This window comes from Ictidomys tridecemlineatus, chromosome 2, assembly GCF_052094955.1.
Source record: "Ictidomys tridecemlineatus isolate mIctTri1 chromosome 2, mIctTri1.hap1, whole genome shotgun sequence".
NCBI classification, from domain to species: Eukaryota; Metazoa; Chordata; class Mammalia; order Rodentia; family Sciuridae; genus Ictidomys; species Ictidomys tridecemlineatus.
In genome coordinates, this window is record NC_135478.1 from 5,418,986 (window position 1) to 5,552,961 (window position 133,976).

Below are 133,976 nucleotides of genomic sequence, written 5' to 3' on the forward strand. Positions count from 1 at the left end.
GTAGCTCAGTGGCCGAGCATCCCTGGGTTCAATTCATAGTACCTGAAAACAAACAAATGAAACAAACAAACAAACAAACAAACAAAAAACGGGGAAGGAGCATGTGCTTAGTATATTCCAGGCCTGGTTCAATCCTCAGCACCAGCAAACAAACAAAAGCAACAAACAGGGCTGGGGTGTTGCTCAGTGGAAGAGTGCTTGCTTAGCATGCTCAAGGCCTTGGGTTTGATCCTCAGCACTGAAAACAACAACAAAAACCCAAAAAAAATTCTGAGATGGGGAGTAGGAATTTTTAAGGGATTGACTTTTCACACTTTGATGCTATTTTAATAAAATTTTTCTTTTAATTACCATTCAGATAAAAATTCATTAAGTTTTAGGAAAACAAAAAGTCATTTTGGTGCCAGGTGGAGAGGGATGTTGCACTTGCACTCTGGGGAGGGTGATATAATCTGAGGAAGGATGAGGGGAGGCCTCAGAAGGGACTGGGCCCCAAGGAACTGAGAGGAGGGACCCAATTTAAGAAATTTTGTGAGAGTCCACAGGATGTGGCATTGAGCAGCCGGTGTGGCCAAGGTGATTGAGGTTTGCAGCCTGAAGATTCTTGTAACCTAGATATGAGATGCTGTCTGTTAAAATATACCACACTCACCCGCTTCTCCATCACTAATGTCCTGCCCAACCCTTATCCATCCATTCTGCCCAGAAGGCCTTATTTCCTGAAAATGGGGTACCCTCAATGGCAGTGGGACCATAGAGCTGAACTTCAAAGTGCCAGAAGGGAGGGCAGCCTACATGATAAGTTTGAGGGCAGAGAAGAGAGATAAAGCCCTGATTCTTCTTTTGCGCTCAGGAAATGCCCAACCCAAGATGTTGATGAGTGACACAGTTCTCTTCCAGCCTGTCCTCACACCAAGGTCTTATAGACAGGCGAGCACATAGTGGTGGTTGTGCTGGAATAAAGAATCTCAGAGATGGAGTGGGCCAGAGACATTCAAGGGATTATTAAATGCTTTTGCAGAATGATTGACCAATAATAGGGCTGTTGAGACCTGTTTGCAGCCTTGTGATCTTTTTTTTCCCAGCCCAGCTTGGCTTCCCAAGGTGAATGCAGAAGAGAGAAGGTAGGGATCTTCTCTGTTGGACATTCTTTCTTGGATGTCTCATCTTTTATTCTCCAGTGGTTCAGGTGTCCACTGCCTGGAATGTCCTTGTCATGGCATTGAACAGTGTCATGCTTGTAGCCAGGATCTGTTGAGACCAACCCTCTTCAGCCTTCAGGGCTCTTCCAGCAATGCCATCTGTGTCTCCTCTGTACTGAATCCATCAGTCTGTCCATGTTCCTCCCAGACTGGCTGCTCCTTGAGGGGCTGAGGACAGAGGGGGTGTCCAGAATGGAAAGCCTGGATCTTTAGGCTCACACAGTAGCAGGTCTCCCTGCCAGTTACAGCTGCCCCAACAGGGAGCCCTGGAATACTAAGAATCCATGAGAATGTCAGCACCCTCAAATGTCAGAACTGGTCCTGACCCCAGGTGAATAAAGACTAAGAGAGCACATATATAGGATGGTGGGGCAGGGGCCAGGGGTGACCCAGGGTAGCTTGCAGGGAACCATGTGGAACCTGCCTCCTGCCTGAGGGTTTACGGAGGTTCCAGATGAGTTTGAGGGCTGCAGATTTAGAGGTTGACAGAATCTGCTGGATCATTTAGGATGCAATTTCTGGAAAGGAAAGTGGGACAAATTCAAGCTTTGGTGAGAGGGGCTCTGTTGAGTCTTGGATAAGAGGCTGAACCTCTCTGAGCCTCTATTTGTCTACCTGCAAAGTGGGGGCATTCACTGCTCCCACCTCACAGGGTTGTGAGAACACAGTCCTTGTGGATACTCAATGATTTTAATTCACTCTTTCACCAGGCACATATTTATTGCCTATGATGAGAGAAGGGGGAAGTCCCACTTGTCAAGGCCCCTTCACCCTGGACTATGCCCGGCACTTGGTCAACAGCCTAGGACATTCATTTCATAAACATAAGGCAGCTGGGAGGTAGGTTCTGCTGTTAGCCCTGTTTGATACAAGAAGAAATACAGACTTCGGCAGCAGGTGTGACAGGAAGGAGGCCAGAGCCTAGGAAGGTTGCTGCAGCAGTGACTCCTCAGACCCACAGTCTGGGCTGGGATGGAGGCCACGGAACTGGACTTTCTGGCCAATGCAGCCAAAGTAATCCAGACTCTGCTGGCACAGCCTGGATCCTGACAGACAGGCGAGCAGGTGGAAGACACAATCCCAGGCTCCCGGCTCAGATCTTCTCCACATAGTTTCCAGGGAAAAGACCCTCCTGGCCATGTAGGCGGCCCTTCCACCAACCTGAAGAATCTGTGTGAGAGAAGAAAGCTTGGGGTGATGCCCAGCTACCCTGGAGAGAACCCCCATGCCAGTTCTGTGTCTTACTTATCTCTGCATCCTTGATTTGACACAAGGGAGAGTTGTTAATAATGGAAAGAAAGGAGGGAGGGGGGAATGTCTTTCCTAACCACTGGCTCACATAGTCATTTTCTTTCTTTCTTCCCTTTTTCTTTCTTGTGGTGATGGGGATGGAACCCAGGGCCTTGCTCATGGTAGGCAAGCGCTCTACCACTGAGCCATACCCCCATCCCTGTCATTTTTTATAACATTTCTTGTGCTCATCCCTTATCCATCGCCTTCAACAGGCTCCTTCCTCCAACCCCCAGAGTGAACCCAGGAATGAACAGGTCTCTGAGACCCCAGGAGGCTCCCACATCTGTCTGTGGAGTGTGTCCTAAGTCCTAGGCTCTGCTGGAGGCAGCCCAGGGAATTAAGGTAGGAGGGGCTTTGGCCCTCCAGACACAGCTTCTTTCCCCTTTAAAGTAGGTTCTGCTACTAGAAATAGGTGACAAGTAAAAAAAATGAGGGTCAGGGACCAGGTGTGATGCAGTGAGGCCAGAGCCTCGAGGTGGCTTAGGAACTGACCTTCACAGCCAGTGCTCTCCAGCCCGTGCAGCCATGCCACTGGCATGGAAGGTGTTGCTCAGAGCTGTAAGCTAGTGGCTTCTGTTTTCACATGGATGGGAAGGATGTGCAACAATGGGGGGGCAGCCTGGCGGTGTCAGGGTTCTGACCATGCCATACCCCAACCTCTGCCCTGGTGCACACACCTTCCACGAGGATCTCGATGACCTCATTCACATTGAAGCTCAACTCATCGACATCTTGGCCTATGTACTGGTATAGTGCCCGGCACCTTGGGCCATGTACACGTGGTTGGGGCTTGGGTCGGCCCACACCAGGCACAGGTCTCTGCCCCACGCTGCGCTTCCTCTGCATGCTGGGGAGACAAGGGGGTGCTCATCACAGCACCAGACACTCCCTTACCTCTGCCCACCTCCTGGGGCTGCCCTCCCACCCCACCTACCCTGCCACACCCTGGTCAGGCACATTGAGGAATTCTGTGTTGTGCTCTGAGGGTGGCCGTGCCCGGGGAGGTCTGCTGGACCCCAGGGTTGAGGATGGAGGACCCCGGGGAGGCCGCTGGGAACCCCCTCCAGATGTGATTTCCAGGGGCAGGGGCCCCCCTCTGGCAGAGGGAGGCACACCATTTCGGTCCAGGCCTGTGATGGAAGCAAAGATCAGGGTGTTTGTCAGGGAGGAATTATCTGTATTTCAGGAGGGAGGAGGCAGCCACACTCAGCCCAGTATGGGAGGAACCCTGGAGACATGAAAGTCTAAAGGGAGGCTTTGCAGAAGAACATCCGGCCCCCACAGGAGGGCTTTTGTGGGTGGGTCTTGGAGAATAAATCAGAGCTCATCAAGTGTGGGGATTTGGGAGACAAGGCAGAGTAAATAGCCCAAGTGAAGGCCTGGAGGTAAGAATAAATTTGGTGAGTTGGCAAAATAAAATGTAGTTTGCATAAGAAAATGTATTTTGCATGGCAGGGGCATAGGATGGGCGAAGAGGTCACTCACTGGCTAGCTGGGATGGGATCTTTTTTAATACATACATTTTTAGTTACAGGTGGACACAATACCTTTAATTTTATTTATGTGGTGCTGAGGCTCAAGCACAGGGCCTCACACTTGCCAGAAGAGGACTCTAGCACTGAGCCCCAGCCCCAGCCCTAGCCCTGGAATGGGATCTTGAAGGGCTTTGAATATCAAACTAAATTTAGCCTGTATTCTGTGGGAGATGGGGAGCTTGGAAAGTTCTGGACAGAACATAGTGAGCTACAGTGCTTGTTGAACTCCATTGACTGTAGGTCAGGCTTAGGCCCTGGAGCCTGCGAGAGGCAAATGAAGACACTAAGTGAGGGGTATCTTCTCACCTCTGGGGGGGCCAGGGGCCGCCCGGGTAGGGGCTGGGGCTGACTTTCGGGGTCTTCCCTGGGCCATTCCCTTCCGCGTAGGCTCTAAAAGAAGAAAGGATGCAGGTATTTGGGTGGTGGCTCAGCTGCACCTGATTGTAGGCCCCGCCCACAAGTCCCCTCCATTCTGGCTCGACTCCAGGCACCGCCCCTCAGGCCCTTTGCTCTCTCCTCAGCACTGACATCAGGACAGAAGAGAGTGAGCTACAGTGCTTGTTAGACACCATTGACTGTAGATCAGGCTTGGGCCCTGAAGCCCGCCCCAGTAATTGGCCACGCCCCCAGGGCTCCACCCCTCATTGGCCCTTTTCCTTGGGCCCTCCCACTCCCGGACACGCCCCCGCCATCTGCTAGTTGTAGGGTTGCCCCTTTGGCCACGCCCTCCCCACTTCTCTCCCACTCATTGGTCGCTTCTCTAACGCAGCGTCCTCTTCTGTCTCCTTAGGCCCACCGTGGGGCTCTTGCGCATTCCCGACCATCCCCTAGCCGTGATTGGTCTCCCTCGTTGGCTCCGCCCCCGGTTCCGCGCAGACTCACTGGAGCTCTTGGGCAGTCCGTCACCCACGCTGACCGTGAGGGTTTTGCCGCCAGCCTTGAGTACCGCTATGTCTCCAGAGCCGCGGGAAAAGGTGACGCTGCGAGTGCTGCCTCCGCCCCAGCCCTCCTTCTTCACCCGGAATTGTAGTCTGCGGGAAGAAGAGGAAGCTTGGGCCGCTAGCTGGGGTCCCTCTCCCCCCCTCTCCCGTCCGCGGGGGGAGGGGCAAGGCGCCAGGCGCTCGCTCGGGTCCTGGGTCCCTGGGACTGGAGTGTGGGTCGCTGCGCCAAGAGCAGCCCGAGGATGATGCTGGGCTAGGGGCGTACGTGTCGCTGAAGGTGAGGGGCAGGGGCCTCCGTGCCGCCTCCTCGAAGCGCTTGCACAGAAGGCTGACGAACTCGGTCTTGAAGACGCTCTCCAGGAAGCTGTCAGCCGCGTCCTCTTGGAGGATGAAGAAGTCGTCCTGTCGCGTGCTGGGGGAAGTGGGAGGAAAGGCAGGCGAGAGCGACAGGTGAGGGCGGCGGAAGAACTAACTTGTGAGATGCAACAAGGGACGGACTGTCAGGTAAGGGTCAAGTGAGGGGTTGACACAGGTGAGGGAACGGGGGAGCTGGGAAAGTTGGTAATAGAGAAGGGCTGGGTGAAGTGCAAGGACCGAAGCTGTTGAGGCATAAGGATCTTGAATGTAGGAGCAAGTGAATGTGGCAGGTAGGGCCAAAGAGAGGGCTACAGGTACAGCCGTAGGTAAGACTCTCAGGGAAACAGTGGGGCAACAAGTGTAAAAGCAGCTGAAGATCACAGGTGACCTGGCCTCACCTGAGGGAGACTCCCCGCAGGGCCTGAATCTCCAGCTTCTTCTTCAGGACCTCACGCACTTGGCCCTTCTCTGGTCCTTTCTTCACCTTCTCTCGCCCAATCACATACACACACTTAGGGGTCAGGATCAAGTCCCGCTTGATGGGCTGTGGGAATGCAGAACCAGAGGCCGGTGGTGGCTGGAGCCTGGGGCATGAGCAGCCTGGGCCCAGGCGCAGGCATGGTGAAGTGAAGGTGAAGGGGGTCCCTCCAGGTAAAGGTATATGAGTTATATCAGAAACAGAAGAAAGCTGAGTGAGGGAATATTAGCTCAAAAGGGGTGACTGGGCCAGCAAATGGGTACAAGGTAGGTGAAGCACTTGCTGGATCTTGGTACCCTGGCTCAAGGACAGCTCTTGGACCAGGTGACAGTGCTTGGGTCTTGTGACTGAGGCATTTTTTTAAATGCTGAGGATAGAACCCGGGACCTTGCATGTGCTAAGCATGTGCTCTACCACTGAGCTACATTCCCAGCCCTGAAGTGGGCTTCTGGGTGAGATGAATGTGTAATTGTGGACAGATGTGCCTGGCCAGGTAAGGGCATATCTAATGGTCAGGTGTGTCTGGGCTACATGAAAGGATATTTGATGGATGCCGTACATCTATGATGTTGGAGCGAATACCTGTTGACCGCTGTGTCTGGGCCAGGTTAGTGTATCTGTGTTGAACACATGTACACAGCACAGCCTAGGTGAATATATACCTGTGGCTGAGTGTGTCCAGGACAGGTGGCAGTGCTTCTGGTTCAAGCAGGGACAGGGTCTTGGATGTGCCCACCTGCTAGGGCCTCACCTTGAAGCGCCGGTCATACTTGGTGACTGAGTCTGCAAAGTCCACACGCTCCCTCTTGCCCAGGAACTGACGTAGCTCTGGCCGTTCCTCCAGCCCCAGGTAGTCCCCGACGAAGTTCCGATTAATGCTGTTCCTCCTCCGTTCCTTCTTGTTGAGCAGGATGTTGGAAGCTGTTAACATGGAGTCAGGGCAGAGGTCAAAGTGTGGCTCTTCTACATCCATCTGTGCCCACCCTGAGTCTCCCACCCCAAGCAGCTCACCTTCTTCCCGCATCTCCTGGTACTTCCGTACCGCCACGTGGCGCCTCCAGGCCTTCTGAATGGTGCGGGCAAAGCCGTCGAACTTCCGCTCTCGCATCTCCTCCAGGAGGAAAAGCTGGGCAAGAGGGAAGCTGGGTGGGTCCTACCCTCTCCGCAGGCTGCAGTCCCTGTTTTCCCTGGGTCCACCCCACCCACATGCTTTTGTGTCCACATGCACACACACCTGCCCATGCCCATGCCCTATGGTCAAGGTTTTTCCTTCCTCCAGATGACTTGACCTAGGGGACCCTCCCAGTATTTTTTTTTTTTTTCTGTATTAAACTATAGGTGTGGGTTTGTCTCACTGGCTTCGGATCCCGGCCACTTGCTGTGAGGTCTCACCAGATATGGTGTAACATCACAGTTCCTAACATTGCTAATTAAGAGCATGCACAACAAGTGCACCACAATTTCAGAGATGGTAGAAATAGAAGCCAGTGTGCATCTTAGAAAACCACTGTAGCCAGGTATGGTGGCACATGCCTGTAATCCCAGCTAGTTGGGAGGCTGAGGCAAGAGGATCACAAGTTTAGGCCAATCTCAGCAACTTAGTGAGACTCTATCTCACAATAACAAAATACAAAAAAGGGCTAGGTATGTAACTCAGTGATAAACCACCCCTCATTTCAATCCTCAGTTAAAAATAAAAAAGATACATTAAAGAAAATATGAAAATCTGAGTTGCAGGATTCTGATGTGATGGCAACCATGTGATTGTGCAGTGTACAACCCAAACAACTATATTCGGCAGCCCTGGAAAGAAAATTTTTGCAGAAAGCATAGAAAAGGCTTGAGTTGCAAGAGTTTAGGCCCAGAGAGGACTTAAAAAATAAACTGTAATAGGGTAAGTCAGAATACAAATACTGTGAGAAATGACTGTTCATTTGGAATAATGATAGAGGCTCACATCAAGGAGAGGAATTGACTGGATATTAAAATACTACAACTAGGTGTGGTGGCACGGGCCTGTAGTTCTAGCTGCTTGGGAGGCTGAGGCAGGAGGATTGTTGAGTTTGAGGCTATCCAGGGCAACATAGTTAGATCCCATCTTAAAATAAAAAAATAAAAAAATAAAAATGCTGATTGTAGAAAAATATAAAATTCAAATCAAACTTTAGTTATAAAAGGGATAGCCTTGTCAATAGGTGAAGATGGAAAACATTTTTTTTTTAAAGAGAGAGAGAGAGGAGAGTGAGAGAGGAGAGAGAGAGAGAGAGAGAAATTTTAATATTTATTTTTTAGTTCTCGGCGGACACAACATCTTTGTTGGTATGTGGTGCTGGGGATCGAACCCGGGCCGCACGCATGCCAGACGAGCACGCTACCGCCTGAGCCACATCCCCAGCCCGGAAAACATTTAAAAAAAAAAATATTTTGTTTTAGTTGTAGCTGGACACAATACCTTTATTTTATTTTTATGTGGCGCTGAGGATCGAACCCAGCGTCCTGCACGTGCTAGGCGAGCACTCTACCCCTGTGTCACAACCACAGCCCATGGTGGGAAACATTATTAAGAATAAAATTGGGTTTTTATATTAAAAAACAATTAGCACTTCACCCAGAGAGAATTCTCAAATACACAAATTAGAAGGGTTCACTGGGGCTGGGGCTTGTGCTCAGTGGCAGAGCAGTTGCCAAGCATGTGTGAGGCACTGGGTTCGATCCCTGGCACCACATAAAAATAAAAACAAATAAACAAAGGTATTAGGAAAAAAGAAGAAGAAGGGTTCAATGTTAAGAATCCTGCTGCAAAGAGCTTGTGTCTGATTTTGTTTCTCTGCTGGCATTCCACGGGTCTGCGGGTCTGTGGGCAAGGCCTGGTGAGTACTCTGAGGTTTGTTGAGGGACAGGGCGAATGGATGAGGGAGACCAGCCATGCAGGACTGGGAAGGGCCTGCCAACCTGGAGCCACCTCCCTGGCCTTTAACTGTCCTGAGGGGATACAATATGCACCTCCAGGGGCTGGGATTGTGGCTCAGAGGGAGAGCGCTAGCCTCATATGCGTGAGGCACTGGGTTCAATCCTCAGCTCCACATAAAAATATAATAAAAGTATTGTGTCCACCTATAACTGAAAAAAATATTAAAAAAAAACAAAACACCTCCAGCCTTTTTGATCTCTGCCCAGTGAAAAGGATCCATTTTTTTTTTAATAAATATTTTTTAGTTGTAGTTGGACATAATACCTTTATTTTATTTATTTATTTTTATGTGGTGCTGAGGATTGAACCCAGCGTGTCGCACATGCTAGAGGAGCACTCTACCGCTGAGCCACATCCCCAGCCCCATGAAAAGGATCCATTTTTAATTCGGGAAATGAAGATTCCTGTCTAAAGAGCTAGAATGTTAAGAGGAGAGAGACCTGATTAAATTGGAGTTTCTCCAGGTACAGTGGGTCGAATAGTGTCCCCCAGTTCATGCCCAGTCGGAACCCATAAATGTGGCCTTATTTGGAAACAGGGTCTTTGCAGATGTGATGAAGTTACAACAAGGTCGTCCTGGACTCGCGTGGGCCCTGACTCCAGTTGGACTGGTGTCCTTATAAGAAGACAGGGATTTGGACACAGAGATGCCAAGGAGGAGGCCGTGCGAAGGTGAAGGCACAGGCGGGAGGATGGATTGCTGGCAGCCGCCGAGGTTAAGGAGAGATAGAAAAGAGTCTTCCTAAGAGTCAGCTTGTTCTCAGACTTCTGGCTTCCAGACCAGAATTTGGTGATCAAATTTTATAGGTACAGAGAACATAAAGACTTTTTATCTGGGAGGAATGAAATTGATCCAAGTTGAGTGCGGTAAGGTACATGCCTGTAATTCCAGTGACTCGGGAGGTTGAGGCAGGAGGGTCACAAGTTGGAGGCCAGCCTCAACAACATAGTGAGTTCGTGTCTCAAAACTAGAAATAAAAAGGGCTGGGAAAGGGGCTGGGGTTGTGGCTTAGTGGTAGAGCGAGGCCCTGGGTTCGATCCTCGGCATCACATAAAAATAAATAAATAAATAAAATAAAGGTATTATGTCCAACTACAATAAAAAAGGGGAGGGGGCTGGAAAGTGGCTCGGTGGTCGAGTGCTTCTGGGTTTAATCCCCAGTACCAAAATAAAAAATAAATTGATCACCTAACTTCGGCCATTGTCTCATTATTTCTACCCAGTCCAACTTACCCAAATCAAAGTCTGCAGACTGAAATTTTGGTCAAAACTTGATGTTATCTTAGTCTTTGCCAGTGGTGGTTTTATTTTATCTCTTTTTTTTTTTTTCCTGTTCTGTATCAATTTTTGGTCTCTATTCCAGACAGATTTTGTGATCTCCAAGTAACTAATAAGAGGATTCTCTCTCTCTTTTCTCTTTCTGTTCTCTCTTTTTCTTTCTCTCCCTCTCTCATTTTCTTTTCCTTGCCTGTTACAAATTAAATCATCCCAGGTGTAGTTTTAACCGTGGGCAATTTTGACCAGTGATAAGGGTTTTTATCAGTGATATCATTTACTTTGTGGATGTTTGCCTGGGCTGGCACTGGACCTCGTGCCTGCTGGGCAGGTGTGCTACCCCCAGCCTGAGAAGAATTGCTTTTAAGTTACAGAAACAGAAGGATCACCTCAACAATCTGTTGTCCTCATAAAGTCCCTGTGGTGTGATTGGAGCAGGTGCCACTGTTATGCGTGTGACATGCGCCTGGCTGGCCCTGAGCCTGGCTCCGGTGCCCACGCCCTTTCTCTGCTGCCGAGGGAACCCAGGCTTCCCCTGGGAGTCCAGTGCGGCAGCACGAGGCAGCTGGACAGGCGCTCAGGGGATCCCTGTCCTAGGGTTTTATTCTTGTCACTGTCACTTTGTCCCCCCCCCCCCGAAATCAGGGTGGCATGGGGATGGCACAGCTTCCAGGTAAGAGGCTCAGAGCCCACCGAAGCCCACTGAGGGGTCATCTCTGAGCTGAGTACGTGGACTGGGGTCTTTGGTGCATCTGGGGTCAAGGAAGGCCTTGGAATGAGAAGGTCCCCACGTGACCTTCAGTTCAGGCCTAGCAGCTGCACGTGCTAGTGGATGAGGAATGAAGAAGAGGGAGGTGGTGGACACCTGTGATCCTGGCCACTGCAGAGCAGTGGTGGGGGGTGGAGAGTTGGAGACCGGCCTGGGGACATAGTGAGAAACTGTCTCAAATGAATCAATAAACAAAAAAAGGAAACAGGAAGTAGGAAAGGAGGAAGGGGAAGAGGAAAAGAAGGAAACTAGGAAGGAGAAAGAAAGAAAGAAAAAAGCAATACGTAGGAAGTCATGTAAAAGAAGGAAAAAGGGGTTGGGTGTAGCTCAGTGGAAGAGCTGGGCCAGGACCTGGGTTCCATCTCCAGCACCACCAGCCAACAAAGCTTGCAAATAGAAATTTTAGGCTGAAGGTGTAGCTGGGCGGCAGAGCCCTCGACTAGCATGCGTGAGGCCCTGGGTTCATCCCAGGACCAAAAAGAAAGAAGCAAAAAAAAAAAAATAATAATTAAAGAAAGAATGAAAGTAGAAAAACCAGTGGAGGAAAGGGTGAAGGAAGGACAAGGGGACACAAGACTTTTGTGGATAGGTGGCAGCCTCCCCCACCTTCCTGGCCATCAAGAACCATTCAGCAAATGTGGCTTTCTCAGAGCAGCTCCTGTGTGCCAGTCACTGGGCAGTGTTTGTTTGCTTTGGGTCCTAGGGCTTGGGCTCAGGGGGCTCTGCCCCTGAGCTACATCCCCAGCCCTTTTTATTTTATTTTGAGATAGAGTTTTGCTAAGTTGCTGAGGCTGGCCTCCAACTTGAGATCCTCCTGCCTCAGCCTCCTGGGGCACTGGGATTGTAGGTGTGCACCACAGAGCCCAGCAAGCCTTCCTGTTTTGTCTAATCCTCACTCCAGTTTTGCAGGGGGCGGCTGTTATTCTCATCATTTTCCAAATGGGGAAACAAGACTTGGAGGGGCAAGGAAGCCTGCCCAAGGTCACACGGTGGCCTGAAGGACTCGGGGCCATTGCCACAGGTTGGTCTCTTCCTTTCTCTTCATTCTCTTGCTCCCACTTACCGACTCTGGGTTCTTAACAAAGACCTTGGTGCTCCCCATCTGGTACTGGTCCGGCTCCATGTTGACCGCCCTAAGCAGATGCTGGACACCCTGACGTTCGTCCCCACGCCACTGTGGCCAGGTCTCAGGGGTCAGGATGGCGTACCTGGAAGCAGAGGGTGGGGTGTGGGGCATTTGGGGCAGGGCGGCTGGTCATTTTGCTGGGGCCGCTGGGCCGAGCGCTCACCTCTGCAGGAACTTGGAGAACTGGCGGCGGTAGGCGAAGCCGGCCCTGCGCACCCGGATGTTCTCCCGCAGGCCCAGGTACTCCACCTGGTGCTTGACCCTGTGGGGAGGGCGGCCTGAGACCCTGCAGCTGGGGGCTGCTGGGTGTGGGGAAGGCAGGGCAGGTCCTGCAGGGCTGGGTTTGTGTTGGGGGCTGTTCCGGGTGAGCACTGAGGTCTGGGACTCCACTCAGCCCCCGGGGGGTCTGGGGACCCGGGCTGTGCTCATCCTGGTGGTCAGTCCTGGGGTCAGTTCTGGACTTTGAGTCTGGGGAACTGAGGCTGGGGGCTGTGCTTGTCCCTGGGTCAGCCTGTAGTCAGTCTAGGGTCACCCCGGGGGGCCAGGGGGGTCTTGGTCAGTGCTAAGTATAACCTAGGAGCCCTGAGGGGTTTCCTGCTGGCTCTTGGGGCTGGTCTGGGTTAGTCCTGGGATGGGGCCTGGAATGGGGGGTCAGTCTGTGGGTCAGGTGGCATGCACTGGTCCAACCAAAGTCCAGACCTGGCCAGGAGACGTCACCTGCTCTCTTCCCAGTCTCGGGGCCTCTTGGTCTCGTTGGGTTTGATGCAGCGGATGTAGTGGGGGGTGCACCTCTTCAGTGTGGTCACCAGGTCATTGGCTTGTTTCTGAGAAGCAGGAGAAGGCAGGGTGAGGGGAGCACAGATGGCCCCTCTCCTCTCCCCACCCAAGAAACAGACACACCCATGGCGGGCAGGGCTGGGGTCTGTGCTGCTGGAGCATGGAGTGCACACCTCTGAGTGTCCACCAAGAGGGGTGATATCCTGGGTCTGCCTGCCCTCCAGCTGGGAGCTCTTGCATGTGCCACACTCCCCATGCTTAGCTTGGCACACAGTAAGTGCTCAGGAAATGTTTGCAGACCGAGTAGCTGACCATTCAGGGGACCATGTTGCCCAGAACGTTTCTACCTGTCCTTTAGGGAGACAGGGATTTGGGACGTAAAGAATCATGTGTACATTCTTGAGAGGCCAGCCTTGGGTTGTGTATTTTAGTCACCCCAGGAAATAGAGTGAACAGAAAAGAATTCTTCTGGCGGGGGGGGGGGGGGAAACTAGTGGGAGTGACTCAGGTTCTGCTGTGTGGCCTTGGCAAGTGAGTGACCCTCTCTGAGCCTTGGGGGTGGAACTGAACAAGCTTCTCGTGTATCCGTGTTCTGTGCTTGCTGCCAGTATGCATTAAGCACTCAAAAAAAGAAAAGGGTGCTCATACATTATTAGAACGGGACCCCCATATTCATCGCACCATTGTTTATAGTAGCCAAAAGATGGAAGCAGCCCAAGTGTCCAACAGGTGAATAGATACAACTGGTCCACCTAGATACTGGATATTTTCCAACCTTAAAAAGGAAGGAAATTCTTCAACATGGCGCCACACGGAGGGACATTGTAGACACTGTGCTCAGTGAGATCAGCCAGGCAGGCAAGGACACGCTGCAGGCAGGACACACTCACAGGTGGTCCCCTGGAATCATGAGATTCACAGAGACAGCGAGCAGTGCCAGGGGCTGGGGAGGGGCTGGGGCGTTAGTGTTTAAAGGGAACAGGACTTCAGTGTGAGAAGGCGAGAAAGTTCTGGAGACGGACACACTTCACACCTCCGAGCTGTGCACTTAGAAATGAGTAAGATGGTCAGTTTTGTTCTGTGTGTTGAACATGCTCTCCGACTCGGGGGCTGGGAGTGTGGCTCAGTGGTAGAGTCCACGCTTAGCAGGTGCAAGGCCCATCCGTGGGTTCCGTCCCCATCGGCGGAGGAGGAGATGATGGGGAAGGAAAGAGGGAGGAGGAGGCAGAGGAGAAGGAGAAGAGGAAAAGTGGCAAAAAAAATTGATTTAATCTCCCAAACCTAGAGGTGGAAGATGGTGCCTGCCAGAGGGTGCCAGAGACAGGCACAATGGCCCTAGGGATGAAGGAGAGACCGACATTGGAACCAGGAGGGACCCACTCTGGGGACTGGACAGGGTGGGACCCAGCCCTTCTAATGCCCAACTCTCCCTGTCTGCCCCAAGCCCACCTTGATCTTGGAGCCAGCAGTGCTCGGACGGCCCTTCTTGTCCACATCCAGCTTCTCAGGAAAGAGCATCCGGAGGAAGTCCCTGGGCAGGAAGAGGGAAGGTTGGGGGTGCAGCTGGACCCTGGGGCCGATGGGGCTGCCTCCACCCACGCACGATGCAAATAGAGCAGGGGAACTATGGTGAGTGAGGTGCGGGGTTGGTGCTGCCCTGTGCGTTCCTTGATTTATCTGCACTGGGTTTGCTCTATGTCATACATGATTGGGTAGCAAGTAACACAGATCAGGGTTAAATAGAAAAATAGGTCAATCAGCGAAGCATCCCTGGAATCTCCAAGACAGCTTGTTAACACACACTGCCAGGGCCCACCTAGGAGGTTCTCATTGATAGGCCTGGACCGTGACCCAATTTTCCTTCCTTCCTCCCTCCCTCTTCTTCCTCCTCCTCCTCCTCTTCTTCTCTCATTTTTTTTTTTTTTTTTTGGTACTGGGGATTGAACCCAGGAGTGTTTTATCACTGAGTGAAATCCATAGATCTCATTTTTTACTGAGACAAAGTCTAAGTTGCTGAAGGTCTCACTAAATTGCTGAGGCTGGCCGTGAACTTCTGTCTCAGGCTCTCCAATCACTGGGATCACAGGTGCGCACCACTGCACCAGGCTGACCAATAATGTCTAATGAGTTCGCAGGTGATGCTGATGCTGTGGGTCTAGGGACCCCACCAGGAGAATCATGATTCTAGTTCTGTGTTTTCCAATGTGGCGGCCACTGGTCCCATCTCACTACTGAGGTCCTTGAAGTGTGGCCTGTTCATAATTGAGACATGCTGCAATTATTAAAGTATACACTGGAATCCAAAGACCAAAAACTGTGAAATGTTTCTTTCTTTTTTTTTTTTTTTTTACATTGGTTATATGTTAAAAATGGTAATATTTTGTAGTGGTGTGTGACTGAATAGCTGGATTGAGGAGACTGAGGTAGGAGGATCACAAGTTTGAGGCCAGGCTGGGCCACTCAATGAGCCCCTGTCTCAAAATAATAAAGGGCTTGGGATGTAGCTCAGTGGTAGAGCACTTGCCTGGTGTGAGGCCCTGGTGTGTGTGTGTGTGTGTGTGTGTGTGTGTGTGTGAATGATATTGAGTTAACTAGAACATATTTAATTTTACCTGTTTCATTAGTCCACCTTTTCACTTTTTAAGTGTGCTTACTAGAACTCTACAGGTGGTGGAAGTGGGGATTAACTATAGATTGACATGAGGAATCTTTTTAGGGTGAAATAAACATTCTGAAGTTGAATTGTGGTGATGGCTGCACCTACATTCTGTCAATTTACTACAAGTCATTAGATTCTACATTTCATAAATGGGAAAACTTAATGACATGGAAATTACACCTCAATAAGGCTGTTTAAAAATCATTACTTGAATGATGTTGGATATGATTATATTGGACAGCCCTGATCTAAACAAATGGTTCTCAAATTCTGATGTGCCCTTGGATCCTCAGGGGGTCTGGGAGGGTCTTATTAAAATGCAGACTCTGTATAGTGATGCCACTTGCTTCACTCTTCCTGCTAAGGATTGCTTTAGTTATTCTGGGTCTCTTATTTTTCCAGATAAATTTCATGATTGCTTTTTCTATTTCTATAAGGAATGTCATTGGAATTTTGATCAGAATTGCATTAAATCTGTATAGTGCTTTTGGAAGTATGGTCATTTTTTTTAAGAGAGAGAGAGAGAGAGAGAGAGAGAGAGAGAGAAAGAGAATTTTTTTAATATTTATTTTTCAGTACTTGGTGGACACAACATCTTCGTTTGTATGTGGTGCTGAGGATCGAACCCGGGCCGCACGCATGCCAGGCGAGCGTGCTACCACTTGAGCCACATCCCCAGCCCAGTATGGTCATTTTGATAATATTAATTCTGCCTATCCAAGAGCAAGGTAGATCTTTCCATCTTATAAGGTATTCTTTGATTTCTTTCTTTTAGGGTTCTATAATTTTCATTATATGGATCTTTCACCTCTTTTGTTAAGTTGATTCCCAAGTATTTTATTATTTGGGGTGGCTATTGAGAATGGAGTAGTTTTCCTCATTTCCCTTTCTTAGGATTTGTTACTGATATATAGAAATGCCTTTGATTTATGGGTGTTGATTTTATATCCTGCTTCTTTGCTGAATTCATTTATGAGTTCTAGGAGTTTTCTGGTGAACTTTTAGGGTCTTCCAGGATTAGAATCATATCATCAGCAAATAGTGCCAATTTGAGTTTTTCTTTTCCTATGTGTAACCTTTTAATTTCTTTCATCTGTCTAATTGCTCTGGCCAGTGTTTCAAGAACTATGTTAAATGGAAATGGTGAAAGAGGACATCCCTGTCTTGTTCCAGTTTTTTGAGGGAATGCCTTCAATTTTTCTCCATTTAGAATGATGTTGGCCTGGGGCTTAGCATAGATAGCCTTTATGATGTTGAGATAACTATATTACAGAGCAATAGTAACAGAAACAGCATCGTATTAGGACCAAAACAGACTGGTGAATGGTACAGAGTAGAGGACACAGAGACTAACCCACAAAACTACAATTATCTTATATTAGACAAAGGTCCCAAGAATATTCATTGGAGAAAAGATAGCCTCTTCAACAAATGGTGCTGGGAAAACTGGAAATCCATATGCAACAAAATGAGATTAATCCCCTATCTCTCACAATGCACAAAACTCAACTCAAAAATAGATCAAAGACTTAGGAATACAACCAAAGACCCTGCATCTATTAGAAGAAAAAGTAGGCCCTAATCTCCATCCTGTGGGATTAGGCCACAAATTCTTTAATAAGACTCTTGTGGCACAAGAATTAAAATCAAAAATCAATAAATGGGATGGACTCAAACTAAAAAGCTTCTTCGCAGCCAAAGAAACAATCTGTGAGGTGAATAAAGAGCCTACATCTTGGGAGCAAATCTTTACCCCTCACACATCAGATAGAGCACTAATCACTAGGGTGTATAAAGAACTCAGAAAGCTAAACACCAAAAAAATAAATAAATAACAATCAATAAATGGGCAAGGATCTGAAGAGACACTTCTCAGAAGATGATGTACAATCAATCAACAAATACATGAAAAAATGTTCATCATCACTAGCAATTAGAGAAATGCAAATTAAAACCACTCTAAGATTTCATCTCACTCCAGGCAGAATGGCAGCTATTACGCATACAAACAACAATAAATGTTGTCGAGGATGTGGGAAAAAGGCACACTCATACACAGCTGGTGGGACTGCAAATTGGTGCAGCCAATATGGAAAGCAGTATGGAGATTTCTTGGAAAATTGGGAATGGAACCACAATTTGACCCAGCTGTCCCTCTCCTCAGTCTATACCCAAAGAACTTAAAAACAGCCTAGTACAGGAACACAGCCACATCAATGTTTATAGCAGCACAATTCACAATAGCTAAACAATGGAACCAATCTAGATGCCCTTCAGGGAATGAATGGATAAAAAAATGTGGCATATATACACAATGGAATATTACAGAGCAATAAAAGAGAATAAAATCATGGCATTTGCAGGTAAATGGATGGAGTCAGAGAAGATAATGCTAAATGAAGTTAGCCAATCCCCCCAAAAAAAAAACAAATGCCAAATGTTTTCTTTGATATAAGGAGGCTGATTCATAGTCATCAATGGGTGCCTGGGCTCCTGGAGGGAGATGTAAGAATCCGACTCAGATGTCTCTGCTGGGGACCCTGAGTACCTGGAGCTGCTCTCACAAACCTGTACTTGGGATGGAACCCAGAGCCCCAGCACGCCAGGCTCTACCACTGAGCTACATCCCCAGCACCTGGAGATTCTCTGAGATCAGAACCATGCCTTGGCCACAGAGCCACCCCCACAGCATCAGTGCCACAGTGGGAGCTCTGGGGAAGATGGAGTGGTCCCCAATCCTCCCTCCATCCCCATGGGGGTTCTGCCTGGAGGCCCCACACCCGGGCCACTCACTGCTCGCTGGTCTGCATCAGCTCTATAAGGTCAGAGAAGAGGACATCCCGGTTCCTCTCGCAGAAGCCGCTGACGTTATAGGAGACCTGGAGGGTGGGGGGGTCATGGGGGTGAGGCCCAGAGACTGGGTGTGTGGGGGTGGACCTGCTCTGGGGTGAGAAGATGAGAGTTAGCTACAGCTCTGGTTTGGGGTGATCTCTGGTTTAGAATAGAGGATTGGGGGTTACCTCTGGTGCCAGGGCTCCCTGGAAGTCTGAAGTTCAAGTTGGAGTGTGTGACCCCAAGTCACGTGAAGGGATGTGGGGGTTGAAATCCTGCTCCTTGGATCAGAGCCAAGGCGAGGTAGGAGTTAGGGTTCAGATTGGAGGGTGGGGAACTGCAGCCCGGGAGGGGGTGCCCAGGAGTCTGCTGCTTAATATTAACTCCGAAGGTTGGATCACCTCATCCTGGTCACTTGGGGGTTGGGGGTGCTGTGTTTGGGGAGGGTCTACAGCCCTGGCTCTTGATAAGGGATGCTGGGCTGGGGCTGCTTTCTAAAGAGGGGGCTCTTTATACACCCGCTTTTGCAGCCCTGGCTGAGGACAGGCACTGCCACCTGTTTTGGGGGATGGTGGGAGGCAGCCTGGGCAGGGGCCCCTGAGAATGTCTGCTGCCCCATGAAGTCAAGAGCATGAGGAGAGGGTCTATAGTCCTCCCAGTGGGGAAGAGGCAGTGGCCAGGGAGGAGCTTGCTGGAGCCTTGGGTAGGGTCTGCAGGGAACCTGTACCATGGGCCTGGGGGCCTGGGAGATTTACTTTCCAAAATGGGATAAGAAGGGGGGTTCCAGAGTCAGGGGCTGCTGCTCACATTGAAGTTGGGGGTTTTCTGGGCAGAGGGGAGGGACTGGTGCCTGCTGCCCAAGTTGTCCTGCCTGTCTACTGGGGCAGCTGCCCTTTTGGCTGAGCAGGCTATGGCCCTGATCAGAGACCAGAGAGTTCCTTGGGGGGCCCAGGGGTGGGTGCAGGCAGTTTGAGGGAAGAGCTCCCGGTTTGGTGGTGGCTGCGGTCCATGGGTTCATCATTGTGGTCAGTAGGGAGAGAGCCAGAGGAGGATGTTGGTGGAACACTGCGGCCCTGGCTGGGGGTCCTGGCAGCATCCTTCCCATCTGGGTGTTGGAGGGCTGCAAGCTGGAGCCCTTGGGGTCTGTGAGGGGTCGCCTGGGGGGAGTACAGCGGGTGGGGCGGGCGCGGGGGCACGCACTTTGCCAGCGTAGTGGTGGATGACGAACCCCGCGCTCCAGCTGTTGAAGTGCTCGTGGGTCCCCACGGCCGCCTGCAGCTTCTGCAGCAGCGTCTGGTCAGCACCTCCGCCTGTGGCGTGCATGGTGGCGCACACGTCGTCCAGCACGCTCATGATGCCTGGGGGGCTCTGCAGGGCGAGCAGAGGGCAACTTAGTCGGCTGGTCCTGCCCTGGCCAGTCGCCAGCCCCAGAGAGGAAGCCCAAAGGTGAGCAGGTGCAGAGGGCTGGAGCAGGCGGCGAGGGCCCGTAATACTAGCCCCGATGGCGGCAGTGGGGCTGGTGTCGCTCAGTGGAAAGGCACCTGCCTAACCTCGAGACCCAGGGTTCCTTCCCGCGGGCGGGAAAAAGTGGTTTTTGGTGGTAAAGGACTTAGAAATGTGTGCTCCATGGGGTGCAGGAGAGAGTGGGGGACCCCCAGGAGGAATTCATGACTTTGACCCCTCTGAGCCCAGGGGATTGTCCAGTGAAGAAATGAAAGCTGAGCCGAGGGGCAGAGGCCACGCATCAGGTGGCTGAGGGGATATTTCAGTTGTGCTTCATCTGCTGGAGACCTGGGCCTAGGCTAGAGGGGCCCTAGGCTGCCATAACCCACTCCCGGGTCTCCTAGGCCCAGCTCCAGGGCCCAGTGAGACCTCTGGAAGTGGGTCAGTCCTCACCAGCTTGTTTTCAATGAGGTCACAGACGACTTTGTTGTTGAAGTACTCGATGGGGGTCCAGCGGATGCCCTCCTGCACATACTCCTCCTGGGGGGGAAGGGGGCGGGAGGAGTGGATGGAGGAGCTGTGCCCAGTGCCACCCATCTCTTCTCCCAGGCCTGTCTCTGGCCCTGGGTGGGGCAGGCAGGAAGTGCCAGGGAACCATGTCCCTGCTTCTGGTCCTCCCAGATGGACACTCAACAGGACCTGGTGGATAAACCACCAGCTTCCGAGGCAGAGGGAAATGCAGTGGTGTGCTGGCAGGGGCTGCAGTGCAGATGCTGAGTATCCCCCAAAGGCTTGTATGATGGCCTGGTCCACGGAGTGGTGCTCTTGGGAGGTGGTGGCACTTAGGGGAGATGGGGCCTAGTGCGAGTCTTTAGGCCATTGGGGGTATGTCCTTGAAGGGACTTATGGGACCCTCCCCTTCCTCTCTCTCTCTCTTGCTTCCTGGCCACGAGGTGAGCAGTTTATTCTGACATGTGCTTTGCCATCTGGCACCCCCACCAGAGGCCCAAAGCTATATGGGTCCATCCAGTCTTAGACGGGAATCTCCAAAGCCGTGGGCCAGAATAACCCTTTCTCTCTGAGTTGATGATGCTGGGATTTCATGGTGGTGCTGGGAAGCTGGCTGACAGAGGGCAAGCAGGGAGGTGGGGACCAGGGGCTTGGGTCTCCCCAGTGGCTCGGTGACTCTCAAGGTCCTACCCCACCCCGATACCCATCCCATGCCACTTGGCTGCGCTGCCCACCTGCTCAGCCTTCAGGGTGAGCTCGATGAAGATTTGTTGCAGCTTTTCATTGACGAAGTTGATGCAGAACTGCTCAAAACCATTTTTCTGCCAGGGAGAAAAGGGGTCCCTCCATCAGTGGGCTGATGCTAGGTGGCCACGGGCTACCCCAGGTTGTATGGAGGACAGGTGTGGGCTGGGGGTTGGAGGTACAGTGGCCAGACCTGGAAAATCTCAAAGCCGTAGATGTCAAGGACACCGATACTGTACTCCTCCTGGGGCTTCTGCATCGCGCGGTTGATGGCCTGTAGTGTGGCGGGAACAGCAGTCAGTGGGCATCTGGTCAGCACTCTCCTGATGTGCTCTTAGCTGTGCTCATGGACCATGTCCCCTCTCACCAATTTCTCTCTACTGCCATGTTCTGTCCTCCCACCTTGTAATAAGTCACCCTTATGAGAGATCCAAGTGTTTGAGTATCGGGGTTCCTGATCTGGCAGCCACGTCTGCCACTTAACCTCTCTGTGTCTCTGTTTCCTCATCTCTAAAGCGAATTAATAAGCTAGGTGTCATGGTGCACACCTGTAGTGTCAATGCTCGGGAAGCTGTGGCAGGAGAATCCCTTGAGATCAGTAGCTCAAGACCAGCCTGGGCAACAGTGAGACTCATCTCAAAAAATAAATTAATTAAAAGAATGGATTGGGCTGGGGATACAGCTTAGTTGGTAGAGTGCTTGCCTTGCATGCACAAGGCCCTGGGTTCAAATCACCAGCACCACACACATATACAAAAGAATGGATTAATTATAGCAGCTACTGGGTTGGGGGTATAGTTAGTGTTAGAGCACCTGTGGGCATATGTGAGGACTTGGGTTTGATTCCCAGCACTGCAAAAACTAATTAAAAAGCAACTATAGCTAGGCATAGTGGTGCTTGCCTGTCATCCCAGCAGCTCAGGAGGCTGATGTAGGAGGATTACAAGTTGGAGGCCAGCCTCAGCTATTTAGTGAGACCCCATCTCAACATAAAAAAGAAAAAGACTAGAGATGTAGCTCAGTAGTAAAGTGCTCCTGAGGTCAGTTCCCAGCTCTAAAACAAACAAACACAAACCAACTATAGGGTGAGTATTCCTTATTTGAAAGGCTTGGGACCAGAAGTATTTCAGAGTTTTGATTTTGGAATATTTACAGATATATAATGAGATGTTTTGGGGATAAGACCTAAATCCAAACACAAATCTCACTTCTTTCATATGCACTCTCTACCCATAGCCTGAAGTTCATTTTATACAATATTTTTAGTGTACCTTCATATTATATATGTATGATTACCAGGGGCAATTTACCACTGAACTACATCTCCATATATATATATATATATATTTTTTTTTTTTTTTTTTTTTTTTGACACAGGGACTTCCCAAGTTGCTTAGGGACTCACTAAGTTGCTGAGGCTAGCTTTGAACTTGCAGTCCTCCTGAGTCACTGGGATTACAGGCCTGCACCACCGTGCCTGGCATATCTGCATTTTGACAGTCTATCAGGTCAGGGGCAGAATTTTCCACTTGTGGTATCATTTTAGTGCTCAAAAGTCTTGGATTTTGGAGCATTTGGGATTTGGGATTTTCAGATTAGGGATGCTTAATCTGTACTTTATGGGTCTTTTTCTGAAGATCCAAGAAGTCGATGCACATAGAACACTTAGGACGGTGCCTAAAGGCTATACGTGTTTGTTACGGTCCTGACTGTTACTGGCCCTGACACGTCCTGTTCCTTTCTGCCCCCATCTTTCTGTCACTTTGTCCCCTCAACTCTCCTCCTCCTGGCTCTCAAATGTACCCCCCATCCTCATTGCCTTGATGCCAGTCCAGGTCTGGAGTCTCCAGCAGCCCCTTCCCTCTGGGGCTCCGTGCCACAGCCACAGGAGCTTCCGGATCTCCCACCCATCCCCCATCGCCTGTGCTGAGAGTCGCCTCCATCCCCAGCCAGGAGTTGGTGAGATGAGGAGTCAAGTCTGCCTCTTCCGCTTGGTGGGCTCAAGCCCAGGACTTGGTAGGCACTGGGTGCCCACCTAGCCCCACAGCCCATGTCCCGCAGCCCCGGTTCCACTCGCCTCCACCAGGAAGTCAAAGAGGCGAGCATAGAGTCCCTTGGCCAGGGCGTCACGGGTGTAGGCTGCCTGCTCCACGTTGAGGGTCACGTTAATGGACTCACTGCGTCCGCCCCAGCGGCTGTCCATCTTGCGGCTGGTCAGCTTCTCCTGCAGCCGCCCACTGTCAATGCCCAGCAGGTAGGCAGGAAAGGCCAGGACTGCCAGGCCAGGGCAAAAGGGGACAAGGTCAGCCTCTTGGGATTCCACATCTTGCCCAGTGACAATGACATTGTCCTCTTGGGTTCTGAATCAGGAGGAAGCAGTTCACACACACATGTAGGCTCCCCTCTCTCCCCAGCGCCCACACTCACGGTCTGCAGTCTCCACCCGGGCGTAATTCCCCTCTTCACAGAAACTGATGTTCCCTAGGTGTAGGATCCCTGCCACCAGCTGCAGAACCAGCTGCTGGACGCTGGGCGGGATCCCAATGACTTGCATGGCACTCTGTGGGCACAACAGGGAAAACCAACCTTGGCTTCCACCCTGCCCCTGGGGCCACAGCATAGATTCAGAGTCAGAACATTTGGGGTGCCTGGCCTGGCTCTTTCATTCACTTGCTGGGTGACCTTGGACAAGTCTCTGTTCCTCTCTGGGCTTCAGTTACCTTATTTATAACATGAGAGGGTTTTCCCTGGCTTAAGGACTGGCTGAGGGCTGCAGTGGTGTCTGGTACTCACCAGGGTCTCGCTGAAGTCGCTGCTGTCATCGGTGCCATCCACCTTGTAGGTGTCTGACTGGTTGAGGTAGTAATAGTAGTCGGGCGTCATGAGCCCCAGGTTCTGGCGCTGCTCCTGCGAGGCCCCTTCCAGCAGCTGGAGGGTGAGCGATGCTCAAGCTTCTGGAGCTGACCCAGCACAGCCCTCGTGGGCTCCCTGGACACTGACCTTCCCATTATCTCCCTCCCCAACCCCTGCGGCCCACTTGGGGTTCCTGTGGCCCAGCCCCATGGGCCTCTTCCCTGCACCTGGTAGTAGATGTGAAAGTTCCTCTCATTTTCATTCTGCATGACCACGCGGGACTTCTCTAGCAAGAAGTTGGAGATCTTGCCCCCATCTGGCTCCCCGCCACGGCTAAACTGGATCTCAAAGTACTTGCCCTGGGGACATCAAGGATACAAATAGTAAATCCTGGTAGGGACGCAGGGAAAGGAACACATATACTCTGGTGGTGGGGTGGCAATTCAGTGCAGCCACAGTGGACGTCAGTGTGGAGGTTCCTCAAAGGACTCGGAATGGCACCGCCACTGAACCAGCTGTCACCACGGAACCAGCTATTCCACTCTTTGCTATTTATCCAAAGGAATTAAAGTCATCACACCGAAGTGATCCATGCACCATTCACATAGCCAAGCCACGAAACCGCCCAGGGGCCCATCAACAGGTGAACGGAGAAAGAAAAGGTGGTCTCTGAACAGACGGAGCTTTACTTTCTATCACCCCCATCCAGTAAGAATACAGACTACACAAAGAAGAACGAAATTACATCATTTGCAGGAAAACAAATTGAGCTAGAGAGCTTTATGTTAAGCAAAATAAACCAGACTCAGAAAATCAAGGGTCATTTGGGTGGGACCAGTGTCCAAATTAAACTGACCAAATTACGTTATGTGCATGTACAAATGTGTCACACTGAAGTCCACTATTAGGTATGATTATGATGCACCATAAATGATAATGCCCTGAATCGCAAAGAACCACATTAGTCCCCAGGGCCAGAGTGCAGGTGGCCAAAGCCTAGGAAGGGTCTTGGGAGCCTGCTTCTCTTGTCTCTTCCTCACTTGGCCTTCCCTCTCCTTCCTCTTCCTACACCCACTTATAAAGTACTTGCTCCTTTCACCAGCTGCTCCCCTTTGGCCTTTGCTCAGGTTGTGCCCTGGGCAAGCAATGACCTTTCTACCTGCTTGGATGCACGGTCCTGGGATCATCACATTTTATCAACCAGTTTCCAAGTCCCTGCGCCTAACACAGAGGCCTCCACGTCTCTGTGGGATGCTGTGGATCCCCGTGGTCCTTTGGCATCTCCTGTATGCTCTCCCAAGACCCAGGACAAGGGCCCCAAAGACCCCTTCTTTGGTCTCTAACACCATCTGAGTTCTGCTCTGGCCAGAGGTTAGAGGGAAGAAAGTCCTCTACCACCCCTGTCCAAAACCAATACAAATTACATCGTCATCTTACACAACACCTGTAGCATGTAATGACTATTTATCGTATCGTACACTAAAATTGTACAGTAAAATGTATATATGTTTTGACAGTCATCCATTTTTTTTAATGTTTAAAATGTTTTTAGTTATAGTACTTATTTTTATGTGGTGCTGAGGATTGAACCCCGCGCCTCACATGTGCAAGGCAAGTGCTCTGACACTGAGCCACAACCCCAGCCCTCATCTGTGTTTTTTATGTGTATTATTCAAACAATAATATTATGTGATTCCACTTAGATGACATTCTAGAGCAGGTGAAACGAATATATGGCAAACAATAGATCAGAAAAGTGGTTGCTTCTACCGTCAGCTGGGAGTAGAGGTTGACGAAGGGGCCAAGCGGGAACTCTGGAGCCATGGTGATGGATTGAACGCTGGGTTCAATCCTCAGCACCACATAAAAATTAGAGTGGTCCACTTTGGATATATGTATTTTGCAGTATGCAGTTAAAGAAAAGCTTCAAATTTATACTGGACAATGATCAGTGATATCCACGTTGGAGTGTTTGGGTGGCGCGAGGTGTGGGGCCTATTTGCATCGCAGTGTAACATCATCTCCGTTTATGGATGAGCCAGCGGGAGCCTCAAGAGATGACATCATTTTTTTTTTTCCAACTGGGCCACACAGTTAAACAGTGCTGTGGGCAGAGGCAGGTGGAATATGAAAAGGAAGATTTCGTGGCTGCCCCAGGGATGTTACACAGAGAGGTCATGGCCTCCACAGTCCTGACAATGGGGGACCCTTTTTCAAATGGACCATAAGTAGAAAGTGAGTCTCCTTTCCAGAAGTAGGCATTTCCTGCTAAATTTCCACGGGGACTGTAGTCCTGGCTGTGTGTGTGTGTATGTGTGTGTGTGCACGTGTGCACGTGTGTGAGTGTGCACATGTGTGTGTGCGTGTGTGTGCATGTCTGTGATGTGTGTGCATGTGTGTGCATGTGTGAACATGTGTGGTGTGTGTGTGTGTGTGTGTGTGTGTGTGGTCTGGGGGGTTGAGAAGGTTGGCTTGGAGGGAGCAGCTGCTCCAGGTGGGTGGTGGAGACTTACAAATCGGCTGGAATTGTTGTTGCGCACGGTTTTGGCATTGCCGAAGGCTTCCAGCAGCGGGTTGGACTGTAGGATGATGTCCTTGACGTGCTGCGGGCAGAGGCAGGTGGAAAGAGGTCAGTCGGGGTCAGGTGGAGCAGAGATGCAGCTGGGGGAGACCCGGCCTGTCCTGTTGCTGCCGCTCACCTGGACCTTCTCTCCCCCGCCAGACACCTTGGAGATGTAGCCCATGATGTATTTTGCAGCCACTGTCTTCCCAGCTCCACTCTCTCCACTGGGGTAGAGGGAAGAAAGAGTGATCAGTGGGTGGGGGTGGTAGAGGTGCCTGCCCCATCACTCATTCATTGATTGAGCACCTATGGTGTACCCGGCACTATTCCAGGGACTGGGGACACAGTGGTGACCAAGACAGATGGAAATCCCTGTCCTCATGGAGCTGACATTTACAAGGGACAGATGGCCAGTGACAGAATGAATCAATAAAATATACCGGGAGTGACCTGGTGCAAGGGAAGTAAGCCAGGAGGAGGGAAGGGGCAGAGAGGGACAGCAAGGCTGTTGGGACTGGGAGTTCCAGGAAACCACCCTTGGGGTAGGTGATGTTTGAGTAGGCGCCGGCTGGAGGGTCCATCAGGGTCCCCCGCCCCGTACCTGATGATGACGCACTGGTTCTCACAGTCGATGAGCATGTTGCGGTACATGTTGTCTGTGAGGGCGTAGATGTGCGGGGGGTTCTCGTACTGGGCCTGGGGGGGCAGGGCAGGTGTCAGCCCAGGCCAGGGGCTGGGCGTCTTGGGTTGTTCCTCCCGCCTGACCCCGGCCTCACCGCGCCCTGGTAGAGATCGATCTCACGGTCAGTGAAGTAGGGCATCTGCTTGAAGGGATTTACGGAGATGAGCACCGAGCCGATGTAGGTCTGGGAGACGGTTAAGGACCATGGAGTGTTGGGTGGGTTTTGACCTTCAAGGACCCTAAGGCCTCCTTCTGCTCCCCTGGGGATTCCCTGAGCCCCGGTACTTGGAGGGAGACACAGAGATGCTCAGATGTACCTGGAGTCTCTTAGGAAAAAACTGGGCTTCATCCAGAAAATGGGACTGTGACCCTGGAGCAGGGGGAGGAGGGACAGGTACAGCTACCCCCCCACAGTATAGCCCACTGATACTTCATCTGCCCTCGGTCTCCAGCCCAGGACCCTCAATGCCCGGCCTCCCTCTGTCCATGCACCCACTCTCTGCCCACGGCTCAGGCCCTCCATGTCCTTCCCTTAATGTCTCCGTCCACCTCTGTCCCCCTCTCCGCCCAGCCCTTCCCCTGCCCCTGCATCCCTTCCCTGCCTGCCCCCTGCCCACGGCCAGGCTACGAAGATGTAGTCGTCCATGAAGCGCTTGCGCAGGTTGCCCACGATGGCGTCCTCGGTGATCTGGGGCAGCAGCACCATGTCGTCCACGCCGCTTTGCTTCACGTTGTGGCTTTGCCAGTGGAAGCGTTCCTTGCTGCCCTGGGTGTGCGCGTGCGGCAGGGTGAGCTGCGGTTGGGCGCCTGCTCACCACCACCAGGACGGGCGTCACCTTAGCCACCTCCGTTCCTCCCCACCTCAGGGACCCCGAGAGGGGCGGCAAGGCCCATTCAGGCTTCTGACCACAGAAGGACGGCTCGGGTCCATCCCCCAGGCCTCTTTTTTGGTCCTTCTGTGCATTCATCCCTCCTTTCAGTACCTCCCCCCACGGAGGACAGACGCCCGCCCAGTGGGGCCCTCACAGGCTGTGGCGCAGGAGGAGGGAGGCTGGAGCCTTGCTGGGGAACCCCCCACCCTGGTCCTCACTTCCTTCCCTCCCCCTCCCTCCCTCCCGACCAGCTGCTCTGTGACATTCCACCTCAGCTAACCCCTTTCACGTTGAGGAGACCTCCTTCCTCCCTCTGCCCACAGGATCATGTGTCCCAACCTGGGGCTGTGACCTCTGTCCTGGATCTTGCTGTGACACTATTCCTTATCTCAGCCCATGACACCTGGCCCAGTCTCCCCGTGGCCTCCGTCACATTCTTCTCTTTGGCCTTGCTCCTCATCAGTTCCGGACTCTCCCTTCGCCTCCCCCAGTTCCTCATGCCCTTCTTTGGGCCCATGGGGGAGACTCGGGCACAGGCACCCCCCCACCCTCCAGCTCAAGTGAACTCATCCAGGGCCTTAGATTCAGGGTCTCTCTGGGGACACTTGCTGCTCCTGTCCAGGACACCCCTGCCGGGCAGGAGTCTGGCAACAGAGAGCAACAGCCCCCTGGAGCTTCCCTGGTGGCAAACTCAGGCTCGGAGGTGTCCCTCCTGCAGAAAGTGCCCCGTCCCAGGCCAGGAGCTTCTGGAGGCTGGGACCCGGGGGGAGTCCTTTCTTAGTCCCAAAAGGGAGATCTGCTGAGTGAACCAGGGCAAAGAAGGAAACCGAACTTCAGAGGAATATTCCAGAGCAAAGGATGCTGGGAACCAAGACCAAATCTCCAAAGAGGACCCACTCTTGCAGCAGGTTTCGGGGGTTGGAGACGGGTGTCTGGGCAGAGAGGATACGGACCGGGTGGAGCAGGAGAGTGGTGTGGGCAACGCTAGGTCAGAGGGGGAGGAGGCTGGACCCAGCATCGGAGGGTCCGCCAGGAGGTGTTCTCCAGTGCAGGAGGGGCACAGCCGGTTCCAGACTCCCCTCAGCCCGGGAGGTGGGTGGTGGAGGAACACCAGGGCTGAAGTGAGCCCCGCCTTGGTGTGGGGCTGGGGCTGGGTCCTAATCTTGGCGAGCAGCCTGGTAGTGCTGTGGGCCTCGCCTGCCCCATCCGTAAAGCCGGGGGGTGGCCCGCTCCCTAGGGCTGAGGATCAAACGCTCTGGGGAACCAGGTGGCTGGGGTGGGTACTCCTGCCCAGCCCGAGTGGTGGGAAGAACGACGAGGCTGATGGGCATTTGACCAAGCTCATGTGATGCGCCAGGTCTGGGGGACATGGTGCTGGGGCCGTCACACAGCCATCCTCACATCGTCATCGTGGGACACAGGCTAGGAGGCAAACCGAGGCTGGGCGGGGCGTGGCTTGGCTAAGGACAGTGGCCTAAGGACGTGGCTCTGTGTCCCGGGTGGATAATGGGAGCCCCAGTCTGATGGTGGAGAACAGATTCCAGCCTCTGTGCCCGCCAGAGGCTGCCCTGGGAAGCGGGTAGACAAACAGGGAGGCGCCGCCCTGGGCAGAGTTGGAGGGCAGAGGAGGGGGCGGGCAGGAGCAGGGAGTCGCCCCTGGACTCCTCCACCTGCCCCGGCCGAGACATCAGTGTGCATTTTTCACGTGGTGACCCTGACCCATCTCTGTGTGGCTGAAAGGCCATTCCGGCTCCGGGTGGCCCTCCCACTCACGCATGCCACAGGGGATCTTGAGCCTGAGTGCTCATCCTGCATCCTCCGGGTCTCAGCGAATGCCAGTCCCTGTCAGACACCCTTCCTTGCCTCCTCAAAGCCAATCCATCCTTTGTGACGGGCTCAGGGGACATCCCCTCTGAACCCCTGCTGCCTCCAGAGTGTCCCTCAGCATCCACACTCTGGATGTGGCACACCCAGCTCATCTGTGTCCCCAGGGCAGTGTCTCCGGCTTCTTGAGGTGCCAGCACTGAGTCAGTGAGGAAAAGTGCGAGGGTGAGTGAATGGAGCAGGGGGCCTCCAGGGTCAGCCCCGTGGGGCCTCCAGGTCAAGACAAGGAGTTTGGCCTGACTGACTGTCGAGGCCTGGGCTTGGAGCTGGGAGCCTGGCTGGGAGGCCTGGGGACGGGGAGGGGCAGTTGTGGACTGGGGAGCCCTGAGCCGGGGTGCTACCTCGCCTGGGAGGTGGAGAGGGAAGGGTGGGTAGGAGGGGGACTGAATGAGGAAAGGGGGGAGGACGTGGCTTGGGCTTAAAGGTAAAGATCAAGGTGACAACCAGGTGGTGACCCAGCAGGAGAAGCTGGTGATGAGCTCAGCGAGGGATGCTTTGAGTCTGGGGCCCTGGGGAATGTGTAGGGGTGGCTCAGGGGACCAGAAAGGCTGTGCTGGAGCCAGTGAGTTGGGTTGGCACGGGGAGAGTTCTCAGCGGGGCATACTGTCCCTGGACGCACATTTGGAATCATGGGGACATTTTTGGTTGTCTCAGAGATGGGGATATGACTGGCACTTACTGGGTGGGTCTCAGGGTGGGTGCTAAATTTGCACACCTGCAGCCCCTTCCCCACCTAGGCAGAGGCTCATGTAAGTGACAAACCTGTTTATAATCACTGGAGCCTAGAGCCAAGCTGTTTTATGCATAAACAGAAAATCTATACCCGTGGTAATTATAATCAAAATGCCTGAAAGAATTAATAAAAAATTAAAATTAAATAAAATAATAATTAAAATTAATAAAATAAAAGAATTTAAATTCTTTTTAAAAGATTTGGTGTATGTGCATATTCATAGAAATCCCAGGGACGGACCCAAGTCTGCATGTGAGCTGCCTTTGTTCCACACTTGTCGTGTCTGACCTGAAGGCGATTTTGTTCACTACTTTTAGTGCACCCTGCGTCTTGATTGCCACCTGTCGCATGAGGTCAGGGGTGAAGTTGTCCACTTTTGGCATCATGTCAGCACTCAAAAACTTCAGATTTGGGAGCATTTTGGACTTGAGAGTTCTGGATGGGGTCGGCTCAGCCTGCACACGCTCAGCATGATTGACACCCACTGCCTTTTGCAGTCGCATGACCACCAAGGGCAAAGGGAGGTTTTAGTTTTTCCAGATTTTGACCAAGTTCAACATCTGGGAAGCTGATGTCCCCCAAGGTCACACTGCTAGTGCTGTTGAAGTGGCCACTGTACCACCCCTCAGTATTGGCCTGCAGGTGGGGCTGTGTGCTCACGGACACAGCTGGTCACAGGGGCGCCCCTGGAGGTGTTCCTGCTGCGCGGGCCTGAGCGCTTCTCTCTGCAGGACTGGGGTCACACGAGTTCTTTGTGACCCTCAGGGAGTCCCTTGTGCCCTGGCCTGGATGGCAAGCCTGCTGGGAGAAGGGGGAGTGGCCGGGATGAGGGCAGGGCGGGGCCAGCTGGGGCTGAGCTGGGATGAGGGGTGCGGAGGGTGGGAGATTCCACCAGCTACTGAGGACTGGCCACACCCTCCAGGGTCCCCAGGGAGGGGGTCAGAAGTCAGCTTGAGGGGGGAGGGGGTGCGAGGACAGGTGTCAGACACTTTGGTTGGGAGGAGGAAGAGGGAAGGAGCTGGGGGAAAGGTGGGGTCACCGGGGGTTTCCTGTTTTCAAGATGGGGAGACCAGAGCGCGTTGGTGAGGAGGGAGGACGAAGACTGGGAATGAAGAGGTGTCCTTCGCCATCTGGGGGCTGGGGATCTGCTCCCTGTCTGGACCTGAACAGCCCAGCGTCAGTGGCTGGGGGGACAGGAAGTGGATTCTGTCTCTGAGGAGCTGGGGGGTGGGTCTGTGAGTGCTGAGGTTGGGAAACAATGACAACAGTCGTTAAGACCCTGCAGGCATTTATTCTGCGCCAGGCTCTAGTCTGAGTTTGTGTTTTCTTGGGCCAGGCTTTAAGCCTAGGACCTCATGCTTGCTAGGCAAGCCACACCTCTGCACTGTCCTAAGCTTTTTAAAGTGAATTATCTCATCCTTTCAACACATGCTGAGTTTGTTAGGATTATCAAGTCCATTTTGCAGAAGAGGAAACTGTGCAGAGAGCACAGAGAGGTTAGGTAACCTCCTGGAGATCACACAGCAGGAGCGTGGCTGCGTGGGAAGAGAGAACACACCAGACTGTCTGACGGTTTGGGTCAGAGTTGGCTGGGTTTGGTGCTTCAAGTCAGATGAGGACAGATGGGGTGAGAACAGACTGGCGTATCCAGGGCTTCCCCTTTCAGGCTGGTCCTTTCTTCATGTAGTGAGGCCCCTCCGGCTGAGCTGAGACCCAAGGCCACTTCCTCTTGCTGGAACTAGAGGCCTGAGGCCAGCTGTGTCTGACTGGGTGCACTGGCCGTCTGGTTGTGGTGGCCTTGGGCACTTGGTTCCTCTTCCTGTCCCTCCCTTCTTCCCTCGCTCTGCAGAGTAGCCTCTGTGTCTCACAGGCCTGCCATCCCTTCCCTCTCCATCCTGTCCCCAGGGCCTGGCCCCCAGACACTCTTAGCTCCAGCCAATCATCAAGGCCCAGGACGTGTGCATGGAAGGGAGGGGAGGCTTTGTCCGTGGGTGTGTAGGGGCAGTCAAGGATGTTGGCACATGCATGACGGTTGTCTTCAAGTCCTGGGTCGATAGTTCACCACCTTGTGGCTCTGGAAGGACCATCTCACTCTCAGCCCTGTCTCCCCTCCTCTCACAGGGATTCCATTATGAGCTTCCGGAGGACTAGGGTGTAGGAGCTGGTCAGGACATACTTGCTGAATGAATGAATGGAGTACCATGGAAGAGACTTCTCCCTGTCCTGTCTTCTGAGCATCCCTCTCTCTGTGCCCTCCAAGTTACCATGGGTCAAGTTTCAACTGTTTACTCATGAGCCCCTTCCTTGGGGTGGGGGTGTAACGAAGAGGTTGTGGTCACAGTTGACCACAAGCTGAGTATGACTCAACCTGCTGGGGCTGTTATGAAAGACCATCAGGGGCTGGAGGTGCTAGGGTGGGAAGGGGAAGGTAGCTTCTTCCTTCAGCTCTGCAGAGAGGTCTTCCTACCCCAAGGGGAGAGGCAGGAGGGGTAGGGGTAGTCTGGGACAGACTTGCCCTGTGCGAAAGGGAGGAGGGGTTCTTTGTGGTCAAGGTGATGGCTGCTGTGGGGCTGGGGCGTCCGCCCTGTCGCGAGCACACTTCCTGAGCCTCTGCTGGGCCTGAGGTAGGCTGAGGCCCTGCGCAGATGACCCTCCTCTTGGAGTAGGTGGAGAGACTGCCCAAGGGGCCTGTGTTGGGGAAGGGGAGCGGGAGCAGAGCTTCTGGCGGGAGGCAGGTCTCGGGGTGTGTGTCAGGGACGCCAGAGTCTAGCTTCTTTGGAGTGAGCAGAGTGTCCAGTTCTAAATAAGGCTGAAGGGATGGGCAGGGGTCCTTCAGGGGAATGGGCATCCCAGGGCATGTGGGTCAGTGCCCACCTCCACTGTGGCCTCTCCCCTCCTGGCACGAGGGGCGGGCGGGCGGTGCCAAGATGGCTGCTGACTGTGTGGTCCCGGGAGTGACCGAGCTGAAATCCGCTCTGGTTATACAGACACTCGCCTGACCGCCCGCTGCCTCAGTTTCCCCATCTGGAATATGGGAGACCTCACGGGGCAGAGTCTGTCACACGCACATGCCAGCCTCCCCGTCACCATCTGCGGCAGCCTCGGGCTTGGCCCCTGGAGGCCCAAGGCCATGAGGGAGGGAGCTTGTTCCAGTCACCCCGAGTGCTCCGCGTGAGGAGGAGCAAGAGCCCCAGTCTGGAGAGAGCACAGAATACCACTTCCTTCCTTGGGGGTCCCACGGGCTGTGGCTGCTGGGAGGAGATGTGATGTGGTGGCACTGCTGCCTGGACCAAGACCCCTGGTCCCTTGGGGCTGCCCTTGGAGCCTTGGTCTGCCCCCCCCCCCCCCCCCCGTGGGCTCTGCAGCCACGCTCTGCCTCCCACGCGGTGCAAACAGCATCCTTGTCTCCAAAGGCTCCCAGGGTTGCCCTCCCGCTTGGGGAAGCAGAGGGTCTGTTTCCTCTTGGTCCAGCCGGAGCCATTATCCAACAGGTAGGGGTCCCCATCTTTTCGGAGTGGGGCTCTCTGGTTGCTGGAGACGGTCCAGGGTCAGGGGACTTGACACCCCACATGGAGGCCGGAGCTGGGGAGCTCTGGTCTCACCCTCTTGCTCACTGGAGAAGAGCCTTCGAGTGGGGCCCAGGGCCAGCAAACACCTCCCTGGCCCTGGCTCTTGCCGTCCCCCCGCCCCGCAGCTGGGCTCGGTCTTCATGACTTTCACCTCTGGTCCCTCTCAGCTCCAGTCTCTCCTGTCCATCTCCACAGCCAGTGGCCCTAGACCAGGCAGCCACATCATGGTCTGCTTTCTGTCTGTCCCTTTAAAGCAACCACGATTAGCCTCCTGTCACCACCAGTGCCAGCCAGTTGCCGCCTCCAGCCCGCAGCCCACAGTCAGTCAAACAGAAACTGCTAATGACAGCGGTGCCAGCACCAGGCAGAGTCAAGCAGAAACGGGAGGGACCTGTTCCATCCTCCTCTGCGCCGCCCCCATCACCACTCACCAGCCCAGGAACCACCCACCAGCAGCAACACTGCTGGCCAGCAGCCGCCCAGCCGGCCACCTCAGCGACGCCGTGATGCAGCACTGACCCGCCAGGGCCCACTCGGAGCCCACTCACCAGTGGGAGCACCCTCACCAGAAACCAGCGCGGCCTCGGGGTGGCGCTCAGTGCGGGGTGCGGTCACACCCCAGCCCCATGACAAAACAGGCAAACCCCAAAACCACCCCAACCCCCAAACCCAGCAACGAGCTACAAACAGCAAAGGACACCCCAACGCCACCCAGCTCCAACAACAGCAACCAGACCGCCGTCGGTCCATCCATCACCAGGGGTCACCAAGACGTCCATCGGAAAAGTCCAGTGGCCAGTCTTAACCCCCGGTCACCATATCAGAGACAAGAGCCACCATTAGCAACAGCCGCCATTGCAGCCGACGGTGACCACTCCTCCCTAGTGACCAGGGTCGCCCACACCCTTCCCGGGGCTGACTCCAGAAGCACCTGAGCCCCGCCCTGGAATGGCCACTGTTTCCTGGGCGCACACCGTGTGGTCTGTCACAGACTTTCTGAACAGGGTCCTGTGTCCCTGCAGGAAGTCCAGCCCCCACAGGCAGAGGTGGCTTCCCATGGTGGCCTCCTCCACCTCTCCTCCTTGTCCTCCCCTCCCACTCGGCCCCGTCCTATCTCCCAAGGAGCAAGTCGCTTCCCGTGTTCTTCTGAGCCAAGTGCCCACCAGGGCTCCTCGGCCCCGGGCTCGGCTGTCTTGGAAGCGTCTCTGTCCCCAGGCCTGGCTGTGGGCCACGGAGCCCGTGATGCCCGGCCAGTGATGCCCGGCGCGCCCCTGCTCTCCCAGGAGGGTCTCAGGCTAGCCCAGCTCCTGCCCCGCGCTCCACCTCCTGCCTCGCCCTGCCCAGCTGTTTTCTGCAACCACCAACAACCCTGCCTGGGTCCCTGTCCCACATTCTTGTTGACAGAATGACAAAAACTGAAAGCTGAAGTGGCCTGAGGAGGTCTGGGGCTGGGACCTGGGGAGGCCCGTGGGGCCAGCGCACTCCCTCTTGCTGGGTGCTTTGGGGATGCTTGGGCTGGACAGGAAGGCCTCGGGTCACCGCTCCAACACACCTGGCCTCGGCGCGCAGGCTGTCTGCAGGGGTCTCTGCGGCCATCCTCTGCCGGTGGCTCCGAGCGAGGACACTAACACTGTGACCATCTCCCCACCTTTTCCTCTGTAGACACTACAGCCAAACCACCCGCCACCCGCACAGCCACACTGTCACTACCCCCCCACCCCCGGCCCATGAGACACAGCTTCTCCCCCCATTGGTGGCCTCAGACAGCCAGACCCACAGGCCCTCTGAATGTCCCCACTGAAACGCTCCTGAAGAACCTCTTTCACAGCCAGCCCTCCAGAGATGACATCTGTGTGCGCCGAGGCCAGGAGAGAAGAGGGGACATGTCCAAGGCCACATAGGGAGATGAGAGCTGAGCTAAGCACTGGCTTCCCCGGATGTCCCCCAGGAAGGGACCAGGTCCCGGTCCCTGCACTCTGACTCCCTGGGGACACCGTCTCTCCTCCTGTTGCTGTTCCACGGGTCCCAAGAGCCAGCCTGGCATCGTCACATGGGAACCTGTGCCTGGTAAGGGACTGGGGTCCCTTGACCTGCATTAAGGGACCCCAAAGGGCCGGCCACTGTCCTCCTCACCTTCCGAGGCTGATCTCCAGGGCACCTCCACCTGGCTGCTGCCCCACCCCTACCCTTCCAGACCCACCCTTGGAGGACTTACCATGGTGGGGTTGGTGTCAGCTCCTGGGGGGTCACCGGGAGGGCTGTGGCAGGGGGACAGGCTCAGAGGGCTCTTGGGGGCGGCTTGGGCATGGCCCTGCTCCCGTTCCTCACCGGCTCCTGGCCCTCAGTTCCTCTTACAACAGCCCCTCTCACTTCCTTTGACGGGAGGGGCCGTGGCCCCGGGGGAGGGAAGCTGGGCCCCAAGGGCGGGGAGAAAGAGCAGAGCTGGGGGAGCCGGCTGCTCGAGCCTCTGCACCTCCAAGATCGTGGACAGTCACTGCCAGACCCCAGACAGGGGGCTTCTCCATCTCAAGGACAGGGGCCACATTCGGGTCTGCTGGCCGCGGGGCCGACCACCCTTTGCAGGGTGATCCTGGAAGCATGTGGATTACTCATCTCCTTTGAAAACTAGGGAAAGGGCCATGTTAGATGCAACTGCTCTGATAAACTCTCTTCCAGATCAGCCTCTGCTGGTCTTCCCTGCGTACAGCCCTAGGGGCCCATGCGGCTTTGTCGTGGAGGGGCAGTGGGGTGGACGGTATGCGGGGCCAGGTGTCCTGAAAAGCCTCCAACTTTGGGTGTGAGATCTGGACCTGCAGCCCCCCGGCTCTGCCACTTCCTGGACTTGATTTCCCATCTTCTTCTTGTAAAATGGGGCATCTTCTCTTGGCAGTGCCTGGACCCAGGCTTTGGTCTCTGGAAAATCAGCAGACCACACCCTGGTCTTTTGTTAGTAGAGGAAATAACAATTCCAGGGGATAATCTCCTCCCCACCTCATCCAACAAGGAGGTGGCTGAGGGGGCAGTGACCTGTGTTCAAACCCATCTTTGGCCTTTGCTGCACCCTCCTAGGTGTCCAGTGGGGTGTCTCCTAGTGTCCACATTTGGGAAGGAGCCTGTCTCTCCTTGAATCTCCTGAGCAAGTTCCAGGAATTGGGGCAACTTGACGGGTCCACAGGCAGGAGGACCCTACGTCATTGGGGTTGTCAGGGGTGTGACCTTGGGAACCTCCATAACCTCCTGTACTTCTGTCCTAGAATTCTGGGCTTTTGTTTGTGTTGGTAAAAGTCCCCTAAGTTCATTGTGGATGACCCTGAAGAACTGTGACCTCTTCTGGTCTCGGGCAGGCGCTGGCCGGGACTCGCGCACACCGACACACATCTAGGAACGCACAGAAATTTACACAAGACAGAACTTTATTATGTGGGGCTTCCTGGTGAGGAGTGTGTGGGCCCCAGGGTAGGGCTTGTAGCACCATGAAGAGGGTGGCCTGGATGTTGGGGTCCCCACAGGGCAGGCAGAGCAGAGGTTGGGGTGGACATTCCCCTGGGGTCAGTTAACGGGGAGGGGATCAGGGAGATGGTGCTGAACTCCTCCCCCATAGTAGACACAGATTCCCCCCAGCTCCGAGTGGACAGGAAGGCCAGCGCTGGGGGGCAGGGCACCCGCAGACCCCCTCCCCACCTCCACTCTTCACAGTACATATTCCCATCAAAGGGTGGGAGAGCATTGGGGACTCCGTGAGGGTGAGTGCAAAGGGCCCTGGGGTGAACTTTGTCCCCTTCCCAGACCCACCCTGGAGGAGGTCTCAGTATGAACTAGGTGAGGGGCTGGGAGTAGCTAGCCCCTCTCCATCGCCCAGCCAGGGGCCCTGCAGGGGTTCCCAATAAATAACTTCCAACTCCATCTCACCCTTCCCTCCCAGCTCGGCCCCCTCCGGCCCTCTCTGGCCCAGACCCCCTCAGCCTGCACTCAGGTGTGGCTTCAGGTGCCGCGCGCCCCCTAGCGGCCCTGGCAGGTTTTGCAGCACATCTGGCGGAAGTAGGCTCGGCTGCAGAACTGAAATTTGAGCACCAGGGGGCAGTAGGCGACTTTGTTCACATCCTTGCACTCTGCGGGGGGTTGAGGGGGAGAGAAAAGGAGAAATCAGGTCTTAGTGTCCCTCCCAGCAGGGGTGCCTACACTGTCTGGACTGTGGGTTCTGGTCACTGACTTTGCTTCTCTATGTCTCAGTTTCTGCCATTGTCAAAAGGGGCTTATAAGAGTACGTATGTCATTAGGCTGTTTTGAGGATTTAGAGTGTGCAGGGGTTGGGGCTGATTTGGATACATCATTAACCAGAAAAGTATTTCCTACTCAGTTATCTTTTTGATGCCACCCAGAAGAGAGTATCTGTGTACAATGCTCACTCCTTTCCCAAGTTTAATAAACTTGGGCCACAGTTCCAGGCATTTGTGTATTTTATGTTCATGGTATTCAACAATCTCTCTTCATGACACGGGACAGCAGCCAGTGAAGCACAGCAGGGTCCTGTCCTAATAAAGGGCTTCACGTTGGTCATTTTGTTCCATCTCCCTAATGAGGCATCCCGCCCAAGTGAAGACATCATTCATACCCCTTGACAGATAAGGAAATGGAGGCACAGTGATGTGAGGCAAACCTCTGTAGTTTGGCTCCAGTGCCTGGAATAAGAAATCTATTGCTGTCTATCACAAATGTGTAAACTGGTGCGGTGACGTACACCTGTAATCTCAGCTAGTTGGAAGGCTGAGGCAGGAGGATCATAAGTTTGAGGCCAGCTTGGGCAACTTACTGAGACCCTGTCTCAAAATTTAAAAAGAGCTGGGGGTGTGGCTCAGTGGTAGAAGGCATGCCTAGCATGCTCAAGGCCCTGCATTCAACTTCTAGTACTGCAGAAGCAAACAAGCAAACAAAAACAAACATGATTTACAGCTGGGTGCAGATGCACCTGCCTGTAGCTCCAGCTACTCAGGAGGCTCAGGCAGAATCACTTGAGTCTAGGAGTTCAAGACCAACCCGGGTAACATAGTGAGACCTCCCATCTCCATTCACACACACACACACACACACACACACACACACAGAGTTGTGGTATAACAGCAGTATTCTCAAGGGGAGGAGAATTTGTCCCTTCCCCCATAGTAGGCAATATCTGGAGATATTTTTCCTTGTCGTAATTGGGGAGCGGGTTTGTTACTGGCATCTAGTGAGAGGTCAGGATGCTGCAGACATCCTACAGAGCACAGGACAGAATCACCTGGCCCAACGCATCAATAGTGCCTGAGACTGCGAAACTCTGATTTAAAGGAAAAATGCAAGGTGATGAGAGAACAGGTGGAAATGAGCAGGGTAAAGCTCACGGGCTGAGTGTGGGGACGAGCTGAGTCTGAGTGCTCAGAGGGTCAATGCCTAAAATGCTCAGCACAGTGACACCTAATAAGTGTTTGCAGGGTGGGCACAATGTCAGATGGCCTGGCAGCGACAGAGGAGAGCATTTCAGGGGCTCTAGGAGCTCTGCGACTAATTGTCAGGACCCCCTTGCCTTCTCCTGTGCTCCTCTGTCTGTCGCCCACATACCTTCCGGGCCGTCCCCAGGTGGCGTACTGTCGCACTTAGTCTCACACTGCTGTGTGGTGGGGGGCCGCAGGGCCTCGGTGCACTCGCGGGACGGCTGGCCGGTGTGGCTGGTGCAGTGCACCGCGCGCTGCTGCTGGCCGAGGCCACACTGCGCGGAGCACTGGGGAGAGGTGCCACTGAGCCGACGGCCCTCGGCCCTGCCCTCTCCTGAGTCCCCTAGGGCGTGCCCACCTACCTCGCTCCACTCACTCGCTACCCAGCGGGCTGGGGGACAGCGGCGCAGGTTGCAGCGCATGGTGGCCGGCGGCTTAGCTGCGGGCGGGCAGTGCGTGGGGGGCAGCGTGGCCCGCTGGTCAGCGCTCTTGCAAAGGACCACGCGGTGACGAAGTCCGGGCCCGCAGCTTGGGGTGCACTGTAGTTGGAGATTTTTATGCTCAGCGGGTGGGCAGGGGGCTGACCCAGTGGGAGGAGTGGAGTGGACAGACAGGTAACTGAGCCAGTCGAGGGTGGTCCCTTAGGGTACCTGGCCCGTGGAACAGAGCCTCAATGAGCCCCACCCACAGGCATCTCAGGACCTGCCCGCTCTCTGCCTGGAAGCGGAATGGGTGCAGGCGGGTGGGAAGGGGCAGCTGACCTCAGACCAGTCCAGGGCGGCCCACTCGGGAGGGCAGGCGGGGCCATGGCAGGCTTCCAGCACCGGTGGCCGGGGCTGCGGGCACGCGCTGTCGTCCAGCGCCTTCTCTTCGGCGGCCGACATGCGGCGCTGGCACACGACGGAGCGGCTGCGCACTCCCGCGTCACAGCTGCGGCTGCAGCGCGACCAGTTTCCCACCACCCAACTGTTGGGATGCAGGAGGGGCCTGAGCCAGTATTTGGGGCAGGGGGCCCCAACCCTGGACCTCGTGTTCTAGCCGATGCCAGTCCTGCCAGTGAGCATCTTACAGAATGGGGCAGGGCTCCAGATGCACTTAGAGAGAGCATCGCATCACTGGGCACCCCGACTGAGGGCAGGGAGATGCATCATCCTGATTCCCCAGACTGTTACCCTGGCTGTGCAGCATGATCGTCCTGACCCCAGAACCATCCAGCGTTAGCCCTCACCTTAAGGAGCACCATGACCTTGACCTTGGGTCCACTGTCACTGCAGTCCTGCATAGACCTGCTCCCACCCTCTTGGGAGCATTCCTCCTGACCCCAGGGAGCACCCTGCCCCACCCCAGGCCACCCTGCCTCCAGGTGGACACTCACTCTGGTGGGCACGGCTCTGTGTTGCAGGCACGCTGCCTCTTGGGCAGTTTGCTGTGGGCACTGCAGTGGTGAGGGGCTACGGCGGAGCTGTCCAGCTGGTTGCGACACTCCACCACCTGCACCTGGCTGCCTGGGGGAGGGGAGAGTCCCGCTCAGCCCCGTCAGAGGACGGCAGGCTGGGTGCCTCGCACTCACCCCGGCCCACCCTGGCCTCACCGCCTGCACACTGGGCTGAGCATTTGGTCCAGGGTGTGTAGTGCCAGGAGTAGGGGGGCAGGGCGTCCCGGGTGATGGGTGCATTGAAGCGGTAGCGGAGGGCGGGCAGCTCTGTACGGGCCAGCACCTGGGGGCACAGGGAGCAGCCGATGGAAGGATCTTGTGGAGTCTCCATCCCCAAAAGATGCTAATGTTCTCCTGCACCTGTAACCCCCCACCCCACCCCAATGTTACCATGACGATGAGAGAGGCATTAATGGGTCCCAGGGCTTCTAGGCTCTGGGCCTGGTCTGGCCCCTGTCGCAGGTGAAAGGTGGTCCCAGCCAGGGGAAGGCGGTGAGGCTGGGGGATTCCGGGCAGCCCCTCCAGCAGCAGGGACTCCTGGTCCCCCTTCAGGGCTGGGGACAGCACAGGGCTCAGAACTCTAGTCAGGCTGCCCACCTCTGTGGACCCACAGTCCCCATCTCCCCACCTCCGCATACCCAGATGACTGAGGGACAGGTTCAGGTCCTGGATGAAAATGTGGACAGAGCCTTTGGGGATCCAGACGACATCCTCGTACCCTGGACAGCAGAGGTCTGATGTCACCCACCTGTCCCCCTCATCCTTGGCCCTAATGGTGCTGCTAACCAGCTGAGGGCTTGCACGGCATCCCGTGAAGTACACATGTCACCGTACTCATTTTACAGATGACAAAACTGAAGGTCAGAAACTAAGCAAGTGGCCTGAGTTTTACAGCTAGGCAGTGTCTAAGTTGGGAATTTCTTTTTTTTCCAACATTCGGGAGGGATAGAGGTAGAGCCCAGGGCTCCATACATAACAGACATTCTACCACTGAGCCACACCCTCCCTAGGGTGGATTTGAACCCAAATCTTCCTGCCCCTCAAATCACCAAAATCATCTGATCCAGCCCCCTGGTTCCTACAGATGCCACTGAGACCCTGCCACACAGGGTGACAGGGTAGAATTTTGGCACTCAGAACTAGGTGTACAGCAGGTTTCACCACTGACTACCTGGGCCCTAGGAGCCCTCTACATTTGCCCTCCTGTACCATTCCATAGTCCTGGCCTATCTGGCTAGACCCCACACAGTCCCCTGTGAGCTCCACCTTCCCTCTCTGCCAGGTTGCAACATCCCTAACCCAACCCCCTACCGCAGGAGGAGCTGCATGGCTCCGTGGAACCCCAGGGTTTGCGATCAGGTCTTCAGGCCTAAGGACCCTCAGTCTCCCTCTCTCTCTCTCCTTGACCCACTAGATGGCACTTCAATGTCCCTTGGGCTCCTCAGTCTCTCTGTGTCCCAACTCAATAACTTTCCTGTTCCCCTGGAAGTTTCCATCTTGGGGACAGCCTATTGCCTACTAGGGGTCACGTAGATGTCCCCTTGGACATCTGAAAATCCTCGCTGACTACCCATCCCCAATCCACGATCAGCCGTGTCCTACCACCCTGGTGTCTGGATTCCTCTTCATTTTACCTCTTCTTCCCATCTCCACTGCCCCTTCTTAGCTATGTCACCACATCGTCTCATTCTTGACACCAGCTGCCTTAAGTAAGCCCAATGGGGCCCTGCCCAGGGGATGACACTCATGTTCTGCAACTTGTTCCTGCTGGCCTGTGCGTGGCCTCGGATGACCAGCCCCATCATCCATCCCGCCACACTCCCTGCGGCAGAGCCCCCAGCTTCCCAGCCCTCCTAGGCTTCCTGACTCCCCCTCCTTAGGACCCCTTATCCCCAGTAGGAGCAAGGAAGAGTGTTCACCCCCGCCCCCAGGGTCCCCTCCCCAAGTAAGCCTTTTCCTGCCAGCACAGAGAGCTCCCCAGCTCCTCTGGCTCACAGGACGGAGAATGACCCCTCTCCCCAGCCAGACGCAGCCTGAGGGCCCCAGGACGGCAGAGAGAGGAGATCTGGGTTTTCAGGCCCGGAGACTTCTGGTGGCGGGGTCTAGGCACCAGAGCCCAAGGCAGCAGCCAGGGCCCTTCCTGATCCTGATCTGGGGCATTTTGTGCCCCCAGGACTCCATGGGGCCCTTAGAGTCTAAGAAGTTACTGATTTTGGCTGTAGTGACGTCAGCCCCGTCCCCGCCACCAAACCCAAGTGGGGAGTTTGAGAGCCCTCACCTGCCCCAGGCGAGGCTGGGCTGAAGACCCCCTCGATCGTCTCGCAGGCACTGCCGTCACCCCCACACACGCGACACTTGTCCTCCCGTAGGTCGGAGCCCAGGACGCGGTCACAGCCCACATGCTGCACAGAGAGCGCAGCGACCGGGTGGGCGTCACGGAGATGCCCTCCTGTCCCCCCACCTGCCCGCTCCTTCTCCTCAGGAGACCACTTTACCTTGCACTCGCCGCTGACGCAAATGTCCACTGTGTCTGGGCGGCAGGGCGTCCCGTCCACCACAGCGGCTGCCCTCTCGGTGTAGAAGTTGAAGCCTTCGGCTAGGCATGTGAGAGAGCAGGCCTTCACGCCCCCTGGGGGGCACGGCCCCATCAGACCCAGACCCAATGCCATGGGCAGCGGGGAAGTGGGAGTGGAGGCCCCCGGTGCCCAGGCCAACCTCCACCCAGCACATCCCAGGAACTCTGCTTCCTTGGGGAGGGGGAGATCCAGGCAGACCCCATGATGCCTTCAGCACCCACGCACGGCTGCATGCCCCCACAGCTTCACTCCGCTGCCCACAGCCCTGGGATTCCCAACTCACCTCCTCGATACGTCTTCCATGTGTAGAATTTTCCACGGAAGGGGACACTGTCAAATTCAGAGCACTGCATTTCCCTGAAGTCCTGGGAGCCAGGGGGACAGTCCTGGATGGAGGAAGTTAGGGCAGAGAAGTGACATTCAGAGAGGCATTTGTTGGAAGATTGAGCCTGGAGGCAGGGAGGCCAGGGAGGAGGCTGGGATGGTCCAGGTGAGACCTGTGCTAGGCATCAAGTGTCTAGATGAGTCATCACAGGGGAGGGGTGAGCTGGGATGATGCCTGGGTTCTGGTTTCTGACCAGGGGCCTTCTTAGAGAGGAAGCCTAGAGTAAATGGAACAGGCACGTGCCGAGTTCCTCATGAATGCTAGGGGTGTGTGGATTTCCTGCGGACTCGAGAATCCCCAGGTGGGGGTCTGGGAAGGTCACTGCTCACCAGAAGTTTTTCCTGCCCTCTGAACATCACCTTCTTTAGCAAGCCTCTGTATGTGTCCCCCTAAAACTCATCCGTACACGGGACCCCAGCCCTAGTAACTCCAGCATTTAAGGAACAAAAAGCAGAGACATTGTGGAGAGAAGCCCCTCAGGGATGCGATCATGGAGGGCCCAGAAAGATGTGTGCAGATCTCTGGTCAGACCAAGGCACAGCAGAAGACAAAAGATGGCCCCCAGATTTGGTGAGAGGAAGTCGGCCAGGTTCTGGGATGACAGAGGTGGGTGGCTGGGCTCTTTGAGGGAAGCTAGGTTGAAAGGAAGGGACACACGGCATGGTACCCGAGGAGATGGCAGGCAGCCGGCTGAAGCACTTGGACCCCCGCTCCCAAGGGTTGAGGGCTGGTGTCCCCTTATTCTCAAGTGTGAGTCCCAGACACTCACCTCCGTGTTGCATGAGCGGTGCCGCCTCCGTTCGCCCAGACAGTACTTGCCCCCGATGGTTGGCCTGGAAGGGATGGGGGAGACAGGAGAGAGATGGGGCGACAGGGGGCGACAAGGGGCAGGGGTCCCCCGTTTTCCTGGGAAAATGTCCTGAGGGCTGACCTGGGGCTGTCGCAGTGGCGACTGGAAGAAGACACACCGCCGCCGCACGTTCTGCTGCAGTCGCCCCACGGGGTCCACGGGCCCCAGGCCCCGTCCACGCCCTCCGGCCGCGACCCGAAGGGGACACACACTCGCTTGTAGCACCACTGGGTGGTGGTTTGGGGGGAGATGGAGAGGGCAGAGTCCTGCTCTGCACAGGCTCTGGACTCAGGGCCCCGTCCCCACGACTCCCCCATGACCCAGGCACAAGTCCCCGTCCCTCAAGGATGGGGCGGAAGGGGATGGACAGTGGCGGGGTCTGAAGAAGCTGCCAGTCAGGTAGCACCGGGCTCGAGCAGAGGCCAGAGGCGTGGCGAGGGAGCCGGACAGCGCTCAAGCAAGAGGCGTGGCCTAAGCGCAGGACCAGCGCGGGGCGGGGCGAAGCTCGCACTGAGACCAAAGGCGGAGGGGGCGTGGCCCGAGATGGACGGCCACACCGGGGCGGGACCTGCAGGCGGAGGGCGTGGCGGGGGGGCAGGAAGAAGGCGGGGGCGTGGCCTACGCAGGAAATGGACCGAGGGGCGGGGCCCAGCCTTGTGCGCGCTCACCCCCTTGTCGATGGTGTGCGTCTGGCACACCGTGCCCTCGGCGGCGGGGATGCTGTTGGTGATGCACCGGTTGCTCTTGCTCAGACACCACAGCTCGCTGCAGACCTCCTGCGGGCCGAGGTGCCCGCTCAGGCTCGACACCCTCCCTCCGCAGCCCGCCTGGCCCGGGAGGACCCAGCGTCCTGCTCACTGCAGCCCCGGAGCCGGGCCCCCAGAGTTTTCCCGACTCAACTGAGCCCCTTTGGGGGCATGGCTTGGGACTTCTGTCAGTAAGCTGTGCTTATGGAACACCGATGAGGGGCACAGTCTCCTTTGAACATTATTAGCCCCATTTTAGCGGAAGAAAATCCAGGTTCAGCAGGCAAGGTCCCTGAACTAGGAGGGGGCAACCTGGAGACTAACCCAGACCTTTGAGGCTGGGTAAACTTGGGACCTGCTAGGAAGGGACAGGAGGGATTCCCTCTTCTTTTATGGGGTGTGCGAAGTGTAGGCAGAGCGGTTGTGAGGAACCAAGCCTGGGCGGTGGGTGGCTCTGGTCAAGCCTCATCTTTTGTTTTTTCCAGGGGGTGGTTCTCTTGTCCCCCGGTCTGAACTGGAGAAGCCCCTGGTGCTTTTAAACTGTGGAGGGTGAAGGTTCGAGAGGATGGCACAGGGGTGTTTCTCTACTTCCCAGGTAAAAAAATCAGGACCACCATCTCCTGTCTTGGGCTGGCCCAGGCACTGACAGCTGGTCCCCACCATGGAAGCTGGACAGGTACCAGAGAGTGGCTTTGACCTTTCATCTAGGTTGTTATCCTGGGAGAAGCCCCACTAGATTCAGGTGTTGCCAAATCTCACTCCCTCCAGCCCACGCCTTCCGTAATTCTTGACTTGAACTAAGTCCTCCCAAGCTTTGCAGATTTGGGATTGGACTGCATGATGTGAGACCGTACCCTACTAGGGTCCGCTCTTGGGAGATGAGTTGTTCTCAAACACGCTTCCTCAAACCTCCAGAGGCCCTGCCTTCGTCCTTCACAAAGAGGACACTCCTCTTCTGAAGACCCGGCCTGGTTGTCTGGCTTCACCTACTCGGCTTGTGTCCTCCTGGCCATCTCTAAAAATGCTGCACCAGTTCAGCCCCAGTCCCACTTCTGACCTTCTCCTCGTGCATGAGGTACTGTGGCGTATATGGTGAGTTCCAGGCCACTCAGGGAGACAGTCCTACCACTGACTTGCAAAACATTTCCCCCTCTCTGGGCCTCAGTTTCCTCATCTACAAGACGGACAGCCTTGCATAAATGCCCTGCTGTTGGGGACTAATGAGCACACGATCCCTGACCCAGGTGTTAGGCTGAGCTCTTTCTATATCTTGGCCATTTAACATGCTGTAAGTAAATCCTGTCTTTGACAGGAGGGCCAGAAAGATGTTCTTTGAAAAAGGAAAGGAAGGTTCAATTCAACTCATATCCAGTGCCAGCCCAAGCTTGATATTCTGACAGTTCCTCTCCCTTTCCACCTCCCTTTATAAAATTCGGAGTCTAGAGAGACCTGGGTTCAGATCCCAGCTCTGCTGAACTATGTCCTGGGGTAAGTCATCCTCCTTAGGCCCAGACTCTCTATCTGTAACTTGGGGATAAAAGGATTGGGAGGGGTTTAAATGAGATGATATATAATCATGTGTTCAGCCCATAGTAAGTGCCCAGTAAATATCAGCTATTATCATTGTTAGGATTTTTAGGACATGGCAGATATTCAGGCCTAGCCTCAGAACTTCTTAGGAATTCATTAGAGGCTATTACCAGCCAAGTGAGGGTTGGAGGGCAAGAGAATGTCAAGTAAATGTGCACTGTCCCGGGATCTGTCTCCTTGTCTTGCAGTGGGAGGAAATGAGGGCATTGTGACAGCTGCTGGCCCTCTGCTCTGCACTGGCAGGACATTATCTTGGCTATGGCCAGGCAGACTCAGATCCTTCATGTGGAGCATTAGGAGGGTTGGGGCTGGGCCTGGGGTCACTAGGGCTGAGCCTGAGGATATCCAGGAAGCATGTTCGGGGACTGAGGAAGGTGAACAGCCGAGGAGCTGGCCGTGACTGAGGTCTAGCGGCCAGAGAAGGAAGCCAGCGAGTCTCTGGCTTTCTGGGGGAGCTGGGAGTGGGCCCCCCCTCCACCCCGCACTGGGCCAGCTCACTTTTTTTCCCCTTTGGTACTGAGGATGGAACCCAGGGGCGCTTTATCACTGAGCTACGTCCCCAGCCGTTTTTATTTTATTTTTGAGACAGGGTTTTACTAACTTGCTGAGGCTGGCCTTGAACTTGTGAGTTGCTCAGATTCTAGTGCCACTGAGCCCAGCCCTAGCTCACTTCCTGCGCATGGAGCTTTGAGAGTCTGAGCCTCCAGGGAGTGGGGAGTGGTCAGGAAGCTCAGAGCCTGTCTAGCCAGGCAGCCAGGAGATGGTCAGTGGGGATGAGGGAAGGGTCTGCCCGCCTCTTTTCCGAGTGAGGTAGGTGGTTCACTCCTAGGGAGACTTTTCGTCAAGTCTGGGTGTTTAGTTTAAGACTCCCCACTTAGCGGTCTTGGGCCTTTGGTCCTGCTGCAGGCTGCGGGTGGCACTTACGTGCTGAACAGAAGGTGGTCCCTCCAGCCCAGCCCTCCAATCAGGGAGCCACAGAATCGGCATCTCATTTTCGTTCCTACTGTTGGCTGTTTGGGGCACTGTACACCCCAGGCACCTCTGTCTTCCCTCGGGTCTCACCCCTCCCTTCGCTGGCTCCCCCGCCCCCCACTTCCCGGGTTGGGTGCCCAGTGGTGGGGTTTCCCGCCCCGCGGCCCCCTCCCCTCCCAGGAAGGAAAGCAGGAAGGCTCTCTCTACCCCGTATTTACACTGACGCGATTTGACTCCGTGCTGGAAGCGGCACTGCTCGTCTGCATCATAGGCCTGGCCGGGGGCCACCGTTGGGTACACGAAGTCCTGTCTGGGGGGCCGGTTGTTCAGGCAGAGCCCTAGGCCGGAGCTGCAGGAAGGAGAACAGCTATCATGCCCAGGGGCTGCAGGCCAGGGGCTCTGGGGCGCACCTGGCTGGGCAGGGACCCTGAGGAGCAGCCCTGATTGCCACAGCTGCCCCCGTGTGACTGTGACCCGCTGGGAGGGACGGGTGGGTCCATCCTCACTCCAGAAAGCTGGTGATGTAGTCTCGGCTGCAGGATGACCACACGAACGGGTTGGTCTTCATGGTGATGTGAGCGGCCATGAGCTTCGCGGGGTCCTGGCCGCGGGCCCCACAGCTGTTCCCCACGCCGTCGTGGTTCATGCCGAATCTGGGGAGAGGGGTGTCGGTTCCGTGGGGCGCTGAGGGACCCTCCCAGCTCCCCCCATCCTCCCTCTCCTGAGTGCCCTGGCCTCACGTGTGCCCGATCTCGTGGGCAATGGTGAACGCCGTGGCCAGGCCGATGTCCTCGTTGATGCTGCAGCTTCTCTCCCGCTCGCACATCCCGCCCACCGGGGCCAGGCCTGGGAAACAGGCACGTGGGTCAGGCTGGCGGCCCAGGGCTGTGCTGGCTGCCCCGGCCACCCTGCCAGGTCTCACCCCAGGGTCAGGGACCCCCTCACAGAGGCCCAGGATCCACGAGACTCCAGTACCTAGTGTGCCGCAGGGTTTGTTCTTGTAGATGCAGATGTCATAGCTGTGGAAGGACAGGGCAGTGAGGGGACAGGGCTGCCTCCCTGAGCCACCTGCGCCACCGTGCCCAGCTCTGGGGGGTGAGTCCTGCCTGGGAGGCACTGTCTGCCTCTCACCCCAAGCTTCATGCTGCACACAGCTGAAGCCAATCCGCTGGCCTTGGGGGTGCAGGGGTACGTGAGGGACTCCAACTGACCGGGAGGGTGAGTGAGTGTATGCGTAGGGCCCAGGTGGCCCAGCAGCCCCCTCCCCACATTCTCAGGCTCCTGGCAGCCTTCCCGTCCCCTCCATCCCACGGCAGATGTGACCCTTCTGGTCCCTCAGTCCACTCATTCCCTGGGCCCAAGTCCTGGGTCCTCCCCGCCCCTCACCGCGTGATGAGCACCGCTGTGTCATGGTTGGCCACACCGGTCTCCGGAATGGCGTTGCCATGGCCGCTGCGGCTCACGATGGATTTCTGCCACTTACAGAAGCTGTCCAGGGACTTCCCGGCATGGTGGGTGATCTCCAGGGTGGGCTGGGGACAGAAAGAGAGAGGGGCGCGGGTGCCTGTCACCTTGGGCATGGCAGGCAGCGTGCCTGGGAGGGTTGGGGTGTCCCCTGCCGCCCCCACACCTGGTCCTCCGTGAGCAGGATGAGGCGCGTCACCAGGATGTTAACGATGTTTCCCAGACTCGAGTCCTGGAAAAGTTTGGCAACCTGACCTCCAAGAAACAAGAGAGACGGAGTCTTAAGAGGAGCCCGGGATGGAAAGCGGGAGGCAGAGACGGCGACGGCAGCTTGCTTTCGTGAAGCCCCTGGTGTGGCTGGGCCCGGGGCAGCCTGGGGCATGTGTCCTTTCCTGACTGGGAACCATTTCATCCCGACTTTATAGATGAGGAAACCGGGGCACAGAGGCTGCAGGACACACAGCTGGCCATACCTTAAGTGGGATTCCCGTCTGGGTTGCCTCCTGTCTCTGTGACATCCTGTCTGAGCTTATCTGTCTACTTGTCCTTTCACCCCGGCTCACCTCCCCCACCTCACTGCCTTGAGTGTATTTGCCCAGAGGCAGCCGAGGAATATGCACTCTGGCTCATCCCACAGCAGTGGGAGGTACCGATTTAAGCAACAATATTGGAAGGTGGAACTGTGAGGGCAGCAGAGAGATGGTGGTCAGGGGAGGAGGAAGTGGTCCCGGGGCAAATGGGCAAGTGGTGGAAGGCAGGCTGCACAGGGACCTTGGAGTGTGGGCCATCATCATCCCACCTGGAAACCCCCCCCCCCAATCCAGGCAGGTTTTAGGAAACTCAGAAAGCCCAAGGGAGGGAGGGGAGCCCAGGGCGGGGCAGGACACAGGGTGTCAGAGGTGATGTTATGTCGACATTTGGGCCATTCATCTGTCTGCTCAACTTTCTCTTGTTTTCTGCTTCAGTGAAACAAGAACCCCATTCATCAAGCCCTCCTAGTGCCAAGCACTCTACACGGCTTCCCTCCCATGATCCTCTGCAGGAGGTGCAGGGTAGCCCCATTTTACAGCTGTGGAAATTGAGGCTAGGTGAAGTCAACAGCCGTGACTGAGATCTAGGACTAAGAGCAATGGGTAGAAAATAGTAGATAAAAAAAAAACAAAAAACCTGCATCTGAACTGAACACATACGACTCTTCTCCTTAGGGTGATTCCCTGAACAACAACTCTTTACTTTGCATATCCTTGGTATAGAGCACTCTAAGTCATCTAGAGGTGAGCTGCAGTCTCTGGGAGGATGTGCGGAGGTGCTATGCACACCTGACATTTTACATAAGGCACCTCAACACCAGGACTTTCGTATCTGGGGGGTCCTGGAGCCAATCACCTGTGGATACCAAGGGATGGCTGTATCTGAGCGTGGGTGAGGGAAGCCATCCCCTATGAACTGATAGGTAGACGCTTGTGCAAGAACTCTGCATGCATACAGATGTGTGCCTGCGAGTGTCCTGCTCACCTTCACGAGTACCTGCAAGCTGCATGCTTCTTATTATACAGAGCAAACACTTACCTACCCTGTGCCAGGCCCTGTTCTAAGTGCCTATCAATTCTCTGAATCCACCTTAGCCTTATGAAGCGGGTGCCACTATTGTCCCACTTTACAGATGGGTAAGCCCAGGCAGGGGGTGCAGTAGCTGGCTGAGTGAGGGCACACAGCTGAGGAGGGTCGAATCCATGGATGCAGAACCTACATGCCCAGAGGACCTACCATTCTGGCTCCTGTGTCAGATCTCAAGCAGGGCTCTTGACCTCTCTGTGCCTTAGTCTCCATGGCTGTAAATGCCACGGAGCTGGGATTTAGGTCCCTGCAGGCTGCCTCTGCTCCAGGCCACCTGCTCTCAGCCTTTCCTCATTGATGGCAGTCCTGGATTTTCACCCTGTCCCTCTCCATCCTACTGCTCTGGTCCCATATCAGGGACTAGGAGTGGGAAAGTGACAGCCATTTTCCTGACCCTCGGCCGCCGGTCCCCAGGGCCCCATGCCCAGGAAGGGGGAGGCACTTACAATGTTCATGATGGCCAGCACGTACTGCTCCACGTCCCGGCGCCCATGGTAGGCCACCATCATCTTGTCAGCCACCACCAGGGTCTCCACATAGCGCTCTCTGCTGACGGAGCGCTTCAGGCCCGGCTGGCCTCGCTCTGTCTCGTTTCCCAGGGGCCTGGCAGGTGGTGGCTTCAGGGTACGCAGCCACCAGGGCCGACCTTTCCACGGTTTCTCATCTGGGGGGGGGGCCCAGTGAAGCCATTAAGCCCCCGTTGCTGATGGGACACTCAGCTGCTGACCTCTGTCTACAAAGCCCCTTTGGTTGTGCCTCCGCTCCACAGTCTGGGTGGACGATTCCTGGTTGTTTTCCTGCCTGTTCTCTCTTTGAGGGTCCATCTGCCCCACAGGCTGCTCACCACCCTTTCTCTATCTGGTTCTGAAGTGACCCACTCCTTGAATGTTTGGGCCGACACCGCCGTTGTCCGTCCCTCTGTCAAACCCTTAGGCTGAATAACAGTGTGACGACTCCACGGTTTGGTTGTACAACAGTCCAGCTGTTTGGCAACCAGACCACCCCCTCGCCCAAGTGGCTACCGGAACACTAGGACAGCTGTCCTACTACCAAGCTGGTTGGCTGAGTAACTGCCCAGTGTCCCATAACAACCGTTATGACGGCACAACTCTCCGACAATCCTGCAGCTCCAGCGCACGGGCAGGGAGCGCTCAGGGAGCAGGCCGTCTGAACCGGGTGCTTGCGTAACTTCCTGGGCTTCCGACAGCAACTTTCCAACCAAGGCACCGGCCAACAGGCCAGGCTGGCTCTAGAACAGCCCAACTGCCTGACCACACTATAGCTAGAATGTCTCAGTGACCAAATCGTGACACTCCCCAACTTTCTCCTTGTACCTCTGACTGTGGTTTTATGTCTGCCATGGTATACCATCCGCAGACTGTCAGATCCTTCAGCTCATTCACCATCTCGCTCTTGTGCTTTTCCACTGAGCATCGATCTGTTTTCTAACTAGATGATCAATCGTGCTGGCAAATATCCACTTACTATATAGTTCTCCTATTCTCCCTTTCTCTAGATGTCTGGTGGTGAATGGTTCTTCTACTGGTCTGGTTGTCAATCACTGAGGATGGAACCCAGGGCCTTGCACATGCTAGGAAGTGCTCTACCATTGAGCCACATCCCCAGTCCTTTTTATTTTGAGTCAGGATCCCGCTAAGTTGCCCAAGCTGGCTTCAGACTTGTGACCAGCACCCCCCAGGAAGCTGCGATGACCGTGCCTGGCAAATCTGACCTTTTGAACAATTCCGTACCTGAGGCCTTCTGATGCATTTTGACGGAACCCTTCTCGGGTCTGATACAACCACCCGACTTCTTAACTGTCTGATGAGACACTAATCCTAGAGATGGAACGGCTTTACACCGCCCCCTGTCTGGCTGCCTGACGGCTGGGCCAGCAGATGATGGCATGATGGGCTCCTGTCTGAGGCCCCGCTACCTGGCTGCAACATCCTGCTGCCCCACTGCCTGCAGGTGGGTGCAGCTCCGGAATTCAGGCCCCTATCTTCTTCTCAACAGTTCCCCTTTCCCCGTGGGGGAGCTGCTTGCTGACCTTGTGGATGAAAACGCACTGCTGCCGGCCTCTACCTCAGGGGAAGGATGATGTGTGGCCCCTCTGCCCGCTCCCAGAGAGCCAGGTGTACCTCTCACTCCACAGGCTGTGTCCAGGTGGGGGTGGCGCAGGGAGGAACGCTTGTATACCACATGAGGGCCACTTTCCTCTGGGCCCCGGGGACCCTTGGGCCCACCTTGCAAGGGCTCAATCAGGTACTCTTCCTCATCCGCCACGATCAGGCCATGCTGGGGGCAGGGAAGTGGGAGAGAAAGCTCGGATCAGGTTCTTGTTTCTCAGGTCAGTCTTTGCCATTTCCATCCTTCCATCTTATTGGGTGTATTTCACTATTACTTTTCTAATTTCTTGAGATGATGTTCACATCACTCATCTTCAGCCTGACCTGAGGCTACTCATTCTCCTCTAAGTACTGCTTTAGCTACCTTCCCAAAGTATTGATTATCAGTAGCTCTGACTACTTTAGAAAAGGTCCCACTAGGATTCCTTGGCTGATCTACATTTAGAAGGTATTTTTCACAACTTCCAAAAAAGTGTGGGCATTTCCCTCTGCTTCCCAGAATCCTCAGCTCACCAGGCCCCCACAGGTGCTGATGGCCACATGGGAGCTGCCGGCCTGGCCCTGCAGGTGGCCGGCGTAGAGGCAGTGGGGCCGGGCAGCTCTCTGCCAGGCCAGGCCCTCTCGGGTCCAGTACTCCACGGAGACGTGCCCTGCCAGTAGACGGGGGCTGCGGGTCAGGTTCAGCAGGAAGTGGGTGCTGGGTGCAGCCACCTTGTAGAAGAGACGGGCCTCGGCTGTGGCGCCTGTGCCCCGGCGCTGCCTCCGGAGGGCAGGTGGCGAGAAGGCCAGCAGTGCCCCGTTGTGGTCCACGCGGGTAGGGAAGGCGATCTCATAGCTCTCCAGACTGGACAGGAACTCATCTGTGGGTGAGGGTCAGAGGCTCTGGTTGACCCTGTGACCTAGCTCCTAAAGTAGGTGACACTGGCCTCACCAACTCCCCAATCCAGATCCCTGACGGCAGAGCTAAACCTACATGAACCCCGGCCCTTCCACCCAGGACCCCCTGGCCACCTTCACTTCCTGCTCCCATGGCCACCCTTGGACCACTCCTACCTTGAGATCGGAAGGCATGTGTGACCTTGAAGGTGAGGCCCAGCCCCAGGGCGAGGGCCCAGCGGAGGATCTGGCAGGCGGAAGCCATAGGGGCTACGTGTCCACATGTCTCTCCCGGCCCCGGCTGCTGGCAGCCTCCGCAGTGCTGCCCTCCCCGTTCACAGCCTGCGCAGCATCACTGGGCTCCTGGAGGGGGGCCGGGGCAGGAGGGGACCTGGTCTTATTGCCCAGCACAGCCAATGCCAAGGCCCCTTGCCAGATTGACAGGCACCTGCAGCCACTCACGCCCACACCTGAGGATGGTCAAGGCACATCCCCATGTGAAGATCCCAAATGTCCTTTCTCACTTAGTCCCTCTCCCCACCCTCCCTACACTCAGAGCTGACTGGCAGGGACCAGGACCCTGTGCGCATCACCCCCGCCCCCTCGTGTGCCAGCATGGCTTTGCACACCGTGGCATTTCATTTCCAAAGTAACTATGAGGTCCCCGTTCCCCACTCTCCTTTTGTAAATGAGGGGTGATAGAGATTGCCCAGGGTCACATGGCCAGAAAGGGGTAGCCCTTCCTTTATTGGATAATGACAGTGCTGGGCTGGGGAAGGGGGCTGGGGACGGCAGCTGCACATGATATGGACTGACCCTCATCCCTCCTGGGGCTCTGTGGACCTCCTGGAAATGACAGACAAGTAAATGGAGAGACACAAGTTCAGACTGTGACATGAGGTCTGAAGGATGCGAGTGTGGGAAGAGACAGGAGAGGGTGCACCAGGCAGGGAAGGGCAAGGGGAAGGCCTGGAGGAGCAGGGAGGAGCCTGGCTCAGCCAGGGCAGGGAAGGCCGGGTGCTGGTCAGTGCAGATGAAAGCCAAGGCGCATACTGAGGGCCTCCTGCCCCCGAATTCCCTGCCACCTCTCTCTCGTTCAGATCCTCTGCCCGGGGTAGCACGGCACCTCACCAGCAGGCTGGAAACCCTCGCACGGGTTCCGAGGCCTCTCCTCCGGCCCACATTTCCAGCCTGGCTCCTGGTCCTGCTTCTGGTTTCAGATTCAGGCCTGCCGGGCAGTTCTGTTTCTCGGGCCTCTGCCCCAGGCCAGCCTGCTGCAGACACCACTTTGGGCCACCACCCTGTGCCAAGCCCTCCTCCCCTACGCCCTCTCGTCTCCGCCCTCCTCCTCCTCCGTGCAAAATCCCCCTTAATCACACACTGTCTTGTTTTCTTTGCAGTCCGGCCAAGTCTGAGAGTCGATCCCCAAACAGGGCAGCCTGGCTGCGAGGGAGGGGAGCCAGGTTTCCTCGGAGATGCTGAAGGAGAAGCCCACATGCCCCCTGATGCTTGGACCCCTCCAGTGATGGGGTGCTCACTCAGACATTTTTCCATGTTCTGTCCTGTTCTTGTTTTTTTCTGTTACCTTTCAGGGGTTCCGTTGTGGCGCGGGGAGAACCCTTGCGTGTGGATCGGATCTTCCCTGAGCTGCGCTCTACATGGGCCTCTCTGGGTTTCAGCTGCTCTTTCTGCAGAGCCCGGGCAGGGGGGACAAAAAAGAGGAACCGGGCTGTCTTCAGTGATGTGCTGGGTGAAGAGTTCAGGGTGGCTGAGGATTCTCTGAGCCCTCCTCACCCCTCGGACCTTGTCATGATGCACCCCCAACTCCAAAGGTCCTTCTTCCTGTGCCTTCTCCCCTACTCCTTCCTTGGAATCAAGATCCTGCCTGGCTGCGCTGACTCCCCTGCTGCGTAACCCCCTGCCCACCCCAGGTGGGGGCATCGCAAGTAAAGCTGGACCTCCCCGTCCCTCCCGTTGGCCCTGCCTCTCTCCTCTCCGGCACCGCGCAGGCTTGGTACCACATCTTCTTCCTGAGCACCTCTCTTTGGTCCTCTTCTCCTGCCTCCCCCCAAATCACGCCTCAGTCCTCGTGGCTGTCTTCTGAAGCTGGGCCCCACCTCCCGACCTCCCAGCCTATCTGTGCCTCTGGCTCAGGTGGGGAGTGAGAGATGGAAGGACTCAGCTTGGGCAGGGGAGGAGTGGGGTGTGGAGAGGGCATGGCAGGGACAGGGGCAGCTGGGAGGTGTGACAGTCCAGGGCACTGTGGGTGTGGGGGAGAAGATGAGGCTCCAGGGATGGTGTTAGGAGGGGTCTCAAGCCTGGTGGGCAACAGGGAGTCAGCAAGGGCTTTACAAGGACTGTTTGGGGCTGTGTGTGCGCATTACTGTATGGAAGTGACCCTGTGAGTGTATATGTGTGACCTCGTGTGTGTGTGTGTGTGTGTGTGTGTGTGTGTACCTAGGCTTGGCCATTTCCCCCCAAGCCTTTTACTCCAGAAGGCAGGAGGGAGGCTGCCAGCCCAGGGGGCCAACACTGAGGAGGAAATGCCTTGTAGATAGAGCCCGGAAACTGAGGCTCCGTCCCATCCCAGGGCTCCTGGAGGGACCTGTGGCTCCACACTTGGACCTCCCACACCAGGCCGGGGCAAACGCACCACTGGACCTCCATGTGGAGGCCGAGGTCATGTCTGGCAGGCAGAGGCGCCTGTGGGCCCGGGTCAGCGAGCCTCTTCTGAGTCTGCACATCTGGCTGGGCAGGCTGGAGGCAGCCCTGCACCCAGGCAGACAAAGGCCCCACTGCAGCCTGCAGAGGAGCGGGTGGTGCTGGGCCTCAAGACCAGCCGCTAATTAGAGGCCCTGAGTCTTGAGCCCGACCCCTGGAGACACCCTGAGAGAGTCGGTGACCAACTCAGGGGAAGTGGGCGGCACCACTCCCACACCCAGACACAAACACACACTGGCAGCGACACACACACACCCTAGGGCAACCACACCTGCAGAGCCAGCACAGCTCGGCACACCAGACCCACAAAGGACCCCCTCCGTCCCAGACACACACTCGGACCCCTAGCACACACAAAGAGAAACAGACACAACTACACACTTCCAGACCTATGTGCACAGACACCTACACCCTCATTTACACACAGACATACACATATAAACAGTCCGGCCTACGCATGCAGACACACACTAATTCACATACACACAGATGACTCAGACACAGACGCACAGGCCTATGAGCAGACACGTACACACATTTACATACACACACACACCCCAACTGGAGGCCAGCTTGCAAGTCCCACAAACCTAGACTCTGCAACCACACACACACACACACACACACACACACACACACCCCCCGGCATTTATATATCACACTCAAGGGAGACACAGATTCTTGGAGACACACCAGACACACGCCTGGACACTGACACAGAAGACACTTACCTATGTGTACACACCGGTTTACACTCACATTTAGGCAAACAGCCCGCCCAGATCATCGCGGCCACTCGCCCCCAGGCGCACAAAGACATCACCGACGCACACAGCGGACGCACCCCCTGGGCACCTACGTGGGTGGACACGCGCCCACACACAGCAAACCCGACGGCGCTCCCCGAACCCCGGCGCCCACTGGCTCCCGGGGGCGCCCACTTGGGGACGTCCCGCTCCGCCGCGACACGCGCGGCGGGACAGCACGGGGAGCCACGGCCCGCGGCCACCCCGCCGGCCCCCGACACGCAGTCCCGCGGGGCCACGCAGCCCGCCCGCCGCCCGCCCCGAGGGCGCGATCGCCGCTACCTGCGCCGCGGGGCCTCCGCTCCGCCGTGGCCGCCGCCGTCTCCCGCCCCGCGCGCAGGAAGGGAGGGAGCGAGCGCGGCGGCGTGGCCGGGGGAGGGGGCGCGGGGACGCACTTCCTGAGCCGCCCGCCAGGGTTATAAAAAACCCCCAAACCGCGCGGCCAGAAGCCCCGCCCGCCAGCGCCGCCGCCGCCCGGCCTGGGCCGCGGGCTGGAGCCCGGCCAGGGACCCGGGAGGGACCCGGGAGCGCCGCGCTGCGCCCGACCCGCGCCCTGCCCGGGGGGTGCCGCGGGGAGGCGCGTGGGGGGCCGGGGAGGCGCGGCGTGGGGAGGGGGCGGCGGGGGGGGGGCGGCAGGCCGAGCGGGTGGGCGGGGGTCAGGGCCGCGGAGATGGGATGGTGGGGGAATTTAAATGCGAGCGCGAGGCCACGGGGAAGGGGCCGACTCGGTGGGAGCGAGGGGAAGGAGCCGTGCGGGGGGCATGGGGCCCGAGGGGGGTGCAGGATCGGGCGGCGGGTGGGGGAGGGGAGAGCCCACTCCCTCGCCAGCTTCAGCAGCATCAACAACAGCTGTTATTTATTGAGGTTTGGTCCTTTCTCAAACAAGCATTTATGGGGCGCCTCCCGTGTGCCAGGCTCTGTGCCTGGGGCTGGTGAGTAAATGCCAGTTGGCCCCGCCCTCCTGGAGCGCCTTCTGAGGGCTTGACCTGCCCTGGGCCTGCCCTCGGGTTCAGGTCTTTTAACTCCTTCCCGTGGAGTGGGCTAGGCTGGTCCCATTTCACAGATGGGAAAACCGAGGCCGGAGGGGATCCCCTTTGGGTCTTGATTGCCCCTGGGTGGGTCCTCAGACCCTGAGGAGTGGGTACATGAATGAGGGTGACCTGGATGAAGGGGCAGGGTTGAGATTCCAGCCCCAGGTGGCCAGTTTTCTCTTGGGCTTCTTGGTGCCTGGATAAGGAGGGAGGGGACAGTAACACCCCCCCCCACACACACCCCTGCACCTCACAATTCCAGATACTTACCAGGCAAGGCCCCCAGAGAGTGGGCGAAGCCTTGACCTCTGCAGAGTGTGGGCTAATAACACCCTTGCAGGGCCGAGGGGAGGAGGGGCTCCATTGAGCAGCACACATTGCGCAGCACACATTGCGCAGGTGCCAGGACCCCGGGGAGCACTCTCGCCCCCTTCACTTCCCTTGAACATGGAATAGCCTGTAGAGCTCTTGGATACAGCAGGTACTCCATAAGCACCACATTCCTGGAGCTCCCGCACCCCTGACCTTACCCCAGCCTCTCTGGACTCCAGCCCCAGACCAGAGAGGCATCTGGTCCTTGCTCCCAGGGCTCCCTGCGGAGAGCCTCTTGAGCCCCTCCTGAGGAGCCAGTCCGCTGTCCCTGGCCTCTGCTGGACATACCTCCATCACCCGTGAGCCTCCTGGGATCAGCCCTGGGCCACCTTCCAGATCCCTGTTGCTGCATCAGAAGGTGGCTGCCCTTGTGTTCTCAGTTTGCCCTTGACGCTCAAGGCCTTCTCTCTGGGCCCAGTGGCTGGTCCAGCTACCTGTCCCGTGTGTGGCAATGGACGGCCTCCAGACCACAGTGGGAATTTCAGGACTGCTCTGAGCCAGGCCCTTCCAGGCTGTGCCACTTACCAGCTAAGAAATCTTATAATTAATCTGCAAAACTTGGACTTTGGGTGCAGCGGTGCCGTCCTGAAATCCCAGTGATTTGGGAGGCAAAGTCAGGAGAATGGAAAGTTCAAGGCCAGCCTGGGCAACGTAGTGGGATCCTGTCTCAACATAAAAAAAAAAAAAGGCTGAAAAGGGCTGAGGAGGTAGCTCAGTGGTAGAGCACCCTGGGTTTAATCCCAAGTACAAAACCAAAAGACACACACACACAGCCTCTGACTCTTTATTTGTCCCCCCTCCTTTCTGCCACAGCTGCAGAGTTCCCTTGGGGTCTCTCTCCTCCTGTCTGGATGGAGTGGGGCTTGGCTTGTGCCGTCAGGTGTAGGAAAGGCCATACTATTCTTAGTCAATGAATCTTTTTTTCAGGGCATCCTGGGAAATAGAGTTTTGCATCTTGATTGGATTATTTACTTAATGGAGAGGGTGGGGCCTTGTGACATTGCCCAGGTTGCCTCTGAATTCCTGTGGCCCTCTAGGCTGCTCTTTAGTCCTTCACATCTTGACTGAAGCATCACCCCCTGGGCAAGCCCTGCCCTGACCCCCCCCCCTTCCCAATTTAATATCACCCCCTCCACACCTCCTCTCCCTTCCCTGTTTACTTTACTCCCACCAGGAGTCACTACCTGACGTACTCTGTGGAACCCTTGGATTTGTGGATCCTTGGTCTCCCTGCAGCATCTCAGCTCTGCGAGGGGAGGTGTTGTAGCCCAGAGATCTGGTGCATTCAGGGCGGTCTGGCTCAGACAGCAAGGTCATTCCTGACCCCGGCATAAAGTCAGCTCTGCTTATCCGTGGCTGGAGGAGAAGATGTTCTGCAATATCTACGTGGGGACTTGGCGCTCACTGAGGGAGGCTCCGCAGGCCTGCGTCCCAAAGCTCAGGCATGGAGAGAGATTGGATATTTCTTTCCCTTTTTCCCCCCCTTTTGTTTTGTACTGGGGACCCACCCTGGGGCCTCACAGCGTGCGAGGCCAGCACTCTACCTCTGAGGTCTATCTGCAGCTCTTTTTAATTTTTATTTTGACACAGGCTCTCACTAAGTTGCCGAAGCCATCTTGGGACTTGCAGTCCTTCTGTCTCGGCCTCCCAACTACCTGGGACTGCAGAGGGTCTCCCCCAGGCTCAGCAGAGGGGGGTGTTTAAAAACCCACCTTAACTCCTCTCGCGAACTTCCCTTTCAGTCCCAGGATGGGAGACCAGGCTGGGAGCTTCTTGCCAAGGCACCTGCCTCTTAGAACCCAGGCAGCAGAGACTGGAGGGAGGGGCTTGTCCTCTGCAACTGAAGGACCTTGTTCAGGTAATGAGCTCTGGCTCTTTCAGGGACCTGTCCCCAACTCCTCTTGGCCCAGCGCTCTGGGCCTGGGCAGAAGGGCTATGCAGCATGTGGTGAGGTGGGGCCCGGCCCAGGGTCTCTGTGTGTGTATAGGGCAGTGGGCACGGAGACCTCACCCCAGGATCAGCTCAGAGCTGCAGTTCTCCCGACACCCCATCTGACAGGAGGGTCAGTGCGACCTGGTTCAGTCTCACAAGCTGTGCAACTCTGAGTGTGAATCATCCTCTCTGAACTTGGTGCTTTAACTGAGAGATGGGATTAACTGTCTGCATTCACCTTAGACTACTTTTGTGCTATTTTTTGTTTTAATTTGGGAAGAGCACAGATTTATTCCCTCCTGGCTCTGAGGTTGGGCTCTTGCAGGTGGAGGCCAGGCACCTGCAGGCGGGTTGCCGCTTCCAGACAGGTTCTTGACTGGCGCATCCTCTAGAGGGAGGATTGTTATGTCCTCACCTGGCAGAAGGCTGGTGGGGTGGGGGCAGCACACAGGGATGAGAACTCGCCTGCTCCTCCATGGCTTTCCGTGGTCACAGAGGTCCCTCCTGAGAGCTCCGTCCTTGTGAATTAAATGCCTCCCCCAGTAGGCTGGCCCTCCCAACATTGCTGCACTAGGGACCAAGTTCCTAACCGGTGAGCTTTGGGGAACACATTCAAACCCCAGCACCGTGGGGTGGTGGGTAGGGATTAGATGAAATGGGTAACTTACAAGAGGTCTAGCGAGGCACCTGGTGCAGCAGCCATGGTTAAAGTTACTCTTATGGTCATTTGATAACTGTACCAGGAGGAAGCCCAGATAACAGCAGGGAACCGCAGTTATAGGGCTCTGCCTCAAGAACTCAGCTTGGTGGGGGGCACAGGGCCCACAGTCCCTGGACTCATGTGCCCGTAGGGACCCTGGGAGCCAAGAGGAGACCCTTGGTTCCAGGGAAGGCTTCCTGGGAGAGGGGAAGATGGATCTGTGGCTTCAGCCTGGGGCCCAGAGGTGTGGGCGCTCCTATGCAGAACTCACCAGGTTGATCCTTCGGGGTGTCCACTGGAGCCCCTCAGCATTAGGAAGTCTCTAGGTCTACCAGGCACAGGTTCTAGGGAGACCCAGAGGCAACCTGGCCCATCCCAATGGGCTTCGATGCCTTTACGGGTACTCAGTGTAGCTTCTGCAAACCAATCCAGCTCAGCTCTGATCCTTAGTAGCCACCAGCCTAGCAGTCCCGGACTGTATCATTTTATATAAACTTTTTATTAATTCTATATGACTTCATTGATTGATTAAAAGAATTATTGGGGGTTGAGATTGTGGCTCAGTGGCAGAGCGCCTGCCTAGCATGTGCAAGGCCCTGGGTTCGATCCTCAGCACCACATAAAAATAAATAAAATAAAGATATTGTGTCCAACTAAAGAATAAATATTTTAAAAAAAATTATTGGAGCTGGGTGTGGTGATGCACACATGTAATCCCAGTGACTTGGAAGCCCTAAAGCAGGAGGATCGCAAGTTTGAGGTGAGCTTCAGCATCTTAGTGAGACCCTCAGCAATGTAGTGAGACCTTGTCTCAGAATAAAAAATAAAAAGGACAGGATGTAGCTCAGTGTCCTTGGGTTCAGTCCTCCCCAAATAAAACAAAAACATTTATTGAGCACTTACTGCATGCCTGGCTTGGGTAGGAAGCAGAATACAGCAACATCTTCACACTCATAACAAGAGAAGACGACGCAGAGGCCATCAGTCAGTCCACGGTAGTCCTGTCCTTTAAAGCCCCAGCAAACAGTGAATCAGTGAATACCGACCCCCGCTCCGAGGGGAAACACAGGGTCAGGTTCCTTCAGGTGCTGGTCACAACTGCTTTCTCAGCCCATCGACTAAGTACTTTGTCTTCTGCATGTTTCGGTTGAAAGACAACAGTTAACATACAGCTGGCTGCCTGTATCTGTGGGTTCTGTGTCTGTGAGTTCAACCTACATTGGATCCAAAATATTCCAAAAAAAAAAAAAAAACCATTTTAGTGTGTTCGGAAGACATGAAGTCTTTTCCCTGTCATTATTCCCCAGACAAGACAGGGGGGTGACAGCTATTTATGCAGCATCTATGTTATACTAGGTATCATATCAAGCTACCTAGAGACATTTCCAGAGCCTGGAGGATGTAGCCAGGCGTGGGGCACACTCCAGAGCCCTCCAAAAGGACACTTGTTTACAGGAGGAGAGGCGAAGCCAGGCCAGAGCATCTCCTCGGCTGACCCCAGCTGGGAGCCATGCACGCTGGGCCACTCCAGTGTTTTCCTGCTCTCTGCACATCCACAGATGAGCGGAAACGCCCTGTCGGTATTGATTTGGGGTTGCAGATGAATTTCAGTGAGTAAGCAAATTTGCAATGATGGAGTCCACAAATAACAAGGATCAACCATATCATATTTTGGTGGTAATGAGTTATGGGGAAAAAAAATAAATAAAAGCTGGGTGTGGACAGAGTGAGGGGGGGGAAAGGGTGTGTATTAGTTTCCTGGGGCTGCTGTAACAAAATACCACAAACCAGTGCCTTAAAAACAGAAATTTAAGCTGGGCGTGGTGGCACATGCCTGTAATCCCAGTGACTCGGGAGGCTGAGGCAGGAGGATGGCGAGTTTCAGGCCAGTCTGGGCAATTGAGTGAGACCCTGTTTCAAAATAAATCAAAATAGAAAGGCTGGGGGCATAGCTGAGTGCAAGGGGGTGAGCAAGTCCTGGGATTCCATCCCGGGCACAGAAAACAAAAACAAAAATCTAACGAAACAACAAAGAAACAAAACATCCAGAAATCAGTCGACCCCCAGTTCTGGCCAGAAATTCAAAACTGAGGTGTTGGCAGGGGACGTGCCCTCTGAGGAGGAGAAGCCTTCCTTGCGCCTCCCAGTCCCCGTGGTGGCTGGCGGACACATTGCTCCTGTCTCTGCCTCCGTGGTCACGTAACGTTTTCCCTGTGGGTTTCTGCCTCTGTGCTCTAATTTCCCTTTTCACATAAAGACACCAGTATGTCAGATTAGGTCCTCTGAATTCCAGGACTAGCTCATTTTAATTTGATTACACCTGAACCCAGAGACCCTTAACCACTGAGCCACATCCCCAGCCCTTTTTGCATTTTATTTAGAGACAGGGTATCACCGAGTTGCTAAATGCCTTACTAAGTTGCTGAGGCTGAATTTGAACTCACAATCCTCCTGCCTCAGCCTCCTCCTCAGTCGTGGGGATCACAGATGTGCGCCACCATGCCCGGCTCTGGATTTCAAAATATGGTCCTGTTCATAGATTCTAGGTGGGCGTGAAGTTTGGGCAAGGGGACGTTCTTCCAGTCCAGGGAGATATTTTAGGGAAGGTTTCTTGAAGGGAGACATTTGAACAGAGACCGATTCCAGTAGAGTTAAGAGCGTTGGGAGGAACGGCATGTACGAGGCCCCTAAGTGGGGCTGTGTCGGAGCCGCTATCTCTCCTAGTGTCAAAACAAGGTCTAGGAAGGGGTTGAGTTTGGGGATGAGGGTAGGGGGGTGTGATGGGGCAGGTCTCCACAGGCTGCAGGGAGAACTGGTGCTTTGAACTCAAAGGAGGTGAAAATCTCAGAGGAGGGGCATGAGATTCCAGAGACAGATGTGATAGCACCTGGCTGGCGAGGCCTTGGGCTCAGTATCTCATGGAATCCCCCAACTCCCTCAGAATCCCATACCTTTGCTAGCCTGTTTTTGCAGATGGCGTCTGGCAAATTTAACTCACTCCCGTCTGCTTCGTGGTGTGAAAAATACTAAGGTATCCATCATCTCCATAAAGCCACTTGTTCATTAAATGCAAACGTCTGAGGTATGAACGTCTCTTTTGTGTTACTGTCACAAAATCCATAAGGCTGGATCACCTTATAAAGAAAAAATGGTCCATTTTGGTTCCCAGTACTGGCCCACAGGTGAGGAGCCACATCTGGTGTCGGCTGGCTTTCTTGCTGTCAAGAGTCCCGCAGCAGCATAGGGCACCCCATGGTGACAGAGAGTGCATGTATGTATTGTCTGCCCTTCCTCCCCCTTTTTTTTTTTGGGGGGGTGTGGATATTGGTGATTGAACCCCAGGCCTCACACAGGCTAGGCAAGCACTCTACCCCTGAGCTACCTGGCTCTTCTTCCTTTACTGCTGTAACCGTGACACTAAGTTGTTCAGGCTGGACTCAGACTTGTGTTCCTCCCGCCTCAGTCCCGGGTAGCGGGGGTGACAGGTGTGCACCGTCGGGTCACTTTGCTCCCTTTTCTTACAGAGCCAGTCACAGGGGCTCCACTCTGATGATCCCGTCCAGCCCTGACTACCTCTTGTCACATTACCACGGACACACCAGGTTCCCGACCCCCAGGGCCACACTGAACCACACCCGGCCCGTGGCACCTGTTGCCCATCTTTACCGCGTAACCATGGGAGCATTTTGCTGCCTGACGACACCTTGGAGCCTCTATTCTAGCTTTCTTGGTGGCACCGGGGCCCCTGCCATGTGGGGGGCTTGGCAGCCAGAAGCAAGCTCTCAGGGAACCTCAGGTCTCGGGCAGGAAACGGGGTTCGGGGTTCGTTCAGAGGCCCAGGAGCAGGGCGGAAGCAGGGAGGGGCCGAGTCCCCGGCTGGTGCCTCAGGCAGGACATTTCTGCTTTCTGACAGAGGTGGCCTGCAGGTCTGGCTTGAGTCCCCCTGGTCCCATCCAAGTCTGGTTGGATCAGCTGCTTCTCTCTGCAGCTTGACTGCCCCGTCGCCCCTCTGGGCCCACATGATGGGCCTTTAATTGGGACCTTGGATGCTCAGGGCCTGTTCCACAGAACTGTGGCCAAGGAGGGATTAAACCAAGCTGTTCACGGGCTCATTCTGTGCAGGTCTTGTCAGAGCCTTTAACGTCCCGGGCTCTGCAGTTTTTCAGAACTGATTTGTCCCTTGACATTTTCTTTTTTCCCCTCTGAAACATTTTTTTTTTTGGGGGGGAGGGACCAGGACTTTCTGGGAGCAAGATAGAAAATCCTACCTGAACCTAAAGGGGCAGCTTGAATAGTGGAGTCTGAGGCGGAGGTTTCTGGCCCAGCATCAAAGACCTCTTCCTCCTCCTCCTCCTCTTCCCAGGACCTGGGCACCGAGAGCGCGGGCGGGCGGGCGGGCGGGCGGCTGGCATCCCACAGCTCTGGGGTGGCCCAGCGGGTGGCAAACTTTGGGCAGCCAAATTAGGAACTCAGAGAGGCTGCGTGAGGTCAGCCAGGGCAGGAGTGGGGGCTGGGCAGGGGGCAGAGGGACTCCTGGGGACAGAGAAGCAGCGTTCTTGAGCTGGAGTTTGGCCTCTCCTCTTGGACAGTGTCCCTCCATCTCTGGGGGGTCTCCGGGCAGCCGGGTCTTCTGGGAAGGCTGTGGAGTCCCCCGGGATGAAGTCCAAGGGTTAGCTCAGCAGAGAAGCATCTGATTCCTCCCCCTCCCTCAGTCCCTCAGTCGGGGTCAGAGTGGGAGGTGGCAGATGGGCCCTGCACTTCCCGAGTAAACAGAGGGCTGGCCGGCCTCCCCCCTGCAGCCTCCTGGCCAGCCTCCCCCCTGCAGCCTCCTGGCCAGCCTCCCCCCTGCAGCCTCCGGCCTCCCCAACCCCACAGTGTGCAGTGTCCCCCGCTCAGCCCACCCCACCCCGCCCACCCCCTCTGACCTCTCCCGGCCCCTCTGGCTGTGGGGACTTCCTTAGTCCAGGCCTCGTCCTGGGGTTGACTGCTGGGGCCACTCACAGAGATGCCAGAGGCCCAAGGGGGTTGCTGGGCAGGCTGCCCTTGAGCCAGCCTGCAGGGGGCTGTTCTGACTGTCCCGGTCATAGTCAGGGAAGGGGCCTCGGCTCTGGAGGCCGGACCCTTCGGCTCTCTGGCCTCACCCACCTTGGGCCACGGGGGCTTCACCTGCGGCCACCAGGGGAGGAGCCTGCTGCTGAGGTGGGTGCCCTCGGCTTCCTGTCCCAAAGACCTTTAGCTCCTGTGTCCCCAACCTCCTCTTGGGACCAGCCCCACCCTGCGCATCCAGGGATCAGGCTCTGGGAGGGGCGAGGGTCAGACTCCAAGCGGGACAGCCGGGAGGCGGGCTGGGGAAGCTCAGAAGCCTTTCCTTTCCTAGTTGTCATCATCCTCGTGACGTCGATGTCATTTTCAATGGACCCATGATGATGGTGCCTGTTTGGGGTACAGGGTGACCGGTTGATGATGCACGCCAGTTAGCATTCCACCCCTGACACCACCCTTTCTTTCTGTGGGGCTGGGGGATCGTCTTTACTGCGGTGTGTCTTTAACTCCGGGATCTTTTTTGAAGATAGAAAAAAAAAAAAAACGGACCTGTGCTTTACCAACAGGAAAACCCACCCGCTTCAGTGTACGATTTTGTGACGTCGGGCAAACCACACAGCCTGTGACCGCCCCCTCGGCTGGAATTCAGATCCCACCCCGATCCCTGCGCACCCCGTGGTCAGCCAGCCGTCCCTGGCCCTGCACCAGCCCCTGGCCACCACCCGGTCTCTTCTCGGTGGCTCTCCTTCTGCCTTTTTCCAGAGCCCGGTCAGCCCTCTGCATCTGAGGACTGAAAATATCTGGAAAAATAAACTGTCGATGATTTCTCTCCTGGTCCTTCTCCCCTCAACAGCACAGCGTGACCTCCGTTCACACAGCACCGCACCGTACTGGGTGCTGTGAGTCTCCTAGAGATGATTTTAAAAGACTTTAAAAAGGGATGGGTAGGTTCTGAGCCATTTCATACAAGGGGCTTGAGCATCTGCCGACTTGGGTGTCCTTGGGGTCCTCAGCACCTGTGGGCACGGAGGGAGGGCGGTACACAGCAGGTCAGAGGGTGGTAGTGCTAGTGTGTGTATGAGGGAGGGGTGGCCCTTTTAGCTGGAGGGCCCCTCCTGGGGAGGTACCGGGGGAGGTGAGAAGATTGAGCTGTGCAGCCCCCCCCCCCAGGGGAAGGGAGTGCATTCTCGGCAGCAGGAAAAGTAAGTGCCAAGGTCCTGAGGCAGGAATTGATTTGGCTTCTAAAGGAACACCCAAGAGGCCTGTGTGGCCGGAGCAGAGTGATGGAGCGGGGGAGCACTCAGGGCCTGAAGGTTGCAGGAGAAGGAAGCCTTTACCCCGAGAGGTTGAAGCAGCCCCCTTTGGCTGCCTTGTGGATGTTAGTGACACCTGTTCTAAGGAGTTGTCATAAGGATTATATAAATTGATAGGTATGAAGGCAGAGTGCTGTGTCTGGCACGTACCACCTGAGCATTAGGTGTTAGGTTGTTATTATTAGGGGTGGTAGACATCTGCCTTTTGGGGTGTGTCTGAGTTTCAGCTGGGCCAGGGGGCCATTAGCAAGTTAGCAAGAATCTCTCGACTGCTCTGTTCTAAAACTCCACTGAAGGGCTGGGGCTGTGCCTCGGTGGTAGAGCACTTGGCGAGCATACGTGAGGCACTGGGTTCCATCCTCAGCACCACGTAAACATAGATAAATGAAGATATGGTGTTCATCCACAACTAGAAAAATATTTAAGAAAGGAAAAAAAAAAAAAAAGAACTCTCTACTGAAGCTGGGTCCTGTGGCACATGCCTCTCATCCTAGTGACTTGGGAGGCTGAGGCAGGAGGATTGCGAGTTTGAGGCCAACCTGAGCCGTTGAGTGAGACCCAGTCTCATAAACAAGCAGGGCTGGCGATGTTCTCAGTGGAAAACTCTACTGGGTTCAGTCCCCAGGACTGGGGAAAAACAGAACAAAATAACAACAACACCCCCCCTGGCTGTTTGGAAGCCCCGCTGAGGTTGCCTCAGGGCTGGGAGCAGCTCTTTTGTGTAACAGATGTTACCCAGATGTCAGCCAGGGTCAACCGAGCCTCCGAGCCTCCGAGATTTGGCGCCTGCCGCTCTCCCACGACCTGCGGGAAGCCCAGCACCCTCCCGGAGACGGCTGCTAGTTCCCAGGCCTCCGTTCTCAGGGTTGCTTCTGAATTCCTGCCCGCGCACCCTTGAACTCACCCACCTTCCCAGGGCCACCCCTTTGGGGGAACCAGTCCTGTCTCCTTGATGTCTTCCAGACTAATCTTGCTTAACGCCCTGGATTGCTGGCACGTCCCCCCTCCCCCAGGATGCAGTGTCCTCCCAGGATCCTGCCCGTCTGTCTGTCCGGTGGTTTTGACATTGTTTAGCTTCCACGTAAGATGTTGCTTGACAGAGAATTCCAATGCTGGCAGGAGAGATTTGCACACTTGTTGCATAACACAGCCGAGTGTTATGACTGGCTTAGAGGGACCATGCTGTCGTGAGTAGGGGAATGTGGCTGAGGACGCCCAGGGTCAGCGGTGGCTGCGAGCTTGGGAAGGCTAGCTGGCTGGAAGTCGAGGCTGCGGGGGTAAAGGTCGGCACAGCACCGGCGTTGAGGCCGGCGGTGAGGTCGAGGTGGCCACCGAGGAAGGAGAACAATGAACCTCAGGCCAACATCGAGGGGCCAGGAACAGCTAGGTTGAGCCAGACTTTTGGAAAGTTAAGCGGGCCCTGCCAACAGAATGTGTTGTGGCTTCCTGGCCGGTTCCTGCAATCAGACTGCTTTCTCAGGGTGTGGACAGTCAGGGATCAGAGTTCGGAGTTACAGGACAGAACCTTCTGTGGGGCGGGCGGGGTGGGGAGAACCTCCCGGGGGCTGGGCAGGTGCGTGGGAGGAGCCCAGCTCTTGGTCTAGCTCTGGGACAAGTGTGTGTGGGGCTGTTAGAGAGGTGCATTCCACTCAGGCCTGGAGACCAGGGTTCCACAAGCATGACTGCAGCTTGGTGACGGGGACTGAATGCTGCCTGGGCCTGCTCTCTGCAGGGGTTTGCTTGGGCTCTTGCATTTGGTATCAACTCGAATAGACCCTGACCCTGGAATGGGCCTTGGAGAGCATCTTGTGAAGTATTTCTTCTTCTTATTTTATTTTTTTTAGTTGTAGATGGACACGGTACCTTTATTTTATTTATTTATTGTTTATGTGCTGAGGATCAAACCCCAGTGCCTCACACGTGCTAGGCAAGGACTCTACCACTGAGCCACCACCCCAGCCCCTTGCCCAGTATTTTTTAAATGAACTTTATTTATTTGTTGTTGGTGCATTATTAGTAAACACAATGGTGGGATGCATGATGCCATGTTCATGATGCACACGAAATAATTTGATCAATGTCACTGCAGTGCTTCCTAAGCTTTTCGGGACCACATCCTTACGTGGAAATCCAACCACGTCTGAAAACCGCTCCCTGAAAGACCTTGTGGACAGTTACACGGTATCGTGGCTGCTCCTGAGCCCCACCCCAGTTAAGAATGTCTTGTTCTCTCATTTGGCACACGAGGGAGCAGAATCGCAAGTGCCTAAAGCCTTCCTCAAGGTCGCACAGATAACCAGTAAGGAAGCGGGTGTCAGGCCAACGTGGCACTTAACCAGAGTCAGAGCTGGAAGTCCCGCCCGGTGCCTGCTGTGCAGTTTAGCAAGAAATGCCTGCGCCTCAGTTTCTGCGTCTGCAAAATGGGAGTAACGTTCATCCCCTGCTTGGGGGGGATGCTGTGAGGGTTAAACGACTGGCAGACGTGACATTTAGAATCGATGCTTTAATAAAGGGCACCTCCCACTTTTGTCTTGTGTCATGTTCTGGCCCTCCCCCCCCTTTTAATGGGGGCCTCACTTTGTTACTCAGGCTGGCTTCCAACTCTTGGGCTGAAGCAACTTCCCTGTCTCAGCCTCTGGAGTAGCTGAGAGGGCAGGCAGGTGCCACCTTTCCTGGCTTTTCTCTCCCCACTTTGTTTCAAAGAGGAGACCCAGGTTAATTGTTAGCTTGTGGCTCCAGTGAAGTGAGACTTGGACAACTCCGCCACCTAGTGGTCTCATGGTGCATAGTGCAGAATCCGTGGCCTGGAAACAGGGACCCAGCCCCCCATTTACTGTTTTTTGATGGTGCCAAATCCAGAGGCGTTCAGTAGAAATCATACTTTGAATTTCGAGTTTTGATCTTTTCCTTGGCTAGCGACACGTGGTACGAGACTCTTGCTTGATGCCTGACCTCAGGTTCAGCGGAATGTTCTGAGCACAGTTAGGCCAGGTTTGGTAGATTAGGTGTAGTAAATGCATTTTTTTTGGGTAGATTAGGTGTAGTAAATGCATGTTTTGGGTAGTGCTGGAGATTTTTTTTTCAGTACCAGGGCCTTTTGCATGTTAGCCCAACCTCCGGTGCTAAAGGCATGTTTAACTTAACGGTATTTTTGGTGAATGGTGAGTTTCTGGGGGTGTAACCTGTGGCAAGTCAAGGAACAGCTGTGTGGTGATGGTTGGGGAGTTGGTGGCTGCTCTGAAGGAGACTGCACACCTCTTCCCTTTTTTTTTGGAGCTGGGGATTGAATCCAGGGCCTCTTGCATGCAAGGCAAGCACTCTATGCAGCCCCTGCACGTCTCTTGTTGAAGAGAATTTGTTTGAACATTGTATCATTTGGCCTTTGCTGTGCAACAAACTATCCTAAAATGTAGCACTTGGAGCAATGGTTACTAACCAAGTCTCCCTGCCTCGTTACCTGGTAGTGCTGGGAATCAAACCCAAGGACTCTGCCTGCTAGGTAGCCCCATACCACTGAGCGGAACCCCCAGGCCACCGACTAGGGCTTAATTCTGTGGGTTGCTGATTTGCATTAGCTTCAGCCACTCAGGGGGCTGCAGTTAGCTGGTGGTTGTCTTTATTGTCTTCCATGTGGCCTCTCCAGCCGGCCAGTGTGGATGGTTCATTCCCAAGGTGGTTGTAGAGGTGCTAGAAAAGCAGACAGGGAAGCCCCAAAGTTCAAACATCTCTATTGTGTCACATTTGCTAAATGTCTCATTGATTGAAACAAGTCACATGCCAAACCCAGAAGGGTGTCCTAAGCCAAAGAGAGGCCTTACTAACCTTGCTAGCACCTTGACCTAGGCCTTCCCAGCCTCTGGAACTGTCCGTAAATACAGTTTTATTGTTTAGTCTTTAATATTGTATTAGGCAGCCAGAGAAAACTAATAAAGATTTTATAATTAGCCCAGGCTAGCCCACTAGTCTCATTTTGGAAAGTGACTTTCTCTGTATGAGATAGTTACATTGCTTTGTGGTGAAGTTCTCTCCATTCTTCTGCAATCCTCCATCCTTCCCCATTCCCTACCTCTCCAGATTTCACATGGATTAAGCATATTATTCTGGGATAGCCTGGGACCAAGTGGTCTTTTTCCAGATTGTTCTCAGTATAACATCCTGCAGGAAGGGATGGGCCGGTCACAGCCCTCTCCTTCCCCACCCAAGTCCTGCCTCAGTAATTTAGGGACTGTTCCTCTGTTCTTTGGCTTAAGAATTGGCCCACTGGCAAAGAGCGTGGATATCTGTCTTGTCCGCCACTTGCCTTGGAATAGCATGTGGCATGTGGCTGACAATCTTTGTTCAGTGACTCAAGACCTGTCTGAAGGTGGACACCTCTGAAGGTGCCTACTCATGTTGTCCTAATGGCTACTTCCACTGCCCACCATCCCCAGCCCTCTAACTCCGAGTGTATCTCCTTAATGATTATCCATCAGCTGCCCCCCATGTCTCCAGGGTCCCCTGGATGAACTGTTCCTCTTCTTCCATTGGAAAGCTGCTCTTCACCCCAGACTCAACCACTGCACCAAAGACTCCAAACAGAGCTGTTCTGTTGGAGATGTCAAGTGGTTTTGCTGTGGGGGGTGCAGGTCTGGGTATTCCACTCTAAGGCCACTGATCTGCCTGAGTGTTTACTTGAGGCTGGCTGTGGAGGGGACTTGTTGGTTTGCGTGTGCATGCGTGTGTTTGTGCGTGTTTACTCAGGGTTGGCGCCCTGGGTGCATGGATCTTCTGTGGGCTAGGGCGCCATCTGTGAGGGACTCCACATCAGAGATTCGATGAGCTTGCACCTGCATTTTGACTGATTTCCAGCAGAGGGCACTCACGGGTCTCATTCTAGCCAAGTCTCCATGGTGAGCTTCCTCCAGCTGGGATGACCTAATTCGCACAAAGGTGCGTGCTGTGCTCTCTGTGTTCGATGGCACCAAGAGATGTTCACATCCTAAGCCTTGGAACCTGTGAATATGGTTCCTTGCATAGCAAAAGGGATTCTGCACCAGGAGGAGATGGCCCCCCAACAACACGACAGAGCCGCTCACCAGGCATCTTCAGGGAGAAGAACTTGAACCACCACAACCTGCTGGCCCACGGTGCCACCAGCACCATGCAGGGGTGACCGCTTCCCTCTCCAAGGTGCTGGGTACTGACGTCAGTGACTACACCTGACCCCATCCCTACAGATGTCCCCTCCCCAGAGTCCTGGGGAGGTGGCCTCTCCATTGCTTTATACCAAGACACCAACTGCATCCTGGCCTCATCTCAGTGACATTTGGAGTTATGGGGTCACCAGGCAGGAAGCTCCTCCAACAGCCAGAAGCCCTGCCAGGCAGGTGCAAGCTGGGTGGGAAGGGTACGTCATCAGGAGCATGAGCCCTCAGCATGACTTTCCCCGGTGACTCCCACCCAGGGGCCCTGCTGGCTCACGACCCCTCCATGCTCAGCTTTGTTCTCTCACATCTGTACTCAACCCTCCACATTGGCCCGGGCAGGCTCCTGCACCCTGTCATTGGCACCTCCAGTACCCCTGTGCCCCAGCTTCCGGGCCCCTACGTCCCAGCCTCCCACCAGCCAATGCCCAACACACTGACCCACTCAAACGAGCGAGTGTCCCCGTTCCCCGTGCGACCATGCACGGGGCGGGATAGGACTCTGGCACTCCCTGCATTTCCCATTGGCCGGCTCCGGCATCTGTGATGCTTATTCAGTGCCGGGGTTTGGGTGTCCCCCAGGGGTTCATGGCCGCAGCTATAATTCCTCCACGAGGCAGTGTTGGAGGTGCCCATGGGAGGGGCTTGGGTCTGGGTCAGGTCTGTCCACGCACGGATGCACGCCTTTCTCATGAGAAGGGGTCAGCTCCCGTGGAGGCTCGGCTCCCCTCTGTGTCTCCCGCACACTCCTGCTTGCCCTTCCTCTTTCCACCCAAGTCAAGCAGTGGGGGACCCTGGCTAGAAGCAGCTGCCTGATTTTGGACTTTCCAGACCCCAGACCAGGCACCAAAATAAACACCCTTCCTTTCCAAATGACCCAGTCTCGGGTGTTCTGTTAAAGCAACAGAAAAGACACCCAGACACCCAGACTGGCTGATTCCGAAGGACCCAGGCACTCGGTACTTTTGTTGCGGAAAGCTTGGTCCTTGTCCCCAGTGCCAATCCAATAATGAGGACATGGTTTTGAGAAAAAGGAAAAAGAAGGCTTATTGCTTTGATCGCAAAGGAGAAACACAGGGGACTCCTGTCCCGGAGGCTAGGATTCTGCCCATCCGCAGGAACAGGGTTTTTAATAGAGGTGGTTCAGAGAAAATGAGATTAGGGAGGAGAGCTCGGGAAGGAGAAGGTCAGGGAGGAGAAGGTTGGAAAAAAGAATAAAAAATGTCAGTTTTAAAGTGACAAGGGATACAGTCAGAGCATCAAGTGAACCCGTTCCACTTTTTGACCCCTCCCATGTGGCTGGCTGAAACCCAACACATTCATGAGCACCCCAACTCCCAGCACCATCCATGTCCCAACGTCCCTTTGGTCAGGGGGTCTGTGATCCGCTGTTCCTACTCACGCAGTGTGTGGACCTTCCACCGTGTGGGCTCTTTCGTGTTCCCCTCGCTCGCCAACATTCACCTAAGACATGGACACCAAACCCAGACCAGTCCCACTAACAGACGCCCTGTGAACAGGGGTTCTGTTAAATACCTCCAACGTCTGTCAATCCAGCTCCACCAGAAAACGCCTGCTACCTCAACAGGCCAACCCTGAGAGTCTGCCTCTGGGAAATCCCCCCAAAGCCCTATGGATTTGGCCAGGTTCTAGGCCTGGGGCCTGTGGCCTGGACCTACCTGGCTCTACCCTCCAGGGATGCGAGCAGCATCCGGGTTTCCCAACTGCCGGTCACTGCAGCTTGACCAGTAAGACAGAGGGGCCCGGACGGGGGCTGAGGGTGCTTGTGCCTGAGACCCCACTTGCCTGGGTCTGCAGACCGTGCTCCCCACTCCCCCCGCCTTTTTCTAGTGCTGGGAACTGAACACAAGATCTTGCACACGCCAGCCAAGTGCTTCCCCACTGAGTTACCTCCCAGCTGTGCTCTGTTTTGAGATAGCGCATAAGAATTGTAAATATTGACGGGGAGCCAAGTGAGCCCAATCCAAGCAACAAACAGATGAGGGCAACTGGCTTACCCAGCATCTCAGACTTTCTTGGTGTCGGGACATTGAATATGCGCTCTGCTGACTACTCTGAAATATACAGGGATGGTTGTCAACTCTGGTGCTTAGGAAGTTCTTCCTCCTATCTGACTGCAAAAAGGGAACTAGAACCTTAGGATACCCTGAACCCTCCCGCCGTCAGCCACAGACCTTATTGGATTTCATCAATTACTACTGAGCTTTCATAATCTCTTATGTAAGCTTCAAATTAACACTTTAAAATTAGGATTTTGTTTCCAGTGAACTCCACATTCTGCATTGCAATTGACTCAGAGAACTCCCAGTGATACCAGCAGCCAGTGGACCCAAATACCCACCTTCATTTGAAAAGCCAAACGAAACACAATTGCTTCAATGGCTCTAACCCCTGGCCTACTACATTTTCATTCTTAAAAAAAAAAAATTCTCACATTTTTATTGGTGTGTGTTATAGTTGTACATAATGGTGGGGTTTGTTACCTATTGGTTACCCAAACCTCAGTCCTTGTCCTCCATGCCAATCCAATAGCCAGGGCACAGTTTTGAGAAAAAGGAAAAAGTGTATTGCTTTGCTAACAAAGGAGAAACACAGGGGATTCCTGTCCCAGAGGCTGTGACTCTGCCCTTGAGCAGGAACAGGGGGCTTTTAAAGAGGTGACTCCGTGTTCTCTGTGGGAGTTGACCTTCACTGGTTAATTTGGGAGAGAGTCATTTCTGAGATCTTCTGGTGCCATCCCCAAAGTCTGGGTTACTAAATTTCGCTGGTGGATGTGTGCTCAGGGACAGATAACTCCACCTTGGATAGGGAGGAGAGGCAATTCTGTTTCCCCTGAGATCAGGGAGGGGGAGAGATGAGGGAGGAGGCGGGAGAGAGCAAGAGGAAGAAACGTGTCCTTGTAAAAAATAATTGCAGTAGCAGAGCAGCTAGGGCTATATTCAAAGTCCAGAGTGGAACACAGTAACAGGTTAAATTCCTAGCACCTCAAAAACAAAACCCATAGTTAGTGACTTACATAAAATGCTGTTATATCGGACATTACACGTTCAGCACCTTCTCATCCTCAAACACCTCTGGCCTGGCGACAATGGATTCTTGAGTGAATGAAGAGGGGTGCAGTTCCACACAGAGACCACCGGGGGCCGCTGTTGCCAAGGTCAAAGCCGCCTCCCCGCTCGGGTCCGCCCCGAGAGACTCCGCATCCCGCCCGGGCCGCTCCCCAGGACGCCTCCCCCTGCAGCCCGCAGTGTCGCTCAGGCCCCTTCCGCGTCTTCAGGCCCGCTCAGCTCTGCCTGTGTCCCTCCTCCTACTTGCAAGTTTCCCGGCACAGATCCTTGCTGACTCTTACACCTGGGGATTTGCAGCCTGTCCCCCCTCCCTGGACTCCCTCTGTCCCTGCTTACTGCTGTCCACCGGGAAAGCGAATGTCACACTTAGGAACTTAGCTCCAGAGTCCCCGGGGGCATGTCAGTTGCTGGTCTGTGCCTCGGTTTCCTCCGTTGGGTAGGCTGGACAGAGGGGGTATGTCCAGGCAGGTCCAGGGCAAGGAATGAGAAGATCCAAAAGGCCACGGGGAGTCATAGAGGGTGTTTGAGCAGGAGAGTGTCCTCCCATGTAAGGAGGGAAGGGGCTCCTTTCTTTCTGCCTCGGGGTTTTTCTGGAAGGGCCTTAGGTGGTTGGAATGGGAGGCTCTAGCTCCAGCCAGGGCTAGCCTGCAGGCCCCCCTTCTCTGTGCCCTCCAGGTGGGGCTCTTTGCTCCCTCAGACACCAGGTAGGGGACAGCCCTGGTAGGAAAGCCACGAGCTGCAGGCTGGGGACCTGGGTGTCACCTTTACGGAAGTGTGGGTGACCCCCTCCACCACTGGGGAGTTTGGAGGCTCCACACGCCTGGTGTGGCTGTGGCAGGTTCAGAGGAAGCAGCAGCCGAGAGGTGAGCCCTGCATGGGTGGAGGCCCCGCTGGTGGGGCTGGCCTTCTGGGGACTGGGGTCCCGGGACCCCCCAGTGTCCCCGCCCTGCTCAGCCAGCCCCTGTCTCTGCTTCAGCCTCTGCCTCCCAGCCTCAGGCCTCCCCTTCCCCTTGCCGGCTCTCTGTCCCTGTCCTTTTCACTCTGAAGGCTCCTCCTGGCTTTCTCTGTCAGAGGGGGTGGAAGGCTGTCCCCTACCCTGGGAGGAGGGGTCTCCAGGAGCCACAGAGACAGCGGCAGGCCGAGAGACAGGAGGGGACAGGGAGAGAAACAGGGACATGTAGTTAGGGAGGCACAGGAGAAACCCACGGGGGGGGGGGGAACCCAGGACAGACGGAGCCAGAGATGGGCGGACACGGGGTGCCTGAGGGGGGACCCCCTTCCTGCAGCGCCCCCCCCCCGCCCCCGCCCCCGCCCCCTCCCTCCTGGCCTGGCCCTTCCTATCCTGGGGCTCCTGCTGCAGCCTCTGTAGCTGTGGCCCCCGCCCAGCCCTGGTCCAGCCTGTGGCTCCCGAGGCCGCGAGTGACCGGGAGCCCAGCACCCAGTGTCCCTGGTCCCTACCGCTGGTGACTTGCACTTGTGTGCATGAGGTTTGGGGGGGCCGAGAGGGGCGCTGGAGGTCTGTGAAGATGGTGCATCGGGGTTGGGGGGTCTGGCTGTTGGGGGGCTGGGGGCCTGTGGGTCTGCTCTGGAAAGAGCGGGGGCCCAGCCCTGGTCGGGGTTCTGCTGATGAGGGGGGTTCAGCTGCCTGGAGACCTTTGCGTGGGTCCTCAGGGACTTCTGCGGAAATCCAGCTGCTGCAGAGATTTGGGGTATTGGATGCCTGGAGCCAGAAGTGTTTCATATTCAGGAATTTTCTTTCAGATTTGGTGATATTCGCGCTGGTACAGATGAGCTGACTTGGGGAAGTCTGAATGCAAAACCCATGAGTGTTTCACATCCACTATGCACGGAGCCGGGGAGGGTGTGATACAGTGTTTTAAATCATTGTGCATGAGACAGATTTCCCCGTGTGGCGTTGCCCACGAACCGTCTTGTGTTGGGGCTGAAGGAGCTTCCGATTTGGGGTTTTGGATGAGAGATGTTCCGGGGCTCAGTGCTTCGCGATTCTGCTTCTGTCCTTCTGGGTGGTTTCTGGGGGTCTGCGAGGAGGACAGCAATGGCTCTTGCTCGCAGTGTCCTGGGGAGCTGGGCTGCGGCAGGGCCCTGTTGCTCCAGGATGACGGCGGGGTGGGGGTCTGGCTGCCTGCTGCGGGGTGGCAGCGTCCCGGGACGGGACGGGGTGCGTGTTGGAGGCAGGTGAACAGCCGCAGACCTCTGGCTCCTGTGCGGGGACGGGCCTGGGGACCGTGAGCGCCCCCTGCACCTCCTGCTCGCTCTGTTTCTTTCCCTCTTTCTCCTCATCTCTCCGTTTCTCCTTCCACACCACCCTTTCATTCAGACGTTTATTAGGCGATTACTGTGCACCCGGCTGCAGCAGGGCGTCTGGGGGCTCTGGGCCTCTTCAGAGGGGAAGAAGAAGTGGGTGCCCTTGCCCAGCGCCGGCGTGGTTGGCCCTGGGAGTGGGAATCCACGGTTCCCCTGGAGCAGAAGGGCTGGGTCTTTGTGATGTGGAGAACACTCTTGGGCCTAGGCTCCCTCCCGGGACTTCACGTCTGAAGTGGAGGGATTTGCAGGCCTGGTGGGCCCGGGAGTCTGGTGTGGGTGCAGGATTCTCCCTCAGCGGAACAGAGAGGGTTCCAGGTGTGGCAGAGGGAACCAGCCATGGGGGTATTTGAGGGGAGGGCTCTCCCGGCAGTGCCAAGGCCCTGCGGCAGGACTGTGCTTGCAATGTTGGGGGAAGCGCTGGGGCCCACGTGGCTGGAAGAGAGTGGGTGAGGGGAGAGTGGAGCTCAATCTATCTCTGAAATGTTACCAGATGTCCCCTGCCTTAGGACGGCTGCCTCCTGGTGAGCAGGGTCTGTAATGAAGGAGGCCGGGGGCCCTGGTGTGCCCTCAAGCCAGCAAGCCTCAGTTTCCTCCCTGGTGGAGCCTGGGGATGGTGTGCACGCGCTCACTCTGCTGCCCGGCCTCGTGGAGGGAGAACCCAACGGGCCTCGTGGGAGAGAGATGTCCGTCAAACAATTGCACATAGGAACGTGACGTCCTGTGGCACTAAAGGCCAAGAGCAGAAGTGCTTGATATTTAGTAAGTGCCTAATAGTGGGAGGTCAGGGGGGACGGTCCCAGAGAAGTTCTGATGGATGGAGGGGAGCGACAGGCTGAGGGAGGGGCAAGAGCACTCCTGGCTCTGAGGCTGCATGTGTGAAGGCCCTGTGGCCAGCCAGGACGGTGGGAAGGCCAGTGGGTGGAGCGGGAGCAAGAGGAGCTCCGTTTGGTCTGTGGGGGCCCCTTGGGTGGGGTGAAGGGGTGTAGCCTTGATGTGCAGAGGGTTTTAAGCAGGAAAGTGGCATAATCTGATTGCATCGTGAAAAGATGCCTCCGGCAGATAATGTCTCTAAAATGCTTAGCACAGGCAGAATCGGAAAGGGCTCAGACGGTGCCAGTGGGTGGCTGGGGGACCGGGAGGACCAGGGGGTCCAGTCCCTGTTCTTTGAGATCCCTAGAGATACCGCTTTGGCTCGTCTGTGGAACTGTGACGTTCTCCAGCTGAAAAAGTGAAATGTCCCAGCTTTGAGCCTAGTTTCAAAGACGAGGGGGACGGTCACCCCTGGGGCCGGGTGGGGTGGCCACATCACAGTCCCAAGGGCACCTGCGCAGGGCTCTCCCGAGGCCCATGTCACAGAAGGGAGGCTGAGGCCCTGGGGCTTCGTGGGCATCGAGTGCTGAGCCATGACGCCACCCCGTGCCCCTGTCCTGGTCCGGAAGGTCAGCTCTGTGGACCTGCTCACGGCTGGCCTCCTCTCAGATTCCAGCAGGTGGGCTCTGGGCTCCAGCTGTGCAGGTTCTCACCCACCCCCCTTCACCCCGGGGCCAGCTGCGACTGAGAAAATCCTGGGGTCCCTCAGAACCTCTGTTTCTTCCTCAGCAAAAGGGGTGCTGTGTCTCCCGGGTGCATGGTGAGGACCAAACACTGTTCACACTGGTTCACCCAGAAAATAGTCAAGGACTTGGTGTGACAGGTGCCCTGAGGACGGGGGCCAGGCCCACTGGGGTCGGCGGTCTTCCAGGCGGAGACTGACACTAAGGATGCCGGTCAGCAGTTCAGAGAGTTCATCTTTATTGTCACAGGCGATAGGGTGTCCCTTTCCCCTCCGCCTTTTCTTTCATGTGGTGCTGGGACAGACCCAGGGCCTCACACGCGGGGCCAGGTGCTCTACACCTGAGCCACACCCCAGCCCTCTTTGTTGTCTTTTGAGACAGGGTCTCACTAAGTTGCCAAGGCTGACCTCCAACTTTTGATCCTCCAGCCTCAGCCTCCTGAGTTGCGGGGGCCACCACGCGCGGCTCCACTCTGACTTTTTAGGGCTGAGTAGTACCCCACGGAGCCTGTAGGCCACATTTTCCCTCTCCCTCCGTCCCGCACTGGCCGTGTAGGTGCTGTCCACGTCTCGGTTGCCGTATGAGTGCCGCGGGGACGCCTGGGGGCACATGTGTGGCCGCTGATTTCACTGATGTGAGATGACGTCTTTGAGAATCACCCTGGCTTTGTCATCCTTGTTGTAAACGTGGAGTAGGACACCCAGGCCAGGCTCAAGGGCACGTGCCTGTGGTCACAGCTACGCAGGGGACCGAGGCCGGGGATGGCAATTCAATGCCCGCCTCAAACGCTTTGCAAAATAAACTGGTCTCAAAAGTAACTGGAAAGGGCTGGGGTGCAGCTCAGTGGGGAGCGCTTGCCCAACATGGAGAGGTTGGGGCGCGGCTGCTGCTGGCTTCATGGAGGAAGGTGGGGACCTCGGACGCTGGGTGTGGGTGGCCCTGAGGGCTGGGTGTCCCCTGAGTGCCGTCCAGGGAGAGGCCAAGTCACAGCCCCCAGGGCTCCGCGTGGGTTAAGGAGACGTGCCCACGGAGGGTGGGGGCTGGGTGGGCCTGGGGGGTCCAGCCACTTGCCCCTGGGGACATGGGGCTCAGGTGCCCGGGAGGGAGACCCTTCCCCAGCTGGGGTCTGGGGGGCAGGCGCTGGCGGGGTCCTGGCCTTGCCAGGATGTGGCACCTCTAAGCTTCCTTCCTTTGAGGCCTGGTGACCAGGACCAGGTGTCCCCAGCTCTTCCTGGCCACACTGCTCAGGCCTGGGAAGGGTTAATGTCAGGGTGAGTGGCCTTGAGCTTCTGCCCTGCAGCTGGGCCTGGGGCTGGGCAGGGCCCATTACGAGTCCTGAGCACCCCCCTGGGTGTGAGAGAGGCCGGGGGAGGAGGACGGGTCTGAGGCTCCCTTTTGAGGGAGGATTTTTTTGATTCAGGCAGAATGGACAGGCAGAATGAAGTTTGTTCCACTGACTTCTAGAAGGTGGACTGTCCATCCCCTGCCCTGTCCTGGTGTGGGGCCAGACCCTGTGAGCCCGCCGGGGGCTTCGTGAGCTCTCGGGGTCCCATAACTGGATGCCCATGACTTTGGAGACCGGCGTGTTGCCTGCTCGACTGCGAACCCGTCTTGTGCCCATTTAACAGTTGGAAAACTGAGGCTTGGGGAGAGGAGGCCCGTGTCCAAGTTTGGCAGAACAGGGCTGGGAGCCTGGCCACGGGCTCCGGGCACGGCCTCCCCGCCCCCTGCTTCCTGCCTACCAACCTTCTCCCGGCGCCCAGGACTCCCGCTGGGCCTGTGGGCTGGGCACAGGAGGTACCAACGGCTTCCGGCCTCTCCTGTGCCCCTGGGAGGGGGGCCTGAGGCGGGCGGGCAGCCGCGGCCCACGGTGCCTCGCGTTTTCCCCGGGAAATCTGAGCTCCGGCTGAGGCTTCTCGGTTTCGGAGGTTGGTTTCGCTGGGGCCTTTAGGAGGCAGGGGCTCGCTCATTGTGAGAGTGCAGCCTCCTGGGGCTCTGAGGCTCTTCCCAGGAAGGGGTTGGGCTGCCCAGGGCGTGGGAACAGCCCCTGCGTGGCCCCTGTCCTCCCCGAGTCACATGCAGCCGTGGTGAGGAGGCCCCTCGTCACCCCTGTGGGTGGGTGGGGGGGTGGAGGAGTCAGGGATGGACCAGCAGTTCCCAACTCCCCGCTTGCTCACCTCCTGGGACAGGCAGCTCACTGCCTCCCTAGTCAACCTCTGCTGGGTTGGGAGCAGGAGTTCTTAGAAGATTCTTTCAGATACTGGCCCAAACCTGCAGCTCCACGGAGCCCCCTTCCTCAGGATCGCACAGATCATACTCCCTTCTCCAAATACTTCACACCTCCTGTATGCAGTTGAGTGACTGTTCTGGAGAGCTGTGCGCCCAGGGTCATGGGTGATGATGGAATCCCGGGCCCCCGGGAACCCAGCAGAGCTTCCTGGTCTACCTGGCTGGTGTCCACCTGGTGAGCTTCCTGTAGGAGGTGGCATCGACAGAGGGATGCAATCTGGCTTGGGGAAGAGGCGAGGAAAAATGTTTCAGGCAGAAAGAACAACAGGGACTTGGAAGGGCATCGGTTCAGGAGACAGGGGGAGGCCAAAGGGCTGGAGTGGTGCGTCTGAGGAGGGATATGGGGGCTCCTGAGGCCAGAGAGGGGCAGAGAGAAGCCTGGGGTGCCCAGGTGGAAGGGAAGAAATGCCCGCCCTCACCAGCCAGGGCGTGAGTCCCGCTTTGCTTTGTTTCTGAATCGCTTTGCCAGGAAGCAGTTTACATCTCTCCCTTCTGAGTACTCAAGTGCCCATCTCACCGCATCCTTGCCAGTGGTGGGTTTTATCACTTCTGAAAATCTTTGACCATTTCAGGGGGAAAACTGTCCTCTCATCACGGCGGTGAACAAAGGAGCGTTTCTTTTGTAAGCAACAAGGAAAGCAGAGTCCCCAGAGGTACCCAGGCCTCAAAAACGTCACCTTTGGCTGGTGAACGCTGAGGAGCCCGACACCCACTGGAGAGTCTGTGGTCACTTTTATCTTCCCGTGAAGCACGGGACAGATGGAAAACCTGCGGTGCCCTTGGGCCACGTGGGTGTGGAATCTGTGAGGCAGCCTCCCCCCACCTTGATTCATCTTTTTTTCACACCTTTTTTTTTTCTTTTCTTTTTTTTGATCCTTTCAAAGTTGTGACTGCTCCTCCCTGGCCCAGTGGGTCCACAAGCCACTGTAGGTCTGTCCTGGTCCCGGGTGTCTTTGGGGTTCAAAGAAGAGGGTGGCAACCCCAGGAGGCGTGCCGCGGGAGACCACCTTGGGGTGCCGGCGTCGTACTCCACAATTGACAATTGGATCCTCAGAACCCCTGCCTCCAGTGGGTACCCTTGAACCCCTGCCAACACAGTTTCATTGACAGGCAATGATGAGGCGTACTTACGGGGTGCAGCGGGATGTTTGGACACCTGGATATGACATGCAGTGACGGAATCCAGGCCACGGCCAGCGCGGGCTGTCTCTCTTAGTTTCTCTCAGGTCCTCTTCTGCCCGTGAGCTTGGCTTGCGTTATCACTGGGAGGAGGGGACCCGTCTCCTCGGGGCCCAGAGCCCATTCCCTAGGAACCTCACATGCAGGAAAGAGAAGCCCAGCCGCAGAGAGGGAGGGAGACCACAGACCCAACCTGAGAAGCCTGAGAGAGGCCCAGCGGCCCCGAAGGCTCAGCTCCACAGTGACCCTTTGGATCTGGGCTGCTAAGCTCTGGGCCCCAGGTTCTGGCTTCATTTTGCCACTAAAATCCCCTGTGACCTGGGGCCCGGTTTCCTTTCTCCGAGTCGCCCCATTTGGTGTATTATCATCCGAGCTCCAGCGGGTCCTGCCTGAACCGAGGATCTACCTGTTTTGGGTTCATAAGCTTCTGTTCTTGTTTCGTGGCTGAGATTCTCTCCTTTCTGTTTTAGAAATGTTTTTTGAGTTGTAGATGGACACCGTGCCTTTATTTCATTTATTTATTTTTTTTGGTGGTGCTGAGGATCGAATCCAGTGCCTCACACGTGCTCGGCGAGCGCCCTGCCACTGAGCCCCAGCCCCAGACCTCTGGGTCACTTGATGGGAGTCATTGTGAACCTCCTTGAAAATCGCACTGATATTCTCTGCTCCCTCAGGAGGCCAGACCCTTTTCCGGTATTTGGGGAGGACTAGGGAGGTCTGGGTGTGCTCTGGGTCTGCCCTCCTGAGTGGAAGTTCGATTCCATCACCATAAACGGATTCAGTCGCGCAGGTTGATCCCCAGATCCTCGTGGAGTCCTTTCAACACCGACAGCGCAGGGGTCTGACAGCGGGAGTCTAGAGGGAGGGGATCCGGAGGATGACAAGGACAGCAGTAATGAATGGCAATGGCTTGTGGGTTTCCCTGCACGCTCATGGCCCGGACGTGCCCCGTAGGAGAACTTGAACCAGTTGAGGCAGGTTCTCTTTGGTTTCCTGCATTAAACATTTCAATTGCTATGTCACTCATGGTACCTCTTTATGGTTTGTGGTGTGGCATTTCAAAACGTGAGCACCGTGTGCCACGATCGGATCAGGGTCATCCGCACGGCCTTCACCTCAAACCTTGGTCACTCTGGTCACATTGGAACACCCAAAGTCCTCTCTACGGGCTATTTCAAAATATTCAGTTACTACCCTGTTACCACCCAATTAATATTCCATCACTTACCGCCCACCTCGACTCACGGCCACAGTCCACCCTACTGCGCTACAGGAGTGTGGGAGCCTTCCTCCTGCCCGCTGCCCCTGCCCCTGCCCTCCACCATTCTACTCTCCACTGCTAGGAGATCATCTTCTCTGACTTCCATGTAAGCGGGGACACAAGGCAGGTGCTCCTCATCAACGATGTGTTCAGTTTTATTGGCGCATTATGATCTACACACAATGTCAGGGTTCACTCTGACGTAATTGTACAAGCGTGGACTGTAATTTGCTCCAGTTCTGTCCCCGGTATTCCCTGATTTCTTCCTCTCCTCCCTCCCCCGGTTCCTTTTTCTCTAACGCGCTCGTCTTTCTTCCATGCATTTATAGATTTTTTTTTTTTTAAAAGTCGTGCCTGGTGGCTGTCCATAAAGGTGACATGCACGGAGGTGGAATCATGTATGCACACGGGAGAGGTCGGTCACATTCACTGACCACTCCTCCCTTTCCCCGTCCATCTTTCTCTGCTATCTCTCTCCTGTCTTCCTGGGATTCTCCCATCCTTTCCCCTCCTTATTTTGGTCACATGTGGAAACATGTGAGAGGCAACATTCAACCCTTGACTTTCTGGGTCAGGCTTGTTTCATTAAGTCCTCCAGTTCCACCCGAGGACCAGCAAAGGCCATGATTTCATTCTTCTTTATGGCTGAGTACTATGCCATCATGTATATACACCACATTTTTTTTTTTTTTTTTTTAATCCATTCGTCTGTTGACAGGCACCTGGGCTGGTCCCATAGCTTGGCCATGGTGAATCGTGCTGCTATAAACATTTATAGGTCTGTGTCACTATGATTGCTGATTTTAGATCTTTGGATAAATACTGAGGAGTGGGATAGCTGGATCATATGGTGGTTCCATTCCTAGTCTCTGAGGAAATGCTGTCCAGAGTGGTCGCACTAATTTGCAGTCCCACACAGTGTTCGAGTGCACCTTTTTAATCCACATTCTCATCAGCATTTATGACCGGGGCGAGGGGGAATCTCATGTGGTTCTGATTGGCATTTCCCTGATTGTCAGGATGCCGACCATTTCTTCACATGCTTGTTGGCTGTTGGTGTTTTTCTTTTGAGAAGTGGCTGTTTACCCTTTGCCTATTTATTAATGGGGTTATTGTTTTTTTTTGGCAGTCAGTTCTCTGAGCTCTTTGCTGTGCATTCTGGATGTCAATCCCCTGCCTGAGGAGAGGTGCCGAGTTCTCCCGATCTGTAGGCTCCCTCTTCCTGCTCCTGATTTTTACTTTGCTCTGCAGAAGCTTTTTAATTCAATGTCGTCCCACTTATTGATTCTGGGTTTCATTTCTGGAGCTCTAGAGTCTGGTTAGGACCGTCCGTGCCTGTCCAACGGGTTGGAGTCTTGCCTGCGTTATCTTGTAGCAGCTGTGGGGCTTCTGGTCCGACTCCTGGGTCTGGGATCCACTCTGACTGTCGTGCAGGTGGACCATGGGGTCCGGTTTCATCCTTCTCTACGTGGATGTGCAGTTCGCCCGGCTCCATTTGTTAAAAAGCCCATTTTCCCTCCAGCGTTCGTCTTGACTCCTTTGTCTAGTGTCGGATGGCTGGACCTCTGGGGCTTGGCCTCTGCCATCTGTTCGATTCCCGTGGTCTTCGTGCCCTTTGAAGCCAATACCAAGCTGTTGTGGGATTTGAGACCGGGTGACTGTGACGCTCCAGGGTTGCGCTTCTGGCTCAGATCTGCGTTGGCCACTCTGGGTCTCTTACTCCTCCAAATGAATTTTAAGACTTTTTCCCCCCTGGTTTGGTGGAGAGTGCTGTTGGGATTTTGATGGGGACTGTGTGGAATCTGCACAGCGCTTTTGGTAGGATGGCCATTTTGATGACATTAACTCTGCCTACCTGAGATTGGGGGGGGTCTTTCTATCTTCTATTTTTTAAAATTATTTATTTATTTATTTTGAGAGAGAGAGAGAGAGAATTTTATTTTTAATATTTATTTTTTAGTTCTCGGCGGACACAACATCTTTGTTGGTATGGTGCTGAGGATCGAACCCGGGCCGCACGCATGCCAGGCGAGCGCGCTACCGCTTGAGCCACATCCCCAGCCCTCTTTCTATCTTCTTGTGTCTTTTTCAATTTCTTTCTTCTGTGCTCTGTGGTTTTCTTTGTAGAGGTCTTTCGCCTCCTGGGTTAGATTTATTCCTAAGTATTTTTTTTTTTCCTGAGGTCATTGTGAATGGGAAGCTTCCCTAATTCATTTTTTAGCGATTCATTATCCGAGTGTAGGGAAGCGACTGATTTGTGCATGTTGATCTCATACCCAAAGCAGGTGCTCCTCTTCCCCCCACATTGCCTCTGGACAGCTGGGTGTCCATCTCAGCCCTGCCCGGTAGTTAGCTCTGCGGTCTCTGGACTCTCTTCTCCTTTGTGGACTCCGACCTCTACCCTTTAGAGGTGCTACTGGACTCAAGACCGCGCCTTCAGTGGACGAGGCGTGTCCACCTGGCGTGGCAGGGGAGACGGCGCCGGAGCCTGCGGGTGCTTGCTTGGGCGGGTTGCTCAGAGCCTGGTTCCTCACCTGTCACACCTGGATAAGGACCATACTATACTGTCCTCCTGGGTGGCACGAGTGACAGATGAGACATTGCACATGCCTAGCTCAATAAATGTGCCCTTTTTTGGAGGACAGCAGGCTGGAGCGGGGACAGGGAGCAAGGTCACGGAACAGCAGGTGTCATCGCAAGCCCTCCACTGGGTGTTCACCAAAGGAAAGGAGATCAGCAGGTGGCAGAGATGCTTGCATTCCTGTCACCCGTGAGCAGAGCTGAATGCCCCCGGGTCAGGGGGGCTGTGGAGGACTAGGGTGGAGCTGGCCGGGCCTCTGTGAGGGAGGCCACTTTCCTGTTTCCTCACCCTCTGGCCGCTTCAAGGGGTGGCTCTGCTCACCCCCTCCTTAGCGCTTCCTCCGTGACCACAGGAAGGCCTGGCCCTCACTGCCTCCTCTCTAAATAGACCCGGGCCCTGAGGCTATCTGCTGCCCCATCTGGTCCCAGCAGAGGTGTAGGGAAGCAGCGGTTGGCGGACTCAGACCAAGCCACAGTGAGGACGGACTCTGGCACGGAGTGCCACAGTGAAACGGAGCCACCCTCCACCTCACGGGCTTTGCATGACAGTGTCCGCCCCAGAGCGCTCAGCCTGTCCTGCCCTTTATCTGACCACCTGCCTATGCTGGGTCTTCTTCCTTGGGCATCTGCTGGCCCTGGCTTGGCTTTTAGAAACTAGGTTTTTTTTTTTTTTTCTTTCTAACTGACACATAAAGATTTCTGTTGGGTATGGGGTACAGTGTGACAATCAATCCATGTATAAAATATGTGACAATCAAATCAGGGTTAAGGAGCATTTCCATCGCCTTATCTTGGGACTGGGGGTGTAGCTCAGCTGGTAGAGGGCCTGCCTCGCACGCACAGGCCCTGGGTTCCATCCCCAGCCACCCCCAAAACACAAACCAACAAAACCAGCATCTCCTTATCACTGTGTGTGTGTGTGTGTGTGTGTGTGTGGCCTTCATACGCTTCTCCCTCACCCTGCCCACTTCCTAGTGGCCACTGTCCGCTCCCTTCTGCTATGAGTGGGAACAGGAAGTTCTTGCTTGCGGTGCCTGGCTTGTTTCACTCGCTGTCACGTCCCCAGGTTCATCCATGTTTCCCCGGTGACAGGACCTCATCCCTTTTGGATGACTGAATAGCTCTCCTCATGCATCGAGACCACATTTCCTTTATCCATTTGTCTGTCGGTGGACACTCGGTTGGCTCTGTGTCTTGGCCACTGTGAACCGTGCTGCAGGGATCCCCAGGGGGTATACAGAAAAGCAGGAGGACTGGGCCACGTGGTCCAGCTGGTTGGCGTGGCTTTTGAGGACCCCTGGTTGTCCCCACTCTCCTTCCCAACCCAGCTGGGTTCCGGCCACCTCAGGATGGCCTTGACCCCTCCCCAGGTGCTCATCAGTTCCTGGGCTGTGGTCAGCATCACTTGAAGTTGGGACGATTGTGGGGATCTCCTCTGAAGTCCCCAGGACAGGACAGGCTGGTGGCAGAGAGTACCGTGTCTGGGGCTTGTCCACCTGGGAACTCGGGTGAGCCGTCTGGGCAGTGGATGTCCCAGGCCAGCCACGTGGGGGGAGAGGAGCCGTTCAGGCTCATTGGACCCCTCTGTCATGGTGCCTGCCTTGCGACCACTTATTCATCTGCTGATGCTCCTTGTTCAAATATTCTTGCATTTATTGATTTATTAAAAATATTTGTACATTTAATGGTTCATTCCAAAAACGCTAATGTAGTTAGTGGTTCATTGAAAAATAATGCTTAATGGTTCATTTTAAAAAAAAATCTGTGCATTTATTGGTTCATTGCAAAAAAAAAAAAAATCCTTATATCCCAAAGTGTTTAGTGAAGCATAAACATATCACAGACAAGTAGGTTGGAGAACACGCAAGTCAAACAAAACTAAAACTTACTTTTGCAGGACCTCTCTGAGCCTTTAGTGTATTTTGTGATTCTCCTTTAAGGAATAAGTTATGCAGAATTTTTTGAAATGTCTCTGTTTATTTATTTTTCATATTTTGGAGCAGAGCGCCCTTAGAATGTGGACTTAGGATCCTGGTCCCTGGAGTGGTGTGATTTGACTGTGTGTGCCTTCACCCCTTTCCAACATGACCTGAATTATCTTATGCAGCCACAGACACTAAGATCAAGAGCTGGTAGCACAGAGGAAAAGACTTAATTCAAGAAAAAACCTTGGAGGAGAAGGAAAATATGCGCTCCCGATTCAAGCTGATACCATTTTTTGGGGGGAGGGGTACTGGGGATTGAAACCCAGGGGCACTCTACCACTGAGCTACATCCCCAGCCCTTTTATTTTTGAGATAGGGCCTCATGAAGTTGCTGAGGCTGCTTCAAACTTGTGATCCTCCCGCCTCAGACTCCTGAATTGCTGGGATTACAGGTATGAGCCACTGCGTCCAGCAAAAGCTACCACCATTTATCTTAAAACTGAGTGCTGAGTTTCTTGGTGGCCAAAGCAAACAGGGCAATGTGGTGGGTTTCATTTTTTTTTGGCTGGAGTTCAGTAGGAAGGCCAAACGTTCTCCATCTGTGAACAGGTTGTTTTCATCATTGATTCATTTACTCAACAATTAGTGAATTTACCACAAACACAATGTTAAGTACCAAGGATAAAATGGTGGACAAAAAAAAAGCCATCTGCCTATCCATCCATTCTTCTCCATCCATCTATCCATCCATCTATCTCCATCCATCTACCCCCAACCTATTCATCTATCCATCTCCATCTACCCATCCATCTCCATCCATTCATCCTTCCATCTCTGTCCATCTATTCATGTCCATCCACCCATCTATTTCCATTCACTCATCCTTTCATCCATCCATCCATCTACCCACCCATCCATCCATCCATCCATCCATCCATCCATCCATCTCTCCATCCATCCTTCCTTCCATCTACTCATCTTCATCCATCTTCATCCATCCATCCATCCTTCTATCCCATCCATCTACCTATCCATCTCCAATCCATTCATCCATCTCCATTTACCCATCTACCCATCTATGTCCATCCATCCACCCTTCCATCCATTCATGCATGCATCCATCCATTTCTGTCCTTCTATCCATCCACCATCTCTATCCACCTATCCATCTCCAACCAGTCCATTTATCCAACTCCTTCCTTCCTTTCTTCCTTCCTTCCTTCCTTCCACTCATCTCCATCCATCCATCCTTCTATTCACATCCATCTATTTATGTCCATCTACCATCCATCTCATTCACTTATCTTTTCATCCACCCATCTCTATATATCCATCCATCTCCAACCATCCATTCATCTCCATCTACTCATTCACCCACTCATCTATTCCATCCATCCACCCTTCCACCCATCCATCCATCCAGCCATCGAGCCAGCCATGCATTCATCCATCCATTTATCCATCCACCCACCCAGTCACCATCCACTCACTAAACTTTTCCCTTGTCTGTCCCTCTGTCCACTCCCCCACTAGCTCACCATCCATCATTCCATCTTATGTGTCACCTGTCCACTCTCAAACACCATCCACCTCCCATGCCCATTGTGCACTCACTTAGTGCATCTACCACTTGCTCACCCTCCATCAATCTGCTATGGTTTGAAGGTTCTCCTCAAATTTCCTGGACTTGGAAGTTAATTCCCCAATCCATACGTTAACGGTATTTGGGGGGTGCTTTGGGAAGTGACTGAGTCACGAGGACTCCTCCTGTACAAGTAGCAAACGCATTCGTGGATTAACAGATGAATGGTCAATGGAGGGAGAGGCTTTGCTATGCAGGTGGGCCCTCTGTGCACCCTTGCTTTGTCACGTGATGCCTTCCACCATGTTATGATGGAGCAGGGGGGCCACCAGCAGGTGCCAAGTCTCCAGAACAATGAGCTAAATAAATTTATATTCTTTACAAATTATCCTACAATCTGAGGCATTTGGATTTAGCAACAGAAAGTGGACTAAGGCACCATCCAACAGGTCATTCATTCACTGTTAGAAAATTTAAAGACACTGTGCCGTTATTAGGTGTTTTTCCATCAGTCCACTTATTCATGCCTTGGGCCCATCAAAATTCCAGCCACAGATGGGGGAGATTTTGTGGTGCAATCTGGGTGAATAGCAGCTTGTCTTCTGACCCCAGCTTGGCCCGTTTAACTGCATGGTCACACATTCTCTCTTTCTAGGTTCAGCCTCCCTTCTGTCTTCCTTGGGTCTCCAAGAACTTTACCCTGGATCTCAGATTAAACTGAGCCCTTGGCTTGTTTTCTGACCTTCTCAGTGGTAAGGAGAATGCCCGGGGAGCAGCCTCTGTCCTGCTGACTGGCTCTCCAGGATGACTCTGGGATGCTCTTAAGCCTCTTCTGGCCAAGTGGCCTCCGCTTGGAGGCCTTACTAAGTGCTTCCCCCCTCAGGCCTCAAGCCGCCCACCAGCTCCCCTTACTGCCCACCATCTCTCCGTCTCCACCCTGGCCTCCAACCCAATCCCCATTCCAGCTGTCCCCTCCACCAGTGATGGCAGAGACACAGGGTAAATCCAAGGGAGAGGTCATCTGGGTCAACCCCCGGTGTTCAGTCCAAGACCTCTGTCCTCTTTCCCAGGTTCCCAGGTGGCCCTGGACATGGACGTGCTGGGCCTGCCAGACATAGCTCAAGGTCCCAGCAAGACTCTCTGGGTTGCCCGGGGCCGGGGCCCAGCCGTGCGAAGGCAGAGGGAGTTCATGCCGGAGGAGAAGAAGGACACTGTCTACTGGGAGAAGCGGCGGAAGAACAACGAGGCGGCCAAGAGGTCCCGGGAGAAGCGGCGTCTCAACGACGTGGCGGTGGAGAGCAGGCTGGCGGCGCTGCTGGAGGAGAACGCGCTGCTGCGGGCCGAGCTGCGGGCGCTCAGGCTGCGCTTCGGCCTCCTGCCTCCGGCGGGGGGACCCGGGACGGCGCCGCTGCAGGCCCTGCTGTGGGAGTCTCCCTGGACGGCGGCGCCCCACCCTGCGGTCGAACCACTCTCGTGCCTGGCTGGCTCCCAGGGCGGCCTCCGGGGGCCGTATTCCCTGGATGCTGGGATCCCAGGGTGCCAGGGCTGCCTGATGGCCCAGGGGTGGGCCGGCCTGGCCTCCTCTTCCAGGTTCTCGCCGGACTCTGCTTCCCTGGCCCCAGAGAACATTGACGTGGCCTTGCAGGCTGCCCTCCCCGCTGCCCTCTTCCGGTGTCACCTCTTGGAGGGGCAGGTGGGGTCCAGACCAGAGCTCAAGTCTTGCTGGGGACTGTGGTCACCCGTGTCCCCTGGATGCCGGGCCCCAGGGCCGTCAGATTTGTTGCTGACACCCTCTGCAGACCCCACGGGGCTTTCTGCCACCGTGACCTGCCCGGTCCCAGGGAACGGTCCCCAGGGTCTGGCTCAGCCCTCGCTGCCCCACAAAGTGCGCATCAAATCCCAGGCCTTGGGCGGGCTGCTCTGAGGCTGGGAGTGGCCGGGCCTCTCTCAGGGCCTCCCCGTGAGTTCAGGCCTTCAGCAGGCGGTTGGCATCCGGCAGGGTTTGTCCAGGGGCGAGTGGCCTGGCCGTGATGAGCTCCCAGAGCTGGCAAGGCCTGTGGGGAGGGGACGGTCCCCCTCTCAGGGTCCAGGGCAGGCCCGCAGTGGGGGGCACAAGGCCCGTCCTGGTGCCTAGCGACTGCCCCACCGTCAACCTGGGCTTGGGCTGCTCCTTCCCCTCCTTTCTTCTGCTCATCCCTCTGCCCCCCACCCCCATCCCTGTAGTCATCCTCCGCCCACCCCACCGTCCTGTCCCCCATCTGTCCCTCACCGTCCGCCATCTTTCCGCTGCCCCTGACCCTTCCTCAGCTGTTCACGGAGTCCCCCCCCCATTCACGGGCTTCATTCATTCCCCATTTACGGAGGATTCCCTGTCCCTGCTTCCACCCCCTCCTGACCTGAGATCCTCCCTCCGTGTCCCTCTCCAGGGTGGCCTTGATTCCTCTTCTGGGGATGGCCTGGTGCTCTGGGGATAGTGATAATGGGGTTCACTCACCTCTCGGGGGCTCTCGGGCCTGGCTCAGGGCTGGGTTTGGAATTCAGCCGTGCCTGGGGGCTTCCTCCACGTCTTGGGTCAGGGTCCTGAGTTGCAGCGACAGGTCAGCAATGTCTCCCCAGCTGCTCCCCAGGGACCAGGTGGACACACTGCAGCTGGATGGACAAAGGAGCCACTCTGCAGGGAGGGACCCCAGGCCCAGACCCCTGGAGCTGCCCAGAGCCCCTTCTCCGCTTTTACTCAGGATATATATATATATATATATATATATATATATATATATATATATATATTTTTTTTTTGGAGATTTTATCACATTCTGAGTAAAAAGACCGTGGCTCCCATTGCTGGGAGGGCGGTGGGGCAGGAGGCCCCGAGGCCCAGGTGCTGCGCTGAGCTCTGAGGTCCCCAGCCAGCGGGGTCCTCAAGCCTCAGGAGCGAACCCCAGCTGTGGGGCCCGGCTGGTCCTCAGCCCCTGGGTGTCTGGCGGCCGTGTTCAGGGCGGGGATGAGCCGACACAGCCGGCGGTCAGTGTCACCCTGTGGGCCAGGGGCCTGCTCCACTCCAGCCGGGCCAGGATCCCCGTGTCCCAGGCACGTCCTCTGCCTCTCCTCATTCTTTTCTGGAGCCAGAACGGGGCGGGGCCCTCCAGCAGGGCAGAGCACGCAGAACTGGCCAGGCTCCTGTTCTGCCGGTCAGGGCCCCAGTGGTTGGCTGGGGGGGCCCAGCCAGGCCCTGGGCTCTGAGGACCTGCACTACGGGTGGTGGGTGGGGTGGGGACCCAGTGCCCTGCTGTGTCCCAGACCTTGGACCTGGGCTGGAGACTCCCCTCTCCTAAGAGTGACCTGAGGAAACGGGAAGGCATGGCCCAGCCACTGTCCACAGCGGGACGAGGGAGGTGCCAGTTGGGAAAGCCCAGAGAAAGATCTATGGAAAGCAGATCAGAAGGGGCCCTGGAGTCTTGGTGAGTGGTCATTCAGTCTCAACTCGAGTGCCTCTAGTGATGGAGAACTCACGTCCTCTAAACCACTTCACTGTTCCTTCTCTTGAGCTAAATCCTGCTTCTGACAAGCCTCCATTCGGATGCTGTTTTTAATACGGGGGCCACTTAGACCCTCCCTTTTCTCCCTCCCTCGGCTTGGAGACGGCTGGAAGACGACCTCAGTCTCTCCTCTCTAAAGTGGAGACCACACTTAGCTCAGATGGCTTGAGAGTTCTAAATCTCATGTTTTCTGTACACAGAATTTCACATGCATCCTGGCACCCAGTGGGCCTTCGGTACATGTTAGCTCCTCTCTCTTCCCTCGCTTTGTGGTATGCTCTCATGTTCCCTGACCCAGAGTAGGCTGTTTTAGGAGAAATGTTCTTTCATTCTTTGAAATTCCTTCTTTTCATCCTAGGCCTGACTCTTATTTTTTTTTTTTTGTCAATGCTCTTTAAATACGATGGCTCTTGAAACTAAATATGAATCAGCTATTCATTTAACATAAATATGTATTTTCAACAAATATCTTTTTGAGATGTCAAACAGAAACTGAAAGGGAGAAATAGTGACTTGGATTGAGAGTTCATGGAAAGAGAAAACTCTCACAAATGTCTGGAACATTCATTCAAGATGCATTGATTTCTCTTCTTGTGTGCTGGGCCAGGGATCCCAGGTGTAGGCTCTGCCCTTCCAGAGCCATGGGACAGCTGGTAACTCTCCATGTGGCCTCCTGGAAGCTGTGCTGTAAGAACCCTGGGGTCACTTCCCACCCTGAGGTTATGTCTGTCAGATTCATGATTGACCTGGGGACTGGATTTTAGGACATCACACAACCGCACGTTCCCTTTCCTCTTCTACGCATCCTTCTGGGCTGGCCAGATCGCCTTGGATATGAACCCAGAGTGACCTTTCTGCTTGGGTTGTTTCTGGCTCATGTAGAATGTGCAATAAATGTTAAGGGACGGTCTCTGACTGCGCGCATTTGTGATTTCTGGGGGCAGAGATAAAATGAGTGGAATGTGTGACCACATTCCTTTCTTGTCTAGAGGGATTCACAGACACATCCTGCCGGCCCCGTGTTATCTAGATTCTTCCTATTCCAATGGGAGTCCGTGGACCAGGGGCATCCACGTTGCCCAGGGGGTCATTAGACTTGCAGAATCTCCGCCCCTCCCAGGATGGTTCAGCCGGAAGGTGCTTTTCCATTAAAGACCTGCAGGTGATCCACGTGCCCACTGAGGTCTGAGAAGCCTTAATCCAGAGCAGCGGTTGGCAGGGGCATTTCCTGTCGGGGGCCACAGGGTCATGCTTTTGGCTTGGAGGGCACACGGCCTCTGTTCAGCTGCTGCATTCTGCTTTTGTAGCATGAGAGCAGCCAGACAATATGAAAGCAGATGGCCATGACCCCGTTCCGATCAAACTTCATCAATCAAAGATGTGCAGGGTTTGAAGTTCACTGCCAACACTATTATTGTTACTATATTTTTTTGTACTGGGGATTAAACCCAGGGGTACTTTACCACTGAACCACACCTAAAGCTATTGCTTTTATTTGTTCTTACTAGTTATACATGACAGTAGGATGCGGCATATCTGTGCATACCTGGAGTAGGGCTTCTCATTCTCTGGGCTGTGGGTGATGGGGAGTCACCTTGGTCGTGTGATCACACGAGCCCGATGCTTTCTGCTGTCTTTCCTATTCCGATTCCCCCTGCCTTCCCTTCATTCCCCTGTTTCTCATCCAAGGTCCTCTCTTCTTCCCTGCCTGGCCCTCTATTGCGATCAGCATCCACATGTCAGAGAGAGCATTTGGCCTTTGGTTTCTCTTTTAGTTTTGAGATGGTCTAGCTAGGTTACTGGGGTTGGCCTCAAACTTGGAAATCTCCTACCTCAGCCTCCCAAGTCACAGGGTTTACAGGCATGAGCCGTCACCTGACTCAACCCTTGGTTTTAACGGACTTTCTGACTTTTTCCCATCCAGTGGGTGTAAAATAATTTAATCTACATTCCTCTGTTGAATTTTTTTTTTTTTTGGTCAAGATCCATTGGCTACTGGGTTATCTCCTCTACAAATTGCCTCTTCTGTACCTTTTCCTTATTGATTTCTCAGAGGTTTTTTATATGTTCTAGATACACATCCTTTGTCAGGAACATCCCATGATTTTCACCCAATTGTCTTTTACTTTACTCACAGCATGTTCTGTTGTACCAAAATTTGAAAACTGGATGTAACCCAGTTTACCAATCTTTCCTTTATGGTTTGAACATTCTTGTTCAAGATTTTTTTGGGCGGGCTGGGGTTGTGGCTCAGTGGTAGAGTGTTCATCTAGCACATGTGAGGCACTAGGTTGGATCCTCAGCACCACATAAAAATGAAATAAAGATATTTTTTTAAAAAAGATTTTTTTTTTTTTTGGTGTATGGTACTGAAAATTGAACCCAAGGGTACTTTACCACCAAGTTCCATCCCAAGCCCTTTTTATTTTTTGAGACAAGTTCTTGTTCCGTTGCTGGGGCTGACCTGGAACTCGGGATCCTCTGGACTTCAGGGTGCACCACTGTGCCTGGTTTACGATTCCTTCTGTGCATGAAGATCATAAAGATAGTCTCACACGGGAAAGATGGTCTTCTACCCTCATGTTTCAGGCCCTGGTGAAAGAGTAATACACAAAACAGAGGTGTTTCCTGTCTCCGTGGTCTGACAGTCTAGCGAGGGAGGCAGATTAAAGAAGAAAAAACAAACAAGTGAGAAAAATGTATAGTAGGAAGAATCATGATAAGAATTTCACAGAGAAAAAGGAGGTGAAGGGCTTAGGAAAGGTAGCAGCGAGCGGGTTCTAGTCAGAGCGGGAAGATCAGAAAGGGTTTGCCGAGAAAGGGACGTTTGCACAGAGTTGAAGCAGATGAGGCAGGGAGTCTTACATGGACCCAGGGAAGAGCATTCCCTATCAGAGAGCACAGTTCATGCAAAGGCCCTGAGGCAGGACCATGCCTGGTGTCTGGAGGGTCACTGAGTGAGCAAGGGGGACAGAGGGAGGTGACGGGGCAGATGGAGTGGGGCCTCGTGGGTCAAGGCCAGGACTCGGGCTTCCTCTCTGAGTGAGATGGGCGGTGGGGGCTGCTGAGCACTTGTGCTGTCACTGTCCTCCCACCCCCATCCTGTGGTGTGTGAACCCAACACACAGGTGCCGGGCGGGGGCGGGGTGGCGACTGACCACAGTGTTGCTGTGACTCATATCCCCAGGGACGGCCACACGCGCCCTGCCGTCAGAGCTGGGGTGTCCCTCCTGTCCCTATCCCTGAGCCCTTCTGAGGTCCGAGGGGCCAGGCAGGATGAGCTGCTGGGTGAGGAGGCAGCGTGGAGGGACACAGCAGTTCCTCTCTCCTGTGGTCTAGGGCTGCCTCCCGCCTGAGGAGGGGGCGTGGGGCGTGGACGTGGGGTGCAGGAAGGTGACAGTGGGTCAGCAAGAGCGTGGCTGGGAAGGGCCCATGGGGCAGCACGGGGGTCAGGTCAGGGGGAGGGTATGGAGAAGAGTGGGAGCTGGGGTGGGTGGCCCCAGCCAGGGACACGGGGCAGGGCCTTGGCACCTTGCCCCACATGATGGGGAGTCCCATGGGTCGCTCACACGTGAAAAGCAGGCCTTTCCTGCCACCAGGCCTTTCCTGCCACCAGGCCTCGTCCAGTGTTTCTTTTCTGCATTGTTTCACCCTGTGAAAAGCTTCATTGCTGTGCTCCCCATGGACGACGGTTGGGGAAATCCAGGCTCAGAGTGGCCACAAACCTCGCTCACATCACACGGCAGGGACAGGCCGACACTGCGCTGCTGTGGCCAGCGGCTCTGTCCCTCCGAGTCCTTCCTGCCCCAGGCTTGGCACCTGCTGTGCGCAGACCTGGAGGCTTTCCCTGCCCAGCAAGGCCCTCTTCTAGCTCTGGCCTTCCTCTCCAGGCCTCCCTGAGTGGCCGCTCTGACGTACCCTGGGCTGACATGAAGTGGGGCCCGGAGGGGGGTTGACAGAATCAATGGATCGAGGAGGTGCCAATGATTGTCCTGAAGGCAGCTTCAATGGAGTCAAATCCCCAGCCTCCCTGCCAGGCCCCGCCTCCACCTGCAGGTTGAAGGCCCCCTGGGAGCCTCTGTGTGTATCACAAGAACCCCTGCATTGGTGCCAGGACATGTGACTCAATAGGTCCCCTCTCCCACTAGGCTGTCAGGATGAATCCTACTGAATTGAATCGAGTTTTTTTTTTTTTTTTTGTACCAGGATTGAACCCAGGGGTGCGTCTCCACTGAGCCACGTCCCCAGCCCTTTTTTACATTTCGTTTAGACACAGGGTCTCACCGAGTTGCTTAGAGCCTCACAGTTACTGAGGCTGGCTTTGAACCCATGATCCTCCTGCCTCAGCCTCCTGAGATCTGGGATGACAGGCATGTGCCACTGCCCAGCTGAGTTCTGGAGAGTGAAGGCAGAGTGTCATGATTCTTTTATTCATTCCTCATCTATTCACTCACGACTTCCTCGAGAGAATGAAACCCATTTCTCACTTTTGCAAAGGAAGTGGATAATCTTCCTGGGCACAAAAGAAATGATCAGGATAATGTCAAATGCTGAGGGCTTTGAGCTGCGGAGCAGGAGGCTGGATGTTCAGGCACTGGGCAGAGCAGGGAAGGTCCTTCTGAGGAGGTGACACTTAAAGTGGGACCTAGAAAAGTGAGTCACTGAAGAAAGCCAGTCACCACAGGTCGCACGTTGTCTAGGTCCATGTATATGAAATATTCCCGACAGGCAGATCCCTGGAGAGAGCAGGTGGGTGGTGGCGGAGGGGCTGGGGGAGGAGAGGATCCGGTGCAGGTGGGGCTGCGGATTGGACGGGCTTGGTTTTGGGGTGATGGAGATGTTCTGGTGCCGGAGGTGGTCGCAGAGCTTCGTGAATGTGCACCTTGGCGCGGTTCATTTTACCTTCTGTGACTTTCACCTCTGTTAAAATAATGCAGGGAGCGTGTCCTGCCCAGAAGGCGGAGGGGCATCTGGGAGAGGGACAGAGAGGTGGCGAAGGTGGGTGCAGGATGCCCAGGGAGGTGGAAGGAGGTGGTCCCTTCTTGAGTCTCAGCCTGGACACGGCCCTGGGGATGAGGGACCCCTCCCAGCCTGGACTGTGTGCTCGGACACACGTGTGTTCTCCGAGCTCCTGGGTGAAACGCACGCGTCTGTGAGCGTGAGCACGAGCCTGGCCGTGCAGGGAGCCCCTGGCGTCTGTCCCTGTGCACCCCCCCCCCCCCCCCGCCCCGACGTTGGGCCGAGTCCTCGTGGAGGAGGTGTGGCCGGAGTCCCTCCCCCGAGGTCACTGCCGCGGGCCCATCGCACGGTCTCTCCGCCCTGCGAAGGTCCTGGGGCAGCCCCAGCCTCCTCTCCCCACTACTGTAAGTTCTGAGAAATCCTGTTCTGCGGTTTGGCTGGGCCCCTCCCCACCTCCCTGCCCCCCGCGGGGCTGCCTGGGCCACCGTCTTCCGGCCTGGCGAGGCCTGGCTGGGGGGAGCAGGGCTAGGAAACCCGCCCCCCAGCTGGAGGGAGAGGGCTGCTTCTGCCGCCCTGGGCCTCAGTTTTCCCCCTGCGGAGTGGGGCGATGGTCGTTCCTGCCTGGCACAGGGCCCCAGGGAGGTGGGAATCTGGCAGGTCACCAGGAGTCACTTCCCGCGGGCGTCCCTCCCTCCAGCCTCCATGCCTCCTCCAGCCTCAGCCCAGCCACGGTCCAGCCCCTGGCCCAGCCCATTTCCTCAGGGAGCTGGGGACAAGCTGGACCTGGGGGCAGGAGGTACCCGGTTTAAAGGCCAGCTCAGCCGTGGAGCTGGGCGGCCGCGGAGCTGGGCAGTGCTCGGAATGCACGGGAGGGGAACTCAGCCTTCACTGTTTTCCAGATCCATGTGGTCATAGCGGTCACCTCCCTGTCGTGCCTTCCTATTGGGCTCTGCTGGTCTGTGTCCCTGAAATGACCTTCTGAGAGGGGGACCCTCACCCTGCTACTGGACGTCCTTGGCCCGGTCTGTGGCCGTTCTTACCACCCACCAGAGGGTCTCGGCCCCCCTGTGCTGGGGGCGCTGGACTCCTGCTTCTGCCCACCTCCTGCAAAGCCAGCCTGGAATCGCTCACTTCCCCGCAGCCTCTCCCTTCGGTGGTTTCCCAGAATGCACTCTGGTTGCCCCAGGCCAGGCCACTTCCCTGCCCTTAATCCCTCCACGGCTCCTGCTGCTCTCAGAAAAGCCAAAGCCAGAACCAAAACCAAGGATCTGCGCCGCGTGGCTGTCCAGTAGAAACTCTTCCCAAGGGTCACCACACAGAGGACAGGAGGGACTGTCACAACAGGAAGGGCACACCAGCCTGGGGTCTGTGGGCAAGTCCAGAGCTGGGCAGCAGGGTTTCCCGCTTCTGGAGAGGAGCACAGAGGGCTAGAGCAGGTGTGGGGGGGGCGCAGGGGGCTGAGGTGGCCTGTGCTGGGGAGGGGCTGTGAGGTCCAAAGTGCAGGGGAGGGAGAGAGGTTCCCCTCCCCGCTGATCTGTGAGGCCGACTGGGAATGTGGAGGGTCTGATCTTCTCATAGGAAAACAAGGAAACAAGGATCTCTGTATGAATCAGGGTTCTCCAGAGGAACAAGGGGTGGAGGGAGGGAGGGAGGGGGCAGACAGAGACGGGCTTAAGGAGCTGGCTCATGTGGTTATGGAGGTGGACAGATCCCAAGGTCTCTTGTTGGCGCTGGGAGCCCAGGGAGCTGATGATGTAGGTAGTTCAAGTTCAAAGGCCGCAGCCTCAAGACCCAGGAAGAGCTGCTGTTCCAGTCTGAACATAGGAAAAGGCCAGTGTCCCAGGACAAAAGCAGCCGGGCTGGTGGAACCCCTCCCTCTCTGACGGACCAGCCCTTCTGTTTGGCTCAAACCTTCAACTAATTGGACGAGGCCCACCCCCACCCATCAGGAGGGTCATTTGCATTATTCTTGCTGTTGATTTCTATGTTAAACTCCTAAAACACCATCACAGAAACACCTGGAATAATGTCTGACTAAGTGTCTGGACATCCCATGGCCCAGGCAAGGGGACACATGAAGTTAACCACCAGGTGGGCACCTGGGATGCTGGAATGCACAGGGAGGGTCTCAGCCTTCACTGCTTTCCAGATCCCTGTGTTGGGTCACCTCCCTGTCGTCACTCACCCTGCTCGGCCACACAGACCCTTTCCTGTTCCTCCGCCACCCAGGTGGTCATGCCTTGAGGCCTGTGTCCTTGCGGTCCCTCTGAGACCCTCTGATGGCCTGTCCAGTGCCTCCTTTCAGTTTTCCAGGGCCCCTGTTGCCGGCTGAAGTCCTGATTTCTTTTCGTATTTATTGGCTGCTCCTTTCCCTGGTCAGAGGCTTTGAGATGGCCAGCAAGTTCCTGGTACAGTGGCTCCCTGGCCCTTGCCCTACTGGAGGTCACCTGCAGGGGTGTTGAGTAGGTAGGACCCACGGACAGGAACATGGTACTATCCTGATCAACGTGGTTCAAGTCTGGGGCCAGGTGGGTCTCATGGGCGGGCCAGTCACTCATGGCTTCCCTGAGACTGAGGTGGGGACAGAAGTTAATGAGGAAGAAAATCGTCCACAGCAGGTGCAAAGGCCCTCAGGGGGGAAGAAAGGTGCTGTGTTTGTGGGGAAAGGAAAGGAGGTTGGGGGTGCGAAGTGTGATGGAAAACAGTGGGTGTTAGGAGAGCCTTGGGTCTGCTGTCAGTGGGGTATGGGGAAATTGATTGCCCCCAGGACAATGGGGAGACCTTAAGAGATTTATAGGGTTCTGAGGTCAGGGGTATCCTGGACGGGGCAGGAAGGGGGCTTGGTGCCCACGAGGGCGGAGCCATCCAACCTGGCTGAGGAGAGAAGGGGACAGGAGGGAGGTGCCCGAGGAAGATGGGGTACCTGCCAGCTGGGTGGGCTTGATCCAGCTTCTACTGGCTGCCCACCTGGGTCAGCTCCCAGTGGAGTTCCAGGAAGATGGACATTTGAGCCTTGTCACCCAGCCCTTCCCCCTCCCTTGTTTTCCTCCTATCTGGCCGCCCCATCTGTCCAGTGGCTTTAGGGGACCTCAGGTGCACGGCTGGGTGAGGTCTGGGTGTGCGTGTGAGAGTGTAACTGTCCTGGGAACTTCCACCTCCCCTCCCGGGTGGCGACCACCCAGTGCCGCCCGCGGGGTGCATGTCCCTCCTCCGTTCCTGCCGGCGCCCTGCTGGGCTGGAGGCCGGGCCGCTGTGGACGAGGGCGGCGGGTGGCTTCCTGCCTCGTGGGCGTCGGGTCTCGGGAGCGGCTGGGCCGAGGTCCCTCCGTCCCGGGCCAGGCCACGCAAACCCCCGACCCGCAGAACTGTCCCCGTCTCGCTGGGCGGGGCGGCGGCTGGGGGCGTGGCTAAGGATGCGCCCGCCCCGCGAAACGCACGCGGGTTCCAGGGTCTCGGTCCTCAGAGGAATAAGGTTGCAGAGCTGCGTCCTCCCGTGTCCCGTGTCCTTTCTGGCTTTTATTTTAGTTTTTACTTTGTTATGTGGGGCGATGCGTCCTGCTAGCTCTCCCAATGCAGGGCCTCCGCAGGCTAAGCAAGAGCTCCACCACCCAGCCACACCCCGCCCAAGGTCGTATTTGTTTTTCTCTCTTTCTTTTTTTGAGTAGCGGGGATTGAACTCAGGGGCCCTCGACCCCCGAGACGCATCCCCAGCCCTATTTTGTACTGTACTTAGAGACAGGGTCTCACTGAGTTGCTTAGTGTTTCGCTGTTGCTGAGGCTGGTGTTGAACTCACAATCCTCTTGTCTCGGCCTCCAGAACCGCTGGGATTCCAGGCTTGTGCCACCGTGCCCAAAAGGATATATATATATATATAACACAATGGCTCTATTTTTATTTATTTATTTTTATGTGGCGCTGAGAATCGAACCCAGTGCCTCACACATGCTAGGCCAGCGCTCCACCACCGAGCTACAGCCCCAGCCCAAGGTCGAATTTTTAATCAAGGTTATTTCTCATGTATAAAATTCGCCCCTTTGAAAAAATATTGCACGATCTCACTCATAGCTGGAGTCTGAAAAAGCTGGTCTTGGAGAAGCTGAGAGTAGAAGGGCAGAGGCTGGGGGGTGCGCAGGGCGGGGTTTCAGGGGGGGGTCCACGGTACCACTGAACAGGTAAACAGGAGGAATGGGGTCAGGTGTCCTGTTGCTCAGCGGGAGTGGAGCTAACAACAGGCAGGGTGCATTTCAAAAATAACTAACCACCATGCAGCCAGGCACCGTGGTTCGCACCTGCAGTCCCAGCTCCTTGGTGGCTGAGGACCGGTGCCCTTGAACCCGAGTTCCAGGCCAACCTGGAGGGCACAGAGAGACCCTGCCTGGGACAGGAAGCCACAAGAGAGGACACCGAGTGTACTCAGCCTAATGACACAAGTGGAAGGTGAGGGATACCCGAATCGCCTGCATTTAATCCTCCCATCACATGGTATTCTAGGAGGATGTGCAATTATTATGTGTCAATCAAAACCAAAATAATTCACTTTTTTAAAGTGTGTAACTTGGTGACATTTTGTAGGTTCACGAGTGTGCGGTTGTCACCTCTATTTAATTCCAGAACAATTTTACCGCCCCCCCCAACCCCACCCTGTCAAGGAGATCCTGCTCCGAGTCTCCCAGTGCTTTGGGCGGCATCCGCGCAGCATGGGAAAAACCAGAAGAGTGCAAGAAGTTCCTGGAGGAGCCGAGGCGCAGCGGGTTCCAGCGAGAGCAGAGCCTGCCCCCCCCTTCCCCTTGCCCCCGCCACCTCAACTCCATCTCTGCCAGGTGAGGGGCCTGCCTGGTGGGACGGTGTCACCTCCTCCCCATGCTTGTCCTTGGAGCCTCCAAGGTCAGGGGCCTCTCTCCGCTCAGACTCTGGGGGACAGGTCTCCAGGCCCTTGGTGGCCAGGGGGCAGAGGGTAGATTCCTGGCTACACTCAGGGTTGGTCTTTTAGCAGCAACAGCAGTCTCATCATGATTTATGGAGCACCTGCTATATACTGAGCAGCATAGTCCAGTTGATGTGTCTCGCAGGAGGAATTTAACCAGTGATTCACATGGAGACATCTGTCCTCTAAAACCTTCTTTCAAAGGATGCATTTATGCAGAGAGTAAATGTGAAAGGCCCAGATTTCTCCCTCAAAAGTGACTCAAGTCTGAGCGGCGTCCTTCCTTCCACACTTTTGGTAGCACAGGTGTGCAATCTCACCTCATCTTTACCAAGGCCTCCTTTAGCCGGGCACAGTGGTGCATGCCCGTTATCCTAACAACTCGGAGGCTGAGTCAGGAGGATGGCAAATTTGAGACCAGCCTCGGTAGAGTGCCCTTGGGTTCAATCTCTTCTAACAGAACATACAACACACACACACACACACACACACACACACACACACACACACACCTCTTGAAGGGACCTCCATTTTAGTGGTTTCAAGAGGTCAGGTCACTTGTCCAAGGTCACACAGTGTGTGAGGAGGCCGACTCAGGCCTGTGTGGTCCGATGCAGCAGGAAGAGGGGACTCCAAAGAGCAGGATTCTTCTGGGCCCCTTCACGGTCATCAGTGCCCTTTGAAACTTGGGAGCTATTCATTCAGTCATTCAACAAACATCTCCTGGGTGCCATGGTGTAGTGAGCTCTGCTGGAAGCTGGGAGAGACGCAGAGGGGCCTTGCCCTTCCTGAGCTCACATGCTGGCGGGTGACCTCACCTAGGAAGAAGGAAGCGAACAGAGATGAAGGGGCACAGCTGGGAAGGAAGAAAGGGAGGCTGATGCCTGGGTCCCCGACGGGCTCAGTGAACACCTAGGTTTGAAGCTGGGCCCGGCCACCCACACCTGGACTCCGCTGCTCTGGAGGCTGAGGCAGGAGGATTGTTGAGCCCAGGAGTTCAGGGCTAGCCTGGGCAGCGTAGTGAGACCCAGCTCAAAAAATGTGTATGTCTATCCACATGGTCTGAAATTCCCGTCATCCGTGGCAGGCTGGGGTCCAGGACGGTGAATCCTGCCGGGTGGTGACGTTCTCCAAGGGGGTAAGAGGTGGTCCTGCGGGAGGATGGGGAAAATCCTTCCATGGGTAAAGCACAGATTGTAGAGGATATAACAGACGTGTCCACCATACTGAACCCTCATGGGGGGGGGTGGGGAAGGGGCTAGAGGTGCTTGCTGGGGGCTGGGAGGGAGAAGACAGAAGCTCTGGTCTTGAAGCAGCCACAGATGGTCCAGAGACGTTCTATGCATTTTTTCTTTTTTTTTTTGGTACCAGGGGGTGAACCCAGAGGCACTTAACTACCGAGCCTCACCCCCAGCTCCCCCTCTGCCCCCCACCTTTTAAAATCTATTGTTTTGAGACAGGGTCTTGCGAAGTCTTTAGGGCCTCGCTGAGTTGCTGAGGCTGGCTTTGAACTTGCCATCCTCCTGCCTCAGCCTCGGTGCCTTTCCCAGCTCTTCAGTGCCTGTCTTAAGCAGATGTCTGCACATCTATTCATTCACCTTTCATGGTGGGGTGCCTTTCCCTCGATTTCCACTTAAAGTCTCTCTCTCTCCCTGCCCTTTGTGGTGCTGAGGATGGAACCCAGTGTCTTGAGCAGGCTGGGCAAGTGCTGACCACCCAGCTTCACGGAGAGCCCTACTTAAACTATAACCCAGGTTCCACGTCACTGACCGCCATTGGCTGGTTTCTTTTTACACCTGTGTAGTATTTCTCTTGTGCTCTCTTGCAGACATCCTTCTTCTTATTTATTTTTGCAGGGCTGGGAATGGAACCTGGGGATGCTGGGTGAATGCTCTCCACTGGCCAATCCCGGCTCTCGATGTTCTTCCCCCAGGGCCTCCCACGTGCTCAGCAAGTGCTCGCCATCGCCATTGAGCCACACCCCAGCGTCCCCCGTGCTGAGCGGCGCATTTATCCCATTGGTGTGGATGGTGGCACAGCGTGTTTTCAGTGTTTTCCTGCAGTCAGGTGCTGCTGTGCCTCTCACGGGGTGGTACAGGTTTCCTCCCTCACTGCCCGGGTTCAGCAGTGCCAGCCTTCACACACACCCTCGTCAGCAGCGGGTGTTATCAGACCTCTTGATCTTTGCCAATCTGATGGGTTAAAAATGATATTTCAGTATAGGTGTCATGTTCATTTCCCTTATGAAATCGAACTGTGTCTAAGAACTCTTTCTTTCTCTAGAATTCAGTGTTTGTGCCCTTTGTTGAAAGGTTCCCAGGCACTGGTGTGATCTTTTGAGATTTTTTAAATTGATTTTTACGATAGCTCTTTATATAGGACAGGCATTATTTCTTTGTGTTAGGCATTACAGTTCCCCCCCCCACTTGTCACTAAATTTATTTATTTTATTGTCTTTTGTCTTTTGACACATGGCAGTTTTTTATAATACTTCTATTAGTTGTGGATGGACCTTTATTTTATTTATTTATATGTGGTGCTGAGGATTGAACCCAGGGCCTCACACATGCTAGGCAAGTGCTCTACCACTGAGCCACAACCCCAGCCCCTCCCATGGCAGTTTTTTGATGTTTATATGATATCAACTATTTTAATTAGTAAAAAAAAAATGTCATCTGAGTTTTTGTCATATTAAGAAGTGGGGTTACCTACCTTAATAAGATGGGAGGTGGGAAGGAACATTTTGAGCAGAGAAAATACCACATGCAAAGGCCCTGAGGTAGGAAGGGGATTGGTGTATATATTGGCCATGGTTTCCCAGGGAAATAGAACCAACAGGCTGTGGGGGCGGGGGACACTGATTTTAAGGGATGGGCCTCTGTGGGAGCCTGGAGACCCAGGGAAGAACTGTAGCTTGAGATTGAAGGCAGCTGCTACCAGAGTGGGAGGGCAGTCTTCCCCTATTAAGGCCTTCACCGGATTAGATGACGCCCACCCCCATCATGGAGGGTAGTCTACTGATTTAAATGTTAGTCACACCTTCACAGAAACACCTAGAATGATGTTGAACAAATGGCTGGCTACCGTGGCCCAGCCAAGTCGACACATGAAATTCATCAGCCATGCCTTCACCCGTCAACTTGAAACCCGCATGCATCTCCTTAGATGAGGGTTAATCTCCAAATCAAGACAACAGTAAGTTCACGCTTCCACCTCATCCGTGCCATAACGCTCCTGTGTGAATCAGAAACTCACAACCCTTTCCCCAGAAGAGCCTGTGACGGCCCTGGGGGGTCAGCTGCCCTTGATGCCTCAGGACTTGAATGGTGCACCCCAAAGTCAGCCGGACTCAAGTACTGTGCCCCGAAGTCAGAAGAGCGCGTGTCACACGGGGATGAATAGGAGTGCAGACACACGGACCGGTCCAGGTGTGGCAGGGCTGGTTTCTCCTGAGGCCTCCCTCCTTGGCCTGCCCAGGGCCATGTCTGCCCTCTGTCCTCCCCTGGTCATCCCTCGGTGTGTGTCTGCGTCTTGATGGCCTCCTCTTGGAAGGAGGATTGGGTCATGTAGAGCTCTTTCTCTGAATAGAGGCACATTTCAAGGCACTGGGGTCAGCTCTTGAACACACAGGCCCTCTGGAGGACCCCACAGCCCATTACCGGAGGAGAAAGGCCATCAATGTGTCCGGGTGGAGGAGGAGGGAAAGAAAGCCCAGGAGAGGTGCAGACAGATGGGCGGAGGATTCGGGACCACCGTGAGGACTGGCCTTGCGTGGAGTGGAAGTCAGCAGAATGTCCTGAGCGGGGAGTCATGACGTCATGACCCGAGTTTTGCAAAAGTCCTCGAAAGCCTTCTCTGGAGGGATGGGGACAGAGGAAGAGGTTCCTACCGTCATCCAGGAGATCAACCCAGGGGCCTGGGGAGGGAGGGTGGAGCGAGGTGGGCGGCTTCAGGGACATTCAGAGGGAAAGGGCTTGTGGATGGGGAAGAGAGGTGACCCTGGTGGGCAGGGGCCCCGGCTCTCACTGGCGGTCTTCCCTGAGCTCCGCCAATGCTCCTGGAGTGAGTGACTGACTGCAGCTGGACCCTGGGGATGGGCGAGGGACTTGGGAGGGGGCTGACTGGGGGGGGTGTGGGCAGGGGCTGGGGCCGGGTCTCTGGTTCTCCAGACCTGGGCTGGGGCGGGTGCTGGGGGAGGCCTCTCCATGACTCCTGGGAGGAGGTGAGACTGCCATCAGGTCTGAGTAGTGAGCAGCCCCGGCTGGCCGGCCGGCGTGTGAAGGAGGGCACGTGCTGGGAGGTGGCCGGGGAGATTTCTGGCCCCTCAGGGTTTGGAGCTGGGAGCCGGTTAGCCTGGCTCAAAGGAGGGTCCTTTGGGGTTCCTGGTACACTGTGCGTCTCTCTCCCCCCCTGCAGCATCTGAGACTGGGTCCGTCCCACATGCCTCCTCTGTGGGTCTTGCCTTTGGGGAGGATTTCTCTTGAGGTCTGGCTTCAGATCTTAGGGAACTAAATTCAACCGGGCCCTGGCCTGTTGGGCTTGGAGGTGCTGCCCCCTGGTGGGAAGAAGAAAAACTGCCTTCTGACCACCCTGCCTCTGGTGGGGGTGGGGAGGTGGGATGGGGATGGTGGGGGAGGTGGGATGGGGATGGTGGGGGTGGTGGGGTGGGGATGGGGGGTGGTGGGGTACAGTGGGTTGGTGTTCTAGCTCATTCCATAGTTAGAGGCTGCCTTGAGGGAAGGGAGCCAGACCATCGTGTGTGTGTGTGTGTGTGTGTGTGTGTGTGTGTGTGTGTGTGTGTGTGTGTTTTCCAACTCTGTTTGGATCTTGGTCTTTCTGCCACCTCACCTCTGAAGCCGAGGACCTCAAACTAGCCCAGTCCCTGGGATACATGGGGACAGAGTGGGTGGGGTACCCAGGACCTCACCACCTCTACTGTCTGATGCTAGAGTTGAAGGCTGTGGTAGGCTTACTGTTCCAGAAAGAAGCCCCTGTATAAGACCATGCGGGAGTGCTTGTGGGAGGGAGGGAGGGGGAGTATGAAGCACAATGAGGAAACTGGAAAAAAATTAGGAGCTGGTTGTGCACCTGGGGTCCCAGCTACTTGAGAGGCTGAGGGAGGAGGATCACTGGAGCCTGGGAATTTGAGGCCAGTCTGGGCAACATAGTGAGACCTCATCTCAGCAAAACCAAACCAAACTAAAAAAAAAGAAAAAATTTAAGGATGCAGAGAAAGACACAGAAATGTGTGTGAGATGTTAAATGGTGACCAATGAAGTGACGGATGGATAAAGGATTCCTCGTGCTGCAGATGCTGTGCCCTGGCCTGCGCATGCCCCATGGCTCCTGTTTACTGCATTGAGAAACTGGGCAGACTGTCCCCATTGCTGGCTGGAGGTCCTGAGGCTCCTAAGCCTGGGCTGGATGGCGTGAAGCAGAGGGTCCTGTCTCCAGAGACCACCCAGGCACACTGTGGGGAGAACTCCAGTCTCCCCATCCTGAGGGCTGGATCCCTACTCTAGGCCTAGGAGGGATGGGGCAGGGTGTGGGGGTGGGAGAGGCCTCCAGAGCACCCCAGGGCAGGCCCTAGAGGAAGGTCTGGGCTCTGTTGGGGGTGTAGGCTGAGATGTCTGGGGAGATGGTGCAGCCCAGTGAACTTGGAGCAGAGACCGAGAGCCTGGGGGACTTGTCCCCAGGGGCACCTGTGCAGGAGCAGGTGGGCTCTCACTGGAGTATCTGCTGAGGTCACAGTGGGCTGGACAGCCCTTGGGAAGGTCACCACCTAGTCTGGACAGATAGGATGGGGCCCAGGGGCTGGTCCTGGAGGTGAGCCTGGGGAAAGTCCGTGAAAGCTCCACAGCATGGCGTGACCCCAGAGGGAGTCTTTGGGAGGAGGCCGGGAGGAGGAGTTGGAGGCCATACCACGGAGGGCAGCCCAGGGCCTGGATGGGACTGACCTGAGGTCCAGAGTACAATCCAAATTCGGAAGTTCTGGGGTTGGGGGGTGGGTGAGAAGGGGCTCTGTGAGCTAGAAATGTGTGACTATTCTGGGCGGGGACCCAGAGCAAGGGGGTGAACAAAGAGCAAGAGGGGCCATTGTGGGGGCTTGGGGTCTTGTTCTTTGGGGGATGGGTTGTGGGAACACAGGGGTGGTCTGGGGGAGGAATCCTCAAGGGTGAAGGAAGAGTCCTGGGGCAGGAGGAACTCAGGAATTAGCTTTGGATGCAGGGGTTCTTAACGGGTCATTGCAGGGGAGACCCTTGAGGGTCAGAACATGGGTCTTGCGGCAGCTGTGGAAATTCAGGACTTGTGTGGGCATTTCAGGGCAAACCAGGAGGTGATGCATTCCGGGAGCTGAGAGCCAGGAATGCATTGACTAGGGGAATTTAGTGGTGTGTTTGGGGGGCTGGTTTCTAGGAGGTAGGTTGTCGGGGGCACTTGGGGGTTGGTGCCCTGGTCCTGCAACAGTAGCACAGAACAAGTTCTGGGAAGGGATTTCAACACCTGGTGCAGGTTGCGTGGAGTTGGGGTGTTGAGATGCATACTAAGGGTGGTGAGCTGGGGCCTTAGAGGCAGGGAACCTTGAGGGGACTATCAGAAACAACAGCTCATGGGGGTGCGATTAGGAGGTCAGAACCTGAGGATGTCTTGGGCTGGGCAGGTGTGTGTGTGTGTGTGTGTGCGTGTGCGCGCGTGTGCGGGTCTGGGGGACACGGACCCCTAGAGAATGGTTTGAAAGGATTAGAACCCAATGTTACATTAGGGTTTGGTTATGGGGACGTGGGTTTAGGGGACCCGCACTGGTATATCTCAGGAGGTGGATCATGGGACTTGCTTTGGGGCAAGTTCCAGCCAGGGATGTTTTGGGAGGTAGATCCAGGTGGTGGGGTCTGGGGGCGGGTCAGATGATGCCCCTGGTGATGGGGTATCAAGAGTGGGTGGGGCCGCCAGGGGAGGACGACAGGACAGGGCTGGCTCGCAGAGGATTTACTGCCCACACTCCACCTTCCAGGGCCCCGCGTCAGTAGCATTTGCGGTACACGATGTGGGGACCCTGCTCCTCGTACTGTTCGCGCAGGACCCAGCAGGACTGGAAGGCGCGCAGCGAGGCCAGGATGGAGCCCCCCATCCACACCGAGAAGTTCCTGTTGGCCTGGGCGGTCACCACCACGTGCTCCTCCGGGGGCAGAGAGCTCCGCAGGTCGGCCCTGAAACGCTCCTCCAGGCCGGCGAAGAGCGAGGAACCGCCGCACAGCAGCACGCTCTGGGCCACGTCGCCCCGCACTTCCTGGGGCACCTTGTGGAGGCTCTGTTTGGCCATGGTGGGGAGGCCCACGGGCGACAGCCCCGGGATCTCCGGCGGGTGGAAGAGCAGCTCGGGGCACTGGAATAACTCCTTGCCTAACGTGACGGTCCGCCCGTCGGGCAGCTGGAAGGACTGCCGGCACTCCTGCTCGGAGCGCGCCTGCTCCTTCTGGAAATCCGAGGCCACGTAGCAGAAGCGGTGCTTGATGTTCTCCACCGTGTCCAGGTCCTGCTGCTGCAGCGTGAAGCCCGAGCCCAGCAGGATCTCCGCCAGGAAGGCGGTCAGGTGGTTGCCCGCCACGTCCAGGCGCTCGGTGGCGTGCGGCAGGTTGTAGCCCTGGAAGACTGGCACCGTGTAGGAGACCCCGTGGCCGGTGTCCACCACCAGCCCGCTGACGCGCCCGTGCGCGTAAACCGACAGCACCGACTGCGAGGCCACGTACATGGCCGGGGATCGCAGCGATTCGAAGGTCACCTCCACCAGTTTCTCGCGGTTGGTGGCCGGGCTGAAGGGCGGGTCGGAGAACAGCAGTGGGTGTTCCTGGGTGTCCACTTGGAGGTCGTGCTCCAGCATGTGGCGCCAGATGAGCTCGGCGGCTTCCCAGTCCACCACGATGCCGTTCCGGATGGGCTGCACCAGCGTCAGCTCTGGGCGCACGCGGGCCGCCTCGCCGATGAAGGTTTCCACCGCTGGCTGCCCCGAGGTGGCCTGTTTCTTGGGCTGGCAGCCCATGAGGGTGGCCACGGTGAAGGAGGGGCGGGCCTGCCCGGCGAAGCCCACCTTACAGGTGCCCGTGCCCATGTCAATGACCACAGCCCCGGTCTTTTGCGGCAGCTTGTCGTCTGCCATGGGCGAGTCCGGCTTGGGGTTCTTGTTTACCAGGATTGAACTGGGGTTCAGGTCAAGCGGGGGGACCCCTGGATCCGGCTGGAGCTCCTCCGGCTTGGAATCCTTTGTGTTCATGGCTGCAGGTGGCCCTTGAGGCTGCTTGGCAAGGCTGACCACTTTCTTCTGGGGTTCAGGGGTGGTGAGGGGGGAAGAGGTTGAGGCCAGGCTGGTTGAGGGGCCGCCAGTGAGAGGGAGTGGGCCGGCCAGGGGTCTGTGACCTCAACCTGCTCCCTTCAGCCTCCCCAGACTTCACAATGCAGGGGTGGGCAGGGAGGGGCACCTCCTAACCCTTCCCACCCCAGGACCTCCACTATTCAGGATTTCTGGCAGAGAACCGAGTTCCGAGAGGGACGAGGGGCTTCTGATGAGCTCCCAGATTCCAGAACCTCCACCCTGGCCCAACCCACAGAAAGCCAAGGGCATGTGGCATCTACCTGCAGCTGTAGACAAGGAAGGCCCAGGAATCCTCTTGCTGCATTTCTACCATGGAGAGGTGGAGAGCTGGTCACAGATCTCCCCAGAATACTAACCCCAAGGTGACAGGCCGGCCAGCCTGACTTTCGGGTTGCTGAAAGGAATCAGGACAGCCTGGCCTGAGTGTGGGAGACCTTACTTAGCAGCCTGCTTTTGCTCTGGCCTGAGTCACTCTCCCAGTCTCCTTCTTGCCAAGCATGAATTTGCCCCTTCAGACCTCAGCCCCCATGCCACCTCCTCCTGGAAGCCTTCCTGATTTCCACTCTGTAGCCCCACAATGGGAAGTGTGTCTGCAGGATGCTTCTGTAGGAGGAGAGCCCTTGGGACCCAGGAAGGGGCTTTCAGTAGAGATAAAAGGAGGGGCGGCTCCTGGGTATTGGAGCAAAGAATTGTTTAGACAACAGATAGCAGGGAGAGTTGCTTCAAAATCGAGACTATTTCTGATGGTATTAGACATCTGCTCTTGACAAACAGTGGTTGTGTATGTGTGTGTGCATGTGATATGAGAAATCACCAGGAATGGTGTGCTCAAGGTGTTCTGGGAGATAATTAAATGAGGGATGTTTAATTTTCTGATTATGTCAATAAGCCCCGGAGAGTGGGGTTCATTGCACATTGTAATTCATTCGTTCATTCTTGGTAGGTGTGGTCTAATATATACTTTTGGAGACACTCATTCACTTAGCTAGTTACTGAGGGTTCGAGATTTTAAAAAAAAATTTTTTGGGCATCCACATAAGCAGGAATATACCAAATAACAACCCTTTATCCATTGTTTACAAACATGGGTTTCCAATCTGCTTTTTAAAAAAATCTTTATTATTTTTTTTAGTCATACATGAGAGTAGAATGCATTTTGATATATAATACATACATGGAATGGACATACACCAATCATATTGACTGTTCTATTCTGCTGCCAATCTGCTTTTTGATTCTATAAAGGCTGAAAGACAACATGAGAAGGTAAGGCACTCATCATCTTACCATTTAACACTTATCTGAAGGAAGGAAGAAAGGGTTTTGGCTTTGCTCTTTGTTGTGCCAACATTCAACCTGATCAACACTTTGCTTGCTGTTTCTGAATATTTGTTTTGCTAGTGCTGAATGAGATGCTAATGCTAAGAATGAAAATTTTGACTGGAAGCACACACACACACACACACACACACACACACTGGAATATTACTTGGCGTTAAAGAAGAATGAAATTATGGCATTTGATGGCAAATGGATGGAATGGGGACTATCATGCTAAATGAAGTAAGCCAATCCCCGCAAACCAAAGGCTGAACGTTCTCTCTGGTGTGCAGATGCTGACCCGCAACGGGGGAGGGGGAGTGGTGGTGGTGGAGGGAAGAATAGAAATCCATTGGATTAGACAAAGGGGAATGAGGGGAAGAGAGTGGGGATGGGAATAGGAGGGACAGAATGAATCGGACACAACTTTCTTATGTTCACATATGAGCACACGACCAGGGAAACTCCACATCATGTACAACCACAAGAATGGAAAGTTATATTCCATGTATGTGCAATATGTCAAAATACACTCTACTCTCATGTATATCTAAAAAGAACAACAGGGGCTGGGGTTGCAGGTCAGTCTTAAAGTGCTCGCCTGGCACATGTGAGGCGCTGGGTTTGATCCTCAGCACCCCATTAAAATAAAGGAATTGTGTCTACCTATAACTAAAATATATATATGTTAAAAAAACCCAAGAAAATACTATTTTCTTTAAAAATTATTCTTAAATCACATATATGTACTTATTTATGGGGTAAAATAATATAATTCAATATAATGTATAATAATCAGGATAACTGGCATTTCCTGTTTTTTTTTTTTTTGGGGGGGGATACTAAGGATTGAATTCAGGGGCACTTGACCACTGAGCCACATCCCCAGCCCTATTTTGTATTTTATTTAGGGACAGGGTCTCACTGAGTTGCTTGGCACCTTGCTATTGCTGAGGCTGGCTTTGAACTTGTGATCCTCCTGCCTCAGCCTCCCAAGCCACTGGGATAATCCCCTCCCCATCAGACGGCATTTACATTTTTTTAAAAATTTATTTTTAGTTATAAGTGGACACAGGGCATTTCCACTTTTAAGACCCTTTTTTTGATTCCTTTGGAATGTGCCCGGAGGTAGAATTCTATTCAAAGAGTTCTGGGACTTACCATGCTGCTTCCCACAGTGGTTGTACCATTTCCCATTCCTACCGCAATGCACGGGGGCTCCTTCATCTATACTCGGTTGTAACAGAGTTTTAAGCACCTGCATGTTAGTTCAGAGGTGCTGTTTCAGAGATGGAGTATTATAAGACTGTTTAGTGTAGCATTTAGGTCAGTGACTGGCACAAAGTAAATGCCATCTGAGGTTTTGCTATGTAAATTACAGGGGTGTGTGTGTGTGTGTGTGTGTGTGTGTGTGTGTGTGTGTGTATGCGCGCGCGCAAATGATAACCAGAAACATCCCAGTAACAGCTTTGAAGTGGAATCAGGAATCGCAATGCTCATTCATCTAGACGCTCTTGCCTACACATCAACCAAACGGGATCATCGGGTCTTGGTAGGCTCCACCTCTTTCTTCTTGCGTGGCCAGCAAGGGACGCCGGAGACCACAAGTTTCTTTTCCTTCTGCTAAATTCTTGGCAGTCTGGGTTCTAAGTCCTCACCTTGTTTGCAAATTAGAATCACCTGTGGGAATTAAAAAAATCTCCTGCACCCGAGACCAATTGAACCCGAATCCCTGGGAATGGAGACCAGGCGTCCATGAATTTTAAAAGTTCTTGGAGATTTCTGTGGGCAACAAGGGAAACTTATTAAGCTGGGTCTTCAAAATTCTTAATTACTTGGTCTCTCTGATTATCAGGAAATGATGGTAGTTCTCTCCAACTGGAGGGTTTTCTGGCTTCTTTTGGTATTAGGTTTGCAGGAGGGCTTGGTAACACAACAACTTCAGGTTCCTCCGGAGAATTCCATTCTGGGGTGAGACCCTGAGACTCTTCATTTCTAACAAGTTCCAAGGGATTTGGATGCAGCTGTCTGGAGGAATCTACTTGGAACAGCAATATCTGTAATTTTACCAACATTCAGAAGATGTACGGAAAACTCACAACAGAGTTGAAGTATTTTAATTCTAAATTATTTTAAAATGAGTTACTGCTTCAATGGTAACCACCCCGGTCTCTTAGCCCTGCGTACATTTGAATCAAAGTCACCATACTGTAGTCATTTGTGCATACCTATGTTTATAGCAACACAATTCACAATAACCAAAGGATGGAACCAGCCCAGGTGCCCACCCATAGATGAATAATGGATAAAGAAAATGTGCTATAAACGGGGAGTTTACTCATAAGCAAGAATAAAATGATCATTTGCAGGAGAATGGTTGGAACTTGAGACCAGCATGCTCGTTAAATACCTGAACTTAGAAGGCCAAGGGTCATATGTTTTTTTCTCATATGTGGAAGCCAGAGAGGAAAAATTCTGGGTGTGTGTGGAAATTTCATGAAAACCTAAGTGGGGGTTAGTAGAGGTTAGGGACTAAGGGAAAGAAAGAGGGGAGGGAGGGGAGAACACTGGGGACTGATATTGGCCAAATTATATTGTTATATCATGTGCATGTATGAATATGTAATAACGAATCCCACCATTATCTATGATTATAATGCACTGATAAAAATATGGAAAAAGAAAGATTCACTGATTCTTCTCCTTCAGAACTCTGGGTGGTGTAGGATTGTTCAGGTCTTTTTGTCCAGGTCAATGTCCTTCCTCTGTTCCTGTTATCAATGAAGGACTGGGAACACTTGTGTTCTCTGGGACTCTCATGCCCTATTGGGGCCAATTTTAAAGTCAGGAGCCCTGACTCCCAGTGCAATTAATTTTTACCTTCAGTTGGGAGTGGGCTCCACCTCTTTCCTCTTGCGTTGCCAGCAGGGGACGCCGGAGACCACAAGTTTCTTTTCCTTCTGCTAAATCCTTAGCAATCTGGGGGTTCCAAGTTCTCACCTTGTTTGCAAATTAGAATCACCTGTGAGAATTAAAAAAATCTCCTGCACCCGAGACCAATTGAACCCGAATCCCTGTGAATGGAGACTCATGTTGCAAGCCTCCTGTGAGCTCCTGTGATTGAGGGAAGCAGGTGTTGGAGGGCTAAGCAGAGGGCCCACTCCAGAGCAGTGTTCACCAGGAGTTGAGAGAGGGCAGGTCTGAAAAGAGAGTGACCATGACACTCGGAGCAACCAAGAGATCTTTATTGTGGCCATGAGAAAGAGGAGAAGGGGGGAGGGCTCAAAGCAAGAGAGTGAAAGAAAGAGAAGAAAAAGAGGGAGAGAGAAAGAGGGGAGAGAGAGAGAGAGAGAGAGAGAGAGAGAGAGAGAGAGAGAGAGAGAGAGAAGAGAAGAGAAGAGAAGAGAAGAGAAGAGAAGAGAAGAGAAGAGAAGAGAAGAGAAGAGAAGAGAAGAGAAGAGAAGAGTGTGTGTGTGGGGTCCTGGCAGGAGAGAGTTTTTATAGCCAAAATCTAACGGGGTCTCTGGGTCTGCGAGCTGCCTTTTGGCGTGTACAGTGATCGGATCACACAGTAGTTACTAAGGGTGTCATCTTCTGCCCTCAGAGAGACCAGGCAGGGGCTAGAGGTGGGTTTCTGTTGCACCAGATGGGTGAGGGCCGAGTGTTCAGCCCACCCTACGGCTAACATTTGTTCAGCCTGCTCTGCAACTAACCTTCCTCCCTTTTTGTCTTTCTAAGTGGCGTGGGGACAGTGTCATTCCATCAGGTTACTTCCTATTGAGAGGGGATGGTGTGTGCCCTATCTGGGAGAGTGAGGGAATGTTTGGGGACAGGCTTGGGAATACCAGGGCAGCTAGAGGTGACATCCAGTGGCTGTAGACAGTTATCTCAGAAGGGGCAAAGTCCATAAAGGTTCCTTGAAGCCCTAAGTTGTCAGCGGCATCAAACCATTCCTGAGCAGAGGAGACCCTTGGTTTCAGCCATTGGTCCCGTGGTAGGGACTCTAGGAGATATCGGAGGTGGCTTGGTTGAATCCAATAATGTTGAGGGTGACCGCCCGATTGCAGCCAGTGGAAGGGCAATCGCCTTGACCCATAAACTGAGAGTGGGTGGTGCCATCCTGGTGCCATGTCACTTGGATGTAGAAGCGCCATTTGTAGGTTAGGATAGAAGCTTGAGAGAGATTAATGATGCGTAAAAGAGAAGAGGGTCGTCGAGAAATCTTGAGTTTGTTGGGCCCCGGTGTGGTGGAAGTCCAGGTCAGGACATTTGGAATCGGTGCCTTTTTAAGGTAGGAGACATGGTACCAGGGGGAGTGGCCCAACAGCTTGGCTGCCGTTGGGGTGGTGAGGATGACTGTATGGGGTCCCGTCCAGTGAGGTTCCAACGATTGAGGATGCAGTCCCTGAAGTAAGACTGTCACCTGGTTGAAGAGGGTCCAATTCGGTTTGTGGTTGTGCTGAGACTGAGGTAACAGATGGCACAGGGAGGCGCCGGTCTGTGTGTTGGTAGAAGTGTGAGATAGGGCAGGTAGGTCCCAAGGGGAGGAGGCGTGATTGGAAAGCTCTGGTTGATTAAGAAAGAGCACCCAGAGAGCAGCTCAAAGGGGCTAGGGCCTGAGGGTCCCTAGGGTCCGCCCAAATTCCGGTGAGGGCCAATGGCAGGAGATGGGGCCAGGACAGCCTGAGTTCCATAGCCAGTTTAGTGAGATGATCCTTGAGAATGCCGTTAGCCCTCTCAACCTGACCCGAGGATTGGGGTTGGTGGGGGATGTGGAGCCTCCAAGTGACGCTGAGGCCTTTGGAGACTGGCTGAACCACCTGAGAAGTAACAGCTGGACCGTTGTCTGACCGAATGGAGGTGGGGAGTCTGAACCTGGGAATGATCCCCTCAATGAGGATGGAGGCGACAGTGCCAGCAGTTTCCCTGGAGGTAGGGAAGGCTTCTATCCAACCTGAAAAAGTATCAACCAGAGTAAGGAGGTAGCGAAGCTTTTTGTGCCTAGGCACGTGAGTGAAGTCCATCTCCCGGTCTTCGCCTGGCTGGTGGCCCCTCATCTGATGCCCTCTGTGGGGATGCTGTAGAGCAGGCAGAACAAGCAGAGTGGACCTGCTGGAGAGTAGTTCTCAATCCTAGGAAGTGAAAGACGGGTTGTGAAATCTGGAAAAGGGGTCAGGGAGGGTTTTAGATGGGGGCAGAGTCTCTGGAGCCAGAGCAGTTAGTTGGTCATGAGTCGTAAGTCTCCGTCTTGGGCATCAGGGCTGGTAGGCTTGAAGAAGTAGTTGATTGACCGACTCGTTGGTGAATTTGTGTATCTGATCTTGCAGGAACTTCTGTAGGCAATTTAACAGACATGGTCCTATTAGGAGAAACATAAAGAGGACTACAGAGGTAGAGTGCTCGTCCGGCATGCACGAGGCACTGGGTTCCATCCTCAGCACCACGTAAATGTAAAATAAAGATATTGTGTCCACCTAAAATTTAAGAATAAATACTAAAAAAAAAATAAAAGGCATTGTAAGGGAGAGTCAGCCTGCAGAGAGGATGTATTACCCATGTTGCAAACTTAATATAAGGGGAGGGGGAAGGAGCTGCAAATGTAGTATAAAGGGAGGGGAAGGAGCTGATTTTTTGGCAAAAGGGGTGTCCCTGTTAGAACCAAACTCAGACAGTGTCCAGTGGCAGGTTAGAGCTGCAGAGACCATCCATCTATCCATGCATCTACCCACCCACCCATCAATGCTGTCTTCCATCCATCCATCCACCCATCCAACATGGATGCTAGCCAACATGCAAGGTGTTGAGGACCCAAGACTCATTGCCACTTTTCCTTTTCTTGATTTCTCTTTCCAAACTCTTGTCTTCTTCATTCCCATCGGTTCAATAAGACATCCACACATCATGTGCCTTGGACAATAGAGTTACACAGAGATGAATAATTGCAGGCTTTTCACTGTTGAGGAGGACCTCATCATGGATGGCAGTGTTATTCCAAGTGTGGTCTGTGAACTGCTGTTGACCTTCGAGGAGAAAAGGACATTGGAATCAGCTGTTAATTAACGATAACCCAAGCTTTAGCTCAACCAACATCACTCCTGTACTAAGACCTTGCTAATGAAGGAAGCAATGTGTTGAATTACTTCCTATGCCATCTCCAGGCAAACCATCACAGCTTTGAGAAGTGGTCTATGGTTTGCATGGAAAGCAGATTTCCTGATGAATGTTAAATCCAATTTGTAAGGCCTGGCTGTATGGTGTGCAGAGTTAAGAAGCTCCATCCAGGTCGGAGGTAGAAAGCATTGAGATTAAGTGCTAACGTCTGCCATGGGGTTGGCAGTAGAAGGTGGTGGCAGGGTGCAAGGAATTTGCTGATAGCTGTTGGCTATGTATCAGGGACTTACCTTTTGTCACCTTGCTGCCACCTGTCAGCTTTGCTTTGAACTGCACTCCAGATAATTCATTCTGCCTGGCTTTCAGAGGCTCCCCTGTCATCTTCGGCATGCTCAGGGTAGCCAGACCGTCCAGCTCCTGCCCTTTCCCCCGGCTCTGGCCATGGACATGTGATAACTGTGGACGCTAGATCCATCTGTCTCTACATCATTCTTAGGGGGTGTCCCTATACCCTTCTCTTAGGGGCTCCTCAAAAAGAGTCTAGGGGAAGGCATGTCCTGACCCCTCACTCTTCCACCTCCATGCAGCAGAAATCTCCTGGACACCAGACCTTTCTAAGCATAAGGGGCCATTTACAGTAATGGATTCTTTCACTCCTTTCTCTGGATCCAAACAAAAGGACTTGACTGCCATACTCAATTATCGACATCAGTGCCGCCCCTCTTTCCTGTGATTAACTGAAGGGTGAGTAGATGTTTTTCCATGATCCTCCAGGGATAACTCAAGTACCAGGGCTCTAGGCTCCCACTGCAATTAGTTTCCTCCCTAGCAGGAAGGCAGACCCAGAGGATTCCTGATGCAACGGGTGCCCCTGGAGCCTCCATCCCTGGGTGGCCCTGGTTAGGCTCCTGGTGCTGGAACAGAGGGACCCAGTGCAGTTGACATGCTCATGGGAAACTCCCTTATCCTGTCTGCACACAGATCCCGGTGGGTGAAGGTGAGAGCTTGGAACCCAGGCTTGTTGGGACCTGGGGTACAGGCACGTACAGAGACTAGCTGCCCGCAGCAGGCAGGACCTACAGAACCCGTGATGTTGTTTTCCATGAGCACGCTGGGTGTTGGAGTGGAATGCTGGATTCGTGTCTGTTTTTGAGATCTGCCCACCACAGGCAGATGTTTGGTTGTTAGAGTGATTCCCTGTTCGTCACCTCCGCTGTGGACACAGGCAGGCCAGATCCACGCACATCAGGAGGTCACCTGTGTTGATGTCCAGCACTAAGAGGTATTCTAGACAGTAAGGGATGGGCATCCGATGGGGTTCTCTGCGCCCTCATTTCATAATGGGCGATGGACTTAGGTCTGGAGAAATGTGTCTGGTTTTGGTTGGGGTCACCCACAGCCTCCCTTCTGGGGACCCAGACATCCACAGTAGCAATGGTCCGGAGGAGTTCCAGCTCAGAATTCCAGGGCACACGAGTCAAACGTAACTCCTAGAAAGAGGCAGCATCCAAAGCAGAGGGACACTGGGTTTCAGACAGACAGTGGCTCAAATCTTAGCCCACCTTCTTAGTAGCTGTGTGGCTTAGATAAGTCACTTACCCTCTCTGAGCCCATTTGTCTGTAACATTAATTCCAACAGAAACATCATTTCCCTTGCAGAATAGATTCACTCAACTCCTGCTTATTGAGTAAGCTCCCCTATGGATCCTTCAGTAGTGGTAACTGAATGTGAGAATTACCTAAATAATATAAGTGACAGTGCCCTGCACACTGTCATGACATAGTTTGTTTAGGCAGGTGACAAGAGTCTAGATCATGCTCAGTCACGGGGAGACAGATGTGAGTTCTATGGACAAGAAAATAAATCATGTGGCTCCTTTCCCTCGATCCTGCAGGAGACCAGAAACGGGATCCTGCCATCCCTGGGGAAAACAGGAGAGGGGAGGTCAAACCAGGACCCTAAACCTTGCCAAAGGGACTTCTCTACCCGAGTGAGGGTGGACTTAGGATTTGCTGTGAGCTGTGCCAGTCCAGATGAAAGTGAGAGGCCAACTTCTCTCCAGCTCTGCCTGTTCAGGGGCAGGTGTTGGTGAGGTTGGAGAGGTGCAAACATTTTTTTCCCCAAAGAGATATTTTTGGGGGGTGCATAGAGTATGTCAAAAGCTCAGGACACAAAGGGATCCAACTGGATTAGAGAGACTGACTGGATCCTCCTGAGACCCAGGGCTTTTCATTTTATCAGGTGCATCCGTGGGAAGGTGTCGCAGTGTTGTGCCGGTGTGTGAAGCAAATCCCGGACATCTAGCAGCATTTGGGGGTGCGCATAGGATGCTAATGGAAAAACAGACTCTGGGGTTAGATCCCTGTTGTGACCAAGTCTTGATTCTGTCCCATGATTTCCTTGCCGGGGTTACACTGGACAAATATCTATACTTCTGGGATGTCTGTCTTCTCATCCAGAAAAAACAGGTGAATAGTGATACTGACAGGCAGTGTTTTTTTATTGTGGTACATTGTACACAGCACATTTTTTTTTTTTTTTTTACCATTGTAGCCATTATAAACTACAGTTAGTGTCATTAGGTGCATTCATTAGGTGCCTGGGGATGTGCATCCATGACCACCATCCATCTCCAGAATCCGATGAGGCTTCAAACCTCGAGTAGGTAATACCTTCCAGGTGCCACTGCCAAGCCCGCACTCGACTGGTATCAACCCTTTCAGAATGGAGAGACTTGAGGGCACCGAGGGGAGCAGAATCACCTGGGCACGCAGCAGCCCTTGACAGGGATCTGCTGTGAGTGCTCTTTACCAGTTGGGATATTAGATACTGGAGGGAACCACTGCACTCTAAGTTGGCAGCCAATTGGAAGGATAGTTATTTTTTTCTGTGTAATGACATGGAGATACCCAGTGTTCCCTGTAGGAAAGACAGCAGCTTCTGTCTTACTACCAAGTGTCTTCTGTCTTACTACCAAAAGGAAAATTGGATTATAAAGAATTTTCCATAGGAAAAGAATCTGTCCAGGACTAGTCCTTATAGGGACAAAGAATCTTACCTATTCTAATTTAGTTTCCAAACGATCGTATCTCAGAGATAACACACTTGCTAGTGAGGCAGAAGCTGCCCTGTTTCTTATGGGGAACACTAGGTATCCCTGCCCTTACCATTGCCAGCCGGGTCAGTACAATAGCACATAAACTTGGATTCACATTGAATGTATACCAGCTACAGGGATGTCAGGAGCAGCAGGCTACATTTTGGGTTGCAAGAGCAGCACTAATGTAACATTGTCTCTCAGAGTGGGCTATATCCAGGTGGCAATGAGTCCCAGGCATTCACTGATAAGGGTGAATACTTGAAATATATGGCAGAGTGTTCATCTTTCTTCCTGTGCACATTTTGTACCAAACTGGATCTCCATGAATTTCTTGCCATAAAAGGACATCTACAGAAAGGTATTTTAATTTCTCAGGTTATAATTGGCCCTCTGTATCCGGGTTCTACACCCACAGATTCAAACAACTTCAGACTAATAATAATAACAACAACAACAATAATAATTGCATTTCTACTGAGCATGTACAGCTTTTCTTTTCCTTGTTGTTATATTGTAATACAATATAACATCTAAAAAAAGGCATGGAGAACAGTGAGGTGTTCCCAGGAATTATTCTCAGTTAGAACTTAATGTAATCAAAAAGTAAACTTCTAGAAGGGGAACGAATGAGTGACGTCAGTCTCTGCAAATTAATCACAGTAAACCCACCTCTGCTGAAGCTCTGCGTTAGAGATTCTCAGTGTTGCACAGGGGAACGTCTGGAATCATTGTAGTGGTCGTGACTTGGGAGGGATCGTGCCTCTGGCATCTGGTGCATGAAGGCGGTCAGGGGTGCTGTTCAGACTCTGCAATACACAGGACAGGTCCTCACAGAAAGAATTACCCATCACCAGTAGGGCCAAGGTAGAAAAATCCTGCTGTCAGTCAGAGGAGCTTGGGACTTTCAAGCCTCTGCTGACAGACTGCAGAAGGGCAGGGAGGTGCTACTCAGTAAGGACAAGGACACCACAGCATGGCACTGAAGAGAATGACTGGTCCAGGGTCAGGCTTGACCACGGAGGGGGACGTCATGTTGAACCAAGCAACAAAAGCCAATAGGGGCTGAGAATGTCCCGTGTCCCCAGCACTGTGCTAAGCATGGCATGTCCAGCTCACAATCCATTCTTAAAATGTTTTAAACTGACATAGAGTAATCCCACATTTTTATGGGGTGCAGTGTGATATTTCAACATGTATATAATATGGATAGTATAATATAATATAATATAATATATAATATAACTGGATTATCCATCACCTCAGACATATGCAATTTCTTTGTGTTGGGAACATTCAACACTCTTTGGTTATTTTGAAATATTTAATTGTTGCCAACCCTAGTTATCCCACCCTGCTACAGAGCATTACAAGTTCTTTCTCCTACCCATTGGCATTTATGGGAAGACATCTGTGAATTACATGGGGGATTTTCTCTCAGTATGGAAGCCAGGGAGATGTAGGTTTGGCTTTGGGTACCATCCGTGGCTCTCCCACAGCAATAGGTTTCCCAGTGCACATGACCTTTATCTCCGCTCTGCCAGGAAGATCCCTCATAGAAGCTCTGGAGATGGGCGTGACCCATTGGGAACTGGACAGACCACCTTTAACCTTTTTTTTTTTTTTTTGCAAAGAACATTCTATGGGATGCCTCTGATGTTTCCCGATACAAATAAAGCAGCGCGGGCTCCATTTCGGCCAGAGGCTGGAAGCTGGATCCTTCTGATCAGCTTGCCTGTTCTGCCCCCGCTTATTGAAATTACTTTCTGTGTGCTGGTTTTTTTTTTTTTTTGGCCATTTTATTTCTCTTAGCTTTTATTTTTCCGCCAACCCATTCCACAGAGGGGGACATGGGTGGGAGGCATTGCTCTACCCGTTAACCAAACTCTCTCTATCCCCACTCCCTGTTCCCTTCCCAGGCCCTGGTAACCACGATTCCATTCTCTACCTCTCTGGGATCAACGCTGTAACTCCCACAACACGAGTCAGAGTATACGGTACTCGTCTTTCTGTGATTTATTCACTTAACACAGTGTCCTCCAGTTGCATCCATGTTGCTGCAAATGACAGAATCTCATTCTTTTTAAACAGCAGAATAATATTCCACTATGTATAGACAGACATTTTCTTCCTCCATCCATCTGCTGAAGAACCCCTCGGCTGTTTCTGTTTCTTGGCTAATGACAGTGCGGCAATAATGCCTGAGGGTGCCGATGTCTCCCCCACACGCGCATTTCACTTCCCTTGGCTGCACCCAGCGGTGGGATTGCTCAGCCAGTCATCTCTAATGTCTTTCTCCTCCAGAGAATCAGTGATGTTTTCCATGTATCGGGCACTTGCCATGTGACAGGCACTGAACTCTTAGCATCATCCTTGGACTTAACCTTTACAGACTGTGACCCTGATTATTTCCACCCAGTTTCTGGGTGAAGAGATGGATATGGAGCGAGACCTTGAGGTTGTGTGCTAGTCCAGGGTGTCTAGCTTTCCTGCCGGGGGCTCTTCCTTAACCATCAGCCCATGTGCTTTATTCCTTTTTCTTGGAACAAACTTCCCTCCTCCAACTTCCTGGGAAACTACTTGACCTTCCAAACTCAGCTCCCGTGCCTCCTGTGCTGTGCGTCCATCATTGGAGCTGTGGGAGGCACGCGGGATTCCCGGACAACGTGAGCGTGTCTGGGAGCTTGGAGCTTGCTGAGGACATGGTGTGTTTCTGGTTCAGGTGTGCAGTTCTTGCTGGTCCTTGGTGAGTTCTCTTGTCCGCTTCATTTTCCCATGTGATACTTATTAGAGACATAAAATCTTCAAAGGGCTGGTGTCCCACAGAGTCCTTGAAGTTGATTCAGACCCACTGTGAGCCACTACTCTACCATCCGAAGCAATGAAGCCATTAAAAATAGCCAAGCTCATTGGCCACTGTCCTCCCTGCCACCCATGAGCTGCTGTCACAGTGCCTCTCTGGTTTGCACTTCGTAGAGTCACACGGGCAGGCTGACTACAGAGATGGGTCCTGATAGAGTTCTCCTCGCTCCAGGGTCTCTCCACGCATTTGGACCCTTCTCTTGGTTTTCTTGCTACTCGTTGCTTCTGCTTTTCTTTTTCTCCCGACTCTTTTGGAATCTCCCCTTACTCTGGCTCCAGGACTCCTGGAATGAAGGGCATTGAAACATTCCACCAAGGTTTTGTTTCCGTCTTTAATGTGGACCTCAGAACCTCAATGACAGGATCACTGGGGGGCTCTCTGTTGGAGTGTGGCCAGCTGTTTCATTCAGAGACACACATTGCCCCTCTCCCAGCCTGTGCCTGTGACAGACACCGCTCGCTGACCAAAGCTCTCCCCGATGTGCTGATTCTCCCTGTGGCCTCGTGGCTCTTGGGACAGTATCCTGGGCAGTCGCTGCCATCCAACGGCAGTTACCATGAGGGCCGAAGTCATTTGCCACCCTCTCTGAGGCTCCTTGCCAGAGGTCTCTCGTTCTTCTTGCAGCTGAAGTATGCTGTGAAGGGCATGAGGGATATGAATCAGTCGGTGGCCTCCGGCTTCTTTCTGGTGAACCTCTTCAGTGGCTCAGGGCCACACAGTGTCCTCTTCTCCCTGGTGGCCGCTGTGTTTACCTTGGGTCTTCTGGGAAACACCATTCTGCTGTTCTTGATTCGCCTGGACACCCGACTCCACACACCCATGTACTTCCTGCTCAGCCAGCTCTCCCTCTTTGATGTGGGTTTCCCCCTGGTCACCGTCCCCAAGATGGCCTCAGACTTCCTGCGGGGGGAAGGTTCCATCTCCTTTGGAGGTTGTGCAGCTCAAATATTCTTCCTGACGCTGATGGGTGTGGCCGAGGGCGTCCTGCTGGCCCTCATGTCCTACGACAGGTACGTTGCTGTGTGCCACCCGCTGCAGTACCCTGTGCTCATGAGACGCCAGGTGTGCCTGCTCATGGTGGGCTCCTCCTGGCTGGCGGGGGTGCTCAACGCGTGCACCCAGACCTCCATCACCCTGCACTTCCCCTACTGTGGCTCCCGCACCGTGGACCACTTCTTCTGCGAGGTGCCAGCCCTGCTGAAGCTCTCCTGCGCGGACACCTCGGCCTATGAGCGGGCGCTGTCCACCTCGGGAGTGCTGATCCTGGTGCTGCCGCTTGCCCTCATTGCCGCCTCCTATGGCCACGTGTTGCGGGCTGTTCTGCTCATGCGCTCGGAGGAGGCCCGAGGCAAGGCCTTGGCCACCTGCTCCTCGCACCTCACGGCCGTGGGCCTCTTCTATGGAGCTGCGGTGTTCATGTACATGGTGCCTGGTGCCTACCACAGCCCCCTGCAGGACAACGTGGTCTCCCTCTTCTACAGTCTGGTCACCCCGACTCTCAACCCCCTTATCTACAGTCTGAGGAACCGGGAGGTGCAGAGGGCCTTGGTCAAGGTGCTCAGCAGAGCTGGTCTCAGGGCAAAGTGGTGACCACACCCGGAACTGCTGGCACGATCCCAGTGCCCCTTGACCCCACCTGTCTTTCCAGACTACCCTCTGTGGAGCAGCTGCTGGGGCCTCATGTCCACAGCAAAACGTCTGTCCTGTTCTGAGCTGGGACTTGAACCCTTATCTTCCTGTGCCAAAGGCAGCCCTCCCCCTGCTGTGATGTTTGCTTGCAAAGTGGAGACCCCGACTGCAATGTGGTGTGTGTGTGTGTGTGTGTGTGTGTGTGTGTGTGTGTTGTGGGTTGTCTAGGCAACATCTGGAAGACCACCAGATCCTTGAGGATGTCAATCACTGCTCCAGGTGGATGGGGTCCACTTAATGGTATTTACAAAATACCTGTTAAACTTTGGGATTTATTGAGGTGTGCTCTGTGGATTAGGGTCAATAGCCAGTTAGTATTTTGGGGGATGGGGGCAGGGCTGAATTTAGCTTCTCGTCAACAAATAATCCAGCTATTGGGCCAGTTTCAACTGTGAAAAATAGCCTTACAGCCTTATCAAGGTAAGGTGGATGGATGATAAATTGTGTACCTTTTGTGTGTGAAATGTGGTGAGTGTGGCCTGTCTACACACGACTGTGAATGAATCACCCTTCAAGACAGGGAGGGATACGGACGTCACCCACCAGCTTCCTCGTGCTCCTTTGTCACTTCTTCCATGATCTCCAAGCAGCCATTGATATCTCCAGGAAACACTGATGTCTCTACAGATTAGCTTCCATGTTTTTGTGTTTTATATAGCGTATGTATGGTTTTGTGTGGCTTCTTTCACTCTGCAGAGTGTTTTGAGTGTCATTCATTCTTGAACCCATAGCTCGTTCCCTTTAATTGTTGAGAGACATCCCACTGCACGCAGCGCCCTGGGAGCTCCCACCCACGTCCTCTGTTGTGAGGTGGCGACTAGAGCTTTCTTGGAGCTGCTGTTAACAGGGCGCGTCTCCTTCCCCCATTCTACCCATTTATGTCTTCTTGTCTAAAGGGCCTTTGCTGTAGGCAGTGTATAGTTGGGTCTTGCTATTTTACACAATTTCATCATCTCTGCCCTTTTCATTAAGGTAAAAATACACATAACAGGAGCTGGGGCTGGGGCTCAGGGGTAGAGTGCTTGCCTAGCACATATGAGGCCCTGGGTTCGATCCTCAGCACCACATGAAAATAAAATAAAGACACTGTGTCCAAGTACAACTAAAACAATATATTGAAAAATACACACAACAGAGTGAATTCCTTGGTACAGCTGAGAAGTGGCACAACGTTGTGCAACCGTCATCTCTGTCTAGTTTCAAAATGCTTCTATTATTCCAAAATGATGCCCCTAGAAACTCATTCCTGTTTACCACACCCTGTCGACCCTGGAAACCAAGAATCTGCTTTCTGTCTCCATGCAGTCCATATGGTGAACGTTTTGTATACATGGAATTACATGTGACTTTTTGCATCTGACTTTTTTCATTTAGTATGATTTTTTTTGTGGGGTGGGTACTGGGGATTGAACTGATGGGCACTTGACCACTGAGCCACATCCCCAGCCCTTTTAAATATTTTACTTAGAGACAGGGCCTCACTGAGTTGCTTAGTGCCTTGCTGTTGTTGAGGCTGGCTTTGAACTCACGATCCTCCTGCCTCAGCCTCCTGAGCCACTGGGATTGCAGGCGTGGGCCACCGTGTCCAGCTAGTGTAATGTTTTTGATATTCATCTGAACTGCAGCATGTATCAGTGCTTCATCCTTTTTTTATTAGATCATTATAGTTATGTGTAGTAGTTGGGTACATTTTGACAAGATCATACACACAAGGAATTTGATTTCAATCCCTATTCCCTGTACCCCTACCATCCCCCTCCTCCTCACCTCTATTCTCTACTGTACTGATTTTCTTTTCACTCAGTTACTGATTTCTGATTGGTACTTCCTACATATACATGAAGGAGATGTTCGCTTTGGTACGTTTGTATGTATGTAACACGATTCACCTCCACATTTCCCCCTTCCCTCTTGTTCTCCTCCTACTCCACGGATGATCTCTGTATCTTTTTTTTTTTTTAAAGAGAGAGAGAGAGAGAGAGAGAGAGAGAGAGAGAGAGAGAGAGAGAGAGAGAGAGAGAATTTTTAATATTTATTTTTTAAATTTTTGGCAGACACACATCTTTGTTTGTATGTGGTGCTGAAGATTGAACCCCGGGCCGCACGCATGCCAGGCAAGCACGCTACCGCTTGAGCCACATCCCCAGGCCTGATCTCTGTATCTTTAGGATATTTGATCCACTCTTGCCCCTGCTCCATCTTCTTTCCCTTATTTTGCTCTGGCTTCCACATATGAGAGAAAATATTCAATCCTCGACTTTCTGAGTCTGGCTAATTTCACTTAACATAACGTTCTCCATTTCGATCCATTTATTGGAAAATGCCATTATTTCATTCTTCTTTTGGCTAAGTAAAACTCCATTGTGTTTGTGTGTGTGTGTGTGTGTGTGTGTGTGTGTGTATCTCACATTTTCTTGATCCATTCATCTATTAACAGGCATCTGGGTTGATTCAATAATTTGGCTACAAGCACTTCACTCCTTTTTATAGTTGCATAGTATTCTATTGCATGGATACATCACATTTTGCTTATCCATTTGTCTGTTGATGGACACTTGGGTTAGTTCCATGTTTTGGCTAGTGTGAATAGTGCTGCTATGACCATTCATGCACATGCTTTTGTTTAAATACTTGTATTCAATTCTTTTTCATAAATACTGAGAATGGAATTGCTGGGCCGTATGGCATGAATACCACCTGGAAGATGGATGTTGGAGATATATCTGTTAGTGCCCCGAGAGCTGTGAATGTGTGTGCATCACACAGAAGAAGAGGCTGAGGGTCTTCAAGGCCCCCAGCTTCCAATGAGACTTCCAGCAATCCATGTGTCTGGGATCTGCCCTTCCTCTCTGAACATTGTCTTCCTCAAACCTGTTACAGAATCACAGCCTCTCTTGGCTCCTCTCAGCTGAATCAAGTCTGGTTCTTTGAGATACCCTTTGCAGCTGAATTCTAGTTGGACCTTCAAGGTGGTCCTTGCCCAGTTCTGCTGTCTCCCTCCCTGAGCCAGGGGCCCAGAATGTGCGGTAGGGCACATGGCAGGTCAGCCAGCAACTCCCAAAGACATCTCTTCCAATGGTGGTGAACTCTGAGCCCCCAAGTCCTAGCCAAGAATCATAGATGCACCATTCAGAATCATGGACACCTGCTAGTTTTGGGGTGTCTTTTTTGAGCAGAACTCACTGTACTTTGGGGATAACTTAGTAGGGCAAATCATCATCTAGGCCAATTCCCAGAGCAATCTGCAGCACCAAGTTCCACCTTCAGGCAATGAATGGGATCATGCTGTATGTCACCAGCCGAACAGGCTCAGAAAGACTTTAGCTAATGATGACACGGAGTACAGCTTGGAAAGACCCTCTGTTCTGCAGACCTTCATTCACGTTAAACATCGGTGAGTCAGAAACGTGACCTGGGTCTCCTAGACCCATTTCTCCTGAAGCACTGGCCTGTATTTAGTGACCCTAGAGCTCCTTCCTGTCCATGTGGACACCTCCCTCCGGTGCTCCTGACCCAGCCACTCCACCTGGGGCCCTCCCCCAGCCTGCATGTGCTCACCCATGCATCAGAGTCTCAGTCCTTTGTCCTCAGTGGGATTCTTGTTTGGGAGTATTTATCTGGGGACTTGCTGGAGCCAGCTGCCTGCCTTTAGATTTCAGAATGTCCTATCATCACACCTGTTGGTTTTCAGGACCATGTGAGAGAGATGTCCTTTACCTAAAAGCTACCTGTGCAAGCCAAATCTCAGGGTTTGGCAGTCCTGTGACACTGATGTAGTCCCCGTCTATACTGGCCAATTTGAATTGCCAACTTGATTGGATTAAGAGATGCCAGAGATTAAGAGGTTTATGGGGGTGTCAATGAAGGTGTGTCTAGGAATGATTGGCATGTGGGGTAGCCAACTGAAATGGAGACCTTCCCTGAGCATGAGCAGCACCATCCAATAGGATGATGGCTTGGGTGGAATAAAAATTGGAAGAACAAGGAAGCAGCCGCAGATGTAAGCCTTGATTCTTCTTCATTTTATTAATATTTATTTTTTAGTTGTAGTTGGACACAATACCTTTATTTCACTTATTTATTTTTATGTGGTGCTGAGGATTGAACCCAGGGCCTCCCACGTGCTAGGTGAGTGCTCTACCTATGAGTCATAACCCTAGACCCTCAGTTCTTCTTGAACATGTTCTTGATTGCTGCTGTGATTGTCGGAGGAGATCGGGCTCCTGGGCTCTCACTTCTTTACTCTTCCAAAATGGATTCTCCAGAAGCCTTTGGTCTCAGGCTAGGGTAGCACCGTGGATCCCTCTTGTTCTGGGGCACCAGCCTCTCGGCCTGGGCAGCTACTGGTTCTCCCAGCTGTCCAGCCTGCAGTCGGCCATTGTGGGCCACCAGCTTCTGATCACTTAAGCCAACCTAATTTTATTGACTTTATTTTTTAAACTAAAAAACAGCAGAATGTATTATAATTCTTATTACACATATATAGCATAGTTTTTCACATCTTTGTATATAAAGTATGCTCACACCAATTCATGTCTTTATGCATGTACTTTGTTTTTTTCTGCATTACAATTCTTATTGCACATATATACCACAATATTTCATATCTCTGTATATAAAGTAGGTTGACACCCAATTTGAGTCTTCATACATGTACTTTGGATAATGATGTCCATCACATTACACCATCCTTGCTAATCCCCTGCCCTCTCCCTTTCCCTCTTCCCTATCTAGAATTCATCTAATCCTCCCATGCTCCCCCTCCCTACCCCACTATGAGTCAGCCTCTGTATCTTGCTATTCTGTTCCTGTAGAGAACCCTGACTAATATACAGTGTTTCTAGAAGTCTCTTTTAAACATTAATTTAAAAAACACAGATGAGTGTCCAGGCTAGCCTAGTGGATAAGATCTTGGAACAGCCCTGGGTATCCACCTAAAGACCAAAGTAGTATATGTTGTGTGCTTTTTAGTTGTGCCATGATGGCAAAAGTTCTTTTCATGTTGATGTAGCAGTTTTACCTGCACCAAAGGCTTGTGTTTGCAGTGTACCTCAGGACACATGAAGAGTGGCCAAGTAGAAATGTTAAAAGTCACCATTAATGTTACTCATTGTACTCACTCCACTGTTCCATGAATAAATGACGTGCAGCCTCCTAAACTGTCAAGACGTGCTCTGAGAAGTGTGTCATAGTGATTTCGTCCTGTGTGAGCATCACAGAGGTACTTACACAAGCTGAGACGGATGTGATGTCACTAGGTGATGTCACCTTTGGAGTCGATGGGGTGTGTGCAGACTTTCATTGACCTAAAGATCATCCCTGGTGTATGGCTGGGTTTATCGACTTGTGAAGGCATAAATAAAATGTGGAGTGCTGTTTATCCCTGCATGGAGAATTATTCAGCCATAATAAAAAAATTCAGCCAAGATGTTGGAGTCAAAATCAATACTCAAAAAACCAGTAGTGGGGCTGGGGATACAGCCCAGTGGGTAGAGTGCTTGCCTCACACGCACAAGGCCCTGGGTTCGATCTCCAGCACCACAAAAAACAAAAACAAAAACACTTGTGTGGGGCTGGAGTTGTGGTTCAGTGGTGAAGTGCTTATCTAGCATGTGTGAGGCACTGGGTTTGATCCTCAGCAGCACATAAAAAAATAAGCAAATAAAATAAAGACCCCCCCCAGTTGTGTATAGATGCAAGAACAAGAAGCAATCCAAGAAGGAAATTAACAAAACAACTTAGAATAGCACCAAAAAGAACAAAACACTTCATGATCAACAAAATTGTAGAGACAGAAACACTGAAAACTACAAAACTTACAGCAACAAATTATAGATGATGCATATAAATGGAAATGTTCAAAGATTTCATGCCCCCAAATGCTTCTAATTATGTTCATTGATGAGAAGACTAATATCACTAATATGTCACCATGACTTAAAGCAATCTACAGACAGCAAATCTCTATCAAAATCCCATAGCATATTTTGCAGAAATAGAAAAAAATTATTGTAAAATAATGTGAAATGCGAGGAAAACTAAATCAA

The 133,976-nt window shown here is 54.1% G+C and overlaps 5 protein-coding genes and 2 long non-coding RNA genes across 20 annotated transcripts; 3 read left to right on the top strand and 4 right to left on the bottom strand.

The window, feature by feature from the left end:
- Positions 1 to 305: 305 nt before the first annotated feature.
- Myo1f (myosin IF) lies at positions 306 to 36,425 on the bottom strand. 3 transcript variants are annotated; one of them, XM_078035389.1, is made up of 28 exons: positions 36,285 to 36,425; positions 27,640 to 27,777; positions 27,106 to 27,195; positions 26,931 to 27,025; positions 26,466 to 26,553; positions 26,280 to 26,369; positions 23,994 to 24,125; positions 23,707 to 23,841; positions 23,341 to 23,473; positions 22,991 to 23,187; positions 21,107 to 21,187; positions 20,904 to 20,990; positions 20,113 to 20,199; positions 19,417 to 19,584; positions 18,178 to 18,263; positions 14,175 to 14,256; positions 12,666 to 12,772; positions 12,112 to 12,210; positions 11,886 to 12,030; positions 6,818 to 6,932; positions 6,558 to 6,727; positions 5,727 to 5,872; positions 5,237 to 5,383; positions 4,913 to 5,061; positions 4,337 to 4,420; positions 3,430 to 3,625; positions 3,173 to 3,342; positions 306 to 2,372 (listed from the first exon to the last, which is right to left on the bottom strand). In XM_078035389.1, exons 1-28 carry the CDS (start codon positions 36,285 to 36,287, stop codon positions 2,296 to 2,298), a joined length of 3,297 nt encoding a protein of 1,098 aa, XP_077891515.1. In that variant the 5' UTR covers positions 36,288 to 36,425; the 3' UTR covers positions 306 to 2,295. The 3 variants fall into 3 exon arrangements, with proteins under 3 accessions (XP_077891515.1, XP_077891508.1, XP_077891524.1); XM_078035382.1 differs by having other exon boundaries at positions 6,558 to 6,932; XM_078035398.1 differs by lacking the exons at positions 27,640 to 27,777; positions 36,285 to 36,425 and adding an exon at positions 27,329 to 27,547 and having other exon boundaries at positions 6,558 to 6,932.
- Positions 36,426 to 37,464: 1,039 nt separating this feature from the next.
- On the bottom strand, positions 37,465 to 59,552 carry Adamts10 (ADAM metallopeptidase with thrombospondin type 1 motif 10). 12 transcript variants are annotated; one of them, XM_078035414.1, is made up of 26 exons: positions 57,987 to 58,153; positions 55,763 to 55,865; positions 54,355 to 54,540; positions 53,815 to 54,161; positions 53,314 to 53,470; positions 51,619 to 51,836; positions 49,722 to 49,805; positions 49,478 to 49,623; positions 49,067 to 49,110; positions 48,832 to 48,937; positions 48,598 to 48,744; positions 48,299 to 48,440; positions 45,452 to 45,559; positions 44,865 to 45,010; positions 44,703 to 44,766; positions 43,832 to 43,934; positions 43,468 to 43,601; positions 43,251 to 43,374; positions 41,611 to 41,691; positions 41,363 to 41,526; positions 41,129 to 41,255; positions 40,913 to 41,042; positions 40,299 to 40,503; positions 39,900 to 40,076; positions 39,665 to 39,824; positions 37,465 to 38,178 (listed from the first exon to the last, which is right to left on the bottom strand). In XM_078035414.1, exons 3-26 carry the CDS (start codon positions 54,440 to 54,442, stop codon positions 38,069 to 38,071), a joined length of 3,312 nt encoding a protein of 1,103 aa, XP_077891540.1. In that variant the 5' UTR covers positions 54,443 to 54,540; positions 55,763 to 55,865; positions 57,987 to 58,153; the 3' UTR covers positions 37,465 to 38,068. The 12 variants fall into 12 exon arrangements, with proteins under 12 accessions (XP_077891540.1, XP_040146443.2, XP_040146444.2 ...); XM_040290509.2 differs by lacking the exon at positions 57,987 to 58,153 and adding an exon at positions 57,630 to 57,898; XM_040290510.2 differs by lacking the exon at positions 57,987 to 58,153 and adding an exon at positions 56,831 to 57,586.
- Positions 59,553 to 66,312: 6,760 nt separating this feature from the next.
- On the top strand, positions 66,313 to 67,609 carry LOC144369419 (uncharacterized). The gene is made up of 2 exons (XR_013429158.1): positions 66,313 to 66,938; positions 67,349 to 67,609. It is a non-coding gene; the product is annotated as an uncharacterized LOC144369419 (long non-coding RNA).
- Positions 67,610 to 92,082: 24,473 nt separating this feature from the next.
- Nfilz (NFIL3 like basic leucine zipper) lies at positions 92,083 to 93,794 on the top strand. The gene has a single exon (XM_040291191.2). It carries the CDS (start codon positions 92,152 to 92,154, stop codon positions 92,983 to 92,985), a length of 834 nt encoding a protein of 277 aa, XP_040147125.2. The 5' UTR covers positions 92,083 to 92,151; the 3' UTR covers positions 92,986 to 93,794.
- Positions 93,795 to 99,008: 5,214 nt separating this feature from the next.
- Positions 99,009 to 100,710, bottom strand: LOC144369420 (uncharacterized). The gene is made up of 2 exons (XR_013429159.1): positions 100,604 to 100,710; positions 99,009 to 99,517 (listed from the first exon to the last, which is right to left on the bottom strand). It is a non-coding gene; the product is annotated as an uncharacterized LOC144369420 (long non-coding RNA).
- A 10,791-nt stretch (positions 100,711 to 111,501) lies between these two features.
- Positions 111,502 to 112,749, bottom strand: Actl9 (actin like 9). Its single transcript, XM_005332255.3, has one exon. It carries the CDS (start codon positions 112,747 to 112,749, stop codon positions 111,502 to 111,504), a length of 1,248 nt encoding a protein of 415 aa, XP_005332312.1.
- A 6,936-nt stretch (positions 112,750 to 119,685) lies between these two features.
- Or2z1 (olfactory receptor family 2 subfamily Z member 1) lies at positions 119,686 to 129,915 on the top strand. Its single transcript, XM_078035374.1, has one exon. The coding sequence runs from the start codon at positions 126,529 to 126,531 to the stop codon at positions 127,828 to 127,830; it is 1,302 nt and encodes a 433-aa protein (XP_077891500.1). The 5' UTR covers positions 119,686 to 126,528; the 3' UTR covers positions 127,831 to 129,915.
- Positions 129,916 to 133,976: the final 4,061 nt, after the last annotated feature.

Excerpts from the sequence above, each read along its gene's own strand:
- Myo1f (XM_078035382.1), bottom strand. Across the intron at positions 20,200-20,903 it reads TCACCCTGAAGGCTGAGCAG|GAGGAGTATGTGCAGGAGGG; the intron begins GTGGGCAGCGCA and ends CTTCCCCCCCAG. Across the intron at positions 5,873-6,557 it reads AGTATGACCGGCGCTTCAAG|CCCATCAAGCGGGACTTGAT; the intron begins GTGAGGCCCTAG and ends GCATTCCCACAG.
- Adamts10 (XM_078035441.1), bottom strand. The coding sequence starts at position 54,442 with ATGGCTTCCGCCTGCCAGATCCTCCGCTGGGCCCTCGCCCTGGGGCTG. Across the intron at positions 40,077-40,298 it reads CCGCCCTGGACTGGTCTGAG|TGCACCCCAAGCTGCGGGCC; the intron begins GTCAGCTGCCCC and ends CTCCAACTACAG. Across the intron at positions 38,179-39,664 it reads ACCTGGGGACGGCCCGGAAG|AGTGCAAGGATGTGAACAAA; the intron begins GTATGTGGGCGA and ends AACCCCCCGCAG.
- Nfilz (XM_040291191.2), top strand. The coding sequence starts at position 92,152 with ATGGACGTGCTGGGCCTGCCAGACATAGCTCAAGGTCCCAGCAAGACT.
- Actl9 (XM_005332255.3), bottom strand. The coding sequence starts at position 112,749 with ATGAACACAAAGGATTCCAAGCCGGAGGAGCTCCAGCCGGATCCAGGG.
- Or2z1 (XM_078035374.1), top strand. The coding sequence starts at position 126,529 with ATGAAGGGCATTGAAACATTCCACCAAGGTTTTGTTTCCGTCTTTAAT.